We start from the raw sequence: 144,179 nt of genomic DNA on the forward strand, positions 1-144,179 counted from the left end.
TGTTTTCGTTTCTTTCATGCATGTGTTTCTAAAGCATTTATAAGATTATTTCTTTGTTGCTTTGTATGTCCCTCCCCCACAGCGTAACCCCGGTTTCACTATATTTGATGTCAGTATAACATGTGGAGGAGATGGGGACAAACAAGTCGTTTAAGGATTCAGGTGGACCTGTTGCAACAATGAGAAGTACAAAATGTCATGTCAAAACCAACTTTACAATGTCGGTGTGGGGGGGGGGAGGGGGGTATAATTGGGTGGGGGGAGGGGGGAGGCTGGGAAGGGAGGTGAAGGGTAAACAAAGGAGGAGGCTGCAATGCTTGGTAAGAAATGTATGCATTATCCTGCCCATGTAATTGTAGCCCCTCTGTACAGTATGTTCTCAAATAAAATTTAAAAAAAATGAAACAGCTGAATATTTGGTTGTGGCTGGTCAGTTAATATAGGGATATAGATAAGTTAAGAAAATATAAAGAAAAGATGAAGAATTACAACAAGTTCTACCAAATATTAAATATATTATATTAGAAAACAATGTAAAAATGATGGACTAGCAATAGTAACATATCAAACAATTAAATATACTGGGAAACATCCTACTATTTCATGTTATATTCAAGAATCATGTTAAAAAGCTGGGAATAATATCTCACCCTTGTAATACTAGCTAATAGGGAAGTATAGATTGAGAATTACAGTTTGAGACCAGCTGAGGCTTATGAAACTTCATGAGACTCCATTTCACTCAGTGACTAGTCACACTGGCATACAACTGCCATTTCCAGGAATATGAAGAACCCAAAGAGATTTCCAGCCCAGAAAGTTAAGACTATCACAAGCCTAAAATATAAGGCTACCACAAAATTAACCAATGCAGTTGGGTGCTGGTGGCTCACACATTCTAGCTACTCAGGAGGCTGAGATCTGAGTATCCAGTTCAAAGCCAGCCTGGGCAGGAAACTCCGTGAGACTTTTATCTCCAATAAACCACCAGAAAACCAGAAGTGGTGATATGGCTCAAGTAGTAGAGCTCTTGTCTGGTGATAAAGAGCTCAGGGACAGCGCCTAGGCCCAGAGTTCAAGCCCCACTACCACCCCCCCCCAAAAAAAAAACAACAACAATAATAATCAAAACAAAGCAAAAAGATGTTGAAGGCCTGGCTCAAGGGGTAAAATTGTGTCCATCAAATGGGAAGCCCTAAGTTCAATCAAAAGTACTGTCAAAAAAATTAAATATCAGTAAATATTTGAAGTTGGTCAAGATTAAGCTTGAGTAAATATTTATATCTAGATGATAGTCATTACTTAGAATTCTTTCCTAATGAAGTTTTGTTGAGTTGGGTTTGGGTAGCTCACATCTGTAATCTACTAAGAGATTTTCTGACATATTAATGTTTTCCTTTCTCCCAATGATATCCTGTTACAAGACCAAGGAGACTCTTTGCTTCTGGATTCTCCCTAGGAGAGGAAAGAAAAATGGACTATATGTTAGATGTTCTGAGTAAAAGAATGGCTTTGGAGCTGCCTGTCTTGGAGGATTTATAGGAGTCGAAATATTCAATGTGGTTAAGGGCATGTTAATATTTCAAAAATGAAAGATGAAAACATAAATAGGATGATCTCAAAGAAATCGAAAACAATATTATAATCAATTTGTTTAAAATCAAGGACATGGACATTTGAAACAAGAAAGAAATGCTACACAAATAGAGTAGCAGCCGACTTATCAGAAAAGGCCTACAGGCCAAAAGTGAGTGAGAACACATATTTAAAACAATGTGAATAATATTTAACACACACACACACACACACACACACACACACACACACACACATGAACAGTAAGTTTCCAAAAAAATATTTCCTTCCAAAAATAATTAGATATGTAATGACTTTAACAAACATGCAAAGTCTAAAGGAATATATCATGGCATTAAAGTGCCATATGAAAAATACTAAGGAAGTACATTAACTTGAAATGATAAAAGAAAAAGAAAACATTAAACATTAAAACAAGAAACACAAAAGAAGAAAGTGTGAAACTCCATGGTAAAGTTGAACTGAGACATAGATACAAAGTACTATGATGGTGCTATTTAAGTCATATTTAATTCCATTGTAGATGTTTAAACATCACCAACTTTTAGAGATTTTTAAAGAAAATTGAAAATAAATATTGTTTTACATATACGGGATTTGGACTTAGGATAAAAGATAGAAAATATTTACTGACAAGAGTCTGTAGAAAATAGAGTTGTGTTCATTATTATTGAAAAAATGGAAAATTGTAGAGATATGTAGAAATGGCATAGATAGAGGCTCATTGTAAATATAAAAATAGAAATTTCATATGATCTAACAAATGCCGTTTATCTCAAAATCTTTAGAATATACTGGTAATCTATTTTAAAGTACTATTACAGCAGAACAGAGGCCTATACCCTCAAAATGTCTATTTATGGGCAAATCATTAGACATTATTCATATATAAACATAAGGAAATCATGTGCTTCAAGACTAAAGGAATTTGTTAACAGTTTCTTATGTGAAGTATGTTGGGCAGAGGAAAAGTACTGCATGAATCCACTCATAGGAGGTGTTAAAAATGGTCAGAATCATTGAGACACAAAGAAGAACAGATATTTTTAGTAGCTGGAACAAATTAAAAATCACTATATAAATTCAACTACCAAGAAGGAAAGATTGTAGTGGTCTACTGTACAACCTTGAGTTCAAAGTTAACCATATTGAATCCTGTTATTAAATTGTATATATAGATATATGTATATATCTATACATATCTATATCTATATCTATATCTATATATACATATATATATGTATATATATACACATATATATCTATATATATCTATATATACATATGTATATATGTATAAATTATATATATAGATATATGTATATGCAATATATACATATATCTATATGTATATATTGCATATACATATATCTATATATACAATTATATAATACTATATATATGTATATGTTTGTAAATAGAAAACTTGGAGTGAGGAAATATATTTTTCAACATTCAAGATTAAGAAAAAATTTTCAAAGAAAAATAAATTTTGTCTTCATTTAGATGTAAACATGGACTTCACTATAAATATGGTTAGAAAGATGACACTTGGCTCAAAGTGTGCATTTGTGATGCTCTCAGTTCAAACCCTAGCATCACATAAATGTAAATAAATGTATGATATGTAAATAAATGTATGATGTCTCCATGGAAATAATTAATTCTTCTTGATGTATACTATGAGTAATTAACTAACAGGAAGTGGAAAATAACTTGTAAATAATAGTAATAACATTTCAAAAAATACAAAATTAAATAGCCTGAAACACAAAAGCTGTGTGGAGGGAAAAAAAAAAAGATGGAATAACCTTATAGGATAGAACTTAATCTGTTGAGGATCACAAGTAAAACTTTCTCAGCATTATAAAGAGGAAGAACTAAAAGTATGTTTCAAAAGACTACCAGGTGATCATTAGATTTATTTATATGCAATTTTGTTTTATAATAAAATAAATGTAGTTCTTAATCCACAGAGAGAGTTTATATTCCCCAGAAAACCATTTTTGTTATTATTTAGTGATCAATGCTCACAGAAAAATCATTTTGGACTAAGTAAATATTACTTAGCTGATACAGTAGAGAGCACAAAATGGAAAACAATAGAAAATATTTTATACAATTCAATTTTAGTAAGGCATCTTTCTAATAGTCATGTAATACATAAAAGACTGCAGAGGAGTACATCAGTATCTTCAGATTCAGGATTTAGATGCTTTTATACAATGCATGATTTCTTTCATTCATTATCAAATATCCACAAATAAGCATTTAATACTTTTAAAAAAGAATGAGTAAAATGTACTATGAAAAAGTAGTTGTTTATGGTTAAAATAAATTCTGTAGCTAAACTCCATAGCTTTTCCATTGTATTTGGTTGATAAAACTTTTCTTTTAAATGTGTATCACTAATAAAATGGAGCAGTTATATAACATGTTTTATTTTTCTAGTTATAAGAATGAGATTCTTGTCATTCCTTTAATAAATTTTAATGTTTTGTTATTAGCAACAGAAGGTATGTCATTTAAAATCTGAGGCAAATTAAGCAGATTGATTCAATAACTTCAGAATCTTCACCAAAGACCTCCAATATAGATTTGAACCTTTGAACCATTATTAAAGTCTGCAACATATAAACATGAGGTGCTATAATACCAAATTTTGGATTAATTTGTTTACAGTCATAATAGAGGAACAATGTCTTTACCTCCAATTTTACCATTTTCATCCATTTATTACATTTTTTATGAAAATATACTTGGCAGCTTTTGAAAGTGTAAAATATCAAAAGGGAATTGAGATCCATTAAATACTTAAAATCCCACTGAATAAAACAGTCATTTAATCTATTTTAACCATATTAGCTGTGATTAAGTACACAACTCTAGAAAACATATCTTGTATTACAAAATATTCATGCCTTAAACATGTTTCAAAATTAAACCTATTTGTAAATTCCAGCTTTATGAGCTACTATTTTTACTCTATTGTGAAAATTATTTAACCAATGATACTCATAAAAATTCTTAAAAAAATGTATATATGTTTGTTTTTGACATAATGTCTTGTACATCTTATGGGGGTGGTGGGGAAGGGGAAAGCGGGGCTGGGTGGGAGGAAGATAGGAAGGGATGGGAAGGAGAAACAAAGAAGGAGGCAACAATGTTTGATAAGCAATGTGCTCATTACCTTGTCCATGTAATTGTAACCCCTCTGTTTGGTATTTTCAAAATAAAATATTAAAAAATTAAAAATAAAAATAAAAGAATATGTTTAATACTTGTGGGTACTAACAGTTATGATAGTAATAAAAATGATTCATATTCAGAGAACTTGTGAAATCTAAAAATGCAAAAGATTTGTGGACTTGTCTACAAATGATGCATAAAATAGAAAAGCTTGTACTGTTTTGTCATTTATGAATGATTATGAATCAAAATAATATTTTGCTAGTTTAAAAATGTACAAAATTTCAAATTCAAAGGCATGACACTTTTGATAATATTTAATTGCTTATGTTATTTGTCTACCAATTATCACTCCCAGCTCTACTAGGATACCTTTAACAAAAAAAAGTTATGATTACTTGCATTACCTTTTAAAAGTATTGTGATATTTACTACTTAATAGACTTAATACTGGTTTTACCAAATGATTTTATAAATGAGTTTGTGTTTTTTTCTGCCAACATATTTTTTCTTAAATATCTGTAACTCAATATAATGATCTTATTCACTAAGACATGTTGTAGTGTCAAAGGCTATTAGAAAACAAAATACATGATTTCTGTAGTGAAGACATATCTTAGTCTACTGAGCATAAAACTCAAATATTTTAACCGTTAGACTGTAAATGTGAAACTGCTTGATAAAAAAATAATTTTTACTGAATTGAGTCATTAAAGCTTGAAATGAACGATGTGGTTTTAATTTGAAATGTCCACCATAGAATCCTAAATTGAATACTTAGTCTTAAGCTGGTAGATTTATTTTGAACTATTTTGAAAATTTTAGGAGGTGAGAAGAAATAGGCAATGGGACACTGAACTTTGTAAATTATACAGGGTGCTCCCTTTTAAGGCTTTCTGATTGCCATTGTGATTTCTGTGTCAGGGAGGGGTTCTCAAACTCTGAAACTCTTCGCCAAGACGCGTCCTTCCTTTCAGAAAATGCTTTTTCCTGTATTTAGGTATTATTCACTAATATAAACAGCGAAATAATTGTTTTCACATCCATAAACATGCAGATTACTAAACAGAAACATACATCGATAATTGGATAATTACTTAATGTAAGCCTAAAATGTTCATTCTTCAATAGTGAACTACAGCATTCTATGGTTACGGTTGTAGGTCAAAATATTGAGCTGGTTATTTTTTCAATTGCTTCTTTCCTTTATTACATCATAAGTGTATTAAGAAAACCAATTTTCATTAATTTTATTTGATCAACTTCTAGGACTAGAACCCAAGGCCTGAGCTATGTCCCTGAGCCTTTTTTTGTTCAAGGCTAGCACTCTTACCACTTGAGCCACAACGCCACTTCCAGCTTTTTCTGTTTATGTGGTACTGAGCAATCAAACCCAGGGCTTCATGCATGCTATGCAAACACTCTACCTAAGCCACATTCCCAGCCGTACTATTTTTTTTTTTTTTTTTTTTTTTTTTTGTCGGTCGTGGGGCTTGAATTCTGGGCCTGGACGCTGTCCCTCAGCTCTTCAGCTCAAGGCGAGCGCTCTACCACTTGAGCTACAGCACCACTTCCGGTTTTCTGGTGGTTTATTGGAGATAGGAGTCTCACGGTCTTTCCTGCTCGGGCTGGCTTTGAACCGCGATCCTCAGATCTCAGCCTCCTGAGTAGCTAGGATTACAGGCGTGAGCCACCAGCGCCCGGCTTATTATTTTTATTTCTTTTCTCTTGTCTGTAAGCAATTCATAGACAGCTGTGAGCCGGTGGCTCACATCTATAATCCTAGCTACTAAGGAAGCTGAGATCCGAGGAGCACTATTCAAAGCCAGCCTAGACAGGAAAGTCTGTGAGAATTTTGTCTCCAATAAACCACCAGAAAACCTGAAGTGGCGCTGTGGCTCAAGTGGTAGAGTGCTAGCCTTAAACTGAAGAGCTAAGGGACATCGCCCAAGCCCAGCGTTCAAGCCCCACGACCAATAGCAATAAAAAATCATAGGCAAAGCATAAACATGAAATGTCAGGCTTTTTCAGCTTTCAAATAGTGGACTAAATTATCATCAGTATATGTGAGTAAGAGGGAATGGAAAAATTGGTAAGAGCAGGGAAGAAAGTTCTTTCAATTTTAGGAGGAGTTGAACTCTGGGCCTGGGCACTATCCCTCAGCTATTCTGCTCAAGACGAGAGCACTACCACATGAGCCACAGCACCACTTCCAGTTTTCTAGTGGTTTATTGCAGATAAGTCTCGCGAAGTTTCCTGCCTGGGCTGGCTCAGCCTCCTGAGTAGCTAGGAATATAGGCGTGAGTCACCAATGCCCGACAGCAAGTACTTGCTAAAGAAGACCAGAGAGCGGAAAGATGGAACAGTCTCTCTCCAAATATTCCCCAGTGCTGGAGGAGGATCACTGTCCTAAAATATGTAGGTCAGAGCTGGCTATATTTGTAAGATGCATGAGCAGAACTTGTACAGTACCTAAACGGTTATTGGTAAAGAATGTGGGCTTCTCATGATGAAATGTTTGAATTTCAAATTTAGTGAGCAAATAAATTACAAAAATTATGTTATAAATTGTAATCTTGAAATACCTTTGTAACATCAATGCTCACATTGATGTTCTCCTATATCATAATTTGTTTAATATGAATATGCTTCATGTGTGTTGCAGTTATTTGTTCATCTAATTTACATAAGAATAATTTTTTTTAATTTTAATTTTATTGTCAAGGTGATGTACATAGGGGTTACAATTACATAAGTAAGACAGTATTACATTTCTTGTGGAACTTGTTACCCCCTCACACATTTTTCTCCCACTTTATTCTTATAACTTTTTTAGATCTTAATTTGCTTGTACGTGTTCATGATTATTACATTAACCATTATATGCCATAATTTTCTTGCAGTAAGTATGCAAATATTTGCTTTATAAGATGAAGATGAGTGTGAATATAATAAAGTACTTAAGCTATGAAAAATACTTAAGAAAACTAGCAAATTACATTTTATAAGTGAAAATCTCATTATGATAACCATGCAGGTTTAAAATACTATTTATTATACAATTTATATTCTTAACCTCACTCGTATATTTATCGTATATAGATTACAATAGGCTTTACTATCAGTGTTTATATGTGTGTATTTATGTGCACACACACGTATATATCTCTTACACAAAAATCCTATTTTTATTTATCATACAGTATTGATCAATATGGCTCTACTATTTCCCTCTACTCAACCAAAATTCAGACAGGCCTACACTTGTGTTGGCCCCTGATCTCTTTCTTGCCTCCACCTTTACAACATGCTGGAGATCCAGTGAAAAAGGCATTTGACCTTCTGTCTTGCATAGAATTTACTTCAGAAATTTTTATAACTGCAAAGTTTCTCTCTGTCACTCTCAGAGCTTAATCAGTTTGAAAAAAATCCTGGTAATTTGAAAACTGAAAATCAATGTCTTTCTCAAGGACTTTCAAGTTGTCACTTTGAAAGATAAACGCGGAAGATTCCACTCTTGCCTCCTAATTTCTGTGGTACTGCACTCCTCAGCTCAGTAATCTTTCTACAAACCCTCAGATAACTTCTTGCACAAAAACATGAATGTTTACTCATATTACAGGTTGGCCAATTAGATTATATGAATCCTCATATTTCAATTCTTCACAAATTTATTTTTGTATGTTTCTACTGGAAAAAAATAGTCACAATGACACTAATGATCTTTGGAATAAAATATTATATGATATCAGCCATTCACTCACAAAGTTATAATTGAAAAAAAATAATTAGTGATGACCCATGTGGTGGTATTAATGAAAGATTTATCAAGAAGATATAATAAAATTATAATTATTTAGAAAGCCTGACATCTATGTCAATTTTCCTGTCAACCATGAAATAAATGGTACCTCTGAGCACATGTCTAAAACCTCATCATCAAACTTAAGATTAGTTATCCCTGTATGAACTTCATATATTCATCTTGCTGTTTATCACATGACAGGAATTGAGGTTTTTTTTTCCTTCCCCAGTGGTGAAAATGACCTCATGATGGGACTAGAATTGGCCCTCCTGTATGTCAGCAAGACATGATAAAGTCAAGCCTGGTATAAATGATCAATCAGACTATAGTTGATCAAGGATGCTTAATAATGCATACATCTCATCCTCTAATTCTTCCTCTACATAGTGCTGAAGCCATTGCCAGTACCACAAAGATTTAGGAGGATAGTCCACTTCTCCTGATATGGCCGTGAAGAATAAATTATTTTTTTTTAATTTTGTCATCTCTTATTTGAGTCAATGGGTGTCGGAATCTTCTCTGGTATGGCCTCACAATCTATGTAGAGCTCCAATACTCTTGCCTCCATATGGTGGAAAAATATGCAAGTAGGAAATTATGCATTCAGGATTCAGATAATAAATATGGAAATTATCACTAGTCAAGTTTCTGAGATGCTTATTTATCACTTAGTTATTCTCTCTTGCTCAGTCCCAATTTGCTATATTTCTTCATTTCTCTTTGTCAAATTCACTTTTACTGGACTCACATAGCCTTTAATATTTTCTTACCTCTACAAAATCTAACATCAATGTACTTTGAAATGTGGATTGTTTCTCAGACTTAATTCCAAATGTGTAGAGTTTATGCATTCCATACCCATAGCTATCTATCTAATCAGTAGCTGATGAAGAAAGGAAAATTATGAGTCACCAACCTAACAGTGACCCATCTTAAAATTAATAAATATCCCAACAATATCATTAATTATGTATTTAGGAATAAAATATCACAGAGGTAAGACAAGCAATTGGATGACAAATTTAAGCTTCCAAGAAATCTTTTCTGCAAAGAAAGTCTTGAAATTAGAGATGTTTTCTGCTGGGGAGAAACAACCAGGCTTCAGTTACTTGACCTCAATGTCTGTGACCATCCTCTAGGTGGATTTTCCTTTTCTACTGAGCTTCTGAGCTGTTCTGTCTCATGTTAGGTGCAGAAACAATGACCAACTAAATTTAGGTTCCTTAGCAAAAGAAATATTGTTTCAAGCCAGGAAAGGTTTAGGCGATTCATTTTCTGGAAGTAGAAAAACAAGAGAGAAACAGAGAGAGAGAGAGAGAGAGAGAGAGAGAGAGAGACAGAGAGAGAGAGACAGAGACAGAGACAGAGACAGAGACAGAGACAGAGACAGAGACAGAGAGACAGAGAGACAGAGACAGAGACAGAGACAGAGAGACAGAGACAGAGACAGAGAGAGATAGAGACAGAGACAGAGACAGAGAGATACAGAGAGAGTGTTCCTGTCTTGAGGCTTGAACTCAGGATCCTGAGGCTGTCCCTAAGCTTTTGTGATCTAGAATAGGACCCTAGCACTTAAGCCACAGCTCCACTTCCAGTATTTTTGATAATTAATTGGAGATAAGACTTTGCTGCTGAAGCTGGCTTTGAAATGAGATTGGCAGATTTCAACCTCCTGAATAGCTAGGATTACAGACATTCAGTTTTCATTTTCTGAGCCCAATTATTAGCAGTTTATACAAAAGCCAATCTGTACAATTTGCATTATTATTTTATATCATTCTATTAAGCATCTAATTAGTTCATTTCTATCTTGCTACAATTGTTCATTAGAATTAAATTGTGAAGTGAAGGAAAATTAGATACTTTTTCACATCATTTCAAAATATAAAATAAAGCCCCATTGATTGCCTCTGTTATGCTTTAGGACATATTAACAAGAAGTATTTAACTACTGTACATTTCATAGTGATCATCAGAATGATGATTGCTATATTATGGTTTTTAAAATTATGTTTTAGCAGAATTCTAAAAAAGAAAATAATAATTTGGTGAGTAATGACTGACAGGTTGGTTAATTTCACAGGTATCTAATACAATTACAGCTTACAACATATTAAAGGTCAGAAATGTTTCAGCACATGGAGAAAAATTGAAAAATAATCCATCCTTGTGGGGGGGGGGAGGGGGGTATAATTGGGTGGGGGGAGGGGGGTAAAATTGGGTGGGGGGAGGGGGGAGGCGGGGAAGGGAAGTGAAGGGTAAACAAAGGAGGAGGCTGCAATGCTTGGTAAGAAATGTATCCATTATCCTGCCCATGTAATTGTAGCCCCTTTGTACAGTATGTTCTCAAATAAAATAAAATACAATTAAAAAAAAAAAAAAAAAAAAAAAAAGAAAAATTGGAAAATAATATTGTTCTCTAGGTGGAAGTATTTGGCCTATTTTAGAAGAGTAATAAAGATGAACAATAAGAATAAAACTATCCTTTCAGGTAACAGCACACCACTTTCATACCAAGACCACCCACAACTAATATATAGTTCTTTTAACTTTCCACATTGTGACACAATATTTAGGTATGCTTATACAATTCTAATTCTACTGTACACCAGGGAAAAGGAGATTGAGTCTCCCTTATAACAACTTTCTACATACACAAAGCTGGGTACAAGTTTTGATGAGTAGTTACAAGATGGAGATTTTTTTTTTTTTTTGGTCGGCCATGGGGCTTGAACTCTGGGCCTGGCGCTGTCCCTCAGCTCTTCAGCTCAAGGTGAGCGCTCTACCACTTGAGCTACAGTGCCACTTCCAAGATGGTGATTTTTATACTTTTAAATATCTCTATTTGTGTATGCCTCATAAACTGAGAAAGATTTATTTAACTAATAATAACATGTATAATTTATTTTACTGCTTTTCATATTCTTGAGGTTGGCAGTAGTATTATAACAAATAAGGAAAAACTTCATAGTCAGAAATTAGTCCATATAAGTTCACAATTTTCCCTGTCTTGTGAAAAATTCAACTGAATATGATCACAATACCAAATAGAAAAATAGAAATATGTTATAGGAAAGAATTGTAGCTTTATATTGACAACTAGGAATAAATATTGTATAGTATGCAAATATTTTAAATAAGAACTATAGAGGGAAACCCTACACATTACTTTAATAATAAATTAAGAGAAAAATTTGAAATAAATAAGAAAGACAAACACAATTTAATATTTTATTCTACAAAACAGCTAATGAAAGGGATATTTTTTCCTTAATTACATTCAGCTTCTATAGTTGTAGAATAATACTGAAAATGATCAATCCTTATCTGTATAGATGAGATAAATTAGGAAATACTTGGAATAATTTTTTAAAAGATGTGACATACATACTTTAAAACATTTTTGTATAATATTTTACTTGCTCTGTGTGACACTGGTCACTCATACCTGTAATCCAAGCTACTCAGGAGACTGAGATCTGAGGGATCAGGTTTGAAGCCAGCCCTGACAGGAGAGTCTAAGAGTCTTTATTTTCAATTAACCACCAGAAAACTGGAAGTGGTGTGGTGGCTCAAACTGGTAGAGCACTAGCCTTGAACCAAAGAACCAAGGGACAGTGTCCAGGGGCTGTGTTCAAGCCTCACAACTGACCTCCCTTACCACCACACATGAAATTAACTTGCATCATGGTTCATGTAATGAATGAGAAAAATAAAAAATTGAAGCAACAAAAATCTGCAGATCTCTCACTAATTGACTATAAGGAAGATATTATTCCATTCCTTGGTATGATGTTGTAAGGAATTTAATTCACTTAGTGTTAGTCTGTGATATTGAAATATATGATTTTATTTGTATTGTTTTAAATTTAAAATAATTTTATTTCCTAAAAAATCACACAAAATTAAAGGTCCTCAACTATTTATTTTAAAGACTTTCTGGATCATTACATGCTACCTGGTATTGAACTAACTTATTTACAAAAATGTCAACAGAGTGAATCACATTTATTTTTCATTTAACTACAAGAAAAGCATATGGCCTGAGTACATGTAAAGTTCTAACATTTATTGTAATGTAAGGGAAGGCTAAATAAAGATTCCTCCTAGCTTATTTCCAGTTCATATATTAGTAATCAAATATATAATAGAATAAACGTAATAAACTTTTGCTGGTAACTGATATTTAAATTTGAATGTATTGGTGAAATGATATCTCACTGTATCACACACAGACTAACTTTGATCTCACTCTCCTCCTGCCTTAGCCTCCCAAGTGCTAAAATGAGAAGTAGCATATTTTGTTCTGGCAGGCTACTGATATGTGCTGTGGTAAGATGGCTCTAGTCTATCATCAATTCACAGCTTCCAGTCAACTATACAAATGTAAACATATTATATTTCATAGATTTCATGATAGCTTTATCTCCTAATTAAAAAGTGGATGTATGATCATTGATTTGGCCCAAATGTAGGCTCATGTAAACCCTGTCAGCCTATCTGTAGTCTGTCTGGCTGAGCTATGACGTTTAGTAGTATGGGTAGAATGAATTTTTGATTAGTGTCTTTTAACTTTACACTTGAATCTTTAAGTTGGCAATTTAAAAAGAATTGGTGTTTTGTTAGTGCTTAGTTGGTTTGTCTAAATTTTTATTTTGGAAATTTAAAGCTTCACATATTCATATACTTATTAAATAACTTTGCTTATTCCACCTCAGTCCTGATAACCAAAAGGTTTTTTTTCAGAGCTTTACATAAACTTGTTTTATAGAAACTTGTTACTATAGCATTTCCCATAGATACTTATTAAACTATTGCTTGTCCAACACATCCAAATAGCTAAGTGATATACATGGACTATAATCTAGTTAAATTTTTGTGAAACACTCAAGAATACTTGATTTGACATTTTTAGGAAAAAAAACATAAGTACTTACATCTTGACATTTTGCTTATTCATATTTAGAAGAGTTCTTTTGATAAAGTTTAGGAATACAAATTCCTGAACAGAATTATCGAAATGCAGAAGTCAGAGGGCTAAGGGGGGAATCACTGATATTTTCAGAAAATAATTTAGAGAATTACACTGTAAATTTATTTCAATTAATTTAAATTATAGAAATTTTGTAGGAAATTCCTTGGAGAATATATATATATATATTTTTTTTCACAAACACAAACATACATATAGACATCAGATATATATGTGTGTATATACATATATATGTATATACCCATATACACACATTAGATAGATAGAAATTTTCTTTTGGATGTATATATATATATATATTTCTTTTGGATGTGTATGTGTGTATATATATATACATATCCAAAGGAAAAAATAAAATAAGTAAACACCTTTAAATTATTTGGTGTTTTGAAAATTAATATATTTATTGTAAAGTCTTTGAACATTTAATAGTGTATTTATTTTTGCTATTCTATGATTGATCTCAATGCCTGATAAATACTAGGTAAGGTCTTTACAGCTTTAGCTATGCCTCCCCCATCTTTATTCTTTTACTTTATTTTTCAGGTAAGGTTCCAACTCACATCCAAGCTGGCATTGAACTATGCATTGAACAGAGCTTCTGCCTTCATAAGTTTGAATTACTATATTATATGACTATGTAATATTGTAGAAAAATTTTTCAAATTGGAACGTTAGATCACATGCCTATGGTTCTTGAATGCTATTTAATGTAATTTTGGATTGTAAATTTAAAAACTAGGCTGTTGGGCTGCTACTTTGTGGCAAAGTACATGTGCCTAGAAATTGGTTAGCCCTTTGCAAACCCAAGAAAAATAAAATAAAAATAAAATAATTGCAATATAACAATAACAATACCATGAATTCTATTTTTTAAAAGAATTGCAGTTGTTTGTAAGAACAGCAAATTGTGCTGACAGCTGTAATCACAGATAATCAGGAGATTTTGGCAGTAGGATGGAGGCCCAAGACAGCAAACAATCAAATCAATCAGGATGATGGTAATGGTTAATCACCCTTGAGTTCAACAATCAATAGCAGAGCAAAAATGAATTTATGCCAGAAACAAAATAATGAAAAGAAGAATAATACAGGAAAATCATACATTTTTTACTACATTGAACAAATTGTAAAGAAGATAGAATCTAATTAACTCATTTTATTTTTTTACATTAAAACTTGAAAATATATATATCCTATTTCATCTTCAGATACTTAACTGTGAATTATACACACTTACCACTGTGAAAAACGTGGAGATCTCCCAGAAGCTTTAGATCAGGCTTGTGATATTGTTTGCAGACAGTATTTATCTTTCCCCCAACATATTACAACCTGTGTAATCTGTTGATGGACCAAAGGTTTCCTGGGGAGCTTCAATTTACTGAACAAATTAGTTTTGGAAAGTGTTAAATGTTGGAGTCTCTTTAAAGTTCCCAAATAAAATAGTAAGTTATCATAAATGTCTTGATTTATGAAATTTGACTTATATGTAGCTTTAATTATTTACAATTTTTATATCTTACATGACAAACAATTAGACAAATGTTTCTTTGTCCCAGAGATCTGTTTTGCTCTAAGGTATTGTCAAGTCTACAGCAATGTGAAAGTTTTAAATTAGTATTAAAATTAAAAATAAAAGGAAATAGTAAAATTATTTTTTACTTTTACAAAACATTCTCTGTCAAATATTATACATTTTACTGTTAATTTTGATATAGTTCTGTTATTAAATCTATGGGCTTGTGCATAAAATTGTTCATGAGATCTGTAACTGATACACCAAATATATGTTAGGTAAAATGCCACACAATTTCAAGTTTTATTATATCAACTATTTGCAAAGGGGATGTATGTCCAATTTATGTAGAGAATAAGCATCTTCAATATTTTACCTTTTTAAAGTCAAGTACTTGGTACATTTAAAATATTATTTGTCATAAGGAAAGAACACACAAAGGAAACAATAACAACAAATAAAATTACATGGTACATTTAAAACAATAACAATAAAGACAGAACTCTTGTGTCCATATCTTGGGGTTCATTCCATTTAGCATTATCTTATATGGTCATATGTACATGACTTTTGAGCAGTTCAGCTCATGTGATAGGATTATCCTATATATGCTATAATTATTGCAAATAAGGGAAACCATGGGACCTAAATTTCTTTGGGACTTGGTAACTTCATTTAATATGATTTTTTCCAATTCTTTCCGTTTCCTAACAAATAGGGTGTTTGAGGGGGTGGGGGTAGGGAGGAGTATGGGAGGTGGGAGAGGAAAAAGATAGTGGGACCACAACAAGGGATGGGTAACAATGATTGACAAGTAATGTACTCATTGACTTACTTATGTAACTGTAATGCTTCTGTACAGCATCTTACAATAAAATAAAAAATTACCTTTAACAGCTTTTATTATTAAATATATATATATATGTTTATCCTGTAGTATATATGTTATGATATCTTTTAGAAAAAAATGCTTCTAAGATTTTGTTTTTGCTTCTGTTCTCTTTCTGTATCCTTGAACAACATGATAAACCAAAATGTCATGGTAACTGCAGTAAATAGATTGTGACAGAGACTAGCAGGAAGAAAGAGTACACTTGTACTTGGCAGGGCTCTGAACATTTCCCATGCAAGTAACAAAACCTGAAAGCCTTTTATTTGCTGGGAGTACAGAAGGAGAAACCAATTTGACTCTGGTACAAAATGTTCAGTGTGTTTTTGAATTGCTGCTTATATCTCAATTATATTCCATGGGGGGAAATGAATTTAGCTATTATTTTAACTGACATAAAAGGGTGGGATTGAAGAGTTCCATCTTTCACTAGCTCCTGTGGACAGTGAAATGGGAAAATGAATGGCTAGAATTTACAACCTCTTACTTGTAACAGGCTGTGACTGCTACAAGGACAGAGTAGCAATCAGCCTGTCAAAAATGTGAGGCTGCGAATACCAACATCTAATCCCTGCCTCTGAATGGAAAGGCATTGTAGAATATCAGGAAGTTTTACTCACATTTAAAAGACTGAGCTAAATAAATTCCAAGTGAGTCTGCTGAAAATACCACGTGCTTCTTATGATTAATGGTTTGTCTTCTATACGAATGCCATATAAACAAATATAACACTAGAAACCAGTGTACCAACATAGAAGGTCAGAACAGATAAGACAGTGAAAACCTTCAGGATAAGTTATTGTAATGTTGATGACAAGATACACTAGATTTTTTTTGTGCATTAGCTCATACTGTATTTTCATGATTTTAGAGACAATAATAAGAGATATTATATGTGAAGTGCTATACAAAGCTGTGATGAAAATTTAATTGGAACTTGAACATGCTTAATTAGACTGCAGTTCTTATTCATAAATGTTTTCACAAAGTGAAATATAGTTTTTATGCTATAATTCTCTGGGTCATATTTTTAGAATAATAAATATATTAAATAAATAATTTAATGGAAGTTTCTCTGTCATTAGTTAATGAATTCCTGTTTAAATAATGTGGAACCTACATCAAAATGATGAAACATGGGGTTTTGTTAATTAATTCTTATTTGTAATTGATGCGTTTATTTTGATTAATGTTAGAATAATTACTTACAATTATCTTACACATTCTGCCAACATTAAATTTTAAAAGAGAAAATTGGAAAATTGGCTTCCTCTATACAGAATTTTAAGTAAGAGCTATAAAAATACACCTGTACACTTACCATCTGGCACAGCAGCAGTAACTAAAAGCAGAGTCTAAAATAGGATGTAACTTGGTTTCCTCTGATACACAGCTTGTTGCTATGTAGGTTGTGACCCCCATACATTTAACAAAGTTAGAATCCTTTCAGGACATTTGGGTTTAGATTTTGTTCTCCTCATAAATGTTAGCAGTGCTTATTGAGATATTATTTTCAAATGTTTCATGGTATTCTTTATTTTCCAACACATGGAATATTTACATGGTAATTTGAACATGCAATACCCATGGTAAAAGATCCTTTCTATAAATGGACTTGGAAAACTTTTCACCAGTGTCAGATAAAGTCGATCATATAATAGCATATTAGGATGAGAGTAAAAAAATCCTCAAGGGCTTTGTTAAATGTAGTTTAGAGTTATCACCTTACCTTAAAAAATTATTGATGCTAAGAATAAGAGACAAGTATTTTTAAATTCTCCTTTTTATTATTATTATTATTATTATTATTATTGTTTTGCTTTTTAGTTATATTAAATCAAGTGTCAGGCTGGGAAAGTGATTCTCAGTGGTAGAGTGGTTGCTTTGCATGCATGAGGCCCTAGGTTTGATTCCTCAGTACCGCATAAGCAGAAAAAAACAGAAGTGGAGCTGTGGTTCAAGTGGTAGAGCACTAGCCTTGAGCTGAAGAGCTGAGGGACTGTGCCCAGGCCCAGAGTTCCAGCTCCATAACCGACTGACCAAAAAAAAAAATCAAGTTTCTCTCATATCTTGTTTCATTCGTAGTGTCACAATAGTCTGACTCAAACTGCATTTGGAGATGAAGTGGCCATTTACTTAGAACTACACCTTTAACATGTGAAAAATAAAACGTACAAAGCATATTGTAAGCATAAGTAAAATAATCTTTCAAAGTTACTTAGATGGTCACCAGTGCATCAACTCACAATAGAGAGGATTGGAAAACATATAATCATTTCTAAAACTATCTAACAATATGATTGAATATATCCAAATTTCTGAAGTTCCCTCTGGATCTACTTGAGATCTTAATTTCATATTAGTCCTAAAATAGGATAATATCATTTTTGAAACTGCCAAGTTGTTCATGAAAGGTATAATTTCTATCTAAACGAATTAAGTTGCATTTCACTAATTTCACTAATCTAAAGAGTTGCATATTCATGTGATTTGTTTCACAGGAAAAACACTGGAGCTAAGAAAAGCATTCAAATTTATCTTCAACCTTCTTAATTTTTAACATTATATTTTAATAGTTTTACAAAAGAGCTTATGAATGTAATGCATCTGTCTTGATCAGTGTTACCACTTTAATATTCTTATCTGCCTTTGACCCACCCATTTTTGGGGGGGGGGGTTGTGTCGTTCACTTGGAGCTCTTCAGCTCTTCACTTTATCACTTTGAGACACAGCACCACTTGTGGCTTTCTGGTGGTTTATTGAAGATAAAGAGTCTTACAGACTTTCTGACCTGGCTGGCTTTGAACCATTATCCTCAGATCTCAACCTCCTGAGTAGCTAGTATTACAGGGGTGGGCCACCAGTGCCCAGTTCCTTTTCTTAATTTTGTAGAATACCAATAAATCACTTCTCTTCATTTGTCTTCCCCTTTTCTCTTAGCCTTCTGTCTTTTCTCTTGAAACAATCTAGAATATATATATGTCATATGACCTGATAAATTTTAAAAGTGGCCTTTTTTAAACAATCATACTATACCCTTTGGGTAATATTTGTTTTCTTTCCCAATACTGAGACTTTCAATACCAAAATAAAAAGAACCAACATTTTTTTTCTTGTATTCATTTCTAAATAGCAATATTTTGTTCAGTCTATTATAATTTCTTCATTACAGATTTATCATGTCTAATTAAGAAAAATAATCTCAGCCTATTTTTAATTAGAGTAATATGACAATTCTTTCTTCTATTTGTTTAATATCTTTTTGCAAACGTAAGATTTATTAAAAAATAACAATTTCGGTTTTCTTGTAATGAAGTATTATATTCTGTTGTCCGTTGTCTTCCTCTAGACAGCATGCTAGATTGATTTTGTTGAACACTTTGCAGTTTATCAGTCTTGACCAATAAACATTATTAAGTTTCCCTTGAAAGTATTTTTGAACTCAAATCTTCAAAAATACTTTTTTTAAATTCATAGATGCAACATCAATTTTACATAATTGTATCTCTGTACTCCATATGCTCATTGTCTAGATTTTTGTTTTTCCTGATTTTAAAATCATACACAATTCATGCTATTTGCATTGTTTTACATGATAAACACAGACTATTTCATTTTTATATCAATTTATAGTCTAAATATAAACCACTAAAGAAATACCTGACACTATTGCTCATTTCTGTGGTAAAACTATAAATTTAGGGTAAGTATGAGTGAATATATTTCTAGTTATATAAGCTTATATTATTTAAGAATTAGGAGAACTTTCCTATCCAGGTTTACCTAGAGTACAAACAATAATTATGACTTATGTGTATCCTCTAATTCCTATTTTAAACATGATCTGCAGATCATAGTATGTCTATCCTTTGTTATTTCTTATCTACTCTTTCTTATATTACACATCATTAATTCTAATAAGACTTATGTAAGGTCAGTAAATACTCATATAGCTAGAGTAGACATTATCCTTCTTTAAGACAAGGAGTCACATAGAAACTAATTTTTCTGCTCTTTCAATTTTGTGCCAAGTGATTAGTGACTTCTACAAGTGCTTTTGTTATGTAAATCCTGTCTAAATGTTTCACTTTTCTGAGACCTCTTCATATTTCCTCCTATGGTATTGGATTTTCTACATGCAAGGATTTCTTATACTATATTTTTCATTTTCTTCATTCATTTTCCTGATTGTAATTTTGGTACTTAATTTTCCTCCTGGATTTTTACATTAATAAATTCTTGCTGAAGTCTCATAATATTTCTGACCTTGACTATCCTATGACCAAATAACTATGAAAGATTTAAAAGAACAACCTTCTTACTTCTGTCTCCAAACTAGTTATTTATAGTCTGCTTTGGGGCCATCTCTTCAAATACCCCATTGACTGAGTTGTGCTATTTGAGTTGTTGTAGCAAACATTCTTACTGAACTAACCTCCACTGGCTCATGCCTGTAATCATGACTTAGAGGCTTAGATGTAAGGATCATCTTTTGAAGTCAGCCTGGTCTATGGGAGTCTTTTTTCCAATTAATCACAAAAGAAGACATAAGTGGTGTTGTGGCTCAAGTGATAGATGATGCTAACCCTGAGCAAAATGAGCTCAGCTACAAGGCCCAAGCCCAGAGAGTGAGCCCCACGAAAAGAGAGCAAACAAACAAATGAAACAAACAAAAAATAGCCTCTTCCCTTAGATAGATTCTGTTAACATTAATGAGCAATTTTATATTCCTGGAAAATATCAGTTACAACATTAACAAAGAACTTTTTTTCTACTGTTGAACATTATAGTGAAGGTGCAACATTACATTCTCCTCATAGAAAAAAATACATATTCTCAAAGACTCAAAATTATATCTTCAGATGATGTTTATCTTACTGTTAAGTTAATAAATTATACATGTAAATGAATGAAAATACATTTTGGGTTAACAATATTATTTCATTCTCATTATTACTCTGGAGAAAATCATCATATAAATACAAAACTAAATGGAATTAATTTTATTACTATGTTGATACAATATATAGATTACCATATATTTGTACCTGCAGATTCATTTGACCATTAATGTTTGGTAATTGATCAGAAATTTATAAAATATTACATTTAAGGAAATTACTCTCTATGTAAAAATGACTAAAATGATTGAGAAATATCATTAAATATTGAAGCTTGTGCCAAAAGGCTAGAGAGGTTACCTTTCTAAAACATTGTGAATTTCAAAGACTTATAACTAAGCTAACAATGGCCAAAACACCTGTAATTTTCTATATTAAATGCTACTTGCCAATGTTACATGTGCTAAGCTCCTTCTGTTTATATTTTCTTTCTGTTTTTCGTCAGGCATTTTTATTATTATTCAGACGACATACAGAGGGGTTTCAGTTATATTAGTCAAGTAAATAATTCATTTCTTTTTGAACAATGTATGTCACCTCTTCTTTCACTTTCTCCCAGATTTTCTCCTATCCTCACCCACAAGTTGTATAGTTTATTTCCAACAGTGTCTAATGAGTACTAGTGCTGCCGTTGCTCACCTTTTGTACCACCATTTCTGTACCTCTCTCATCCTCCCAAAGAGATAAATGAACAAACAAGACAAAAGAAGAAAAACTGAGAAACTGAGGGGGGGGGAACCAAACTCCTGTTTCAATTTCCCAGAGTTCATTTAGATAACTCTTATTTTATAGGATCATATGCCCATAGCTATTGAGTCTATGTGATCCTCTCCAAAGAGTATTCTATTTTAGTCTCACTCTGTGTGAATGCCTAGAGACTTGTATAATTTATCATGTCTCACACTATTATTGTTATCATTGTTTTTACCATCCGGTGTGTTTGCTTGAATATTTACAGGCACATTCTAGCTACCACAAATGAGTTAAACCATGCAATCTATATTTCTCTGGGTCTTATCTCACTTCATTTAATATAATCTTTCCATGTCTTTCCATTTCCCTAAAATGGGACATCATTCTTTCTGATGGGTGAGTAGAATTTGTCTATATATACCCATCACATTTTCTTGATCCATTCATCCACTGAGGAGATCTCGGCTGATTTCATATCTTGGTTATGGTAAACAATGCTACCATGAACACGGTTGTGGTAGTAACTTTAGTGTGGTGTTGTATTCTATTGAATCAATACCCAGGAGTGGAATTTCTATGTCCTTGGAAAGCTCTATGTTTTGTCTATTGTATTACCTCAAAACTACTTTCCAGAGTGGTTGAACAAATTTACATTCTCACTGAAAGTATAAGAGAGTTTGTTTTTGGCCGCATTCATGGCAACATTTGTTATTCTTAGTTTTTGGCTAGTTTTCTTAATAATGGCCATTCTAACTGGGTAAGGTGGAAACTCAATGCTGTTTTCATTTGCATGACTTTTATGGACAGACTTGTTGTATATCTCTTTATGTGTCTGTTGGTAATTCTTACTTCTGCTGAGGTCTATTCAGACCATTTATTAAGTGGGTTGTTGTTTCTTTGAGGGTTTATATTTTTGGAGGTTTAATTTTTTTGACCTCTAAGTACATTTTAGATCTGAAACCCTTTTCTGATGTTTAGCTGATAGTGTTCTACTTGTTTACTTTCTGATGAAAAGTGTGCTCTCTCAGGGGAGATTAACTTTGCTTTCTATGAAAATAAACAGTAATAACACAGTAGTGTAAAGAGGGAATGGAGGACAATGGAAGTGCACAAATATGAGGCTTTAATGTTGAGGGTGATTATTCTGATTTAAGAAAAATATACTCCCTGTACACATTTACTTTTCTAGCTTGTTAAAACACATTTCAAAAAGAATACAATGAAGAAAGTTTCTCCAAATTTTCAAACTTATTGGGGACAAAGATTTCTCAGTAGTGAAACACAAGTTATGCTAAAATGTTTCTATGGCAAAAAAAAATATCTTCTTTAAAGTACTACAACGAAAAACTCCCTTCTTGCTATGTACTTCTAAGTTAAATGAGATTTCAGGATAATAGGTAAAGAAACTAGAAATAATTTCCTTACCTGGCCCATCTTGCAAAATGAGACTTGAGACCTGTATTAATAAATATAAATTAATCCCAGAGTACTATTTCCATGTAGGGAGTTTGAGTTTGCTAACAATGTCTAAACAGCAAATTTAGAGTTCATTTAAAAGCCATAATCAGTATGTTATGCTGGCTTATTCACAACTTTAAAGGTGTGAATGTGTTTTCTTGGTTGAAAGGTCCTCTGACACAGCACCTGCTGCAAATATTCACTTTATCACTCTTGCCAGTGGCTGTACATGCAAGAAACTAATTTCCCTAATTTATTTCTAAATCCACATTAGAGACATTATCTCACTAAGCTTCCCCAAATCCCTATTATATTTATATTACTGATGAAGTAAGTAACACACAGAGTACTAAAGGACTTCCCAAGGTTATAGCTATAAAAATGGTGCAGACACATCCCCCATGGCTACAGATGCCTGGTTTAGTAATGCTATCCCTTTGCTTTAGTTATGTTGCCCAAAGGAAAAGGTGTTCTTTATAACAGACACCTAAACTTTTCCCAGGAGGGAAAACAGTTTAATAGCATCATTTAAAAAAAATACTAGTGCTTTCAGTTCCACACTTTCCCATATCCTACAGGAGAATGCATTATCTAAGATTTGTGATCTCTCTGCTACCATCAATCACTCTTATGAATTTCACTTTTTGATCTTGTTTTAAATAAAACAATTATCTACTCTAAATGAAAAACCCACAAAAACTTGGTTAAGTTGCCTTTTAAAAATGTAGTATATCATCTACTCTTCTAATAAAATGTAATTTAAACATTAGCCTATTTTTGCCAGTCATTTATTTTTCCTACTATTGGCTTGGTTCCCTACTTTATTTTGGAATTCATGTAAAGGAAGCCATTGACTGACTTTTGACCCATCAGCATCAACTGTTAGTATTTCGCTATTTCCTTTCCCTCTCCTTGCTTGTTTTCTTCCCTCATTAATCTTCATTGTCTTCCTTTCATCATTTTATTTCATTTTTCCATGAATACCTTTCTTTAAAACTGTGAAACACATGTGACAGACAACAAAAATAATGTATTCCAAATACTAAATAATCTTTCTCACAAAGCTTCTCCTCTCAGATAATCATTGTTAAGTATTTAGAATTTGTATCTTTAAAATTGCTATCACTGCAGGGTGCTGGTGGCTCAGGCCTGTAATCCTAGCTACTCAGAAGGCTAAGATCTGAGGATCATGGTTCAAAGCCAGCTGGAGCAAGAAAGTCTGTGAGACTCATAAACCACTCAGAAAACCAGAAGTGGTGCAGTGGCTCAAGTGGTAATGTGCCTGCTGATGAAGAGCTGAGGGACAGCACCCAGGCTCAGAGTTCAAGCCACATGAATGACCAAAAAAAAAAAAAAAAAAAAATCAGCAGTTCTACAGCACAGGCAAATAGAGAACACAAAAGAGATGACACCAATGGGGAATGTTCTGTTGCTATAACAACAAGGATAAACAAAAAAAATGAGCTAGTACTCCCAGGAAATAAAAGAACAAAATTGGGTGGGCCTCACCTGCTCAGGCTCTAATGAAGCCTCTGTGTTTCATAGCATGAAGGAGAAGCATACAGGAAGACATTATATTCAGAAAGATGCTAATATATGGAACTTGTTCTCTTAAGGAGAGCTTATTGATTTGAGAATGTGTTAGGCAACTTTCTGTAAAATCTTGCCATAAGCTTTTAGGGAGGAAAAATTGTTCAGAGATTCTTGACTTCCTAAAATTGATTGACAAATAGCAGGGAAATACATTGACATAACTATTTGGATGGGTAAACTGTACAGTTATGTTGACCTAGGAGGCCAAGAAGATGAATAGAAAGGGCCAAAGTACCAATGTGCTCTTAAAGAGCATGTATGTATCACCAAATCTCCTCCCAGAAATCTCCATCTAACTCTTAAAAGCAACCAATAGTTAATCAAACCTTTAACAAGGGTGAGGAAATACTCTTGAAAGCCATGTGTTGGGGCACATTTTGGATCTGAACTATAACAGAAAACTAAGTTAACATTGTTCAAGATTTATTGTACTCAATCTGACTTGAATTGAATCTCACTTTGTACAACTATTTATAAAAAGATGTCATACGAATAGAAATATTTACTAAAATATGTATTGAATCAATTATATATTTCAAGAAAAAGAAGCCATCAAAAGTTACTAAACTCACCTAGTCATCTCATGAAAAAATCTTTTGGGTAGAACTTAGAAAATTGTACATAGATATATGTAAATACACACACACATTAAATTGCTTAAACAACTAAATTTTGTTTAAATGTTTTTCAGTTCCAGCACTTAAACTTAACAGAAAAGAACATACAGAATACATACAAACATTGTAAATATCTGGTATTTTTAATTTAATTTATCTTAGTATCACAAGTTGTTTTCAAAAATGGTCACTTACATCTGACTATGTAATATCCAAATTGTGACAACAATTAGAAACAATAAATGACTAATACATATATAATGTCATTTGCTAGTATTGATATGGTCACTCTTAAAACTGGCATGCTTTTGAAAAATAATAAAAGGCTGTACTTTTGTAGAAGTACTAGAAATGAGCTCCTAACAGTTGTGACAACAAATCACATGTTACCTATCAAATATGCAGTGAAGGAATCTAAAGCTGGAGTAACGAACATTAAAAAAGTAACTAACGTTGATATAATCAAATTCTCTCTATAAAAGTCTATTTTTACCATGTGCAGTTATCTAGGTCACTAATACCATAATCTTAAAATTGGTAAAAGGAAATAAATGTTTATCTTATATTTCCTGAAATAACTGAATTTAGGAACAACTAAACTTTACTTGATTGGAGACATTTTCTGAAGAAGTTCAATTGGCAATTGTGGAAAGAATTAGAAAAACTGTTAAGTCTGGAAAGTCTAATAAAAAGCTAATTCGAGGAATTCTTCCTAAAGTGAAACAATTTCATAAAATACACCCAATAATTAGCTTTAACATCGCTAAGAGTAAGACAATTTTCAGTCATAAAATAAAATATGAAATGCTGTACACAATTTATCTACTATGTTTGTAAGCAAAATATTTGAGTCACCATGAAATCAGACCTTTAGAATTAACATTAAATTCTTCCCCAAAGCAAAGCTCTGTAAATAATCTCAAGTGAAGTAACATTCCAAACAAACTATTCAAATACTGATTAAAACAAATCTATAGATAATGTATATTTTGCAATCATAGGGAAATTTAATATAAAATGGATATCAAATGACATCAAAGTTATTCTTAATTTTTCTATGGGTGATGATACTTTTTGATATGTAATAGAATTCTCATTTTTATGAATAAGCTGACAAATAACAACTATAGGATGAAGGGATTCATCCTAAATATTTCAACAGCAATATTTCTAAACATTAAAGTAAAACTAAAACTCCAAATTCCTTATAATTGATCTTTCTGGGTATTAAATCCTTTGCAGTACATTTTACCATTCACTCTCATTTAGCATCATAGCATTTCAGAGCTAACAATAAATAAACGTAGAGAGATTGACAGCTAGATAAACAGGCAAATGAATGGAAACTGGTTGTTGGAATGAACATGGTTCATGTTTCAAAATAAACTCAAGAGAAAACAAATACAGAATGCCAGAAATCCTTAAGTGTACATTAAACTAAATTTAAGAAAAAGCCAATGAAGGTAAAATATGGAGCTAAACACAAAGAAAAATCATTAATATAGTATATTGAGCTTTCCCTTGAACATCATATGACAGTCCTATCAGTGATAGTTTCTAAAGTTTCACAAATATAAATCTGATTTAAAATTATCAATCTAGCTAGTATGCTTACATAATAGAAAGTTGTTGCTGAAAGTTATCTTCATATATCCCCAGTAATTCATAGATAAATATAAACAAAAATGAAAACAATAATTCTATTGGATATTTTATAATATATTTTCAATCAGGAACCACAGGAAGTGAAGCTGAGACAGAAGAATAATTAGCATGTAGAGGCCAGATTCATAACAATGCCACCAAAGAAATGAAAATTATACAACTGATTAGTCAATACAGGAAGACTGCATCTTCAATGTTATCAGAACTTCTTATATGGTTAAATCAGTTTTCAATTTATTTCAAACATTACACAATAAATGTATAATATTTTATACTTGTCTTTTGACCTACTTAAAGGGAGATTTGAGGATCACAAGGCTGAGAAAGGCTACATGATGATGGTATCAATTCTCCAGCAAAGGAGAATTGATACCATCATCATGTAGCCTTTCTCAGAGAAATGGAATATAGATCACCGTGTTCTGTAAGTCCCTGAGGAATGGAGATGATTTCTCGTAGTAAGGGAGATATGTAAAACTTACAAGGTATGCATTCATAACATCAGTAACCAGAGTTCTGACATTCCAATGCAATTGTATCAGAAACATAGTTAGTGATATTTTTAAACACCTATTTATTTGTAAATCATCTATATATGCAGTAGATTTTATTGATTCCCAGTGTGATCTTTATTGTCAAAATCTGCATTACACAGAAACACATTAGAAATTAAGAGGTTGGTTCAATAAGATTGAACCAATACGTCAATTTGAAATCTGCAAATTTATATCAATTCTTTTTTAAAAATCTTATTGTAAAGGTGATGTATAGAGGGGCTACAGTTACATGGGTCAGGAGAAGAGTACATTTCCCTTTGAAGAGTGTCACCTCCACTCTCATTCTCTGTTTTGCCCTACAACTTCCCTGCTCCCAATGTTATATAGTTAAGTATAGAGCAAATATATGCTAGAAGACCTACAAAATTAGGACACATTGCCCAAAACAAAACAATCTACCAGTCTTCTTTGAACTTAATTAAACCAAATATCTTTGCCCTTTTCAAATATAAAATATATAATCCACTTATAAGTATGTTGCATTATAAATTGTAGTATTTTAGTGTTTTTTAAAATTTAAAACTCTGTGCATTTTTACCCAATAGCTCATAGTTCAAGAATTAACTCTACTAGAATATAAATGTCTAAATGAAATTTTATATTGGCTATGGTTTTAGAATTAGAACAAAGAATTAAAAGAGAGATTAACTGTGACACATTATAACAGGTGGCTATGGAGAAGTAGGCTTACTAAGAGATACGAATGTAAGAATGTTGAAAGAACCTAATTCTAAATGCATCAGAAAATAGGAAGCAGCCCAACGCCAAATATTTCTTATCACCACCTGTTGTATTTAGATGTCCTCAAGTTTGTCACCCATTGACTTAAAAGGCAGGAAAAAACTCAACAAAAATGCATTGATAATAGACAAGAACAATTCTGTGCCTTGTCTAGAGAAGTCCTCTGGCTATACTCTTTCCTACTGAAATAAAATTTTTCCAAAGCTAACTTAGTTCCTAGAGTTTATACTGCCAAAGACACCACGAGTCTGGCTTGGAAATCATGGAACTCGGTAATTGCTAAAGCAAACCTTGGGCTCCAAACCTACAGCAGATGGATACTGGTAGTGAAAGCTGTGCAGTTAAGCACTTCTGAGGTGCCTATAGAAGAGACTCCGCGGGGAGAATTTCCAGTAGACAAAGCCAGAGGCTACAGAATGCAATAGAAAACAAAGTAACCCAGACAGTGCAGTTTTTCCACATGTAGTTTACTCTTTAACAAGTTAAGGATATTTGAGGATTCTTTCCAAGTAGTATTTTATTTTCTTTATTTATTTTTACCTTAATTTTGTGTGTGTGTATGTGAAAATACAGTATAGAGGGGTTATAATTACATGAGCAAGGTAATGAGTACATTTCTTATCAAGCATTGTTGCCTCCTCCTTTGTTTCCCCTTATTATCCCTTCCTCCTCTCTTCCCCCTCCCCCGAGTCAAAGTTGTAAAGTTCGTTTTTCAACATCACTTCTTGTACATTTCATTGTTGCAATGGGCCCACCTGTATCCCTATTTGAACAATTTGCTTTTTCCCTTACCTTCCCCAAATTATACCAACATCAAATACAGTGAAAACAGGGGTTATACCGTGGGGGAGGGACATACAAAGTAACATAGAAATCATCTTATAAATATGCTAAAAACAATAGCAAGAGTCCTTACCTTGGAGTTCATTTCGCCTAACATCAACTTATCTGACTGTTTCAGCTTGTCTCAGACTAGTTACTGCAAATAAGGGAAACCATGGGACCTATGTTGCTTTGGGGCTGGCTTAAAACTAAAGCTAGATACTTACATATCACCCTACACCAATCAACTCCAAATGGATCAAAGACCTCGGAGTCAAAGCAGACACCATGAAAACATTACAGGACAGAAAAGGAGATAATTTGTGGAGGGGAAGGGCAAAAACAAATCGTTTAACTAGGGATACAGATGGACCCATTGCAACAATGAGATATACAAGTCCTTATGTCGAAAAACGAACTTTAAAACTTTGGTGGGGGGTGTAGGATCCGGTAAAGGGTGGTGGAGGAATATGGGAAGGGATGGGAAGGGGAAACAAATGCTTGATAAGGCAACAATGCTTGATAAGAAATGTACTCATTACCTTGCCCATGTAATTGTAACTCCTCTGAACAGTATTCTCACAACAACAAAAGAAAAAAAAAAAAAAAAAGAAAGAAAGAAAAGAAAAAGAGATACCCTAGGTCTCCTTGGCGCAGCCGAAATTTTCTTAATAGAGACCCAGAAACACAAAAAATCAAAGAAAGTTTGGACAAATGGGAATGCATGAAATTGCAGAGCTTCTGCATGGCAAAGGACATAGCAAGATCAATAGAAAGTCCATGGATTGGGAGAAGATTTTCACTAGCCATACAATGGACAAGGGTCTCATATATAAAGTATACCTGGAACTCACAAAATTAAATTCCCCAAGAACAAATCCTCAAAGAACAACTGCCCAATAAGTAAGTGGGCTAAAGACTAACAGAGAAATGTCTTTGAAGAGGAAAGAAGGATGGCCAATAGACACATGAAGAAATGCTCAATCTCTATCTAGCCATAAAAGAAATGCAAATCAAAACAACATTGAGATACCACCTCACCCCAGTTAGAATGGCTATAATCAAGAACTCTCTCTCTATATATACACTTATATATACATGCATATACATGCATGTATACACATGTTTACATACATATATACATGTATATACATACATATATATACACACACACACACATATATATATATATATATATATATGTTGAAATTTTATGCCTCCATCAGAAAGAATACCATTGAAAGAGGAACAGGGTCCAAGGAAAGGTAACTGCTGCAGCTAGCCCATTCCCCAGCCTCCCTTAGTCCGGGAGACAATCAGATGCAACTTGGAGTCAAGTCAAGCAGGAAAACACACAGCAAGCCCTTTTTAAAGCAAAAAAGAGCAGGTGGCATGGGAGGGGAGGAAGAGGAACCAATCACTGTCAATGTCACACTCTATCATTTATCTAAGCTTCCATGGGCTGGTTGCTCACTGAACATAAAGCAAATCAGGCTCTGCCCACTCAACTCCCTCTCAGCGCCATCTTTGCTGCCCATGTGCTTTACAGAGTTCGATTCCTCAGCACCACATAAGCAGTAAAAGCTTAGGCTGAAGAGCCCAGGGACAGCACTCAGGCCCAGAGTTCAGGTACCACAATGGTTAAAAAGAAACAAACAAACAAACAAATAGAAACAAACTCTCCTTAGGAAAATTCACATTCTTAGTAATCTGTTTATCATTTCAAAGGAAGGTTTACCCAGTACTTAGAAATCTTAGGCTTGGATTCAGAAGTGAGTATTATGAAATGAAGTCTTTCATTTCAAGGAGGATTACATAGGACTGATGACCATTAAATTTTTTGGAATTATCTTTTTTTTTTTTTCTATTTAATCTATGGTACTGAATTTTAGGTATCTATGTGGTGCCCAACCTAGACCAGACTTGATTCCTGCCAGGAAATCTGGAAGTTTCAATGTGATTTATTTCTGACAATGAGGACATGAACACAAAGTAGTTGGAAAATAATCTGTGAAATTTTTTGACTGATTTTTATACAATTTCAATTTTATGTTTCATTAAATATATAATAATTCTTCATTTTTATAATCTAAGTTCAAAACATTTTTAATGGCCTCCTCAGTTCCCTATATTTTGTTGGGGACAGGAAACGGTATTTGAACAGAGTGACCAGCAGGTATAAAAGGAAGAATAAATAGAGATAAATCATTAAATATGTTATTTTACTTTTCAACATATAAAATGATTTTGAACGTAAAACTAGAATGATTTAGAAAGCATGCCAATAGGGTATGAAATCTAGATACCTGCTTCTTAAAATAATGATCTGCTATTTAAAATCAACATGTGTGCCTTATATTCAGTTCCTTTTTATAGATATAGTCCATATAATGAAATATATGTATGTAGAAAACATTTATATTTTATTCTTTGTTTCTATGAATTGGAAGACTCTTTGTGTCATTGTGTCATTGCATGACACAATTGTACTTCAGAAGATAAAGTACATATCAGTAAGGATTGTTATTTATTATAAAATAATTTATTGAAAAAATAATTTTATTGAAAAAATATTTTTATGTTTTCACAAATCTTAACATTGTAAATATTGGAAGTAAAAAGTTATTTCAAATGCATTTTTTAATTTAGACTGAACACAATGAAATAAGTATATAATTTTGATGAATAATTAGGTTGAAGTATAAGCATATCACTGTCACCTGGCAAATTTTCATATACTAATATGAGAATTTTAAACCTTGTATAAAATTGTCTTACATTTATGGTAAAAACAAAGCATTAACTGTTATGTATATGCATAAACAGCTTAAAGTAATTTGTGTTAAAAGCCACAGTTAATAAATTTCCATATCTTAAAAGACTCAGTGCTGGTATATTTGGGGAACCATTTTTAAAATTCAAACTTAATACAGTTTATTTGCTCTTTCCTTTTTTTTTGGTCTCTCTCTCTCTCTCTCTCTCTCTGTCTCTCTCTCTCTCTCTCTCTCTCTCTCTCTCTGTCTCTCTCTCTCTCCCCCAAACACAGCATATTTCTTGCTTTTATTCTTCACAACTCAGACTGTATTTCTACACATAGCCTAATTGATGCATAAAACCACAAATTCTCTGAAAAGTAAACAGAGGAGCTATGCTTTCTGAAAGCTGGATAGTGAGCATGGTAACCACGTAGTTTCTACATTTACTTTTATGTTTCAGCAATAAGGAAGTATTTTGAGTACACTATTTATTTTAATAAATTTGGACATAAATGGAATAAAGCATATTTCATAGGATGTCAATTAATAAGCCTCATTGGTATTGTGATGATATGCAATTAGATATATGTATTTCCAACTATTTGCCAATTAAAAATGATTAAGAATGTGCTCAGGCTTCTACATAGCAACATAAACAATTAGCTGAATAAAGTAATGAGCTACAGGATGGTAGAAACTGTTTTCATACTACTAGAAAATATATTAATATCCATAATATATACAAAACTCAACAGCAAGCAAAACACAAAACAAATAACACTATTAAAATATAAACAAATTTGAATAGCCATTTCTCAAAACAGTCAAATAAATGATCCAAAGTAGACAAAAATGTGTTTACTATTATAATTCTTCAAAGAAGCAGATCAAAAGCACGATGAGGTAAATTATCACTCAAGACAAAAGGAGGATCAAGCATATATTATAAGCCACATTTTTTTTGGAAAGATGCTATATTTGAAGTTTGAGACACAGGAAACTCAAAAATGAACATAAATAATAATTGCTAAACAGAAAGAAAGGTAAGTGTTATTTTTTTCAATTAGTGTATTCCCTGGATAATAATTTGATCAAAGGTACAAATTCTTTTTGATATATTTTTAAACACATTAGCAGAGATTTTAAAAACAATACTTGACATAAATAAATCATCAAAGACATTATGTAGAATGTTCTGACTCTTTTTGTTCATGTTTATAATTTTTTTATGTAAAAGTGAATATTTTACTTAAAAGTTTGACATTTCTTGACAAAAGTGTTGGGCTCAGTTTGCTTATTTACTTGGTATGAAGAACAAGGGGTGAAACAGAACAGTACATAAAAATTTACTAAGATCTTATCATTAATAATAAATAAAGATAATTTTCCCTTCCAATTTTGCTTTTAGCAAGCACAAACATTTTTCTTGAATTTTTTTATACTACCTAAGATTTTACATTTTATATTTTATTATATAATAGGTTTGATTGATAAAAATATATTTGAAATATTTCCCATGGAATAAAATAATATTGATCACAATTTCTTTATGTAAGTCTTCAATATTTAAAGATCACTTGATTGCAAAAAAGAAAAAAAGAAAAAGTAAGCAAGCTCACTCTGAATGAAATAAATAAGACACATCCCTCAGTATTTATAGGTCTCTATGAAAAGTGAATTTAACAATTGCTTAATTGGCCGGGCACCATGCCTGTAATCCTAGCTACTCAGGAGACTGAGATCTGAGAATCACGGTTTAAAGCCAGCGTGGGCAAGAAAAGTTTTGAGACTCTTAACTCCAATAAACTACCAGAATACAGGAAGTGGCTCTGTGGCTCAAGTGGTAGAGCTCTAGCCTTGAGGTGAAGAGCTGGGGGACAGTGTTCAGGCCCAGATTTCAAGCCCCACAACTTCAAAAAAAAAAAAAAGGTAGGCAAACAATTGCTTAATTGAATTGAATAACTTATTTAACTAAAATTGACACAACTTCAATAATTTTGTTCATCATAAAACACCAGTGTGGTCTTTAGTTCCAAAACAAAATAATTTTTATCCTGTTTCTATTAGATTTTTTAAATTGTATAGCAAAATCAACAAGGCAGATCTTACATGGTAGATAATAATCTACCCTTCCAACTATTAAATGATTAAAATGTCATAGACTTCCTGTCGCTTTATCCTATGCTGTCATATTTCCTCTAAATTCTGTTATTTGTCTATGTAGAAACATTGTCCCCTGTCTAAATCTCATTTTCTAGGAATAAGAAAATTTATGTAGGATATGCACAGCATAAAATTGTATACATCAGTTGGAATCAATGAATTATGCATGTAAGACTTTGAATGTTCTTAAAAAGTATACTGTTAAGCAATATCTATCTATCTATCTATCTATCTATCTATCTATCTATCTATCTATCTATCTATCTAATGGATTGAGTTAGGGCCATGTAGCAAAAAATGTTCTTTAAAAATAATCTTTATTCACAAGAACATTATCCTAGTTATACCAGTTATAAGATCACCTAAGGCTTCATATTTATAGCATCTGGTTACATTCTCACATCTATTCTGAAGAGTTCTATTTTACACTCAAAACTTAAATTCATTATTTTTTATTCGTATTAGATATAATAAAATACATTAACACACATTAACAGAATACTAAACCAGGAAGAGTGGCTCATACCTGCCATTTGGGCTATATAGAAGATTGAATTTAGGAGGAACAGGTTCCCATGGCATCCACAAGACTCCATCTCAGTTAAACAAGCTGAACATGGTAGGACATGTTTGGCATCCCAGTGAGGACAGGAAGAGTAATAATCACAGGGACCCAAATAATGAGCAGGGCCTGATAATCAGCATGGCCCCATTGCCTGGCCAGCTAGAAAGAGTGGGCATGTTGCCTAAGGGGGCAGGTCATGCTGTTGGAGGGGGTGGGGCATCAAGCCCCACATTGTGAGCTGTTAAGATGTGATTGGACAGTGGGCAGCTTGGGGAAGGGGTATGAATGGCGGTTGAAAACTGTTAGGCCAGCGACCCGCTGGAGTTGGGGGAGAAGCACAGCGTTTTTGGAGCATCTGAAGGGGAGAAAAAGGGGAAAGACCTGGAAGGAAGGAAGTGGTGAGACAACAGGAGGGGAAATACCTGGGAGAGGAAAAGTGGCTAGAGACAGCAGGAGGGGAATGACCTGGGAGGAAAGGAAGTTGAAGGAGAGCAGTAGGGGATGGATGGCAACTGGCCACCAGGGCAGAGCAGGGCAGGCCTGTGGAGAGTAGAGAGGCCTGAAAAGAAGTGGAGGAAGGTAAAGGGGAAAGACCGGGAAGGAAGGACAGGCCTGTGGAGAGTGAGAAAGGAAAGAAAGGAAAAAGCCTTGGCCTTTGGAGCTTTAGAGCTTCGGAGATCTAGGTTTGGTGGTTTGCAGACCAATTAACAGAGGGCGTGGCTGCCCATTGGAGGCTTCGGAATTTGGTGGTCGAGGTTGCTCTTGGTTCTGGGTATCTAGCCTAGGACAAGGTAGTCACAGGACCCCTTTCTAGTGTAAACAGAATTCTCTTGTTATCTTAAGCTGGCCTCTATGGATTGCCTAGAACTTTGGAGGTCATAATTGAAGCCTACATAGATGGACTACGGTACATCCACATGAATATATACATAGGCAGGCAGTGAGACCCTCTCTCAAAATTAACCGTAGCAAATGAGGACCAACACTATGACTCGATGGTGGAGATCTTGCCTGAAAAAAACAAACAAACCAAACCAAACCAAAAAAACCTCAGGTCCATTGTTAACTACTACCAAGAGAATCCATTACATAGAAAAGTTTTTGGATGACAGGGTTCTGGCTACGCACTCTTCCAAGGATCCTTTTATTTCTACACTTGGTTAACACTGCCATTTTCAAATTTTATTGTGCCTCTAAATTACTTGCAGGATACATTTGAACAATGCTTCTGGATCAATGTCACCCCTATCAACATTCTCACCCATCTCTCCTGACCCCACCCCTTCTCTAGCTTTACTTAAAGTTGTAGAATTGAATGATTGACTGCATTTCCTCCTCCTTTTCATTCATACACACCTCTCTCTTTGACCCCACTCCACCCCTTTCAAGTACCATTTCCTGGTGTTTATTTTGTTGAGAGTTTATTGCTTTTCTAAGGAATTGCACTATTTGTGTTCTCTAATTCACAAATTCAGAACTTGATCAGAGGATTTATTTCTGGAATATTTCCAACTGCTGCTGAGGTTTGGCTGCTGTCTTTAACTGTATTTAGTTAAGGGAATATGATGTTAGAGAAAGTATAACAACTTCATATGTCCACTCTCAGAGAAGATAGATGTACGTCACTTCTGGGCACAAACTATATCTAAATATAGTTATTTGTTTGTTTGTTTTTTCCTTACATTTGCCAAAATCTGAATATTTCTTCACCAAGAATAACAATTACTATTACAAAGTAATTATTCTTTCAGAATGTTCTCCTCATCTTTTACCAAAGAATCCAATAGCCATTTGTTCCAGTGTTCTGTTCTAGAGGGAATGCAAATCTAAATATTGTGAAGATTTGGCATTAGGTTAGCTTGACTCTAACAGAGATCCAGACTTTTCTTGTACCTTCTTTATTAGGATAAGAAATATTCAAATGTTTTTTTTCTTTCTTGCGACCGTTTCTAGCATATTTATAAGATGATTTCTTTGTTGCTTTGTATGTCCCTCCCCCACGGCATAACCCCTGTTTTCATTGTATTTGATATTGGTATAATTTGTGGAAGGGAAGGGAAAAAACAAATCCTTTAAATAGGGATACAGATGGACCCAGTGCAACAATGAGATGTAAAGTCATTATGTCGAAAAAACAAACTTTACAACTTTGGGGGGGTCAAGGGAGAGGGATAAGGGTGAGGGAGAGGAGCGGAGGGTGGGTGGGAGATGGGAAGGGATAGGAAGGGGAAACAAAGGGGGAGGCAACAATGCTTGATAAGAAATGTACTCATTACCTTGCCCATGTAATTGTAACCCCTCTGTATGGTATTTTCACAATAAAAATAAATAAAATATAAAAATGCAAAACAAAAGATTTTGGAGAGTAGTGGTACTAGAGAGAGTCCTCACTAAGGTCTAGCTCACAAACTACAGTTTTCAGACTCCCTTTTTCGTCATTATCTTAATGCTAGATGTATAAAGAGCACTGTGACACCTATCACTAGGAATATACTCTGGGTTGATTCCTGATCTTGTGGAGTAAAAATAATATTATTGGTCAAGGTCAAAGGATATTTAAACTATTGTCTTTCCTATGCAAGATCATGACTCCTATACACTGAGATACCTACATTTGTAGACAATGAACTCATGTCCTTCAGCCTGCTAGACACAGAATAGCTACACACAAGGCATTACACAGTCTGAACTGCCATTAGGGGATGAAGATTAGCATTCACGAGTACGTAGACATGTTACTGTATCTCCAGCATCAATTCTTCAACTATCACTTATAAGAAGACAAAGAACAAAACCCTTTCCAACTAACATCTGTGTTGATATAGATGTCCCATATATTCAGCTGCTTGAGAAAAAAACTGTGTATCTTTATGTATGCACATTACTCAAATTGGATGATATCAACATTTCTGTTGCAAGTCAAAGTGTATATTAGCGAGTGTATATGTATATTAGCAAAAAAACAAATATTTTCCAGTGGCTGCAGATGCTCAAAATATTGGAGAACTATACTTTGAGGTATATGTATATCTTGTTGCTTTCTGGACAATGATCAATCATCTGCAGAGGAGGAAGAAAGTAAAAAGGCAACTCAAGAACAGGCTTCTCTAGGAAAACACACATGGATCAATGGTATATGGAAACTATCACCAAATGAGAAGATACATGTATTTCACATTAATATTCAATGTAAACCACTACAGAGGAGTCAATACTGAATAACCATGCATTCTAACGATGGCAGTCAAACTTCCCTCTATGCTATTAATGATCTTATGATAGAAACACAATAACTATGGTTATGTTAGGAATGTGAATTACAGCAGGCTTGAAATTAGCTTGGGCTGTGTTTTCTGAAGTTTATACAGAAAAATGTCACTTAGGGAAGCCATGTAACACAAATTAATAACATTACTGCTTTGAAATTATGGATTCAAACAGTATCTGGGGCATTTGATCTGGCTTGTCAGAATTGTTTATTGATAACAATGAGATTAATGATTTACACCTGGTCTTCTATGGGACTCTGGAGAATTCTGCTGTTAAAATGGGTTAGGAATATGTCATATAGCCAGGAAAATATAAGCTTCTAGCCAAGATTGCAGATTGAGACCTGAGTTCCAAAGTGTTCCATGCATACATTAATGGTTCCTGATCCTAGAAAATACACAGTTATCCATAACATTTAGAAGTGGATATTAAGTAGTGCTTATATCTGATAATACAGATCCTTTGTCATGAGCTAGAATTTCACATTTCACTGTAATCTATCTGCTTATTTTCATCCGGTCACCTATATATTACATAATGTACCTATACTAAAATACAGATTTGTATTTTCATTTTTGTTCAGTGACTCTTCTCTTGCACTCGAATCATTTGTATACTACAGTGACTTAAATGGAGTCAGCAAACATGGAATTTAACTCAGTGAGATCATTCTACTTCTTTTTAGAATGCCCAGTTAGCCATAAATAAAGCCATGTTCTAAAGTTCTGACCTGCTGCTACTCTCAAATATACAAGGAAGATAGTTGTGGTAGTTAACATGGTGATACATACACTACAGAGTGTAGTGTAGGAAAATACTTTTAGAAATATTCAGGGTACGACTTTGCCTTTCCTGCCTCTGCAGCCTTACCCACCCTTCCTACTTAGAGTCAGAAGGCTTTTCACAGTCATGGGGCCTATATTTACAATTGCAGCATTATACATTGTTATGATTTTAATAGATTAAATAAACTTCTAATATTACTTAATAGTTTCTGTAAACAAAAGGTCAAAATATGGTATATTTTGGAATATATGTAGATAGATACATAGAAAGATCAGATATGTACTGAAATATACATGAAGTATAGAAAGAAGTGAAAATCAGGATCATGTTTCAAATCGCCCTACCCACAGGTGAAAATTAATATTGTTTAAACCCAGAGGATATTTCACAATAAAAATGATGTGAAAGTGGGCCAGTAATCATAGGTCTACTTGTTACTATTCAGAAAAAGCTGTTGTAAGAGTTGGAATAACCTTCCTAAAGTAGGATATCCTCTCAAAATTAGAGCTTAATCTTTTACAGTGCATGCTACCCTTAAATCAGAGCAGTCTGAATAGCTATTACAGATCTATCTGGAGCCCCAAAAACTATTATTTTGAATGAGACACAGGAACAATTTCATGCTTCTCATTCTAAAGAATTGGATAGTCTTCCAAATAGGGGATCATGTTTTATGGTTACAGAAATAGAATGTCTCACTGAATGGCAGTTACCACCTGAATACTTCATATCTATTATATTATTGGACTGCTAGGCTGCTTCTACTTCAACAGGATAAGATAATATACATGGAACTCTGGTGATCTACTAGGCACTTTGTAGTAATTTCCCTGCCCCACTATTGTTAATAGCATACCTGAAGTAACCTAAATTGAAGGACATATAATTTCCATGGACTGATAATCCATAAGAACTTAATTGTGGGTTCAATCTTCAGATCATCCAAAAAATATGCTTCAAGATGATTAATTAAGATGTGGGATATTTAGGCAACATACTGGAAAGAAAGAAGTATTGTTCATCATCTTAACAGCTATTACATCAGCAAGAGCTGAAGTTTACTCCTGTGATTTTCCTATTTTAGGTCTCATAGTATGACAGGTTCAAGGGATTGATGGAGGAATAATTCCTGGAAACTTTGTACTATAGATTAATAAACCAAATATCACAATTGGTGGACTGTAAGGCTATAATAATAATACTCTCTGGCTGGGAAGGTGGCTCAGTGGTAGAGTGCTTGCATGCATGAGGCCTTGGGTTCCATTCCTCAGCACCACATAAGCAGAAAAATACAGAAGTGGTGCTGTGGCTCAAGTGGTATAACGCTAGTCTTGAGCTGAAGAGCTGAGGGACACAGTGCCTAGGCCCAGAGTTAAGGCCTCACAACCAACAAAATAAAATAAAATAATACTTTCAGATCTTCTTCAGGAGCCTATTGATCAGTTGCCAAGATTCCAACTCTCTGGATCCACTTTTGAATTGAGATACAAAATTCAGAACTTTGATTAAATTTCCTCAAATGGTACCAGGCAGAACCAGTTTTTATAGGATTCAAAACAATATTGACATTCAGTCTTGTCTCCAGCATTCATTAGCCTGTATAAAACTTTATTAGGAAATGGCTTTGTAAGCTGAGCACTTTCCTTTTTTTCACTTTTTTATTGTGAAAATACCCTCCAGAGGGGTAAATGAGCAAGGTAATGAGTACATTTCTTATCAAACATTGTTGCCTCCTTCTTTGTTTCCCCCTACCATCCCTTCCCATCTCACTTATTCATTTTGCCTACTTTCACTCTCCTTAGTCAGAATCTGTCAGAATCTGACATGTATTGCACTCTCAGGGCTCACTTTGTCTGCTTTTGATCCATCAACTTACACCAAAACTTACTTTCCACATTTACTTACATATGAGGAATGATAATGTACCAGTAATAGACTGTGAAGAAGAAGTAGAAGAATGAACACTCCGTGGAGTGCAAGTATCATGTTGGCATTTCAGAATAGCACAGCACATGTGCTGTCTTACTGACAAAGCGAGTTGAATGGGTTTTACTTGAACTTATTAACATTACTTTGCCTGCTCTTCCAGCTGCCTGGAAAGAGCATAATGCATGGGCAAAGTGCTTAAGGCCTGCTATCCCCACTAACACAGGAAGGCACAAGTAGCATTCTAGGCAAATGAGGTAATAAAATGAGATCTTATCTTGAATTAACCAGTGCATAAATGCCTGTGATGTGGATCAAATATTAGCATACCTTCTTAGCAAAAAAAGCCTGCCAGTCCAATTCTCAGTACCACCAAAAAGATAAAAAATAAAACAAAAAACCCCACAGTAATAATGAAATATATGATGAAAATAATAAAATAAAGGCAAATAATTGAGCATCTTCAGAAGCTAGAAAAATATTTTCTATTAATTCCTTACAAAAATAATACTCATAATTGCTTTCCTTTTACTACATATGCCTACTTATATTTTTCTCTTACATATCCCTAGGCTTGAATGTAGGGTCTTTTGCTTTTACTCTGCTTCTTTCTGGCATAGCTTTTTGCCTATGAGATTGAGTCTCATAGACATTTCTTCCTAGGTTGTCTTCAAACTTCAATCCATTAGGTCTCAGGCTGCTACATGGGTAGGATTATAGTCTTGAGTCACTAGTGTCTAGCTTCCTATGAATCTGTATGTTCTTTAACTAGATTTTCTATTGATTGACTTAATTTGATCTAGATATATGAGGGTTTTTTTGCTCCACACTGGTTTCTTATCTTTATTTTGTCACTTTAAGTGTTTGTCTTGTTTCATAGAAGAAAAATGTAAAATTGAATCCTTCACCCACCAGAAATATTTAACTATTAATTATCTCTTCAAAGTACAACCTGAGGTCAATGTTCTCCTGATATCCCAACTTACTATCCTATGAATGTTTGTATATCACTAGGGATATAACTTCTGATTCTATATTTTTTTCCTTTGTGCCACCATTTTATTTTGATGAACTGCATTAAATAGAAATGGCAATACTTGTGAACAATCAAGGTTTTCAATGTCAAGGTTTAGGGGTAGTCGAATATTAGTGCTAGCTTGAAAAATCCTTTCTATCAGAAATCTGCAGCTTCCCTTAATTACCTTCTACCAGATATTGCTGATAAATGAGAAATTTAATTTCATTCTAATTCTCATTATTTTACTATTTTACTAACCAGGAAAAACATTTTCAGTCACATTTATTTTTTGGCCATTATGAATTTAATAATATATTTATGTGTTATAACATGATGAATCAATTACTAAAAAAATTAACACGTAAATGGATCCTCCATAACATTAACCAGCTTCTCCACTTTCTGTTTCACATTAACTAATGCATTTTCAATAATTTTGTGTCAGGTGTTCTACTGTATTATTAAAATATTTAATTTAAATGAGTTGAATAGCATTTCAAAGAAAATTAGAAAACTTAAACTTTTACAATATCTGGTCATCTTACATTAATATTATTCCAAATAAAAGTCTATGTATTCATGTACTAAATTGAAACAATTAGCATATTAGGAATTAATGGCAGATTGAATTTGGCTTCATATATAGTGCATCTATCTGTCTGTCTATCTATCTATCTATCTATCTATCTATCTATCTATCTATCTATCTATCTATCTATCTATCTGTCTGTCTGTCTGTCTGTCTGTCTGTCTGTCTGTCTGTCTGCCTGTCTGTATGTCTGTCTATCTACAAATAAGGAACTTTCTTAACTACAAATTTTTGGTATGAAAGTCTTGCAAATAAAGGTAAACATATTTTCTGAATATGAAAACTACATGAAGGTCATCAAATTATCAATGGTATAAGACCAATTTTTGAATAATCAAAAAAATGCTATTGTCTTCATAAAAATAAAATTTGAGTAAAAAAGTAATTTTGTATTGAATGAGAGAAGCATTAATAAATGTATGCTTGAATTGTAGAACTTTGTTTTTTGGTTGTCTGATACAAATAATGCTAATTGCTTTTACATGATAATGTTAAGTCTATAATAGATTTTAAACATTAGGGAGTTTACACAAAGATTAACCTTGAACAATTTACATTAGAGAAACAGCCATATAGATATAGCAAAGAACAGATGGGATGCGATAATTTTCTACTTTGTAGTCAAAGACTGTGCAAAAGGTTCTGGTGCTTGAGAATGATTGCATCCATATTTACATTGCATCTGCTATGCATGTTTAGAAGTAACACACCAATTTTTTAGTTGAAACTGCACCCAGAATTTGACCTTCTGTACTTTAAGCAACCATATAGTTAGGATAAGTTGTTTAGCTAATTAAAATGTGAACTGAAATACAGAGATGGAAGTTTTACTTCTATTTCCAACATTATCTGTTAAACTGACAACTTCTAAAGAGTAACTATATATACATATATATGTATATATATAAATACATATATATACTCAAAATATGTAAAATATATATATTTACTGTCTTTTGTGCTATTGAGTAATAGTTTTCACGCCACCTGAGTTCTTGCTTCTAATGCGGTATTGTTAAGTCATGAGATCTTTTGGAACTAGCTGGGTTTAGCTGTATACCCTGTGTATGTAATCCATATCTTTATATGAAGTTAAAGAATCAGGACTTCACAGTGGGACAACCCAAATGAAGACAGCTAGGGAGAACTAATAAAAGATCCTTAGCAAGAGCCAGAACATGCTGCATCTTGATCTAAGACTCCTAGATTTCAAAAATGAGAAAAAAAACCAAAAACAAATGCATGCTGTTTAAGATACTTGGTTCACCTTAGATATGTATTTTAATGTTTTTTTTCTTTTATGCATGTGTTTCTAACTCATTTATAAGATTATCTCTTTGTTGCTTTGTATGTCCCTCCCCCACAGTATAACCCCTGCTTTCACTATATTTGATGTCAGTATAACTTGTGGAGGAGATGGGGAAAAACCAGTTGTTTAAGGATACAGGTGGACCTGTTGCAACAATGAGAAGTACAAGTTGTCATGTCCAAAACGAGCTTTACAACGTCGGTGCGGGGGGGGGGGGGGGGGGGAAGGGGGCGAAGGAGAAGGATTGGGATTGGGATTGGGGGGAGGGGGGAGGCTGGGAAGGGATGTGAAGGATAAACAAAGGAGGAGGCTGCAATGCTTGGTAAGAAATGTACGCATTATCCTGCCCATGTAATTGTAACTCCTCTGTACAGTATGTTCACAAATAAAATTAAATTAAATTAAAAAAAGATACTTGGTTCATATTATTTGATAGTAGCTTTAACTTATAACCAATTTATCCATTTTAAATGTTTAAATAATCCTGTACCAGTGGTTCATGCCTGTAATCCTAGCTACTCATGAGGCTGAGTTCTGAGGATCAAAGTTTGAAGCCAACCTGGGCAGGAAAATCAGACTTTTATCTGTAATTAGCCATAAGAAAACCAGGACAGGTGTTGTGACTCAAAGTGGTAGAGCACTAGAATTGAGCAAAAAAGCTCAGCAATAGTGCCTAGGCCCGGAGCTTAATCTCTACAACCACCACCATCACCAAAAACAAAACAAAAAAAGTGTTTAATGACAGAAGTTTATATATAGCAATGCATTTTCTCTCCCAAATTCTCTAAATTCTTGAGATGCATCCTATTTGTTGCAGATATAGGATTACTACATTTTTAGACACAGTGGTATATTGACCTTCATGCAATAATAGGCATTATTATTTTGTATAGTATCTACTTTTTGTGCTAAGCAATGTACTTACTAAACCTGAGTTTGAAGTAGGCCTGATCAGAACAGGAAATACTGAGAGTATGTAACTAGCATTGGAACAATTTCATTCTGTGTGGTGAATGGACTGAAAAAAAAATTTCTTCCCTAGTTTGTCATAATTCTGTTCTGAATGGGAAGACAACTCAAGATTAGGAGCTGTCTCATAGCAACAGAAATGATGATTGCAAGATAAGGAGGAGACTGATTCTTTGTACTTTGTTCTATAGTTATAAAATGAACAATGACTTTATATGAAACCTGGTTACCATCATTTCCTATTTGGTCAGAGTGAATTCAATTGTTTCTTTCTTTCTTTCCTTTCTTTCTTTCTTTCTTCCTTTCTTCCTTTCTTCCTTTCTTCCTTTCTTTCTTTCTTTCTTTCTTTCTTTCTTTCTTTCTTTTTGGTCAGTCATGAGGCTTGAACTCTGAGCCTGGGCACTGTCCTTGCGTTCTTCATGTCAAGACAAGCACTCTACCGCTTGAGCCACTTCCGGTTTTCTAGTGGTCTATTGGAGATGAGAGTCTCATGGATTTTCCTGCCCGGGCTAGCTTTGAACCATGATCCTCAGATCTTAGCCTCCTGAGTAGCTAGGTATTACAGGCGTTAGCCACCAGTGCCCGGCTTGTGTATTTTCTTTTCTATAGTTCCCCAAGTGGAAAAAAAATGTATTTTAAATACAAACTTTTCTGGGAGAGGGTAGCTTGGATTGAGAAGTGAAAAGCTGTGGAAAATTTTAAAAATTAAGTTTAAATTAAATTAAAAAAATAAAAAAAAATTGTCGTTGTGGGAATGAAATAAAAGTAGCATATAACTACACAAATGTTAATAGCTATTATTTTTCCTAATTCTTTTTTGGTGTACTAATTAAATCTGTACATTCAAAAGAAGAGAACACTACACAAAAGAGAAATTTGCAAAAAACTTTATCTCATGATGCTCTGAAACTTTAATTTTTTTTTCATAAGGAAAAATCAATTCCTCATTGAATGGGAGAAAAATCTAAAGGTTAGCATTTGTTTCTTTCACAGGTGCTTATAGAAAAATTAGTGGAAACCGAATATAACAGAGGGTGAGCTTTCAAATTCTAGCATTTTCCCTGTTTGATAATTAAAATTGTTGAGCTTTTGCCTTAGACTTTGTAATGTTTGGGTTGAAAACATGCTTGGATGAGCACCAGCTTTATATCCTTTGGTGTAGTCCTACCATTCAGTACCACCCAGAAGCTTCTACATAGGGCTAAATTCTGCGGCTCAGCAACTAAGTGGTACAAGCCACAGGGAGTGCATAATACTAATTTTCCACAGTCTGCACTGCCTACCCATTTGCTTAAAATTGTGATTCGAAGATGTCGGCTTTACTCTATAAAGCTCAAAATAGTTGGACTCTGGCTCCCTCAGAAGTCCTCTCTCTGCTGTATAATGACTTTTGAAGCCAGGCATTATGTTCCTGGTGAGACTTCCCAAATTTAAAGCATCTGGAGCTTTGTTTAAAATGGGAAGCTCATTCTACATGTTCATGTTGTTCCTAGGAATCTCTGGGCCAAAACAGACAAGTACAGAGGTTATAATTTTGACCTCCTGGGCAACTCTTCTAATGACCTCTGTTTAAAAGTGTTCAAATAAAGCTATTCTCTAACACTCCTGAGAATGCTTCTCTAAGTGGTTAATGTTTTACTTCCATTTTTCAAAATTATATTACATGTTGTGAATAGGTAGAATTTAAATATATTATTTAAATTTTTCATCTTTAAAATATTTTTAAAATTTATGTAATGGAAGGATTTAGTACATGTAAAGAGTATTTTCAGCTTTTTTTGATAAGTAGTTGCAGTTTTATTTAGAAAAAAATGTTGTGACTAGAATGCAAAGAATCATCAAAACATATCACCAAGAAATGAATAAAATGTGCACTCATTTGATATATGCCAAGAAACACTTTGCACATATTTTTAAAAATTTGATAAACAATACGTTTTAATTCAGTGTAATTGTAAGAAAAAATGATATAATGGACACCAGTTGTTTTGATGTTGCAATATGTATTAAATTTAAACATTTTCTGTCAAATTTAAATTAAGATTGTCTTGAGATGCAAGTAGAACAACTGAAATATTCTCCAAGTAATAAACAATAATCATCCAACAAAAAATTACTCTTAAATTACACTGATTTTGCTTTTCTTTTGTATTTATTATCAAGTTTACATGCAATTAAGTTATGTTATTAAAATCCCTATTACTTTAAAACTAAAATGATACAATATTCTGGGATATATTTTAGTATTAACTGAAAAGTACTGTAGTTTAAGCTAAAATTATGTTTAGGAAGCTGAGGTTTAGATGCATAATTCAAAGATCTATAATCTTTCACACTGTATGGATTAAATGAGAAAGTATTCTAAGACCATTTTAGAATTCCTTATGCTTGGAAAACCAGATCACATATGTAATTCTAAGTGAACCTGGGCAATGCTGTGTTGTGGGTTCACTTTTTCAGTTATTCACTCAATCAAACATTTAAAGTAGTTTAATTTTGTATTTTGTGAACTCTGCCTTAAAATCATGGACAAGAAATACACGGATCAGACTCATATGGAAATTGAATAGGAACTTAGTGATATTTCAATCAAGAATCCTCATGGAACTCCAGACGACATATACTGGTGCTAAGGTGCTAAGATTGTGAGTTTCCTTCACCCAGAATACATTAGAATTCCAGAGTTAAGAATTTTCTGTGTTGGGAAGAAGCTAACCTCTGTTTTCACTGTATTTGATTCTGGTGCCCTGCATCTTATATATACATTTTTCGAATTTGGGGAGGGGAAGGGAAATAAGAAAATGCTAAAATAAGGATACAGGTGGACCCATTTTAACAATGGGGGGTGATGAGGAGGGAGGAGTTGGGGAGGTAGAGAGGGAAAAGTTGGTAGGGGAAAAACAAAGGAGGGGGTAACAATGCTTGATAGGAAATATACTCATTACCTTACTCATATAAATGAAAGCAATTTGTACAGTATCTTTACATTAAAATATTAAAAAAGAAAAGCTAAAAAAGGAAATATAGCAATAGTTAGTTAAACAAAACATAAATACATTTTATGTTATTGAAACTAAGAAATGAAGTTGACCTGGTGAAAAATACCAGATTGTAAGAAAAAAAAGAATTGTAGGATACAATGTTTCATAAAGTTTAATTTTGGATTCTTTTTTGCCTAGATAGAAGGCATGATTTAAACCAGTGCAATTGTACAGTCTAGGGTAATAAAGGTGAGAATTATAATAAGTGATATAATAAGTGAAACACAAATCAAAAGTTTGTGATTAATAAATAGGAAACTTCAATGGAGTTTTTGAAGTAAGATACTTACAAAGGCTTTGGTGGACCAGAGACTTGGATGTTAAAAATTAAGGATTAGAATGAATATATAGTATGTTAAATGGCATTAACATCTTCTTGATTCAAAGGAAAATATATTATTATAGTTTAAATACCAACTTAATTTCATAAGTAAATCCTTAAGCAATTTAAACATTAATATTTCCTTAAATAATCATGAGAATTACTCATATTTTGAAATCTATATACTAAAGTAAATATAATCTCACAAATATTTAGTGATAAAATACTTAACTGCTTCAAGCATGCTGTCATATAATAAGTACATTGGATTGCTGTATCTAATATATAAATATTCTAATTTTGAATACATTTTAAAATATAAAACTGGCAGAGTGTCACATGGATTAATCATTACTTATATTGAAAACGTTGTGCCTTATTTATTTTCTGCATTTTATTAAGACTATTTTCAAAAAAATCATTATGATTGAAAATAGTGGAAATAAAAAGGAAAGGAGGCATAAGGAGAGACGGAAAAAGGAAGAGTTGATGAATTTGAAAGAAGAGATTGAGAGGAAGAATGAGGAGAAAAAGTACAGGAAGAAGGTCCTTGAAGAACCATCTCATATTGGTACTATATCAGGATGTTGGTTTTCAACAATTTTTGATCTAAACATAGTGTTTAGCTCCATTAGGAATGATAACTTAAATGAGAATTCTACTTCCTTTAATAATAAAGTCCAGTTTTTGTTTTTTACAAGAATTGAAACCTCCATACTCATTATTTTTAATATAGTAATATTTCCTAGAAACAATGGTTCATTTGATGAGGCAAGAATTACTTAAATTTTTTTTCTTATTATATTTCTATAATATGAGAACATAGCTAGAGAATTTTATGTATCTGAAATTTTTTGTAACAGCCCATTTATTTCAAGTGACTGTATTTGTATGGTTATGCTTTGCTCTTTACAATTTACAAAAAAAATTGGAACCAAATTATTGTATTGTATTGCTATTAATTTTAATTAATACTAACATAATTAATCAAATAATGTTTTGTTTTCTTGTATTTAAGTCTTTATTAAAGCATTAAGTAGCTATTATATATTAAAATACATATATGTCTATATGTATTTGGAAGAAATAAAAATACATTTGTCAATTGACAGATATTGAAATCAGAATGATGTTAAATACACATTATCTTTCCCATGACTGTGCTGTTTGAACTGTGTTTTTCCATTTCAGGGGGTTATGCTATTATTTCTATTAATTATTTCTAGCATTAGTTTCATGGTTTTTAATAGATGAAAATTACAATTGAGCATTATGTTACTAGTTTTTGAATATTAATCTTGTCATAATTGAAGAATATGGTTACCTTCTAACACTCTTTAGATTTAACTTTATTACCCACAGCAAGATAACTTATCACATAATGGGAAGAGAGTATTTTTAAATATCCAAAGAAATAAAATTATCATTTGCCATTGTTTTTCTTTTTGTGTTCTTTAAGCACACAATTATATTTAAAGCAATATCAGTTCATTTTTATTCTAGATATTTTTACAGATTGGTTTTTCTGTTGAGTATAATATCTTAAACTTCCCTAATTTCTCAAACAATAAATCGACTGCCTCCACAGAAGGGAAGAATTTCCATAAGTACTAACTTATTAAAATGAGTCTGATCTCTGCTCATCTGATAAGATTATCCTGCACATACACTAATTATTGCTAATAAGGGAAAACATGGGACCTATATTTCTTTTTTTTAAATTTTATTTTATTTTATTTGAGAACATACTGTACAGAGGGTCTACAATTACATGGGCAGGATAATGCATACATTTCTTACCAAGCATTGCAGCCTCCTCCTTTGTTTACCCTTCACCTCCCTTCCCAGCCTCCCCCCTCCCCCCACCAAATTATACCCCCCTCCCCCCCACACACACCGACATTGTAAAGCTGGTTTTGACATGACATTTTGTACTTCTCATTGTTGCAACAGGTCCACCTGAATCCTGAAACGACTTGTTTGTCCCCATCTCCTCCACATGTTATACTGACATCAAATATAGTGAAAGCGGGGTTACACTGTGGGGGAGGGACATACAAAGCAACAAAGAAATAATCTTATAAATGCATTAGAAACACATGCATGAAAGAAACGAAAACATTAAAATACATATTTAAGGGTTCATTTTCCTAACATCACATTATCTGACCTTTTCCGCTTGACTCATACCTATACTAGATATTGCAAATAAGGGAAACCATGGGACCTATGCTTCTTTGGGCCTGGCTTACTTCACTTAATATAATTTTTTCCAAACCTTTCCATTTCCTAACAAATGGGGAAATGTCATTCTTTCTGATGGAGGCATAGAATTCCATTGTGTATATATACCACATTTTCTTGATCCATTCATCCACTGAGGGCCATCTGGGTTGGTTCCATATCTTAGCTATGGTAAATAAAGCTGCAATAAACATAGTTGTGCTGGTAGCTTTAGTGTGGTCTTGTTTGTAAACATTTGGGTAAATGCCCAAAAGTGGGATTGCTGGATCATAGGGAGATCTATGTGAAGTCTTTTGAGGAACCTCCATACTGCTTTCCAAAGTGGTTGAACAAGTTTACATTCCCACCAACAATGAAGTAAGGTTCCTTTCTGTCCACATCCCCTCCAGCATCTGTTGTTGTTAGAGTTCTTGATTTTTGCTGTTCTAACTGGAGTGAGGTGATATCTCAATGTTGTTTTGATTTGCATTTCTTTTATGGCTAGGGTTGTTGAACATTTCTTCATGTGTCTATTGGCCATCCTTCTTTCTTATTCAGAGAAGCTTCTCTTTAAGTCTTTCGCCCACTTATTTATTGGGCAGTTGTTTCTTTGAGGATTTGTTGTTGGGTGGTTTAATTTTTTGAGTTCCAAGTATATTTTGGATATGAGACCCTTGTCCCTTGTATGGCTAGTAAAGATCTCCTCCCAATCGGTGGGCTTTCTATTGATCTTGCTAGCTATGTCATTTGCCCTGCAGAAGCTCTGCAACCGTATGCAATCCCACTTGTCCAACCTTTCTTTGATTTGTTGTGTTTCCGGGTCTCTATTCAGAAAATTTCGGCCTGAGCCAAGGAGACCTAGGGTTTCTCCTATTCCATCCTGTAATGTTTTCAGAGTGTCTGCTTTGAGTTCAAGGTCTTTGATCCATTTGGAGTTGAGTCTGGTGCAGGGTGATATATAAGGATCTAGCTTTAGTTTTCTACATGTAGTTAACCAATTTTGCCAGCACCATTTACTGAAGAGGCTGTCTTTCTTCCATTCTATTGTTTTAGCTTCCTTATCGAAGATTAGATGGCTATAGGTCTGTAGGTTCATTTCTGGGTTTTCAATTCTATTCCATTGGTCCTGACGTCTGTTCTTATGCCAATACCAAGCTGTTTTGATTACTATGGCTTTATAGTAGAGTTTGAAATTAGGTATTGATATTCCTCCAGCACTTTTCTTTCCATTGAGGACCATTTTTGCTATTCGGGGTCTTTTATTGTTCCATATGAATTTTTGGATTGCCTCTTCTATTTCCTTGAAGAATGAGGGTGGAATTTTGATAGGTATCGCGTTGAATTTGTAGATAGCCTTGGGAAGTATTGCCATTTTCACGATGTTAATCTTGCCAATCCAGGATCAGGGGAGGTTTTGCCATTTTTTAAGTTCTGTGTTGATTTCCTTTTTCAAGATTTTAAAGTTTTCATCATAGAGGCCCTTCACTTCTTTGGTTAAGTTAATTCCTAGGTATTTTATTTTTTGTGGGGCTATTACAAATGGAGTTGCTTTCCTAATTTCAGCCACACTTTTCTCATTGTTGGCATACAGAAAAGCCATTGATTTTTTGGGGTTAATTTTATAACCTGCTACTTTGCCAAAGTTTTGAATCAGCTTGAGTAATTTGGGAGTGGAGTCTATGTGGTTCTTTAAATACAAGATCATGTCATCTGCAAAGAGGGAGAGTTTTATTTCTTCTTTCCCTATTTGGATCCCCTTTATGTCTGCATCTTGTCTTATTGCTGTAGCTAGGCATTCTAATACTAGATTGAAAAGAAGTGGAGAGAGTGGGCATCCTTGTCTTTTTCCTGAGTTAAGAGGAAATGGCTTTAGTTTTTCACCATTGAGTATAATGCTGGCTATAGGTTTGTCATATACAGCCTTTATTGTATTGAGGAATGTTCCATGGATTCCTAATTTTTCCAAAAGCTTCATCATAAAGGGGTGTTGGATCTTGTCAAATGTTTTTTCTGCATCGATTGAGATAACCATGTGGTTCTTATTCTTGCTCCTGTTGATGTGATGAATAATATTAATTGATTTGCGTATACTGAACCAGCTTTGCATCCCTGAAATGAATCCTGTTTGATCATGGTGTATGATTTTTTGGATGAATTGTTGAAGTCGATTGGCCAAAATTTTGTTGAGAAGTTTTGCATCAATGTTCATCAAAGAAATGGGTCTATAGTTCTCTTTCTTTGATGAGTCCCTGCCTGGTTTTGGGATGAGGGTTATGATGGCTTCATAGAATGTGTTCGGTAGTGAGCTTTCTCTTTCAATTTCATTGAAGAGTTGGAGGAGTATTGGTGTGAGCTCTGTTTTGAAGGCCTTGTAAAATTCCGTTGTAAAACCATCTGGTCCTGGACTTTTCTTAGCTGGGAGGTCTCTTATTGCTGTTTCTATTTCAATGCTTAATATGGGCCTGTTAAGCTGGTTTAACTCATCTTGGTTTAGTTTTGGCATGTCAATATTTGCTAGGAAAAGGCCCATTTCTGTCAAGTTCTCAAACTTATTAGCATAAAGTTTTGAGAAGTATTCCCTTATAATGTTCTGAATCTTGGTTGTTTCCGTGGTGATGTTTCCATTCTCATCTCTGAGTTTATTAATTTGGGTGTGTTCTCTCCTTTTTCTGATAAGGTTTGCTAAGGGTCTGTCAATTTTGTTAAGTTTTTCGAAGAACCAACTCTTTGTTTTGTTGATTCTTTCTATAGTTTTTTTGGATTCTAATTCATTTAATTCTGATTTAATTTTGATTATTTCTTTCCGTCTACTGGATTGGGGTTTATCTTGCTGCTCTTTTTCAAGGAGGTTTAGATGTGTCATTAAATTGTTAGTTTCAGATCTCTCCAATTTGTTGATGTAGGATCTCAGAGCTATAAACTTGCCTCTGAGTACTGCCTTTGCTGTGTCCCAGAGGAGCTGGTAATTTGTGTGTTCATTTTTGTTGAATAGCATGAACATTTGAATTTCCTTTCTAATCTCTTCCATGACCCACTCTTGATTCAGCAGTGTGTTGTTCAGCCTCCATGTGATACCGGACTTTCTTTGGTGGCTTTTGGTGTTGAGTTCTAATTTTATTCCCTTGTGGTCAGATAGAATGCAAGGTATAATGTCAATGTTTCTGAATTTAGACAAGTTTGCTTTGTGGCCTAAAATGTGGTCTATTTTAGAAAACGTTCCATGTGATGCTGAGAAGAACGTGTATTCTGATGCTGCTGGGTGAAATGTTCGGTAAATGTCTGTTAAGTCTAGTTGATCTATGCAGCTGTTTAGATCTGCAGTTTCTCTGTTGAGTTTTTGCCAAGTTGATCTATCTAGTGGGGAGAGTGGTGTGTTAAAATCCCCAACAATTAATGTCTTGGATCTATATGGGATTTGAGGGAAATAGTGTTTCTTTGATAAATTTGGGTGCTCCATTGTTTGGCGAATAGATATTTAGAATTGTAATATCCTCCTGAAGGAGAGATCCTTTAATTAGTATGTAGCGACCTTCTTTATCTCTTCTCACGAATTTTAATTTGAAGTCTATTTTATCTGATATTAGGATTGCAACTCCCGCCTGTTTATGAGGGCCGCTTGCTTGGTAGATATTGTTCCAGCCTTTAACATTGAAAATGTGTTTGTTTTTACAGGCAAGATGTGACTCCTGCAGGCAGGAGATAGAAGGGTCTTGTTTTTTAATCCAACTAGACAGTCTATGTCGCTTAATTGGAGAGTTCAGTCCGTTAACGTTAAGAGATAGGACTGAGAGGTATTTGGGAGTTCCTGCCATGTTATCCACCTTCTTGGGGGCTGCAAAAACTGGGTTCTTCCTAAGTTTCTTGGATTCTCAGTTTAGGTGCAGTTTCTTGGCCTTTGTTGCGGTCTTGTTGGTTTTCTATGTGTAGGACATCTTTAAGAATCTTTTGTAGGGCTGGTTTGGTAGAGATGCATTGTTTCAATTTTTCTTTGCTATGGAAGGTTTTTATTTGGCCTTCAGTTATGAAGGAGAGTTTAGCTGGGTACAGTATTCTTGGTTGATAGTTGTTTGTTTTTAGGGCATGGCATACGTCATTCCAGGCTCTTCTTGCTTTGATTGTCTCTGCTGAGAAATCTGAGGTAATTCTAATTGGTTTCCCTTTATAGGTGATTAACTTTTTCTCCTTGACAGCTTTAAGGATCTTTTCCTGAGTCTGGGTTGATCCTGTGTGGATTATAATGTGACAGTGGGATGTCCTATTCTGGTCTGGTCTATTTGGGGTTCTAAAAGTTTCTTGTATCTGAATAGGCCTATCTTTTTGTATGTTTGGGAAGTTCTCTGCTAGGATCCTGTTAAACAAATTTCCTAGACCATTAACTTCTGTTTCTAGGTGCTCCTCTACACCCATTATCCTTAGATTGGGCCTTCTGATGGTGTCTTCCAGGTGTTGGATAGACCTATCATATTTCTTGGACTTGTCTTGGATGGTTGTATGTTCTTTCTCTATAATATCTAGGCTGTCTTCAATCCCTGAGATTCGATCTTCTGCATGGTCTAACCTGCTGTAAAGACTTTCTACTTTGTTTTTTATCTCTTTTCTTTCTAATTGGTCAGCTTTGATGGCTTCAAGTTCTTTGTTGAAACTCTGTTTTAGGTCTTGTATGAATTTCTTTACTTCCTTAATTTGGTGTTCAGTGTTTGTTCTGAAATCACTTAGTTGATTGGTTATGGTTTCTTTGGACTCCCATTCCTTTTGTTGGGTTCCATTCAGCATTCCCTTTGTGGTCTCCCTGACTTCCTTCAGCTCTTTGTTAATGGATTCCATGAATGCCTTTAGTGATCTTTGTGTATTCTCTACCTGGTCTCTCAATTCCTGAATTACTCTTTGATTAGCTTCCTCTCGTCTGTGGGATTCCTGCAGTTCTCTTTCTTCCCGTTCGTGGGATTCCTGCAGTTCTCTTTGAGTGTTCTCTGCCTGCTCACACCATCCTCCCTTTCTCTTTGAGTATTCTCAAGTTGTTCACGCAAATCCTGTATCAGTTTTTGAGTAGCTTCCTCACGCTTATGACATTCCTGTATAAACTTCTGGGATGCCTTCTCTCTCTCCCTATCATGCTCATACAGAGTCCTTTGTACATTGTCAAACTTCTCATTTATCATGTTTGCTAGTAGTGTTTGTAGAGCTATTTGGGAACTCTCCTCTGGATTATTCTTTATCTGTTCTAAGCCCTGATTATCAAGATTGGGAATTGAGATACCCGAATTTGCCATTTTCCTTGTGTTTTTCCAGCTTACTCTGCCCATTTGAGATGAAGATTGCACCAGCTTTGTGCTAGAACACTATCTTAAGGCAACCATCAACCAAAGTTTGCTTTTGTACAGTCAATAGTCTACAGATACAATCTAGTTCAACAGATACATCTATTCAACATCAAACAACTATATGTTAAAGGACTTCGAACCGCAGAAAAGAATTTGGAGAACCAGAAATTATTAGGATTAGGGAGAGATGTGGGTAAAAAATAGGAATAGATTGGTGTGGGGAGGCACAGGGAGAGTTAACTATGTACTAATCACAATGCAGTAATTGGGTTGGGTAGGATGCAAGTAGAGAGAGAGAGAAAAAGAAGAGACGGAAAGGGTAATGAAAAGAGACCAGAAAAAAAAATAGAAACGTAAAAATTAATGTTATTATAGAGATTCAAAAACTGTCTATTTAGAGAGGAATGTGAATATGTTGAGAGAAGGGGAGGGACATAGAGGAGATGTGAAAAACTTTAAGGATGGGAAAGGGAGAAGAAAAGATCAGAAGTTCAGTAGAGCTAGACAAAAAACAAAAAGATAATTAAGAAAGAAAGAAAAAGAGAAAGAAGACAAGAAAAGAAAGGAAAACGCTCATTCATATATTCCTAAAATAAAAATTATAAGATGAGAAAAAAAATGTTACTGGAAAACAATTATTTTTTCAGAAGAGGCAAAAATTAAAGATTAATAAAAGTTTTAGAAGGGAAAAAAATTTATATATATATATATATATATATATGGTAACAAAAAGAAAAAAACAAACAAAAAAAGAAAAGAAGAAGAAAAAAAGAAAAAAGAAAAAAAAGTCTTTTGATTTTTTGGGGGGGGGGAGGGGTGGGAAGAATCCTGTATCTCCCTTTTGTCTGTAACCAGTCTCTTGTTGGAGTCTCTGGTCAGCTTGAGGTCCTGTGGCTTGATTTGTTTCTTAAGTCGGTTTGTTGGAAGAGGCAGAAAAATGCTCTGCTTTACCCAAGATTTTGAGATCCCCCTCACAGGTTAGTTTTCTGGGATGGTGATCTGCTTTGAGATCACAAAAGAGGGGGATGGGGTGATGGGGCTAGGTTCTGAGTAGAGTTGAGGCCTTTCAACAAACAGTAGCTTTTCCCTGGGGCTATTTTGTGATAAAGCTCACAGCGCCCAGCCTGGAGCCATTCTCAGGGTTTCTGTTTTTCAATTGATTGTGGTGGCTGCTAGAGGGAGGGGCAGCCTCTGGCTCTGGTTACCCAGTGAGGCAAGGCACTCCAATGGCTGGCGCCTGAGCTGGGTGACTTTTCCCTGGATGGAGCTGAGTCTGGCAGGTCACTTCGCCGTTAAGTTCTTGTGACCTGCTAAATGACTCCTTTTATTCCAAGGCCTGAGCTGGAGCTAGCAGCTCCTCCGAGCTTTGTCGGTATCCAAGATGGAGATCACCGGTGCTGGGGGGGAGGGGTGGCCTTCCCTCCTCTGCACCCTGAGAAGGAGTGAGGACTTCGGGCTTGTACTCACACCGAGTCTTGGATCCTGGGTCGTCTCTGGTCTGCAAACAGCAGGATGAAGATGTCTGCTCCTTGTCGGTTCTTGTTGGTGTTGAGTAGAATCCGCTCGTCTGCTGTGTCTGGCTCCTTCGTCCTGGACTCTCTGTGTCTCAGGTATGACCCCGCGGCGGTGGTCGCTGCTGCGACCCTGCCGCCGCAGCGGCAGCTGCTGTGTTTCCTTGGCTTCCCCTCTCTTGACTGACTAACTGTCCTGTGATGGCACACTTGGTGTGATTCTCTGGTTTAGGACTGTTCACTGGAACTCTAAAACTGCTTTCTATGCGAGAGCTTGTTCAGATTCCAGCTTCTCCTCCGCCATCTTCCCGGAACCGCCGGGACCTATATTTCTTTAGGTCTGGCTTACTTTATTTAATATGATTTTTTCCAAGTCCTTCCTTTTCCTAAAAAAATGGGGGAAGTTTTGTTCTTTCTAATGGAAGCGTAGGATATATATATATAAGCATTTTCTTGATCCATTCATCTACTGAGGGGCGCCTGGGATATGGGCTGCTTCCATATCTTATGTATGTGAATAATGCTGTAATAAACAAAGTTGTGCTGGTAGCTCTACTATAGCCTTGGTTGTGATCATTTGAGTAAATGCCCCGAAGCGTGATTGTTGTGTCATTAGGGGAGCTTTATGTGAGGAACCTCCATATCGTTTTCCAGAAGAGGTGAACAAGTTTACACTCCAACCAAAAATGCAGAAGGGTTCCCATTTGGCCACTTCCCCTCCAGTATCTGTTGTTGTTAGATTTCTTGATTATAGCCATTCTAATTGGGGTGAGGTGGAATCTCAATGTAGTGTTGATTTGCATTTCTTTTATGGCCAGAGAAGTTGAGCATTTCTTCATGTTTCTATTGGCCATTCTTACTTCCTCTTCAGAGAATTCTCTTTTAAGTCTTTAACCCATTTATTAATGGAGTGGTTGTTTCTTTGAGGATTTATTGTTCAGAGATTTAATTTTTATAATCTTTTCAGATGAGCAGAAAAGCTCAAAAACTATGTACATATGACCATATAATGCTAAGCAAAATGAATCTCAAAATATAGACACAAGAGGTCTTTCTTCCTTGTTTTTTTTTATGTACTATGTGATTTTTTTGTTTCTTTTGTATGTTTTTTCCACCTATGGCATATCCCCTATTGTCACTATATTTGATTTTTGTACCTTACATCTTGCATATACATTTATCTAATTTGGGGAGGGGAAGAGAAATAACAAAATGCTGAAACAAGAACACAGGACGAACCATTGCAACAATGATACTCACAAGATACTATGCTGGAAATGAACTTCATAACTTCAAATTTGGGAGGGAAGGAGTGAGGAAGGTGGGGGAGGGGAGGGTTAGTATGAGAAAAACAATGGAGGGAGTAACAATGTTCCACAAAAAATGTATCATTGCCTTACTCATGTAACTGTAACCCCTCTGTACAGTATCTTTATAATAATGTAATTTTTTTTCAAATCTAGAATCATTTTTATTTCTTATATAATTGCTTTTATCACTGTAGACTAGAGAATGATATCCATGTATTTTATACCAGATTATTTATGTTAACATCAGTAATAGCATATTATAGATCCATGAAGTAGATTTGACTCTCTCTTTTGTGAGTGTTAATTTTGTGCTGACTCCATCATTTAAACCCTGTGAACATTATTTTTTTAATTTTAATTTTTATTTTTTGTGAACACACTGTACAGAGGGGTTACAATTACATGGGCAGGTTAATGCATACATTTCTTATCAAGCATTGCAGCCTCCTCCTTTGTTTACCCTTCACATCCATTCCCAGCTTACCCCCCCACCACCCCACCCAATCCTCCCCGCCTTCCCCCCCACCCCCCACCCCCTCATCCCCCCCAACATTGTAAAGCTTGTTTTCGACATGACAAATTGTACTTCTCGTTGTTGCAACAGGTCCACCTGTATCCTTAAACGACTTGTTTTTCCCCATCTCCTCTACAAGTTATACTGACATCAAATATAGTATAATTAATTTTTTTTAAAAAGACTGATTTTAATTTTTCACTCTGCCCTCTATTTTAATGGTTTATCATATTCTTTATCTAGAAAATTATATTAAATGTTTACCATTCTATTACCAAAGATTACATTAAAATTCTACTGAGTGCATTTATTATAGGAAATTGCTGGAAGCTAAAGTATTCTTCAATGCTAAGTAAGTTGTAGGTGTGAAAACAGTGAAACATTGAACTCATGACCTCTTTGGGCTTATCTTATATTTTTTTATTTTCTTTACCCAGATGCTCTTCAAACTTTTTAAATATAATTCTAAAATATAAAATATATGAGCTGTTACATTTTATTTCCTGAAGAGGTAAAACTTTCCCTATCATGGATTCAGTTCAGGCTTCTGAAAGGCACTTTGAACTAAATGATATTCCAAGTATTGTACATGATTAAGGGGATAAGCAGAAACATTAGCTAAACTGACTAATGGGCTACAGAGCTCTAATACTCCCAAATGCCACTGTGATGAAAGAAAGGCACTTACTTATTAATTTTCCTGCATAGATCTTATTTTGGTAGAAAGAGATTGGATTCATTGTTTAGCTACTTCCCCATTATTGGTCTGCTGTCAGATTGCTTTCCTTATCATATGAAGAAACCATCATGTGCCTGCCCTAGACTTAATATCAAACACCTAACTTATCTGTTTCTTTTCAATAGAAACAGTCTCATGAAGGGTTCAGATTAGTTAACAGTGCACAACAGACTATTATTTTCATATAGAATTCATTAAACTGTAAGCTGATATTTGGTCAGAACCTTGGAGCAACAGTGTGTGCAATCATACAAACATGAGAGGGAGACTTGCTCATAAATGTAATTTTGGCCCACATGTGATGCTTTGCTTAAAATTATAAGGTCCATATGTTAGTAATTATACATATCACATATTTCTTTGTATTTTGGCACATATGTGCCTTCTTATATGGCCAACTCTGCCTCTAATTCTTTATTCTCTTGTCTCACCTTACATCCATATCAACTTCATGTTTAATGTTTACCTCCACCTCCTCCTCCTTCTTCTTCTTCTCTTCCTTTCTCTTCCTCCTTCTCTTTCTTCTTCGTTTCTTATCCTTCCTCTTCTCCTCCGTCCCACTTTTTCTTTTTGTTGATAGTACCAGGGCTTGAACTCATTGTCTTTTGTTCATTTGATTTACATAAAAATAACTAGAATTCTATGACTTGAGCAACAACTCCATCAGAGAACAGCATTTTCTTATTTGTAAATGGTGTATCATGGAATTTTCTTATTTGGAAATGACAGTTCATGGAAGTGTCTGCCCATGTTAGAACCACTCTTCTCAAGATCTCAACCTACTGAATAGATCTCACATTTGTGAGACTCTGGTGCTCAGCTTACCACATGTCTTTTACAGTTTCTTTGATTACTCTATAAATTTTTTTAAAAAAGAGTTTTCTGAACATCTTTTTTGTTTTAATGTTTGAAAATACACTTCCTCAAAGATATGACAATTATATATATATGTATATACATATATATATAGACATATATATTCATTTGTACATATATATTTGCCAAATGTATATATGTTTATAGACATATGTATATATGTCTATATAAATATGTATATATGTCTATATGCATACACATATGTATACATATGTACATGTATGCACATATATGTGTATATACACATATGGATATATGTATATGCATATATATAAACATGTATATGCATATACATATATATACACATTATAAAGGAAGTAAATGGAATTGCAGCACACAAATTATTAGATCATTGAGTTTTAGAGGCAGAGAGTAGGATAATATTTTATTTTTTAGACAAGGCTGCAGGTGAAGGCTTTTGACATGACTGAGAATTTAACTGATTCTGCATTGTCCATGAAGTATTTGAGATGGAAAATAAATGGATGTGAGGTAAGTATAAAAAGTTCCTAGAGATTTTATAAATAGAAAGATGTTGACCTGGATCATAAAATAGGCAAAACTTTTAGTAACTCATTTCAGGTGAAAGTTAGGAAGGTCACTAACTTATTATTGCTAATGTTTAAGAAGAAGAAAAGCATGCATGCAAGTTGTGTGATGTTCAGAGAGTTAAATTAGAAGCCAAGATGGGCTAGGTTTTATTTTAATCTCCACCTATTCTCAGCTCTGTGACCTTTGTCTTCAGAGCAAACCTCACTGGACTTTAGTTTCTGTGTGAGGGAAATAGAGATGGTATTATCTACACTTATATTATTGCTATTGTGATTAGAATATGTATGTAGAAAAAGACTTTTATAGCTAAAATTACTTAGTAATCATGGCTTATTATATTCTTATATTCATAATAATAGAATAAAAATTACAATTATTATCTACAAATGTTTATAATTAAGCATATATTTATTAAGTTGAAATATAAAGAGACTCGCAGTGACAAAGGTAATGTAATCTGTCTAAATTATCATTTCTTATGTTTTGGGATTTTCACCAAAATGGTGATATTTCTTATTATTCCTGATGTGTATGATAATATTATAGTTTACCAGAGTACAAAGACATCTTCAATAGTTAAGAAGTGTCAAAATCTACAAAAATAGTTAGAACTCCAACTCCATCACCCTTGGAAGAATGAAAAAGATGTATTTATTGTCACAAATTGTTAGTCAAGATTTTGATAACTTCTTAAAGAATTGATGCTTACAAATGCCAGAATTTATGCCTTGGTGACTGTGGGAGTGCAGGTCCATGCCCAGTGGCAGCAGGGAGGGAAACAGGTCCTAGCGGGGGAGGGGAAGGGAAATAACAAAATGACAAAGTAAGGATACAGATTGACCCATTGTAACAATGAAGATGTGCAAGACACTATGTTAAAAACGAGCATTATAACTTGGGGAAGGGGGCAGCGGGAGGGAGGAGTTAGGGAGTTGGGGCGGGAAGGGATGGTAGGGGGAAAAACAATGGAGGGGTAACAATGCTCCATAGGAAATGTACTCATTACCTTACTCATATAGCTGTAACCCCTCTATATAAAATCTATACATATATACATATGTATAATGCCAATTTTTTTCTGTCATTTTCCTTCTTTCTACTTTTATTGTTTTAGATATTCTACAAGCAACATTTTATGGTACTACCCTTTGAGACCTACTTATCCAGTATTACTGCTAATCAGACCCTATATTGACCCAACAAAATATTGAGGATATTTGTCTGCATTTTTAGTTCTAATGATTTTTTTCTAAGAATTCCACTGTGTTCCATGAGTTATTACTATGTAGTATTATCATGTGTAATATATTACATTGTATTTTACTATAGTTTTCATAATAGCAGCACATTTCTCATTTTATTCCCCAAAATATTGTACATGAGCTACCTAAACACCATTGTTTAAGAGGAAAATTACTGATTACATTTTAGCTTTATTTTTATAATTTATTAAGCTTTATTATCTTATGTAGAAACAAAAATAAGGACAGTGACTTCCTCAAAGATCATAAGGTAAATTATTTTAATGGTAAAGTTTGTTAAAAAGAATAAGTCATATCCCAACAAAATAAGTATCAGGAAATGGACATTAGCAAGAAGGGATAGTGGGAATAAGTGGAGAGAGGTAGGAAGAATGTGGGGCTGTGGAGGGGGGAAGAGGGAGAATGCAGGCAATTATTTATTGTGTAGACCACAGAATTGAAAAATAAAGGAAGGGGTAGATCAATGTGTCAGGAAGATTTTGAGGTAATAACACAAATAAAGATGCCTTGTACATATAAACTGCTTTGTCAATATGCAACACACAATCTAAAATTAAGTAAGGGAAGGTGTAGGTTGGGAGGGGTGGGTAAGAATGCTGAAAGAGGTGACATTGACCAAGATGCACTGAATTCATAAACTGATTTGATGAATGGTAACTCTTTTGTACAACTACTTAAAGATAATGAAAATATTTTACAAAACTAGTAAAGCTTGCGGACCAGTACATGTATTTAAACATTAATATTAAAGACATTAGTATTTCTTCCTAAATTGATTTTATAAAATTAAGTAGATTATCTTGTTATTCCTCAAAATTATTTTCACATTTTCTTGAAAATTTTAAGTGAATCTTATTTTCAACCTTGACAACTTAAGAATGAGTTAATGATTATAATCATACCATTAAGATTCAGATGAGAAGCTATTACTCTCCAGTCTCTGAAACTTCAAGAGGTACTGTTTGCTTTTAATAGAAAAAAAGAAAGATATATTTAAATGAGAGATACTTAGAACATTACTGAAAGAAACATATTCAGTGAAGTAATCACAGCTTTTCTGCTATTATTTCTGTTTATATTAACTAATTTATATTATATTTTCTGCTTTCAATCATCTAGTGTATTGATAGTTCAAGATATATTCTTAGAGAATCTTCAATATACAATTTGTTCAATGATGGCATTTAAACACAAAAAATCAGATACATTTTCATTGTTTTAAAGTTCTAACTTTTCATATTCCAAAGTCAACACATAAAAAAATCAGATATCTAAACTATGATTTATCTTTTTAAATTAAGTGTCAAATACTACCAGAGTAAAAGATAGTTTAAATATTTGAACATATAATCCTTAATTTATTGTATCTGCAAGAATGATACAAAAGAATGCATTATCCTTCTTGAAACTATCATCATATATCATGACACTGAAGACAAATTTGGCTTATTTACTAGTTTTTTAAACAGTCATTGAATATAGTTACTGGCATATTTTATTTCCAAAGCTACTTGGACATGGTGTGTAGTTTTTACATCAATCCACAATAACCAGAAATTATTTTCCATATCAAACAATAACACATGTAATTGACAAATAATATTTGCTGGTAGAAACAACATTGTACTATTTTCTAATAATGAGGCAGCTAATATATTGTCACTGATCAAAGTTGACAAATTAGAAAATGGGAAAGAAAAACAATGTAACAGAATATATGTGTTATAGCTCATGCAGTATCATTGTCAAGGACCAAGGAAAACTGAAGTTCACTAATAATAAACCCCAGAATGCTGGAACCGTTTAAACGTGATTCATTCTGTAGAAAGGTCAGTCAGGCAACAAAAGCCAATTATTTCTCTACAGTTGGGCATATATTGATTTTCATACCTGAGGTTGATTTGTGGGTGGTCCATGAATATCTAGGTCTTACCTGTATGAGAGCAGACACAGAGAACAGTCAACTTGAAATGTCTATATTTTTTTTCAAAATGGAGAAATGGAAATGGCCTATATTGCATAACTAATACATGGGAATTTTAGAGAACTGATTTTTTTTATATAAAATCTTGAACTAAATTACTTTCCACTTGGTCATTTGACATAGAACATAAGTAACACTAAATGTATCAAACAAACAAAATATTGACAGAGATCATTAGAAGCATGCCCATTAACTGCATTAACTGACACAGAAAGCAAAGTTTATTGCTAAATTATATCACTATCTGACCCTATAAAATTTGGATGGGCATTTGTAACCATCATTATCAGAGACCAACATTTTCAACATTATTGATCCATAATTGATAATATTAACATCTTGTCCATAATTTCATAGACAAATACAATGTATATGTCCTTTTACAGAAATAATTTGATGAATGGAAGAAAAATCCTACAATCCACTAATTTTGTTGGTCTTGGACAATCAGCCTGCTCTATGTGTGAAAATTTTCAATCAGGTGCCTGCTTTCATCAGAGTAATCAAAGTCAGTCTTAAAGGAACTTTTATTGCTTTTAAATATGCTCTGAAAAATTTTCTGTACTTTGTGAAATTATTTTGGCAGCACTCCATTTTCTTCAAATATACGTTTACTCCCTTCTAAAACATCCCATGTTTTATTTTCTTCCAGAAAATTTAATAAATCAATCATGTCAAATATAACATGCTGCATTCCAAAAGATTAAATATCAATTATAATGTCGATTAATGATGAAAATATTGTCATGATGGGTCTGTTATTACCTAGGTCCATGATGATAAAAATAAATCATGTGGTTGACATTTAATGATTATAAATTTCCTATGAGATACTTTAGAGATATAAGTCTCATCCTGGGCAATCAGTTACAATTTTATTATAAAGTTATACAACGCTCCTCTATTCTATTCGAAGTTCCATTATTTGCTGAGAATTTGAAGAGAGTGATTTCTGTGCTTGGCTTTCAGAGATCCTTTAGTAAAAATGTTAAATGCACCATGTTATTCCAAGGGACAAGGAAGAAGTGATTTGGGAAATTAAATGGTAGGAGAAAAAGGCACTTATTAACATAAAGTATGGTCAGACATTTGTAGTTTGATGGATAGAAAGTAGTTTTACGGAAGATTGTTAATCCATATAGTCTTCCAATGTTTCCCAGATTTTCAGGCTTTCTTGCCTTCTGTAAAATGAATCCCAATCTCATTTGTAATCTGTGTTACTCACATGACTGTGTGTTTATATTGAGAACTACCAATAAATAGCTTCCAGTTTTAAATTTACTTCAAGATTGTATCAAATACTTTTTGTACAATAAAATTTCTAGCAATAACAAAATATGAAATTATTTAGATTTAAATAATCATGTTGTAGATAATTATTATTTTATATTTCTACAATGTAATTACACATAGTTAATTTTATATATTTTGTCTCTTTTTAGCCAACTATATCCAAATAGGTAACAAAACTGGATCTTGATATAAATCATGTCCTTTCATTCATACCATAGAAAGGTCATAGAAATCTATGACCTTTCAAAACCCTATTAAAAGAGTTTTATGATCATGTAATGCACTAGTGAGATAATGGTTTAGTCTACTGGCAATAAAGCTTTCAGTTGAGTTGTACAGTATAACATGTAGTGTTTAATGATATTATTTCAATTCTATCAATAAATAGATATTTCTCTAAACAGAGATACTAAATACCACTTTAATTTCATCACTAGGTTGTAGAATTGATAGTATCATTTTAAAACTATATTGACTGATATTTTGAAGTCAAATAATTTGAAATCAAATATCTATAAGAAATTTTCAATTATCTATTCTTTTTTTATGAGGATTCTTTCATATATAGTAGTAACTCAGTGCTGACAATAGAGATATATTCTGAGACATGTGTCCTTGACATCACATTATGAAGAGTTCAGACACAAATCAACACACCTCAGATTTACCTAGTTGATATAAACTTGGGGGACGATGCCAGGAATCAAGAGTACTGCATTTTGTATTAGAGTTATTTCTTCCATCTCTCATAAATCAGTTATTACTTTGCAAAAATCTGTTGAATTATTTGCTCCAAGTATATGGTATTATGTTCTATAGATGATGTCACAACATGGCTATATTGAAGGCTTAAAACATTTACATATAAGTCTCACTGTGATCTTGGGAGGAGAAACTAAAATTTTAAGGTGATTTGTAGTGATCAAGTGATAATATTTATTTTATTTTTTTAATTTAAATTTTTATTTTTTGTGAACATACTGTACAGAGGGGTTACAATTACATGGGCAAGATAATGAGTACATTTCTTATCAAGCATTGTTGCCTCCTCCTTTGTTTACCCTTCACATCCCTTCCCAGCCTCGCCCTCCCCCCGCCCCCCACCCAATCCCGCCCACCGCCCCACCACTCCCCCCCTGCACCAAAGTTGTAAAGTTCGTTTTTGACATGACGACTTGTACTTCTCATAGTTGCATCGGGTCCACCTCTAAATTGATAATATTTATTGAGATTATTATTTTATTTTCCCTCTGAGACTAGGACTTTAATTTGAGATTATCCTTATAAAATATGCAAATACTCAATTTTATCAATATTTCATATGATATGATACAAATATTTTAAGTCAGTATATTTTTCATTATGCCATGGAACATAGAGTTTCTTCTATATGCCTTGACTTCATAAGGTTATATAATATTTGGTAGAATTCAAACATAAAAATGAAATAATATTTCTTTAGGTCTAGGCTTTAATTTTTAAAAAAGTAAGATAGTCTGGGCATACAGTGGATCCTCATCAATGTCACCCCTTTCAACATTTTCACCTATCTTTCCCAACCTAACCCTTCCCAACCAAGCCCTTGCCTTACTTATCAAAATTAGTTGTTATGCATCAATTTTTTGCCATTTAACAAAGCATTTTTTTGCATGTACAATGAAGTAAGCCAGACTCCGAGAAGCATAGGTTGCAGTTTCCCTCATTTGTGGCATATAAAATGTTCCTACACAAGAAAACACACTGTGTGGTAAGAAAAGACTTAACAAATAAATTAACTGAAATGTAATAGACTATGCAGATTGCTCATAGTATAATTCTTTTAAAAAGACTAAGTCAAAGCCCCCAAAAATGTACCAGGAAATTGGTACTTACTATTATTGCAGGAGGGGGCCTGAGGCCAAGGGGTGAAGGAGAGCAGAATGAAAGGGGAAAGGGAAAGAATGAAAGCAAGACTTTTTATTGTATATAGCACAGAACTGAGAAATAAAAGGGTAAGCGTGAGTTGAAGTGGTGGTGGGGGCAGATGTTGAAGTCATGACATCATTTGTTGTCTCTATTATGAGAAACCCTTTTGATTTTGTGTTTTTTTATGATTTTGTTTTATATCTTCTTTTTATATCTTTTAGTAGTGTCTGTTCTATTATTATTTTTTCTCTCATTCCTTCCATCCTTCCTTCCTTCCTTCCTTTCTTTCTTCCTTCCTTCCTTCTTTCTTTTTTCCTTTCTTCCTTTCTTCCTTCCTTCCCTCCCTCCCTCCCGCCCACCCTCCTTCCTTTCTTCCTTCCTTCCTTCCTTCTTTCCTTCTTTCTCCTGAGAATGAAGCCAGGATCTCATACATACCAGTCAAGGAGTAAGTTAGACTCCTTGTAAACTAGTAAGTTTTACTCTCAGCTCCCAAATTCTAATTCACAAAAATCGTGGATTTGGTGTGACATTCCATCTTTCAACAATTTTTGAGTGCTGAAGGTTTGGATCACAGTACTATTGAGAGGTGATAGACCAGGAGAGTGCTGATTTCATCAAGGCTTAATACATTTCCGAGGTCACATCCACTAAGAAGCTCTCAGAACATGGGGACTGGTTGGAGAAATAAAGTAACCAGGCACATGAGTTTGAATGATAATTTTCACATATGAGCACAGAAGCAATGGAGCCAACTGATGAAGACCTGATACTTCTGCTAGTAAGTGCAATTGTTCCTCAAGATATTTTCTCTGGTCAGGGGAGAGCTTGGAGAGGGTTAGGGAAACAACCTAATACAGCAGTAAATGTTCATATTGTTGAATAAAATGTGACATATATATATATATATATATATATATATGAGCAAAATCCTGTGGCTAATATTTCTATTTCCTTCAATATTTTTCATTTCTTTATGTTGGAACTCTCAAGCTCTTTGTGTGACTAACATTTCTCCTCACACCAACTCTAGATATATTTTGACTTTGTTGTCTTGTGATCGTTAACCACAGGTGTAGAACTATTCTCTATGTTTGCTAGTATGTTATGAAGGCCTCTTAATTTCCAATTTGTAAATGACTGAACACTTTATTTCCTATGTAAAATCAGGCAATCATTTGACATTGCAATGTTTTTCTTTATAAGGTATTATGATAATATTTCTCTACTGTTTTCATAAATTTGGAAAATGACAGTCTAGATGACAATGATTTTTTAATAGTAAACTAATATAGAAATGACTGATTACCTAAAGGAAGGAACAAATTGGGTTTACTTAATGGACTTGACTCAAAATCATTCTAAATGCCTGTCATCTTGATATACTAAGACCTGTTAGCCCTGTATACTGACGCTATCTGATGTAAAATGGAGAAATGGTTTTTGACTTTTCTAGATTTCTTCCTTCTCGTCCACCTCCTGGTATCATATATAAAATTAATACTCATACAATGGTTACAGCCTTAATCATTCCATTGTAAATATGTCAACTCACTATTCTATTCTTTTTTTTTTTTTTTTTGGTCCTAGTTCTTGAACTCTCGGCCTGGGCGCTGTTCCTCAGCTCTTCAGTTCAAGGCTAGCACCCTACCACATGAGCCACATGCCACTTCTGGTTTACTGGTGGTTTATTGGAGATAAGAGTCTCATGGACTTTCCTGCCCAGGCTTGCTATGAACCACGATGCTCAGATCTTAGCCTCCTGAGTAGCTAAGATTACAGGTGTGAGCCACTGGCTCCCACTATTCCATTCTTGCACCAATATTTCTAGATGTTTAGTTTCTCAAAATTTTAATGAATTTTGTGTAGAGTCTAAGTGCTTTTAATTTATGAATTTGGTTCTTGTTTCTATTATGTCCCCTTATAATTCTGTCTGTAAATTAAAAAGAGGACCTGCTAATTCCTTATATCTTCAACACTTATCTTTTTACAATTTTGGTGATACAGTGCTTCTATTTTTAAGAAAATACAGATTAATGTTTATATATGTCAATATTTTATGAAACTTTTGAAGTTATCACATTTTCAACTGAAACTAGGCAAGATTTTGTCCACTGAACAGTTGAGTCCCATAATACCAGCTTGAATCAAGGACTGTTCTTCCATTGCTTTTCATTTTTATTCTTCATGAAGCACACTCTGATTTTCATGCGTAACACACAGGTCTGTGAATGTTACTTGTGTATTTTGTTGCTTCTATTTCATTTAAATGCATTTTTGTTGCTTCACAAATATTATTCCTTCACTTATTAACAGCATGAATGTCTTGAAAATGTTGTTCTGTCTCTAAAATTGTTTTATTTACCTTTGAAAAGTAAATTACTCTAAAGTAGTATCTAATATATTCCACATCTGGCACACCATCAGAGATGTTACAGCTTTCTGTGCACGAAAGGAAATGATTGTACTTATCATCTTTGAAAGCTGCTTCACTTTGAATGTCTGACACACCCTAGAGACAATCTTTCTGAGTAAGCATAATGGATCTAGGAATGCTTTCTCTATATTTGAAACTTGCTCTGCTTGCATTACACAGCAGCAAGTATAAAATGTGGTCAAAATAAAAATGGAAGTTGGTGGATTCTACTATTTTAATGCATAAATGAGTTTTTCTAAGTTGTTTCTTATTGTGAAATTTACAATTAGAATTTAGTAGCCCACCTGTAAACACTGCTCATAGAATTCTGTTTTTCCCTCACCAAGCTAAATTTTTAACGAACATATACATAAATCTTTTCCTTATTGAAATTTCTTTTTGTGTTTGTGTGTATATATAGCACTATTAAGTGATTGTAAATAAATTATAATGTCTTTTAATTTAATTTCTAGTGAGGATATAATTTAGATTTTCTGAGAGATTTATGCAATATCATTAATGACCACTCATGTTATTGGATAGGTATGATAATTCGCAAGACCATATAATTTACTGATGTAGCTCTTATTGTAGATTCATGAATATAGCAGGCTTACTTTTAAGACTTTCTTCCAACGACTAGATCTAATTAGTTTGCATGATGATACCTTGTTTCTTCAGGGTGTCTGAATTAGGTGTTAGCTCATTGGGTAATACATATACCAAACCATTTCTATTCTGCTGAGTAGCACTATAAAGGTGTTACAGTCACTACTGTATCAAATAATGCTTACCCACTTAGCAACTACTATACAATAGAGTTATAGGGAAGAAATAATAATTAAGAAAAAGCAAAAGAATATTTTAGCAGGATTTTAGATATAATACACATATATTGTAGTTATGTGCTGTGTCTTTCACATAAAACTTCTTACCTTTTACTAGGTCACATTAACAGGGAAAATAAACTCAATACTAAAGAAAGCATCTGAGCTTCATCTATTCATTAACACCAGGGATTCTTAGTATTTCTAGCAGAAAAAAAGACATTTTTCTTTTTTTATGAATGCAAAAAGAACTGGGTTGAATTGAATGTGAATCACAAGACCTTGTAGTCCTCTCTTCTCCCCAAGCAAACTAAATACTCTTGTCCACTCTTCTTTTCCAATAATAATAAAAAGTCATATTCCCAACAACTTCTCTCTCAAACTCCAATCATCTCTATGGGAGCAATTAAATGAAGGAAACAAAATAAGAGAAACCAAACAAAATGGAAACTTGATATTCTAAACCTCTCTGAATTTAAATTAGGAAAGTTAAGCATGTTTAAAATCTGGTACAAATTAAATATTGAGCACTGAATAATAGCTTGCACAATGGCTAGAGAAAAATAATCCCAAGCAAAATATTTCCCAGGTGATTTAATTTGCTCTTTTACACTGCTTTTAAATACGGAGATGCACACACACACTAGATGGATTGTCAGATTTGTCTTTTCTGTCTTTTGTCCTTTTACATATTTGTGTTCAGATAAAGGCCAGCCTGGGTTTCTGAGGCAGGAATTCTGAGCTCTAGTACAAAATTCAGCATGTGCCTTACATCTTTCATGACCACAGTGAAACTCCTTAGAATTTGGAGGCAGAGCCAATGGGACAACTTTAAAAATGCTTAAGATGTTGTTAGAAATAAGATGTCTTCTTCCATCCATTCAGCCTCACTGTATATTTTCCCTAATTATGGGGTTGAAGCTGTTTCACACATACCATGAGGCCAGGATTCCTACCTGACTAATATTGAGAAATGATGCAAAGAAACAAACTAATACTCTTTTTTATCTTTTATTTATTTTGTGATATTACAAAGACGTCATTAGGTAGCATCAGGACACTATTTGCCTATTCTTTCAATTTCTTAATTTGATAGGAAGTAATATTCCCAGGATAAAAATGATCATGAAGTCAACTGCAAGTGCTTGTCCATTGCAAATAAGAATATATTCTAGATGTAAATGATATCATCTCTGCTTCTAAATACCATATCCAAACCCACCACTGTGTTTTTCTAAAATATCTCATTGGTTCAGATAAAATAACTCTTAACTAGACTTTTTAAAGTCTCTATCCTCTGTTCATCACACTTGAGGCAGATTGTCCCTTAGAAACAAAATGTAAGTTGAATATTAATAGCTTGATGTAGAATACTTCACAATAGAGTTTACTCCATTCAAACTAATATTCAAAATCTGTCAGTACAGCAAAGTTATAAACTTGATTGTATTTACGTGTCAATAGCCATCATATATATTATAATTCTTTGATGCTGTGTGTGTGTAGTGTGATGTCAGTTTTTATCATACATATATTAAAAGATTATGCTAAGCATTTTTCCAAAATACATTTTTTTCGCTTCTATTGTAATATAAATCACTATGTGATAGATATTCTACTTGCGTCTCAACATTTGGTATTTTCTTCGAATTTTTAATCCTTCTGGAATGTGTGTGGGCACTTATAACACTTTAACAATTAATATGTAGGAAACAGTAATCTCACATAGAAACCTAATTGAATCAATGACCAATAAATACCATCCAATAAGTAAAGCTTAACAAACCTAGATGTATTACATACATCCAGAGGCCAACATCAAACTTACCTTTACTATTTTTGTTTTAACTAAACCCTGAAAATATTGGCAAAATATGAGATTCCTAGTGCCCAGTTTCCAAAAAATTAAGCGACACCTTTATGCAATGAAAACATATTTTAACACACTGCACATGTTCCCATATTCCCATGTTATATCACCTGTTTTATTCTGGCTCCATCTATTACACACACACTCAGACTGATATCTATGTCTTGCTCAGTGAGGATGACAACATTTGCCACCTCTGTGATTGCACCCTTCATCCCCTTGTGTGGGCTTCTTGCTGCTTTTCTCTGATCTTTGTCCCATGGATTTCATCAACTCAAATTCCCTGTTGTCACACCAGTTTTACTTTTCACTTTCCCTATTCTTCCTTTTCTTTCTTTATACTTCAAAAAGAAAAAAAATCAAATTCCACTAGGAGTACACCCTCAGACCAATGTAGATATTTGTGCTGTAGCATAAGAGAAATAGCACTGTAGCCAAGAACAGAGTAATAACATTCAAGCAGAATGAGTGAATGGCTTCATTTGTGGAACATTGTCCACTGGTATTGAGAGTGACATCCCCAGTGGATTCATAACAAAGAATTCGAATTCCAGGAAGGCAACACAGATATATGAATGAATGGCATTCTCAGAATGTTTGATTGTGTACAAAGACATAAGGAGAAATTCTTATCTAAAAGAAGTGACTCTCCAGAGCCATGTACAGATCCATTTTGCATGTCCACAGGGAAATCAAGGCTTTGAACTTCCAGTGATATTCTGGCAGCCTTCTCCTTTATCTACCTTCCTTCCTTCCTTCCTTGTTTCCTTCCTTCCTTCCTTCCTTCCTTCTCCTCCTCCTCCTTGTCCTCTTCCTCCTCCTCCTTTTTCTTCTGCTTCTTATTCCTCCTTCTTTCTCTTCCTTCTTTTTTTCTCTCTTCCTCCCTTTTCCCTCCTCTTCCCATTCCTCTTCCCTTCTCCTCTTCTTTCTTCCCATCTTTCCTTCTCCTTCTACTCCTTCTTATTTCTACTCCCCCTCCTCCTAATCCCCCTCCTCCTCCCCGTCCTCCTCCCCCCTCCTCTTCCCCCTCCTCCTCCTCCTCCTTTCTTTACCTCCTCCTCCTCCTCCTCCTCCTCCTCCTCCTCCTGGAACACTATTAGTTTACTTTAACAAAGGCCTCAAACAAAATTAATGGGGTTAAAATTGCACAATAAAATACCCCGCCAATAATAATCATAAAACTTAATACTTGTGGGGCTGGGAAGGCTCAGTGGTAGAGTGCCTGCCTTGCATGCATTACGTCCTGGCTGGATTCCTCAGCACCACATAAACAGAAAAATCCAGAAGTGTTGTGGCTAAGTGGTAGAGTGCTAGCCTTGAGCTGAAAAGGACAGTGACCAGGCCCAGAGTTCAAATCCCATGACTGACCAAAATAAATAAATAAATACACAACCATAAAAGCCCCATTACATGCTAGATTTTCTATTATACCAACATACATGTATGTAATGCATATGTATGTGTGTGTTTATGAAAAGAGAACAGTTTGAGAAAATATTGCATATATTTTTCTTATTCTTAATGAAAGAAATGTAGACATATTGATTACCAGGGTAAAATTTAGGGGGAAAATATTTTTCCTAGATGGTCGCATATGTTATTAGAATACTCTTTTTCTAAATTGAAGGAGATACTAATTTGATCTAAATGGATTTTACATAAACTTAAAAAGACGGAGAAAAGGATGACTCAGATTGAGCTATATATTTGCATCTAATAGAGTTTTTTTTTTTCCATAAAAGCCCTAACAGTGAGGACTAAGTCAATATTTTACAGGGAAAAACTACAATAATAGAAGAGGTTTAAATTCATTTTCTTTTTCATGAAGCTTCTCAATTAAATGAAAAAATGTGAATGCTATGACAGTGAACCTGAAATTTTAACAAATGGAAGGGAATATACTATTTGAGGAAAAATTGTGTCTTGATAGGTCCATCAAATGTATACAGCAAATGAAAGAAAATAAAGAGTGATTTCCAAAGATGATGGCCTAAAAGCAAGAAGTTGAGAAATTGAGAAAATTGCAGAAGCCCTTCATGACCTGTCTCTGAATACATTTCCAATCTCATTGCCAGCCATTGTACCTCGTGTTCTAAGTGCTGGACATAACTAAATATTTGCCTTTTCTAAAGGACCTCATTTCATATCAGTGTGCATTTTCTCTTTCTGTTTCCTTTTGCTTGCTATTGGACTAAGAAATACTTCCATTTGATATCGACTCCTGTGTTAAGATGGAAGATTTTCTATCAGTACAATTGTCCTACACAGTTTGTGCCCTTAGTCCCTCAAACCATTTGCCATCATTTATGTATGTATGTATGTATATATATATATATATATATATATATATATATATATATATATATAGTATTCAGTCCATTTCACAAGAACCGTATTGGACTACTATGCTAAGATTTCTACTTATGAGATATGTGGAAGAATCAAAAGTATTTCAGCATATGTTAAGTTAGATAATTTTGCAACAATACATCTGTCAACAATAAAAACCTTGGCAGTTCTCAATATCTTTTCCTGAAATCTATTTCTTAACAAATGTTTTCAGAAATATTGTATATTTATTCACATCAAATTAACTTTTGGAATAAAAACATAAAGCACATTTGAAATAATTCTCCTTTCTTTGTTTCCTTAAATAAGCTATTTGATTATTTCTCCAATAGTATGACTCAATTACTTAATAATCACATGAGAAAACTATTTTAAATAATTATACACACAACTATAAAAGTAATATGTTAAAATAAATGTTATTGTAGAGGAAGTAATATACTTCAATTTTATATTTCATCTCTAGGTTGGTATATATATTAAATATATATATATAAAAATTGATACGCAAATAGCCTATATATAGACATATATAGGCTATTTGCGTATCAATTTATTTTTAAAAATTTCTATGGTAAATAACAAAATAGATAAACAAAAGTCTTCACAGATACCAAATGTGTAAATTGGTGTGCCTTGATACAGTATTTTCTCAGCAAAAATAAGCTATAAAATAAAGTCATGCTATTAAGTGCTAAGAAACTTAGAAATGCTGAAAAGTAATGCCTTTTCTTAAAAAAAACTTACATTTACACACAATTTAGTCTCAAAATAATTCATCTAACCAATCTTGTTTGAAAATAACCACATAGAATTTTATTTTATTTATTTGCATGTACAATTACGCATTTTTCTTAAATAAAACTACAAGTTTACAAAAAGAAACAATACCAGGATAACAAAAGTATGAGATGAAAGAGAATTAACAAGCAAGACCTATTTCTACTGCACAAAAAGAAAAACTAGGAAACTAATCGGCTCTTTCACTGTTGAATAGAGAGCATGTCACATTTTCTAAAACTCTTTGCTACATTTGGTACAGTAATCTCCATCAAGGGGCAAATTGGCTTTCCTTTTACAGACCATTACCAGCCACAATTCAACCAATGGGACTTGAAGAAAAATACTTTTAGAATGTTCTCTGAATTTTGGCTTTGATTTATGTCTTGATTGTAAAAGACTTGAATAACAACCCACAAGATTTATGTTGCTTTCTTATCTGTAATTCATATTTATGTACACTGATAATTTAAAAATCCTAAATGAAAAAAATTGGAAAAATATTAACTTGTAGACAATGATTTCTTTCCAAAATAATCTAAAATACTTTTTAATATGCATTTAATAATTGAAAAAATGGTTTTATTATGATATTTCCATACATGTATATAACCCCCACTGATCAATTCACCCCAACTATCACTCAGCTTCCACTTCTGAAAAAAAAAAATCAACAGGTTTCACTTTTCTACTTTCATGGATGGATATAAAGTACTTTGGCTGCATTTGTTCTCTCTTACCACTCCGTTCACACTCCCACTTATCTCATCCCTAAAACAACATGCTTTACATGCTTAGAAGAGTTGCTACCTCGTCCCACATATGCTCTACTTCTCTATTAGCTCCTGAATTTCAGAGTATCCTTTCAACATCCTTACATAAAGAGACAATTTATTATCCATCACTCATCATGAGGTATAATAAAAACTGAACAAAAATTAAATCTGAGGTAAAACAATTATGAAGTTTAGTAAAATACAAGTAATACTAATATGATTTGTAAGATAAAAACATAATTTATTTAAATATTTTAAAAATTAAGTTGATAAAATATCATAAAAGATGAAATAAAATAAAAGATAAAATAAACTAAAGGTACAATAAAAGTAGGGTCATCTTGTAATATACACTGCATTTAATTACCCATTTAAATTTGATGGACTACTTAGATTAAAGGGGTTGAAATTGGATTTGACCATTAATGAAAAGGAAAACATCAGTGTGTTTTTAGTAAATGAGATAGGTGTTAAGAAAACACACAAAATAATGTCATCTTAGATGACATTACAACTTGAAAACTTAGACTGTTGATAGAGGAAAAGGATGAATGAAAAATAATGCTGTTTGAGTGACAATAAATTGTCATCTCATGACACTGACAAAAACGTTGAAAATGGATTCTCCATGGATAACCCATTATGTCATTTTAGAAGTTAATAACTTTTCAGTCCTCCAGAAGCAAAGCCACTAGTGTTATGTGTGCATTTCCCATAAAGTATTCATTTCAAAGTCTTTCTGGAGTGATAAATTCCCATGGAAGAAGTAGTTTGGGAAAGACATACAAGCTAAATTTTCTTTTCACCAACCAGACATTTTACTGTAGATGTGTAGCCTGCAGTATCGGTTACTCCGGTGACCTTTAATTTTATAGATGTAGGTATTTTATGTACAGCTTTTAAACTTTTATAAATTCACTTACCTTGTGTTGATATGCAAATTAGAGTAGTAGAGAGATTTTTCAAAATAATAAAAATGGAAGATGATGGTATACAGAAGCCTTTTGGTTTGCTGTAGCATCCAATAAGACTTGAATTTTACTTGGCATGTCTAGAACAGTATTTCTGGACCAGATCTCCAAAACAAAATTCAAAATTTCCAATGTCTAGGCAATTATAAAGACTGCTTGTGTATACTATTTGTTAATTTATGTCAAACCAAAAAACACTGCCAAATTGGGTTCTTCTGAAAGTGGAGTAAATTGGTACAGTCATATCAAAATATGTGGTCTTAAGGGAAATTCATATAAATATTTGCTGCAACTGCCTGGTTGTGGAGTAACAGTGTAATTAGAGGTATAATGAAAACTGCACAAGAATGGACACAGTTAATTTTATATACAAAGCTTTATGTCATACATATATATTTATTTATATACAGGTTCTTACCAGACAGTGAGATAGTTTATATAGTATCTTACATAATTATTCAATATGTTTGAGTCTATTAATGTGTTGTATACAAATATGTCAAATTATATTTATCTAAATATTTACATTATTTTACTGCCTATAATAAATCTCTAAATAATTATAAATTATGGACTTGGATTAGACACTTTCTACTAGTCTAGTTAAATAATTTGTATAACTTTTGTCAAGAAATTTTATTTTCTGAAAAATACCATAAAGATGTGTAGTTTATATTATTATAAGAGGAAAATAAGCAGTTTTTGAGATATGATGTATCTCAAGGTATCCTTTTCTATTGTATTTTTAAAAGTTTCACATACCTTTCTTTCCTACATTCAACATACACATATATACAAACACTTAATTATACCATATAATTAGCTTACATATTTTCTCTTAAGCAAAATTTAATCCAAATTGAGAAACAAATTATAGAATGCAAAGATTGTGAAAGAAATGTAATTGGTAACTTTATGTTGGCTTAATCTATTGTATGAGAAGATATTCAATTCAAAAAAGTAAATATGCACCACTGAAATATGTATACTTTGGAGAATATTACTTTACATATGCATGAGAACATTAAAATAATTAGGCTACAGATATATCTGATTATTGTGTTGCAATTGTTAAGCTTGGAACTTACCAGGTACTTTACAGTCCCTTGAATACCTAAAAGCATAAGCTGTACATACATTGTTTGTTACAAAATTTAATGGACATGTGTTATAACTTGTTTACTGTTACTGTTTTTCTCGTTTCTCTGCCATTTGGCCTAAGTGTTAAATAAGCAAACAAACTACAAAATAACAACTTTACTCAAATTGTTTAAAATGCATTTTGGAACGAAAAAGAGCCAGGTGGTAGATATTTCTTGGAATTATTTTCTCATTCACATACACAGTAAATGCATTTAAAAGTAGTTTGAGTTTTATAATGCAGTAATTCTTCTCCAATCATGTTCTTTAAACAAGGGAACCATTTGTAGGATAAGGGAGAAAAATAAGCAACTGTGTTTATATAAATGTACATATTTACCCATGATAATATAATATATGTGACATATTTTATATAATATACATATATTTATAAAACATGGAATCATTACATAGTATATTGTATATGAAATACTATATATCTACATTCAGTATATATGATATGTAATCATTGTCAAATATATATTATGTATAAAATGATTCTGTAATAATGATGTTTACAGGAATAATGACTAAATATCAGCTTTACTAAAGACTTTTCAGGGTTTTTTTTAATATATTAGTTGTGATCTTATATTTAATTTTCTTTCTTCAGGTATATTTTATGGTATTCAGAAAATTTGTACATGAGTACTAGAGATAGGGGAAAACATCAATCTAAATTCTCTACATCCTCAATAAAACCAGAAGAATTTACTGTTAAACAAAAATAAAATGGAGATGCCCACATAAATGCCCAACATCTCTGCCTATAAAGAAATTAAATCAAACAATATTGAGATTTCACCTCATCCCAGTTAGAATGGCTGTTATGAAGAAAATTAACAATAACAGATGCTGGTAGGTAAGGGAACACTCCTACACTGTTGCTGGGAGTGTAAACTTGTTCAACCACTCTGGAAAGCAGTATGGAGTTTCCTCAAAAGACTAAACAGAGAGCTTCCCTATGACCTAGCTACTGTACTCTTGGGCCTATTCAATAGAACACACACACAATGAGAGAGGGAAGGGGTGACATGGTCCAAAAAGAATTGTACTCACTACCTGACTTATGTAACTATAATCCCTGTGTGCTTTACCTTTAAAATAGCAATAAAATATATTAAAAATAAAATATTTATTTTATAAAACCAAATAGCAGCTGGGCTCTGGTGGCTCATGCTTATAACCATAGCTACTCAGGAGGCTGTGATATGAAGATTTGGGTTAGAGCAAGCCCGGCAGGAAAAGTCCATGAGACTCATCTTCAATTAACCAAAAGAAAACCAGAAGTGGTGCTGTGGCACAAGTGGTTGAGCACTGGCCTTGAGCTGAATAGCTGAGGACCAGAGCCCAGGCCCAGAGTTTCAACACCACACCCAACAAAAACAAAAACAAAAACAAAAACCAATACCAATTGCCATGAAGTGGGGGTTGGCTTAAACTGGTAACTGAAATACAGTGCTTTGCTTGACACAGTTAGATGGCAGCAAATTCAGAACCTATAAGTTTTATGAAACTATGTACTATGAATATTTTTTCCCTGTGGTACAATTGATTGAATCTAGTACACTGTGCAAACTAATCAAGTATTCTAATCTAGTTCAACAGTCTTCCTCACCCCAGTTATATCTTATTTCATATATTTTTAGGAATTTTTTAAAGTAGGTTTTTCTCTCTGAAGTGATTTTCTTTCCATAACTGACTTATATGGCTTAGATAATGTGGCCAGTAGCTCTCTTATTGGATGGATACTTGTAGCCAGAAATTACACACACATTAATGTGTTGATGCAGAGAAGTCTATGTTTTAACATGGCACCAAATTCAGTCTGCCTCCCATTTTAATTTCGTTGGAATTCTTTACATGATTTTCATAATAGACAATTTGCCTACCTGGATGTGACATGTTAGCCTCTCACTACCTGATTACTATGTGAGCAATACCTATAAAATACACATTTATTTTCTCTCACCATTTATCATTCTCATGGTTCCCACTGCAAAAAACTAGCAGCATTGTTTGTAGAGGTGGAACCAGTAATCCTGAATTCTACTTAGAGATTATAAACTTCAGTAGCTATATCATATATATATTATATATCTGAAAAGTCTGGTAACTTGCTGGGAACCTCTACTCCTGGCTACTCAGGAGGCTGAGATCTGAGAATCATGGTTGAAGCCAGTCAGAGCAGCAAAGTCCATGAGACTCTTATCTCCAATTAATCACAGTGGTACTGTAGCTCAAGTTGTAGAGTACTTGGTTGTTAACTATTGATAGCATAAAACTTGGCTCATTTTCTAACATTTTGTGTTCATGACACATGATCATGAAAACTTAAAAATGCTGGGAAGAAATTTGAAGAGCTAATGTATTCTGGGTAGGTGGTCTACTACTGAGCTACACTCCTCATCCCTAATTTAAAAAGAAAAGGAAAGAAAAAAGTACTGTGATTTCTAAAATGCTGTGCTTTTTTTTTCCTTTTTTTTTTTTTTTTGTTGATCGTGGGCTTGGGCACTGTCCCTCAGCTCTTCAGTTCAAGGTGAGAGCTCTACCACTTGATCCAAGCACCATTTCTGGTTTTCTGGTGGTTAATTGGAGATAAGAGTCTCATGGACTTTTCCTGCTCAGGCTGGCTTTGAACTGAGATCCTGAGATCTCAGCCTACTGAGTAGCTAGGATTACAGTTATGAACCACTGGCACCCGGCAAGTACTGTGAATTATATACTCTTTTTCTCTAAATATTGACATGAAAACTATTGGGTATAGAAAACTAAATAACTTTCTATAGATAATTGTAACATTTACTAGCACAGTCACCAGTAAAGCTTACAGTAATAAGCCAAGTAAGATAATAGAGCTGGCTGGGCTTGCTCTGGTTGACAAGCACATTTATGCAGGAGTTCAGATCTAGCTAAGGTGAAGAAAATCTGTTATATTGGTAGGACTGACTACCAATTGAGGTACAAGGACTACATAAAGGTATTGTGATTAATCTCTTATTTATATCTTGAATAATGATATGAGATTTAGTCTAGCAATACATGTATCCAATCAATGGATGAGGAGAAAAACCTGTGTGCATTCAGGGTCATAGGATTTTATCTTCAGTCTGAATAGACACAAGCACATTCTGATACCTTCCAGAAATTGTCATGTGATATGTTGAAAAGAAAAATTTACAATCATTTATAGAGCAGTACACAAAGGACTTAGTAAAGAACTGCATGTTAAAGTTGAATAGAAAGAATAGTAAATAATAATAATAATACTAAATATTTAAATACTATTAATAGAATGTCTAAAAATAATTAATTCTAAAGATAGCTTGAAGTGATAAGTGAATAGGAAAATAGTATATATGGACTCAGTTTTGGAACATAAGGATTTCAAGGTACCTTTAAGCTATTTCAGTTGCTGAAAATGAGTTTTGACCTTAAACTTCTTCTAGTTACTGTAGTGGTCTGAGTTATAGTACTTGTTTCTTAAGTGTGATTCAACAGTAAGATTTTGAATAGTAAGTTTAGTTAAGGAATGATTATTTTTATTACTAGAATCTGTCTGATTCTTGGGTTTCAACTCCAGGCAATAAATGCAGAAAATATGATATGTTAAAGTTAAGTAAGAAAGCAACCTAAGTAAGCAAAGTTTGTCATGTTCAGAAAGATAGAGTTGTATGAGACTCATAGGGATTTCTGAACTTAATGTGACAAGCAACAGAAGAGGAGACTTTAAACAAAAATGAGAATAAACTTCTTAGGGAATAGAATGTAATGATGATGGCCCAGAGGAAAGAACAGAATGGTGCAATATATCAAGTTAACTGCCCATGTGTGAGAGGATAAGCCCAGTAACCATAGTAAAACTTGAAGTGATGAATTTAAGACAAGTCGAAGAGCTAATGTAAAAAAAAAAAAAGAAAAAGAAAAGATAAAGCTTATTATATGTGGAGAAAATGGAGACCTAGAAGATGAAAATGAATCATGGATTTTTGCTTTCCATGATAACATCATCATCACCAATAAAATAAAGAAAATAGATGGCTAACAATTTTGAGGGAGAATTTGATGAGTTTTTGTTAGGTTAAATAGTTACATGGAGCTGTCTTGTAGTTAAAACATAGTGTTTTCAGTACTACTTCTTGAAATTTGAGAGTGAATTATGAATTAGATACTGAATAAAAGAACCAATATATTAGTTAGCTTTTATATATATTTTTTATTGCTGTTGTAAGAGTGATCAAAACCTCCTGATTTAAAACAAAAGAAATTGATTCTCTCACACTTCTAGGGTCTAGATGTAGATACAGAGCCATAGGCCTACAGGGTTATCTCACTTTTGATGCTTCCAAGAGAGGATCGTTCCTTGCTTCTTCTATATTTCCATAGCCTCTTGATTTGTGGAGACATTATTCCAATCTCGTCCTAGTCTACACATTTCACACAGTCATCCTCTTGAGTTATCTATATGCTTCTTTAAAAATATCATTCATCCTGGGTGAAGTGTCTATTCTTTTCATTTCATTTTAACTAATTAAAAATGAATCTACTCCCAAAACAATTTCATGGATGGGGTACGAAGAATTGGGATTCAATGTATTGTGCCCCAAGATGATGGAATTTACTTAGAGATATGCTTTTTTTTTCTTTATTGAGTTGCAGGTTATTTAACTTTCACTTGTTCTCTAGAAGAGCAGAATACTGAATGTCATTTGTATTAACTTTTGTTCTAGTTTAAGGGTTTGACAAAAGTTAAATAAAATAATTCAGGAATAGGTAAAGAAGCTCATGATGAAACTTTAGATTTGGTCCATTATTTTAAAGTTGAATATTTGATATTTATTTCTATATTTTTGTCTTTTATTGATAATTGAGTAACAACATTATCTTTCAAACAATAAAATTACAGAACTTTTTTTTTTTTTTGGTTGGTCATGGGGCTTCAACTCTGGGCCTGGGCGCTGTCCCTCAGCTCTTTAAGTTCAAGGCTAGCACCCTATCACTTGAACCACAGCACCACTTCCAGATTATTTTTCTGCTTATGTGATGCTGAGGAATCGAACCCAGGGTCCTCATGCATGTGAGGCAAGCACTCTACCACTGAGCCACATTCCCAGCCCAAGTTACAGAACATTTATGTATTCCTTTCTGTTGATCTATGATAAATTAATTTAACTCACTTTTTTTTATTATTGTTGTGGGTTGTGGAGCTTGATCTCTGGACCTCAGTCTTGGTGCTGTCCCTCAGCTCTTCAGCTTAAGGCGAGCACTCTACCTCTTGAGCCACAGCACCACTTCTAGTTTTCTGAGTGGTTTATTGCAGATAAGAGTCTCACAGACTTTCTTGCTGGGGCTGGGTTTGAACCCTGATCCTCAGATCTCAGCCTCCTGAGTAGCCAGGATTAGAGATGTGAGCCACTATTTTTTTTTAAATACCAGCTTATTAAGTACAACTAATCTCATCAATGCACAGCTCCAGTTTCAGCTCTTTGGTGGTTAATTGGAGATTGGACTCTTATTGAGTTCCCTGTCTGTGTTGGCTTGAACCACAGTGGTCAGATCTCAGCCTCATGACTAGCTATTGTCGCCCATCTCTGAAGCTATTTGAGAGATTATTGAAAGTATTCTGTCATTTCAGCAATTGTGCACGTTTCAGTGATTATGCTACCTGTGATTAAACTAAAACTAAATCTGTTTCATTCTTTGGTTTTCTAAGAGCTACCTATCAAATGACCACAAGTAAAGAAAATATAACACATAATTGAGGTGTCACAAAATAGTGTCAGCAACCCATTATTTTCTTATAAGGAACATTTATCATTTCCTCTCACAAAAAACATTTCAACTTTAATGAAATATTGTTAGTAAGAATTGTTACTTTCTATAAAGAAACCAGATACTTAGGGTGGCATTGTTTAGTGAGAAATTCACAGACTTAGTGGTAAAAAGAAGTCTCACAACTTAGTTCTGTTTTAACTAAATTACCTGACTTAATTTCCTCAATTGTTAAATAACAAAGACAACCCTAATTTCACACGATTTTGTGACAGTTTTGTGGAATTAGGCATGTCTCTTGACTAGCTTTTGATATAGTTATATACCTACACGTCTTCATAACATACATATTGTAACATAGGTAACCAGATTTTCCAAAATCTTACCCTGAATTCTAGCAGGGTATCTGTATCTAAGTCTACATTTATATCTCTGTCTATATTGGAACTATTCTGTCTGTCTGTCTGTCTGTCTATCTGTTTATCAATCATTTATCTACCTTCTTGTCTTTCTGAGCATAATATAATAGAAAATTTCTGAGTTAATACTCATTTTTCTTTCTTCTAAAGCATTCCTTTTACCACAACCTAAATATGCATATGCTTCTCATGTATCAACTATTATTGGGCTCCTATTTGAGGCAAGAGAGATCTAGCATTGCTAATCCCATACTAGACTCTCAATAAACATACTCATTGAATCAGAAAATACATTCATTATACTGTACTTTATGGTTAAGCCTAATAAAATTTTGCATTAAGCAGGAATTTATGCCTGGATATTAACTGTTTGCACATTAAAATTTTGGATCAAACAAAGCCTCTGATGTAAAATAAAAGGCTTATAGAATTCAGACTAACTTCTTAGATTTCCCTAAGAGATTGACCAAGAAAGCTTTATGAAGTTCCCCTTAGCTTCACTAAACTTTAGTCATGATATATTCCAGACTCTAGGGCCCTAGACTACTTTTCTTAAAGCATTTACTCTAGGAAAATTTGTAATTGAAATTCTTTCCCTGATCCTATGATGTATAAATCTTTACCAAAACTCTTTGAAGTTTTATAAGCCAGGGATGCTTCTCAAGGCATCAGAATCTATCTCATTGATACATAATCAGCAAGGGAGATAACTTTCTCTGCATAGTGTTTTCATATGAAGGGAGTAGTGTAACTTCCAATGGATTTTGGTATGGATTGAATATGTCTTCAGAATTTGTAGTAATTCCAATGAAGCAATGATAATAAATTATATATCTACAAATTAATTACAATATGAGGGCTCTGCCATTAATGGATGGGTTAATATCATTATCATTGCAGTGTATCCAGTATTACAAGAGAAGGTCCTTGTTTACTCTCTTGTTCATAGGATGTCTAACATCCAGTTAGATTAATGCAAAATCCTTTTATCATGTTTTAACCACACTCTAGATCTGTGAATCACCGAGAGTGATCTTCTCATCATAAGACAAAATAAACTTTATTTCTTTATATTTAACCCAGACTATGGTATCCTACTAGAGATGCACAGGCTTGATGTATGTCAATTAGTACGTGAGAATGGTTACTCACAGGAATTAAAAAAAAACATAATTACAATCTCATTCATGTTTGAAGGACCTTTCTCTAGCACTTAAGAAAAACTGCACCAAATAGTTTAGATCATTGATCATTAAAATCCCATTTGTATGTGATCATCACAAAATGAAATACCCTGTAAAACTAATTGATGCTAAAATATATAGAAATTAAAAAGATAACTTAGTTTAGCTAAAAATGAAGTCTTCTTTTTAGATTTGATTTTATCCAGTGCGACTTTTCCTTTGAGAGCTGGAAAATTTATTTATTTTGGGGTGAGGGAACAGTCAAATATAACTTTAACACATGTCAAAATAATGTATTTGGACTTACTAATTTTTGCTCCTAAAATACTTTTTCTCCATAAAACCTCCTATCCTTAAGGATAAGTATTAACAGTAGATTTCCAAGTATGTAAATGTATAGATATAGATATATATGTATCTCACATATGGCCCAAAGACAGCACTAATTCAAAGTATGCTTTGTACTCTTTCTTAAAATCAACTAATTTACTTTATTCTTGCAGTTTGTGTTGTACATTTACTTAAATAACATATATAAAACATTTTAAAGGACGATTTTTAGAAACATTCAAACATGTTAGTGGATTTGGAACTTGCTTTCTTCAGTACAGAATACTATCTATAACAGCAATTTTTAAAATAGCAAAGGCACATTACATGTACATACCTTGTAAAAAAAATACATGAGTTATGAATTATTATGATTAAAATTGTTAGTATTCTACCGTATAGAGCAACTTCAGCTTTGTTAGTTGGAATAAAAATGTGCTAAATGTAGTTTTACCATTCCATTTGTAAGACTATTTTTCTTTTTGTTAATGAATATAAGAAATTGTTAATATCACGTAAGCTAGGTCACTGTTTGATCATTACTATATCCCTAAACATGTCTTCCTTTCCATCTTTGTTTGACACAACTCACTATTCAAATAAGTGCAAAAGCATTTTGTGAACAATGGAAAAGATCAATGGTTACTCTATACCTTTTATAATCTAATCTATTTTCAGAAGTGTAGAAAGAAAAACAATTTATGCAAGACTTTAACTTCATTATTATTTTGCTGAATGTTCAGAAGCCTTACAAACATATCACTGTGTAATTATTAACTTAATACCATTGCATAACTATTAACTCAATGAATCAAAGATGAGTAATATTGCAAAAGTTGTAAGTTTTGTGTAAGGATTTCTTCTACTTAGTAATTCTCTATCTCACTGGCAATATGAGCAAAGGTGCATCAAAGTAACATCATGTCATCATAGAGGTAATAATTTGAAAGTTGGGGTCTATTCCATTTCCCATTCACCTCACAATTTCTTTTACCTTTCACCTTGAAGTTTTGTACCTTTAAGTAAATTTATATAAGCTTTTACCCTTTAGAATGTTCTTCCATTTTAATTATATGCATTTTCTGTTGAAATCTTGAGTTTCCAAATCATTTCAAGAATCAGCTTTCAAAAATCACTGCACCTGCTTTCACTGTATTTGATGTTGGTATAATTTGTGGAGGGGAAGGGCAAAAACAAATCGTTTAAATAGGGATACAAGTGGACCCATAGCAACAATGAGATGTACAAATCATTATGTAGAAAACCGAACTTTACAACTTGGGTGGGGGTAGAGGGGGGAAGAGGACTGGGGCGGGGGGGGGGGGGGAGATTGGAAAGGATGAGTAGAGGAAACAAAGGTGGAGGCAACAATGCTTGATAAGAAATGTACTCATTATCTTGCCCATGTAATTGTAACCCCTCTGTATGGTACTTTCACAACAAAAAAAAAATCACTGCGATGAAAGAATCACATTTGATAGGGAAAAAAAAGACCATAGACCTCTTTTTACCAGTATAAGCATTATTTTATAATGTGTAGCTAGTCAGTATCTTTACAGTATTATTCTCCTCAATTGATCCTATATGTGTAACTATTTAAGCTTGTCAAATATAGTAATAGAAATTATGTCAATTATATGCAAGTGATTTCTCTTGGCACTACACTAATCCAAATAAAGAGAGAAAGCCTTTCTTAGAAATACTTCAGGGTTTCATTTAAACACCCTGCATTGCTAGGCACTGAAATTTGGCTTAACTCTATATATGTCTTTACCTGATCACTCTGTACCCACCTCCAGACAGAAAAAGAAAAAGAAGAAAATGATTTATCTTATCAACCAGAAAATTGAATCACCTGATTATGTCTAACGCTATGTTTTATCTTACTATAGAACTGCCAGGATATCTTTTATGAAGGCTAGATTGTTTAGGGCAAGCAGTTTTAGGGCAAAACTGCTTAAAAGGAACTTATCAACAGTCTCTTGTATCTCAGAATGACTTATCTTTGAGTTTTAACCTTGGCTTTCTGATTTTCTCATTTCTCATATCAACCTTGAGTGAATTTAACAATTGTATTTGCTGACTCTTCTTAACCATCTTGGTCCTGATTACTCCCTGCATCTGACTTCCATTATATCTAGCTATACCAGCCCCTAACAAGCACCCTACTTCCTATTACACCTTAGTACAATGCTAGTGCTTGTTTTTAGTATGCTCCTTAAGTTCTTTATGTCTGGATAACCTACACACCGTTTCATTTTTTCCCTGTCACCTTGACCTCTTATAACAGATATCAGCAGTTAGCAGAAAGACTGAGTGGAAATGGAAAAGTTTCATATGCTTCTCTGAACTCATCTGTCCTAATCTGGTGGAAACTAAATTTACTGACCTTCAAGTGCAAGATACATAGCTTGGGTCACTATTCATATTACATCTACCTTCACATTATGTTTGTATTGTTCTACCATTATTTTAGTCATTGTGAATGTTATTTAAGCAGACTCACTGAAATGGGTTTCCATTTTCATTAAGAGTATTTGAACAAAATATTGTAATAGAAAAGAAGACTAATTGTATATTTCAATGTAATGCTTGTTAATTTTTAAGGATACTTAGTCCAGAATATGAGTGTTTCTACAAGTACTCTTTCTAAGCAGGTTTTAGACAAAAATTATGACTCCGGTATCCACCTACCCTGGTAATTTATTTCTTTCACATTTTTTAATCTCTTGTTTCTTTTACTACTTATGGGAGGTTTGTAAGCTTTTTAGAATAGAAAAATCATTTAAATGCATCTGGTTGAGTAATTGTTTTATTTTGAGGTATGTGGTGTGTTTGGCTAAAATGTATTCTTAGTGTTAAATGGAATAAAATGCTTAATGGTATAAAGCAGCATACTTATGTGCAAATCACAAAGTGATAAACATCCATTTCTATATTTCTACTTCTCAAAAGATACCTGAACTGTACTTAAACACTTTTTAAACCAAAAAAGTTTCTTTATAATCTATTGGATTAAAATTATAAACTATTAAGTATTAATGTTTTATATTAGTGTTTTAAAGTCTCTCCAAATATACTTGGATGGAAGTAATCTGTAATTTTTTTTAACCAGGCAGCTTAGTTTGCGTACATGGAAAATTGAAATACAATAATCAGAATCCAATCTCAGTCAATGAGTAAAACCTAAGAGATCAAGCCAGTTGCATAGAATCAAACAGAAACTCAAAATGTTATAATCACTGTGCTAGTGCTAATTTTATCTTTAGAATTAAATCACATACAAGAGGGCCTTAATGGTTGGAAAGAGAAGGATACACCAAATATTTTCCTTCCACAAGCCAAAGTCTCTTCCAATTAAGTGTAAATAGATTTTGCTTTTGCTTAGTAACTGTGTGTAAGCAGAATGTGACTTCTTAGGGACACTTTCCCATTATGCTTTGTTTAAGTACAGGAGAGAATCCAGTAGAATGGTTGACAAAAGTCTTTTTATTATCTCAGTGAAAAGGAAAACCATTAGTCAAAGAAGATTGGAAATTTTACTGAAAAATATTTCCTTATCATCCTTTTGATTACAAATGTCAACTTTACTACCCATATAGGTTTTTTTAATGTATTTTATTTCATATATTTCCTCATTTGGTTCTCTTTATATTTTACCCAGTATTTCCATGAGGAAATTGAGGCACAGATAATGATCATCTATTTGGGTCTATGGCATAGAAGACATATCTAGAGAAATAATAGCAACACCATGTCTGGCACCAAACACAAGCAGTGTATGTGTCTATTTATATTCCTTGCATAATAAGATGCTATATTAGCTACAGAATATAAGACTTTTTTCAGTTTTTTGTTTATCTTGTTGTACAATCATGCTGCTTTAAGATTCCTTCTTAATCTCTAAAAACAAAATTAATAAATAAAGTTATGGCACATAATGGACACAATTAACAAGTGCAAAATAAAATATGCCATTCACATTATTAATTCCCAAACATTCTTATTTTACTTAGAATTTTTATATTCCATGATTCTAAAAATAATTTGCCAAATAAAGCAAACCTAAAGGCTAGAATTCAGAATTCTGTCTTTTTACCTTTCTCTTGCTTGCTTGGTATAACAGATAGGCTAATTTATCCCATTCTTGTCTTTATACAATAATGAATAGTATATGTTATAAAATATGTGATAAATAATATGATAATACATAATATTATATAATGTATAATAAATATTGTAGAAAATATATATCACATTTAGATAATGGAAATCAACTGAGTCCATTGTTTATTGTGAGTAAGGTTTAAAAAAACATAAAATTTCAGGTAACAATATAAAGATCTAATTCCTCTGATTTACACTAAGCAGCAAAATTACAAGGAAATGTTATAGTTATATTTTAATCTTTTAGGCACACTAACAAATTATATGACTTTATGAATTCACATTTGACCAATAGTTGCATTATAACTCATTTTGATTTACATCCTGCCAGATTTTTTTTTATCATTTTGATAATAGCCACTCTATTGGGATTCAGGTTTATCTCACTGTATTCTTATTTTTTAAAATTTCCCTGATATACGGTATTATTCTGTATACATATTGAACAATTTATGTCTTTCCTTATGAAATCTTTATTTGTATGTGTTACTTTTTATTATATTATTCAGTTTTGTGCAATTGAATTATTTAAGTTCTTTTTCTCTGATAGCTTTTAACCACTCCTGGGACAGTTAGTAAAAGTTTTCTCTAATTCTATTGATTGTTTCTTGACTATTAATTACTTATGTGTTATACAGAACCTATTTTAAGTGTGATTAAATTCCACTTATGATTTTTATTTGTTTTTCTCTTGTGCTCTTTTAGTTTTACCCTTAAAATTATCTAATCAGAAAAATATCTTGAAAACTTTTCTCTCTTCTTACTGTAATGGTTGTGTAGTTTTGAGTCTTCTACTTGCATTATTTAATAAATTTTGAGATGAATTTGAATGTGATGGCAGAAACAGAAGTTTATTCTTCTGTAGATGAACTGTTCAATGCTACATACTGAAGAGAAGGTTCTTAGTAACAGAGATTTTGTTCCTGGTAATCGTGCCCTAATCAACTGGTTGCAAATGTTTGGGTTTATTTACTTTTTCTTATGTAGTTCCATTTATGTGTGCATTTCCCTCCTAGATTCACGCTATATATTTTCCTATGGAATAAAATGGATTAAAATAACATTAAAAATTGTTTGTATTTCCCTACCATATATGATAACTGATGATGACTGTGATTAAAGCAAACAGGTTGTTTTACATATTCTTGGCTTAGATATTATTATTATTATTATTATTATTATTATTATTATTATTATTATTATTATTTTATTTTGGTCTGTCATGGGGCTTGAAATCTGGGCCTGGTTACTGTCCCTGAGCTCTTCAGCTCAAGGTGACCACTCTACTACTTGAGCCATAGTACCACTTCCAGTTTCCTGCTGTTTAATTTGAGATAATGAGTCTTAAAGAACTTCCTGCCTGGGCTTGCTTTGTACTACGATCCTAAGATCTCAGCCTCCTGAGCAGCTAGGATTACTGGTCTTAGCCATTGTCACCTAGCTTAGATAGTATTATTAAAGTGAATATACTAACTAATCTATAGTTTTAATATACCACTTGGCCAAATAGCAATGATATTCTTCACAAATGTAGAAAAATAAATCCATTAAAATGGCCACAAAGCAATCTTGAGCAAAGCTGAAACTGTTGCATTGTAGCTGATCTCAAATGCTATTAAGTATATTAATTTCAAAATAATTGATTTTGTGTCCAAAAATAATAGATTATAAATTTTTAGAAAGCAAGAGACTTAATGTAATTTCTTATACAGAGTAAACAGACAATAACTAGAATAGAATCAATGAAGCTAAATAGAAAAAAATGAACAGTAACACTAATATTTTTGAGAATTTATGTTTACCCTTATTTAGATTATTTTATAAGCTTTACTGAATGTATAATTATGGGAATGTAATGATGTATACTTATATGTGGGTTCTGAACTGAGTACAGAGTTGAAACACAAGTAGATATTTAGTAAGTCGTGATAAACATCTAAACACATGGAAGAGATAGATAAAGACATCTAGATTTTATTTATCATCTTGGGATTGCTCATACATTTTCAAACATTTTTCAGAAAAGGAAAATATAATGTAAAAGTTAACAGTTAAAGTAAATCTTATTTGCATATTTTTATTATCTTTATGTAGTTTTACAAAGGAATGTCCATTAACCAAAGCAGTTTATATATAAACTACATCTTTATTATTATCACCCTTTCAATAAAATACATTATGTATTCAATACCTAAATATATCTACTGCTTAAGTACTAAAACAAGGGTGTGTCACCCGCGCACGCATGCAAATCCTGGGCCTTTAACTCTGAACCTGGTTGCTGTATCTAAGCTTTTGTGCTCAAGGCTGTCACTCTTGACCCACAGCTCATCCTCTGACATTTTGGTGGTTAATTGGAGATAATAGACTCATGAGCTTTCCTGCTTGGGCTGGCTTTGAATTCCAATCCTCAGATCTCAACCTCCTCTGTAGCTAGGATTACAGGTGTGATCCATCACTGCTGAGCTCAGGATTTGTATTTTTAAACCATAATTTTTATGTTAGAGGAGATTATTATCATAAAATAGCAAATCACATTTCTTCAGTTTTATTTCAACTGAAGTGATGAGATTGATAAAAATTTTTCTAATAGATTTTTTCAATCCTTCACATTTCAAGGTGCACTCAATAAAATTAGATTTCCATGAGTGTTGGGCTTCACTTACTATCTTCTGTAAATTCATTCAACAAAATCTTATCTGCTGTTTCATTACTTGAATACTTCTTCTGTTTCTATCAAATAATTTCTTAATAAGAAAGCAGCTCAAACAGATTTTTAAAGGAAAACTCAATATGCTTATTGGCACAATTTTGAATGATGGTTAATTGCTGAATTGGGGACAAATGATTCTGCTTGATATGCTCAAGCGCTTATTCAATTGCTGATGATATGATAGAGAACACAGATGTGCCTAAATATTAATAATAACATTGCTGCATATTCAGTGTATGCCCATAATTTGGTAGAGCTTAATTGCAATATGGAATTTATAACCATTTGTTTATCTGTGAAAAACAAATAATACCTATTCAGAGAAGCATTTCATTAGTAGTCCTGGCAGTGATTTGGGGAAATATCAGTGCCAGATGTGGACACAAAGAGACAGGCAGGAATCAAACCAAAGTAATTCTTGGTCACTGTGAAGTCCTTATTTGTGCCTAAGGATATTTACTTGCTTTGCTTTTAATTATATATATATATATATATATATATATATGCATATATATATACATACATACATATATACAGATGTATATATTCAGCCTCTATTTACTTTCCCTCAAGTTCTTCATCCTGAACATAAAACTATATTTTTAGATAAATACTTCATGTGATAAAATGACATATTCACAGAATTAGATTTTACATGTGTTTAATCATTTATTTTAATAATATAGCACACAGAATAACTGAACCATGCTCTTGTAATAAATCTTATGATCTTTTATGTTCACAACTACAACTACTTCCAGTGTTCAATAACATGCTTAATTTTTATCAAAGAAGCCTGATAGTAATTACAATTTGGTACTTGGTTTCATCTATAAAGGTATGCCTATTTATACGTTTAATCTTATCTTACCTAAAACAAAATTTTTATATTTTTTATTCCTTTTCAAGGGTGGCATCTTTAAAGAAAGATTAAATAAAAATGTAATGATGTTTATCTATTTACATGAACCCACTTTCATTATAAGTATTTTTCTTCTTGTTTCTTATGAGCTTTAGAACTACTTGTTTTGCTATTTTTGAAACGGACTTCCTCAGTCAACAGGAAACCTCATACAATATTGATGAATGTCACACATCAATGTTAAGCTTCTACTGCAGAATCACTAGAAAATATACCACAGTGTAGGATTGTGAAACGCTCTGAAAAATTACAAAGAAGAACATTATAAGACAATATCTCAGATAAGCACAAATACAGATACATTAAAAAATATATAAAACCTCCATAAAACAATAGCAAACCAAATTTAGTAGTATATTAGTGTATCATAGATAATGATGAAGTCAAACAATTCAACAGAGTATACAACAATTAGTCAACCTTTACAAATCACATTTTGGATGATACCCATACCATGATCTGATTTCCAGTTGTTGTCCACAGACAGAGTTTGTGTTCTTTCTTTACCTTGTTTTGAAAGTGATTGTACCAGAACTTGAGTTCAGGGATTCATATTCTTGCAAAGCTTCTTTTTTTCCCTTTCTTTCTTTTCTTTCTTTCTCATTCTATCTTTCTCTCTCCTTCTCTTTCTTTTTTTAATTGCTGGTCCTGGGGTTTGAACTCAGACTTGTGCTTTGTCCCTGAGCCTCTTTGTTCTCAAGGTTCTACCACTTGAACTATAGCACCACTTCTGATTTTTATCTGAGTAGCTTATTGGAGATAAGAGTCTCACAGACATTCTTGCCAGGGTTAGATTGGACCCTGGTCCTTACATCTCTGCCTCCAGAGTAGCTAGGATTGCAGGAGTGAACCACTGGCATCTGGCTTCAGTAAATTTTGTGTTCATAGCTCAAGCTTTACTACTTGAGTTTGCCACAAATCTGGCATTTTGCTGATTAGCTGGAAACTGAGTCACTCATTTTGTTTTCTGCCCATGCTGGCTTCCAAACACAATCCCAGATTTTTTCCCCAAGAAGAGAGTAGCTAAGATTACAGGTGTGAACTACTGACTGCCAGTTGTGTTTCTCTTTCTTACCCGAGAAGTTTCTACCCTTAACCAATCTTGACCGATAACATGTCAGATTCTACTTTGTCTATTATCTGATTAATCACCTTTTAGCATATAATGTTATACTTGTAGATAATATTAAACTTTATAGATAAGACAAAATGGGAATAAAATTACTCAGTTGACTAAATGGCTAAAATACATTTTTTTCTCATTTGTTTTCCTGGCTTCGTCCATTATAATGGTAGACTGGTTATAAGTGGCCTTTAATATCCTTGTTATTGCTCTGAGAAGACTGTGACTCTTAAAGGTTCTTTATTACCAGCTACAAACTTGAGCATAAAATAACCTAAGGTGGTCGGGCGACGGTGGCTCACACCTGTAATTCTAGCTACTCAGGAGGCTGAGATCTAAGGATCGAGGGACAAAGCCAGCCCCAACAGGGAGGTCCGTGAAACTCTTATCTCCAATAAACCATCACAAAACCGGAAGTGGCATTGTAGCTCATGTGGTAGAGCACTAGCCTTGAGCTTATGACAGCACCCAGGTCCAGAGGTCAAGCCCCACCACCGACAAAAACAAAACAAAACAAAACAAAACAAAAACAAAAAAACCCTAAGATTGCTTTATAAAAATAAGCACACGCACATATCAAAAGTACTTCTTATTGTTAGTGCTTTTTGCAGATTCAAACTCTACCAGAATAAAACTAATTTTTATATATCCAATTATTTAAACCTAGTCAAAACAAAGTGCTAACCACTTAGTGGCTACTTGCTTTATATTCCTTAAAAACAATCCTATAGTCATAGGACCTTGAAGTTGTTTTTTTTTTTTTTTTTTTTGGGTCCAGTCGTGGGCCTGAACTCTGGGCCTGGGCGCTGTCCCTCAGCTTCAGCTCAAGGCTAGCACTCTACCATTTGAGCCACAGTGCCACTTCCGGCTTTTTTCTTCTTGCTTATGTGGTGCTGAGGAATTGAACCCAGGGCCTCATGCATGCAAGGCAAGCGCTCTACCACTGAGCCACCTTCCCAGCCCAGGACCTTGAAGTTGTGAAACCTCCAGTCACAGAGTTTTCATTGTTTTCTGCTGTGGTACTGAATGAGTTCACCTAAACTTATATGTCTCCTCTGATTTTGGTATCACTTAGGATTTTCTTTCCAACTTTCTCAACAATCTCTCACACATTTAGTCAATTAAAGATATCCTGTTGTCCACTCATCACTAACAATATTTCACCAAGTACTACTTTTCTTCTTAATTAAGCACAACTATTTCAAAATCCTTAACTATTAATATTATTATGGAATCATCAAGTAATGTCTAATTGGCCACATGTACAGTTAGGCTCAGAGCTAGCTTTCTCCCAGTAGAAATCAAAAAATAAATGAAAGAGATATTGCCCCCAAAGTGCTTTAAGATAAAGGCTTGAAGTGCGAGAAGGATGTGACACACTGTTTCTATCTTTGAAGATGGATGGTAGCATTAATCAAGCAAAGCAAATAGCCTTTAAAGATGAACTATGACCTCTGGCTAACAAACCACCAAAAAAAAAAAATACAGAACAAAGTTTTCCTGTTATGAAGAACTGAATTTTACTGATCTAGATAAGCATCCAGAGCACAGAGATAGGACCTCAGTCTAGATATTTATTTTGTTTTCATGAATCTTAGTAGAATATTTGTCTGAGAAATCTATATTTCTGACCTACAGAGCTGAGATCATAAATGGACATTTTTTAACCTGATGTCAGGTGTGGGGAAGAAATATAAATCTAATAACTTAAAAAAACTTTTCAATTCATTTCTAACATTTCTATGTATGTCAGCAAACATTAAAATATTTTCTTGTGTTCTACTCCTATAACTATCAAAAGAGTTAATGATATAATTTCTGTCTCCCATGATCATTAAAACTGGTTACCAGAATCTTACTCCTAAGTATATCAAATCTAGAATAGAACAAAAACATATAAATTAAATTTGTTTTCTTAGTATATCTTAAAAATGCTACTACCTTTCATAAAACTGTTTCAGAAAAATATCTGTTCACCAATGTGAAATATTTTGTTTCCCATTCCAAGTTTAAAAGGTGAAAAAAATACCTTGCTTATGTGTATATGATAGCCTCTATGAATCAGTTTTTTCTACTGTGAGCTTCTATTCCCCTTTTTAATGTAATAAAGTATCTTATAAATCTCCTTTCATTTACTGACATGACAATATAAAGACATGGAATGGATGAAATGTACTCACTTATCTCTCCAAAATCATATGAACATAAGGGACACAAGAGGAAAACAATGTGATCTACTATTCCCTCAATACCAAAAAGTAGGTAAAATAGCAATTGGGAAAGTCTATAAATCTTATCATTATTTGGAAACTCAAACTTTTACTAGGTTTTAAGGATTATGCCAATGTATTCTATAAAACTTTTGGATGACATTCACATGTTTCAAACCAAGCCTTTATCTGATGAACAAAAATTTTCACTTGGCACTTAGTACCCACCCCCATCTGCTCCTGCCATTTCCAGCTGCTTCCTTATGGCCCATGAATTGAGAAGAGACATGAGTATAAATTAGCTATAATGGGAATACTATCTACCCTTTGGACCTGCTGTTTCTATGACATCATGGGTTTAAATTCTAAATTGTCAACTTGTGGAAATTTGATTAATCATTTCCTAGAATAGACAGTCCAAGGTTGTGGACCTTTTTAATCTCTGCACTAAGTATATTGAATATGTTTATGGAATTTTGAGATGTTTTAGAAGTCATTGAGATTTCTTCCTATTAAAACTTAATAGAGGGCTTCCAATGTTAATTAATGTTATTGAAAATATTCAATGAGAAAAGACAGTATTTATCAATCTAGAATATTTGCACAAGTATTCATGTATTATGCACATGTGTCCAGTATAAAAGCACACACTTTTGAAGTGTTAGGAGATGCAACTCACACATCTATGCATCTAATCAGTTCGGTAATACAACAGTGTCAGGAGAAATGAGGATGTTGTGATGGCAGCAGGAAGAATACTTAACATGAGAGTATTAAATTAAGAGTGATGTGATTTATTTTTAATTTTGGTATAAATTGAATTTCCAGATTTATTTAATCTTCTATCCAAGGCATAAAGGAGAGCAAAAAGAAAAATCATAAAGAACTCTACACAAATGTTCTTTCATTATCCTAAGATTTCACTTAGTTATTTAACAAATATTTGCTTCACACAATTGTCAATTATTTCTTCACTAGCTTTCATTTGGAGAAATATTCACAGAAGTTGAGACAGGAGACAATATGACACTAAGTTCTAGAAAATATTATCAATCCAAAAATATATATCTAAAACAAATGCTTAGGTCATTTATTAACATATGTGGACTGCTTGATATTGCAAGCTGATAAGTAATGGAGTTGAAAATGTAGGAGTTTTTTCTTCAAAATCTCATTGTCTCAATTATGTATCTATTCTTATAAATGTCTCATATTGTTAACATTCCCTAATACAGCCTGTTTTCTGAGAGAAGTAACATATCAATTTAGTAATATCTGGATGTGAGTTAGAACCAGATTGGCAAATACATCCGGAGATGTGGAAAAATAAGATCACCAAATATTAAGAGTAGATACATCACTCTGAATGAATTAAAAGTGATGGAAAAATCACTTCTTGACTTTCCTTGTACATGCCTGCTTCTGAAAATGGACCTAGTGTTATATTGAGACACCTTGATCACTGTCTACATTAACACTCTGAAAGTATCCCTTAAAAACAGATAAAAAACATACATCCATACTCATGTTATAAACACCTCATTTCTGAGAATATAAATTGAAATGTCATGGATTATCTTGAAAAGGATTGGATGTTACATGCACACTGCACCATTGTGTCTTCATTTGTCAATTTTTCTGTGTCTCAATCTCAAAGAATTGTAAAAGTTCTGGAAAGGATAGACAGCTTAGTCTCTGTAGTGCTTAGGAGTAAAACAAATTTTTATAAATAAGAAATTTAATTATTTTAAAATATTGGGAAAGATTTTAGAAAACATTCCAAAACCCGATCAAATCATTTTATTTATTATGACATACATTTTTTTGAAAACATTAATCTCAAAATTACAATGTCTACCTTTCCTTCATATTTTAGCTTACATGACATAAAGAGCTGGTAACATTAGAGTTGATCCAAAAATCTTTCAAGGGCAATTACTGAGACATGAGTATGTGAGTCACCGAGTGGCTCAATTATCTACCAAATTATACAGCATTTTCATCAGCAAAATTCTCTTTATAGATCTAGCACTTTTAATACAGGATCCTTATATTCTTGATACTTTTCTTTCTAACAAGAGTCTTTAACCATAATTCAGAAATCATATAAAAATGAGGATTTCATAATCTTTTGAGATAACCTGATGAACAATAGTCTTTAACTATAATTCAGAAATCATATAAAAATGAGGATTTCATAATCTTTTGAGATAACCTGATGAGTATCAAAAATTCAGCTATCAAAGGTGCTCCTGCAATGTATGATAACATGAATTTATTTTCCCTTTGACCAATGGTTATTATAATGATTATAATTATTTCAGGTGTGTTTCATCTCCCTTCCTGTCATGTTAAGTCCACCAGATACAAAACACAATATACCATGCTTATTCGACTTTTATTCAATAAATGTATAATATATATAATAAATAATATAAAATGATGTACTTCAATAGCAAAAATGAGTGTTTTATGTCTTCCAATATACACAAAATCACAGTGTTGCTGTTGGAGAACATAGTGTGATAAAATTATCATTGGATGACTCTTATCTTTTCCAAGGTTGAAGAATACTGGTTTTCCTGAACATTCATAAAATACCTCAAATGAACCTCAGTACACTTAAGGGAATTTTTAATGGACTATCATTCTTAACTTGTATCATTAATGAAGAAGTAATATTGTCATAAAAATGATTACAAAAGATTCACAAATCAAAAACTTTATTTTATTTATTGTGTGCCAGTCCTGGGTCTTGAACTCAGGACCTAGATAAATTTCCCTCTTTTTTTTGTTTTCATTCAAGGCTAGGGCTCTAAGACTGGAGCCATGTTACTTTTCAACTTTTTCTTTTCTTTTTTTTTTTGTATAGATGATGTACAAGAAGTTAGAGTTACGTAAAACAATGAGTATATTTTAAATATATATTTATTATAAACATACTGTACAGAGGGGTTACAGTTACATGAGTAAGATAATGAGTACATTTCCAATGGAGCGTTGTTTCCACATCCTTTGTTTTCCCCCTACCATCCCTTCCATAAGTCTCAGGGTCTTTTCTGCCCATACTGACTTTAAACTGGGATTTTCAAATCTCCCTCTCCTAAGTAGCTACAATTACAGGAACAAAGCACCACTGCCCAGCTTACTTACTAGTATATAACATTGCCCTAGGAAGTTCTCAGGATAAAACACAGAAAATAATTTTGAATAGTTATGGTTGGAGCCTAAAATTCTCCATTTTTGGCAATTTCCTCAATGCTGGTATTACTTCTTTCAGGAGTTCAATTTCTATAGCAAAAAATGATTTTACGCCGGGCGCCGGTGGCTCACCCCTGTAATCCTTGTTACTTAGGAGGCTGAGATCTGAGGATCATGGTTCAAAGCCAGCCCAGGCAGGAAAAGTCCATGGACTCTAATTTCCAATAAACCATTAGAAAACTGAAAATGGCGCTGTGGCTCAAGAGCGCTGGCCTTGAGCTGAAAAGCTCAAGAGGGATAGTGCCCAGGCCCAGAATTCAAGCCCCCCAACCTACCCTCCCCCCCAAAAGAAACAAAAACAATACAAAACCCCCCACTATTTTATTATAATAATTTTATTGTATGTAAGTAGTTTTTTTATTGTGAAAATACTGTACAGAGGGTTTACAATTACATGGGCAAGATAATGAGTACATTTCTTATCAAGCATTGTAGCCTCCTCCTTTGTTTTCACTTCCCATCCTCCCCCTGCCCCCCGAATCCTCCCTTCCCTCCCCCTCCCTTCCCCCCCCCACTAAAGTTGTAAAGTTCGTTTTCGACATAAGGACTTGTACATCTCATTGTTGCAATTGGTCCACCATGTATGTAAGTAGTTATAAAAAGAGATTAAATTCCACAGTGTATCTTTATGAATGTCAGTCCTCCCATCAATCCCCCATCTCCCTCAGCACTACTTATTGCCTCCATTTTCCTAGTTTCGTTTTCAAATATATCCATTGAATATATGGCTGCTTTCTCGACCCTTCTCTTCTTTCATCTGCCCACTTCTTAGGACCTTAATTCCCAGGACAGCTCATGTAGCAGCTTCCTGGTTTTCATTTTTTAGACTGTAAGTTAGTTACTCAAAGAAGTTACAGCCCTGGAATTCTGCCCTGCACACATTATATTTTAGTTAATATATGTGCATGTATATTTATGTACATGTACATATTATAATGTACATGTTTGTATATAATACATGTAGATTTAGAAGTAACTACCACATATGGGAGAAAACATGAGTTCTTTATATCTTCCAGCCTGACATACTCCATTTAACATTTAACATCCATTTCTTTGCAATTGATATAATATTGTTCTTCCTGATGGGTGAGTAAAATTCAATTATACATGTACATATATATGTGTATAAATATGAATATATATATTAGAAGAGTAAATTTTCATTTTACACATGAACATATATAGATGAACATATACACAGAAAAACCCATATATATATATATATATATATATACATACATACATATATACTTATACATATATATACAGTGAGGGATTTTATCTGTAATATTTTTCCCCCCGAATTACTTTTACAATTGTGCATTCATTTATTTAAATACTTTACAGCTCTTTATAATAAAATTAACTAACCAAGTGTACATAATTGGAATACGCTGGAAATATATCCATGATATTTAGAAAAAGATAAAATATTGCAAAATTCTACACTGTAGTGAACACATCTGTATTATTTACACATGACATAAATAATATATTATTCTTTTGATAAAGTATTTCAAATTATCTTAAGGTTTGCCAAGATGAGAAAATTAATTATTAATTAATTATCAATTATTAAATAATATAATAATGTCAATGTGCTAGAAGATAAGAATTTTGTGATAAATATTCACAAAAGATCAATTTATTAACAATATAATGACTCATCTTTATCTCAGAGTCCTTATTTCCCCAGAGCAACAAAAAAATTGCAGGCTCACATAAAATAGCATACCGATTTTAATACAAAAAATTCTCATCTATTTAAAATGTAACTCACATTTACTGAATAACAGGGAACTAGTATTTGAAAAGTGGCAGAGGGAAGGTCAAGGGGAGTAAGGTAGACAACTGAAGAGAGGAAAGAGGAGAAAATGCAGATATAATATTCACTGCATATTCAATGAAACAAAGAAAGTTGAGGAGAGAGGTAGGTTTGGGAGGGATGGGAAAGAAGGATGAAAGAGATGACATAGATGAAAGTGCATTATATTATAACCTAATTTGTGAATAGTCACCGCTTTAGGCAAGTTTTAAAAGATAACAAAGTTATGATGAAATAATGCAACAAAATAATGCAATGAGTCTAGTGATATTATCATGGAAAGATGTCAATGAAATCTGAATAAAATTTCTCTACAGCCAGACAATAGCAAATTATACCTGTAATCTTAGCTCTAAAATAATCTTAGATTGAAAGATCAAGGTTTGAAGCCAGCCCAGGCAGGAAAGTCTGTGAGACTCCAATTAGTCACAGAAAAACCTATAATTGGTACTGCGGCTTAAGTTGTATAACAGTCTTGAGCAAAAGGAGATGAGGGAAACACTTAGGCTCAGAGTTCAAGTTCCAGGCCAGAAAAAAACAAATACACATTTCATATAAGGTGCAGTATTACTAAGCACACTACAGTAGTGAATGTTCATTCTTTATATGCTCATATTTTAGATACTAGGTATATACATATATATGAGTGGGTGTATATACACATATATGTATATATAGTTTTATTATGTAAGATTCTTTATATAAGGGCTAAGAGCAATTATCATTTCTTGGTTATTCTTACACTAATAGACAGGTTTTGCAGTTCAATATATTGTATTTTGATAACATAGCAAAGAATAACAATGTTTTCTATCTAAAAACCTTATATTCTTGCAAGTTTTATAAAATATTTGGAAAGTACAGAAGGTTTATATTTTTTACCTAAGCTATACATACAGAATCCAGAGGTTTAAGAGGCCAAATTGATAGTCGAATATTGTTCTTTTCATTATTTGTAATAATCACATGTGATTCAAAATGCAAGAATCCTGGCCTAGGACTACAAATTCTTTGCCCAAATAGTAATATTCGTTTTAATCTTTGAAATCACAAGGGAAGCCAGTGATTATAACAGGAGACTCAGAAGCTATTGGAAAGAAAACTCACATAGGGAAAGTTAGCTGCTGATACAGGAGAGCCATGGAAGCACATGTAGTTCAACAAAGACACAAAAAGGTTATTTAGTGACTAAAATCCAGCTTTGTTCATAAACATGCAAAATATCAAGTTCATGATCAATAACACTCCTCGGGAGCAGAGAGAGTTTCTCTTGCGAAACAGTGTGTTGACTCTCATCAAGTTTTTATTGGCTTTCCAGAGATTGCTGTTATAAAGGTAGTATTGTAAATAAATTCCTTAATTTCTCTAGCACATTGACTCTGGAAAGAATATTTCTAAATGATATTTGGATAATTATATGTGCTGAAAAGGTGAAAGCTAATATTATCCCTGTCTTTATAAATCCAAAGAAAATAGTTATAAAATGTTGCACATTTTATTTCCTTATTGCTACTTCATACTCGTCTTCTGACTTATAACAAGTTATAAACTTATGATTATATTCATTTTATGAAAGTATAATAACAAATTCCAAAACTAAAAATTGGGAAGAATCTGCGTGAAAGATTTGGATGTGTATTACCTGAAAAAATAGCATATCTACTTTCTTTATTGTTAGTATTTAAATATAAGTGAATGGTAAAACTGATTCTAAAACAATTGACAGGTAAGTCATGGGGACTAATTTATCTAAACATAAAGTTGATAATAATATCTTGGTGAGAAATCACATCCCTATTACATACAATGCAAAGAAGATATTTTAATTGTGTCTCATTCTTACCATCACTATTGGTGAATCTCATCATCAATAATAAAGCATATACTGGCAATCCAACTCTAGTCTGGAACACAGACTGAATAGTGTTTGAGCTGGGAGATTAAGATGTGGAGACCATTATTACGGGACTGGTGGGTCTCTCGCAGACCTTGTCATATAGTGTAATCAGTCCATTTAGAAAGTGGACTGATTGATGCTCAGAAAGGCCCTCCTAAAACATCACTACGTGGAAGAGAATAGGAAGAGGTTATTGTAAGTAAGATGTATTAAAATTTGTCTCACAGTGCCAATTTTTGTTTCCATTCTCCAAATTTACCAGCCACTGTATACCAGTACATAACTTCAGAGTTTAGAGTGAATTCCTTTGTTGGCATTGCCAGGAAAATAATTGGTAGCTGAGGGCAAGATACTGAGGCTCTCAGGTATATGCAATGATAAAACACTCAGACCATCCCATTGCATATGAGACAGAACAGTTGATAAAAAAAGGCTAAGGTTTATTCCTGAAGACTTGAGAATATAAAAATAGTAGTACAAAACAAAGGTCCCATTGTTTCCCTTATTTGCAATACTAGTATATGTCTGAGACAAGCAGCAAAGGTCAGATAAGATAATGTTAGGCGTTCTTCAGTAAATGGTGCTGGGAAAATTGGTTAACTACTTGTAGAAAACTAAAGCTAGATCCTTATATATCATCCTGCATCAGAATCAACTACAAATGGATCAAAGACCTCGGAGTCAAAGCAGACACCCTGAAAACATTACAGGATGGAATAGGAGAAACCCTAGGTCTCCTTGGCACAGGCAGAAATTTTCTAAATAGAGACCCAGAAACACAACAAATCAAAGAAAGATTGGACAAATGGATTGCATGAAATTGCAGAGCTTCAGCATGGCAAAGGACATAGCTAGCAAGATCAATAGAATGCCCACGTTTGGGGAGAAGATCTTTACTAGCCACACAATGGACAAGGGTCTCATATCTGAAATATACCTGGAACTTAAAAAAATAAATCCCCAAAAACAAATCTTCAAAGAAAGAACTGCCCAATGAATAAGTGGGCTAAAGACTTAAAGAGAAACTTCTCTGAAGAGGAAAGAAGAATGGCCAATAGACACATAAAGAAATGCTCAACCTCCCTAGCCATAAAAGAAATGCAAATCAAAACAACATTGGGATACCACCTCACCCCAGTTAGAATGGTATAATCAAGAAATCGAATAACAACAGATGCTGGAGGGAATGTGGACAGAAGGGAACCTTACTGCATTGTTGGTGGGAGTGTAAACTTGTTCAACCACTTTGGAAAGCAGTATGGAGATTCCTCAAAAGACTCCACATAGAGTTCCCCTATGACCCAGAAATCCCACTTTTGGGCATTTACCCAAATGATGATCACAAACAAGACAACACTAAAGCTACAAGCATGACTATGTTTATTGCAGCATTATTTACTATAGCTAAGATAAGGAACTAATCTAGATGCCTTTCAGTAGATGAATGGATCAAGAAAATGTGGTATATATACACAATGGAATTCTATGCCTCCATCAGAAAGAATGACATTGCCCATTTGTTAGGAATTGGAAAGACTTGAAAAAATTATATTAAGTGAAGTTAGCAAAGTCCAAAGAAACATAGGTCCCATGGTTTCCCTTATTTGCAATATGTATGAGTCAAGCAGAAAAGGTCAGATAAAGGGATGTTAGGAAAATGAACGCTAAGATATGTATTCAAATGTTTTTTTTTTCTTTCATGCGATTGTTGCTAACACATTTATAAAATTATTTCTTTGTTGCTTTGTATGTCCCTCCCCCACAGTATAACCCCTGCTTTCACTGTATTTGATGTCGGTATAATTTGTGGAGGGGAAGGGGAAAAACAAGTCGTTTAAATAAGGATACAGGTGGACCCGTTGCAACAATGAGAAGCACAGGTTGTCATGTCGAAAACGAACTTTACAATTTGGTACTGGGGTGGGAGGATTGGGTTAGGGGGCCGGAGGGGGGGGCGGCGGAGGCTGGGAAGGGATGGGAAGGGGAAACAAAGGAGGAGGCTTCAATGCTTGATAAGAAATGTACTCATTATCTTGCCCATCTAACTGTAACCCTTCTGTACAGTATTTTCACAATAAAAAATTAAAAAAGATGAACTTTACATTTGGTGAGGGGGAGGAGTGTAGTCTTGGAGATGGGAGGGCAGCGATAGTAGGGGAAAAACAAAGGAGAGGGCAACAATGTTTGATAAGAAACGTACTCATTACCTTGCTCATGTAAATGCAACCCCTCTACGGTATTTTCAAAATAAAAAACTTATTACAAAAAAAACTTACATTCAATCAGGTACTAAACAGTCTGGAAGTGGAACTGATTATGTTTTTGAGTATATTTTATCTTTCATATTTCTTCTTTCTATTACTTTATATTTATTTTTATGTCAGATAAACATATTTGCATATTTTGTATGTGTATACAAAATCCAAGATGGTATTAATTTTCCTCTAGGAGTTGAAAGTGAGATTTATTGGCCACCATTAATTTCTACTAATCATTTGAGATAAAACCACATAAGAAGCCTTGTGACCATATCAAAGAATAAAAAACTCTAGTATCTTAGAAAAAGAAATAAAAGTAATGGTTATGACCATAAGAACAAGTCCCAATGTTAAAGAAAGAAGTTAATTAAGAGAGAATTTTCTAAGACTTCACTCCTGGTTTCTAAATGGCCTCATAGTAATAATATAATTGTGTAACCGTTTGTAATAATATGTCTCTCCTTCCTTGCTCCTTGTTCTCTCTCCCGCTCTCCCCACCTTCTCTCTCTCCCTGCTTTCACCTTTCTATTTTTCTAAAGAGATTCCTTGCAATCAAAAGGAAAACATGACCGCAGATAACAAAACAAGTTGTCCTGGAGCCTGACCATAATCCATTTCAATCAAAATGAGGTACATGGGAGTGCATAAAATATTTTATGATCGTTTTTATTTACAGTGTTTTAGTTGGAGAATAATTTAGTTCTAGGTAATTTACCTAATAAAAAGCATCAGCAGGCTGTGTTTTTTTGGGGAAAAAGTCAGGAGTTACAGGAATTAATAGAGTACCTTTTGTTAGCTGCAAGTGGAGTGGTGACTTTAAAACAACACTCTCAGGGCCAGTAAGCTAATCATACCTGCTCTGTAGACAGGTGGATAGGATGTAAATCTTGGACTCTTTTTTTTTATGTTTGTGATATTTAACAAATTACTTAGCCAGTTTCTTATCAGTTTCTTATCTATAAATGAGGATAAACTGAGCCACATTTATCCTTGTTATATTGGTAAATTATAGAATGAAGAGTATACTAATCATTTAACAAATTAAATATATTTATTTAATAAATAAACTCACCAATAGGTGGGGTACATAAAGAATGTGTTTGGTACTCAGTGGTAGATCTCTAACAAGTAAAAAAATATGTAAATTCAAATCCCAATACCTCAGAGGAGGAGAGAGGGAAGGAGGAGAGAGAAAAAGAGGATAGGTTTAGAAGTATCCCTTTAAGAAAGGAAAAAAATTAAAGTTAATGATGTATAAAACATGGAAATCTATCATAGGCAAAGGGTATTATAGCTACTAAAATGTGTCTGAGCATTATAAATTATTTGGGAAAACAACCAGAGGACACAAAAATATGATTGTGTATTTTATTTTGTTTCAAACTGTACTCAGCATGTTTCTGTCTCTAGTATACTTTGAAATGAGTCACAGGGTTCAGACAGTAAAAGCTTCAGTGAAAAACAGGTATTAAGGGATAAAGGCCTATGGGGAAAGCACATATTATTAAGGTACTGCTCCTTCCCAGCCAGTGTCCAATCTAGTACAAATTTTGTCAACACCACCTTCAGAATAGATTCGGGCCCTGACTTCTTCCCATCTCTATTTTCTACCTTCATCTTATACTTTCATTTTATGTTGGTGATGTTGAACAAAGTACTTAGCCACACTTTAGTTTCTTATCTATAAATGAGGATAAACTGAGCCATACTTATCCTTGTTTTATTGGTAAGTTATAGAATGAAAAGAAGTATACAAAATATTTAGCAAATTAATTTATTAAATACACATACTTAATAAATAAACCTACCAGTGGGTGGTTTAGAAGAGTGTGTTTAGTACTCATTGGTGCAATGTCTAACAAGTAAAAAATGGAAGTTCAAATCCCAATATCACAAAGGCATATATTACCTCTATTTTCTATCTTCTCAACTGGTTTATTGCATAAGCCTAGAAACTGTTCTCATTAAAAACTACTTTTGATATTGTGATATTGAACAAATTACTTAGCCAGTTTCTTATCAGTTTCTTATCTATAAATGAGGATTAACTGAGCCACATTTATCCTTGTTATATTGGTAAATTATAGAATGAAGAGTATACTAATCATTTAACAAATTAATTTATTAAATAAATATATTTAATAAATAAACCCACCAATAGGTGGGGTACAGAGTAAAAGTGATTCTTATAAAAGTTAATAATTTCCTATTCTCCCTTTGTCCTAGTCTTTCCAATCATCTCCTGTGTAACCTAAAAACAAAGCCAGTTTATTAGTAAGGAGCAAAAGACTATCATACTCTATCTACCTCTCTCTCACCTCATTTTCTGTACCATTGTGTTCAATCCAGAGATTCTTCAATTATTGATGTTTGGTTTCTATTTGGGGGGGTTCTCATGGAAGAGAACTTTTTGTCTACTAAAAATCATCTTCCTTACACTGTCCTTATACTTTTCCTGACATTTTCTATTTTCATATCCTACAGCCATTTACTTGTTAATGGTTCAATATCCCTGATTAAGAAACGAAATCAAAGTCAGTGGTGGCTTTCTGCTGTTTTTGGCACATCTGGATTCCTGCATGCAGGACAGGGAAGACACTATACAGAAAGCAAATGTTGAATAGGTGCAGGTATTATGTATTGTTATAGGAACATTTTTGTGCTCTGCTTGTTCAGGTTTTCACTTATTCTGATCCTCTTTTTATATATGTTATAACCAAAGGGACGATTTTCTAATGAATGGATGCTTCTCCCACATTGTTTGCAACTCAAATGCACACAACACAGAATTATATCTGAGACATCTGTCATTGTTTAAGATAATATTATAATGAAATCACTATTGGAAACTTTATGGTTAAACTGTTATCCATACTAAGATCCTATATAGAAGCCAGAATTTTCTTCAAGGTAAAGAACCTACTTCAAAATATGAAAATATTTAGAGACATTTATTTAATGTTTTTAAACTCTGAAAAACATGGGATTTAAACAAATTTGAATTCCAATATATGCATTCAATTGTATAAGCCTTTTGTTCACAACTTTCTTGTGCTGAAAATTATGTATTTCTTGCCACTTACAATACAACATAATTAGTAGCAATCAGCTCATCTGAAACTATAAAAAGAAGGGTGAGTTCAAAATAATTAAAATAGTATTCAAATGAATGTGCATGTGTATGTGATAAATACATAATGTGCCATCCTGTTTTTGAGTGACTTTGTATTTCTCCATCAGATAAACATATTTGCACACAAACGTGCATACCTGTTTATTTATTTTAAAAGAAATGCTTGATCTAGTGGAAAACGACAATATAGAAGATTTATTGTAATGAATTGATTAAGCTAAACAAACCATGTTCTTTTCTTGTTTTGGTACCAGTCCTAGCTCTTGAGCTTAGGGTCTTGCCATTGTGCTTGAGCTTTTGTGCTCAAGGCTAGTGCTCTCACGCTTGAGTCACAGTTTCCACTTCTAGATTGCTTAGTACCTAACTGAATGTAAGTGTGTCATGGATTTTCCTGCTTGGGCTGGCTTTGAACTGCTATTCTCAGATTACAGCCTTCTGTGAGGTTAGGGTTACAGGCATGAGCCAATGGCTCCTGGTTTATGATCCATATTCTGAATTTCAAATCTTTCTCATTAGTTCTGAATTGTTCTGACTAGAAAAGCTGCAACAGATAACAGTGAAAACAAAAATGCTTACAACGTTTAATCCTACCCTTTTCATTCTGTGAAGTTCTGTTTAAAAGCACTTCCATCTTTGGGGAGGGATATCTAATGCTCTTCTCCGCAACAGAAATGTGCTATTTATATGTCCAGTTGCACATTTATTATCAAGGAAGTTTTGAAGGATATAAAAATCTTTGCAAAATTGTCACCATCATTCCCTTAATGTCTACATGAAACTTGGTTTGATTTATTGTAAAGGAAGTTTGCTTCTTTTATGAACTGTGGCATCTAATTTTGAGATTTGAGGCAGTATTTTCTGATTTATGTTGGCATTAATAACATTGACTCTGTGAAAATCACCATCCCCTCCTGGTTGGGCACTGCCCTTGGGAGGGTAGGTCATGGCTATCTAACAGCGGCATCCACAGCTGTTCCTGCTGACGCGGGTTGGAGTGTTATTTCCTTGACAGAGGTCACTGCGAAGCTGTAGAAGATAATTTTATGAGGCATCTGCTGTATTTGTGGTTACGCTCATTCTTCAAGACTGACCTACAAACTTTATTTTCTGCAAGAGAATAACATAACATCAAGATGCAAGGGTTTATAAATGGAAAGCTGTAACAAATGAACTTTCTTATGAATGGAAAGTTGTCCTCTATTGAAAAATCAATACAGTTAAAACCAATAAAATGTTGATTTCAGGGGAGTCTTAAGTAGGTGTCAAGAATGGATACATTTAAAATGAAAAGCTTTAAGATGTAATATAAAAAATCCAGCTAAGACACACTGTACAGAAGTTAATCCTCAGGGTTATGCATAGAATTTCAATAGCTTTCCTTTACATTTTCAGTTTTAGGCTAAGTAAAATAACCATTGCAATTAAGCCATTTTAATTGTCTAACTTTAAATATTATAATCAATATTTGCATCCCTGGGTGCAGGTGGAAGATAATGGAAACCTTTTCATTCACTAAGAAATATTAAAGTGGCCTTTCAAGTTAAAGATTATTTCCAGCTGGTGAGATATAACTAACACACCTCAAGGAACCTGGTACTATACTGAGGAAATAGTGAAGCCTTCATTCTTACTCAATGAGGTGGTAGAAAAAATAAAATTATACATGAGTATGTAATATTTGTGTATGAAAGTTTAACTACATATTTAACATTTAAGTGATTTATATCTTCAAATGATATATATATATATATATATATAGCTACAGAATAATCAAAACTATTTTGTAAAATTTAATAAATGCAATCAGTATAAAACGAGAAAAATACAAAGAAAGTCTGAAGGTCAATCTTTAACCTTCACTTTTTCTGAAAATTAGTCCAAATCTGAATCATTTCAAACTGACAGATAAAAACTATTTTTTTTCATAGAAATTGGCCTTTAGTACTCATTCCTTTCATGGCAGTTATATATTTATTTCCATAAATGCCAAAAGCATATTTGTTTAATTAATTGGCTTATTTATCTTTCCCACATTGAAGAATCCCTCACACTTGCTCTTAGATTCAGAAAAAAAAAAAAAGTTCTATTAAAGTTATTCCCACTGGGTGCTGGTGGCTCACCCCTGTAATCCTAGCACTCAGGAGGCTGATCTGAGAATCATGGTTAAAAGCCAGCCAGGGCAGGAAAGACCAGTGAGTCTCTTATATCTGATAAACCACGAGAAAACCGAAAGTGGTGTTGTGGTAGAGCTTTAGCCTTGACCTGAAGAGCTGAGGGACAACACCCAGGCCCAGAGTTCAAGACCCATGACTGACAAAAAACGTTATTCCCACTCTCAAGGGTATTTTGTTAAAAGAAACAATAGGGCTTTGTAAATCTAAAAAAAAATCTAAATGAACCCATAATCCTGTGTTAGAAATAAAGGCTTTTTTGTTTGTTTGGTCAGTTGTGGGGCCTGAACTTTGGGCCTGGGGCCTGAACTTTGGGCCTGCGCCCTGTCCCTCAGCTCTTCAGCTCAAGACTAGTGCTCTACCACTTGAGCCACTCTGCCACTTCCAGCTTTTTCTGCTTATGTGGTGCTGGGGAATTGAACCCAGGGCCTCATGTACACAAGGCAAGCACTCTATCACTCTACCACTGAGCCCTCTTCCCAGGCCCATAAAGGCATTTTTTTAATTGTTGGAAAATTTAATCTCTTTTTCTTGATCATCTAGTTAAAAGTGAGGAGGACCTAGAAATTTATCCTTGACTCAACTAAGGACTTAAATGTCTTATGAGTAAATTTCATTTCTTATTTTTAATTTGCCAATTGTATCAAATTATACTAGATATTATTATCCAATGACTTTGCTAATGTTTCTGAGGTTTGCTCACAGGGCCAAGATTTTGACCAATATTCAAAGAAATTAGACCGGTGGTAAACTGTTGCTGTTAGGTTAAATTGTACTGCAAATGAAAACTAATGTAGAGTTAGTATATAAGAACTAACAGCTTTAAAAAATATTAATAAGTTTCTAATCTTTGGAATATTTGTTAATTGATCTATTTTAATGTAGTGCCTCTCATTTTAATTCGCAAACATTTAACTCTATCTTGAGAAATAAAAAACCCCCATCAGAATATATAGTCATTTAACACTTTGAATATCATGACATTTGTTCTATGTAATGAATATCTATATGAAATTTAATTTCTGAATTTTTTCATTCTATGTAATATTTATGGAAGTAATATTGTTCATTCATCTGAGAAATGATATGTAACATTGTCTTATAAATTCTTCAAATAATTTATTAAGCAAATATTCTAATTAACCACAACAAAACCTGTTTTATGACACATAATTTATAGTCTAAAATATTGGAAACTTATAATTAAAGCTTGATGAAGATCTAGTGTTCTCTTACCAATTTCATTTTTTATACTGTGTTCTACATTAAAGATTACACTACCTCATCTTGACAATACCCTCTATTCCTCCATTATGTTTCATAGTAATCAATTAAAATATTCATTATTTAATTATCTTCTGGAAGAAGTTCATGTACATTCTTTTTTCAAGGAAATATTTTTGTTTGTTTGTTTTACAGAGCTTTAGGTTTCACAGTAATATTGAAGAAAATGTTCTGAGATTTTATATTCCTTTTCCTGTACATGCATTAATTCCTTCATTTTCTGTACCAACCACATCAGTAATAAGAGGATTTCTACTCACTGAACTATACTGACACATTAAAATCATGAGAAGTTGGTAGTTCAATTATAATTCAATTTGTTTTCTGTACTTTCTGTATAGACACATGAATGATTAAATGTATTCATTATTTAAAAATCATACTGAATATTTTGATTGCCCTTTCAATCTTCCAGACTCTATTCCTCCTCTTAACACCTAAATATCCAAATCTCAGAATTAGAAATTGCAAATTTGAAATGAAATTACAAACATCCTAACTAATTCCTAAAGAAGCATTTGGGAGACATCTAAAATGACATGTCTATAATAGAGAATTTGCAGACTCAGTGTGAGATTGCCTGAGGTTCAAGGTCAAAGTAGCTCAGGTGGTACAGTGCCTACCTAAAAAGCATAAGGCCCTGAGTTCAATTATACAGTTCCCATGCAAAAAGAGCATTGAAAGCTCTTAAACAGATAACTACAAACCATGTGCATTTTATTACGTATGGCTTTGTTTCTTTTGTTTCTTTTTTTTCTGTCATTAGGGCTTGAAGACACTGCTATGTGCAGTTTTTCAACTGTTTTTCTGATGAGTAGTGTCTTATCTCTTGAGGTATACCTTCACTTGTATAGCTTTGATGATTAATTGAAAGTAAGAGTTACAATGATTTGTTTGCTCAAGTTGGTTTTGAAGCACTATCTTCATATCTCAGGCTCCTGAGTAGCTAGGATTACAGAAAACAGTTACTAGCTTCTAGTTGGAGTGAAAAATTATTTATGTGTGCCACTGCTGGAGCTTGAACTCAAAGTTTTGATCTGTCACTAAGAGCTTTATCTAATATTATTTCCTCTACCACTTCATTAACAGCTTCATTGTAAATGGTTATCTTAAAAGAAATAAAAAGAACTTAATAAATCAACAATATTGGAAAATCAGAATTTATTTAAATACAATTTTAATTATTAATATTCTAAAAATTGATGTAAGAATTCGATATCACAACATGCATTTTAAAATCAGATACTTATGTAAATTACTTCTAACATGGTATAACATGGCATAACATGGATGTATAACACATGTATCTAAAATGTATACTTATTTATCCGTCTTTTTAATTTATTTTTTACATTTTTTTCTGGTGCTGGTCTTGGGACTTTAACTCGGGTTTTAAGTACTGTTTCTATTTATTTATTTATTTATTTATTCACAAGGCTAGCAGTCTGCCACTTGAGTCACTGTTCCTCTTTTGTATTTTGGTCCTTAATATTAGATTCCTACACAAACTGTCTTTGAATTGTGATCCTCAGGTATCAGCTTCCTGTGTAGTTCGAATTAGAGGCATGAGCCACAGAGCTGAAATTTAAGCTATGTATTTTTAATCAAAATATTTTATACAAAGTATTTTTGGATACATTTTATTTCAGCAATTCATTTCTTTGTTATTGAGTTTTCATGGCTAACTGTCTTTAACTAAGTTCAACCATCTTCATTTATGACATGTGAGTCTTGTGACAGGAAAATATAGAAGATGGAAACTATATAATACAAATCTTATTTATATTCTTTCCCAAGCAAACCTTTAATTACATTGCCTATAACTTTGGACTCCCTCTTTCTGACAATCATTTATTTATTAGGGTATAAAACATTTACCAATAACATAAATGATCATTTATCTCCTTAAAACTCTTAAAAATATTCTTTTTGAAAATTATATTCTCTTGAATATCTATATTCTCTTGAATATCCTTATAAGATTCCTTTTCCTTTGGCAAAAAAGCCTCTTATTAATTCTCTCTTCTTCCATGACTTTGTTACTTCTATCCAAGATAAGCAATGTTATTGTTCAAATTATATCATAAATACTGACTATACTCTAGCATTTATAAAAGAGAAAGAAAAGATCACTCATTATATGGGATGTGACTCAATGGCCAGTTCTGTATCATGTGTGAGGTCTGGGGTTTGATTTGAATGTCACAACTAAAGTTAAAATAAGTTTTAAACAACAAAATCTCACTCTTACCCCATTACATTGGCTCTTTTGGTAATTTCTCAGTTTTCAATAGAAACATATCTAGTTTCAATTATTTACTAAAGTATGTGCTTAAAATCCTTTTCAGATTCTATTGGTTCCCTTATTTCTCAAAGCCTGTGTCTCTTCTTGGGCCACCTGAGGTAAACCAGGCCCAAAGAAACATAGGTCCCATGGTTTCCCTTATTTGCAATAACTAGTGTATGTCTGAGACAAGCAAAAAAGGTCAGATAAGTTGATGTTAGGTGAAATGAATCCCAAGATAAGTATTCAAATATTTTTTTCTTTCCTGTGATTGTTTCTAACATTCTTATAAGATGATTTTTTTATTGCTTTGTATGTCCCTCCCCCTCTGTATAACCCCTGCTTTCACTGTATTTGATGTTGGTATAATTTATGGCAGGGAAGGGAAAAACAAATCATTTAAATAGTGATACAGGTGGACCCATTACAACAATGATATGTACAACTTTACAACTTTGGTGGGGGGGAGATGGGAAGAAATGGTAAGGGGAAACAAAGGAGGAGGCAACAATGCTAGATAAGAAATGTACTCATTATCTTGCCCATCTAACTGTAACTCCTCTGTACAGTATTTTCACAATAAAAAAAGAAGAAAGTAGAATAAACAATAAATAAACATATTGACCGTGACTTAGACTTCAGTCCACAAAGTCACAAAATTCCTCAAGTTCTTTTATTTTTTGATTTACTGTATAAACCAAAGCTGTGTTTGTATTTACTGGATTTTGTCAAGTTCAGACGGTGATTCATAACACCAATATGATTATTATATCTTGCAGATTCCCAGCATGCATAAAGCAGAATGTGTGTATGTGGGTGTATATGAAAGTGTATGCTACAGGCAGCAGGAGTCTCAACAGCCCCTTGAATTTTCCTATGCATTTACCAACTAGTTCACCTGAACTAAGTTCTACATTATCTTTGAGTGCTTGTTTAAGGGCCTTCAATTAAATTCTGGTTATTCATGAAAACTTTTAAACTTTCACAATTCTTTCTATGCTGTCATTCATTAAACAGTCTTCACAAAATTCTTTCTACTTTGTTTTTTGTGCATAGTTTGTAAGTTCCTATTAAACTAAATTAGGAAAGAAAATATTTTTCAGAGGTTAAGTTTTAACTAATACAAACTTTCACAGAGTTTAAGATATTTGTTAGGAATTTCCCATGGGATGTTTTTGTGTAAGGATATTTTTAAAAAGTGGAAAGGAAAGAGACAAATGTTATGAATGACATATTCACATTATCAATTAGAATCAACCCTTTGGGTAGCTAAATAGCTGATGTGGGCATCATATTTATCCTTTTTGGGGTAAAGTCAGTTGACTTGATAACCTATAAAACTTATCACGAGGCCATTCTACAAGAGAGCTAAAAGTGTAGGATTCTTTGCGTATGACATTTCAAGCAGAAGATACAGTACTTTATTCCTGAGTGGGCAGCACAAATTATCTATTGATTGATTGATTGATTTTGTCAATGTTTGGGCTTTAACTCAGGGCCTGGGCACTGTCCTTAAGCTTTTTAGTTCAAGGCTAGCTCTCTAACACTGAGCCACAGCACCACTTCCAGTTTCCTGGTGGTTAATAGAGACAAGAGTCTTATGGACTTTCTTGCCCAGGCTTGGCATGAAATATAACATAATATAATATATAGATATAGATATAAAACAACTTCTTCCCTATTGTGTTTGCAATACTAATTAGTGTACTGAATAATATAATATTTGTATACATTTAATATAGAAAATACTATCTGTGTGAAGCTATTTCAGAGAAGACTTAATTACCTAACAACCAATAACATTCTTGAAATCTAAATCCATATTCATGTCTTCTAAAATCCCTCAAATAGTATTTAGAAATATACATAATTATATATTTTAAGAGTGCATTTGGACAAATAAATAGATATTAGAGCATAAGTGTGGCAGTGCTATACATGCATAACTAAAATGGACAGCCACATAATTTAAGGTAATAGCTTAGTCCCTGTGTAAATAATTCAGAAATAGTGATATAATAATGCCTAACAAAACTCCTCAACAATTAGTTTGAGGGGTAGAACTGGGTTTTTATTTCATACTCTCATTTCTCTATCCATTGTTGTCATTATTAAGCTTTATTCTCTTGGATCAACAATTGGTAACTATCAAAACCCTGTGAGTAATATCATAAAGCACTATTAAAATATCAGCATAATTCAATCCCCTTTAACCTCAGTGAAATGAACTAGGTTATCTCCATCTTCAGAATTGTGTGCAGAAATATAAATCAGTTTACTTATGATCTGTATTTTCCTAATTTAAAGATTTGTTCAATTATGTATAGATTTATTAACCTACAGCAAGACTGTTAAAATTTGCTTTCTATATAATTTCTGTCATTTCAAGTATTTTATCACAGCAGAATTGACATGTTCTCTCCAATTTATCCTTATATAAGTTCACCACCGAATACAATTATATAGTTACAGTTACCTTTCTTTTTCCTAATAAAAGACCAAAAGATATATTCTGGAAAATAGAAACCTTCTGTCACAAATGGTTCTAGAAGAACTGGTAATTTCCACACAAAAACTGAAACAAGACCTGTCTCTTCATCAAATTTAAAAGATATCAATTTCAAATTGATGAAATATTTTAATATAGAATCTGAAACTGAAACTAAAAAAGGAAAACCCAGGGAAAACTCTGGCAGTAATAAGTACTTTAAGAAAAATACTGCAATGGCCCACCAAATAAAAAAGAATAAAAATTAACAAATGAGATGCCACCATATTAAAGTTTCTCTATATCTGAAGAAACAATGAATAGAACAGGAATACAACCAATTGAATGGAAGAAAATCACTAAATATTCATTGGACAAAAACACATAAAAAACTAGTGTATAGATCTAAACATACAGTTCTCAGAATGAGATAAAATACATAAAATATGAAGAAGTGTCAACACTCTTAGTCAATAAATGAAATGTAATTCCAATGTATAAATTCCCACTCTATTGAATCAATGTCAATCATCAAGAAAATGAACAACATAAAATGCTGTCAAGGATGCAGTTTAAAGGGAATGAAACTCTTCTCTTTTTTTTTGGGGGGGGGCCCGGTCGTGGGGCCTGAACTCTGGGCCTGGGCGCTGTCCTTCAACTCTTCAGCTCAAGGCTAGGGCTCTACCACTTGAGCCATAGCGCCACTTCCGGCTTTTTGCTTTTTGCTTTTGTGGTGCTGAGGAATCGAACCCAGGGCCTCATGCATGCAAGGCAAGCACTCTACCACTGAGTCACCTTCCCAGCCCCTGGGAATGAAACTCTTATATACTGCTAGGGAAAGAAAATTGTTAATATCATTATGAAAATTAAAATAGAAATTCTTGTACAAACAAAAAAAAGACCTACTCAGAATATATCTGAAGATATATCTGAAGAAGTTTAAACCAACATTCTGGAAAGATACCTACACGCTCACTAATAATATATGCAGCCTATCACCAATCAATAAAGAAATATGGTAGGTATGTATGCATGCATATATGAAAATATGTATATATACACATATATTTGTGTATATATGCTAATTTGAGGAATCTAGACCTAAACATAACATAACATATAAACATACATATGTATGTACACATTTATAGGTATATATGTGTACATATGTACATGCACATATAAATATGTATGCATACACACATACATAAAATGCCTATATACACATATAGTAATTATTACAAGACTGGGAGGAAAAGTGGTCACTGAGAGAAGAGAATTATAGAATGTAAGTAATATCAAAATGTGTTGTATATTAAAAGCCAGGCTCAAGTGGCTCATGCCTGTAATTAGCTACTCCAGGCAGAGATCTGAGGATCATGGTTCAAAGCCATCCCAGGCAGGAAAGTCTGTGAGAGTTTTATCTCCAATTAAGTACCAGAAAAATGGAAGTTGTGCTGTGGCTAAAAGTATTAGAGGTCTGTTCCTGAGAATACAAGCTCAATAGACAGAGCCCAGTCCCAAGGATACCTCCAAGAAAATATGTGTCTATGGAAACTTAATAAGAAGTTTCATAGAAACAATATAAGAACAGGGGTATTTGAGAATGAGCAACACAGGGTGCTGTTCCAATTAAAATATAATATACATGTATGTGAAATACCATTGGGAAATTCCTTACTGGGATTAATATACAACAAAGATAAATAAAGACAGATATATAAAAGTGAATCAATTAATGGTGAGTACCAGTTGAATGAGGACATGCAAAAGGAGAGGTTCAATGAGGGTATAAATAAATTTTAAATACACACATTTATATGTATATATATAACAGACTAATCTATTGAAACAATTTTTAAAAGTGGAAGACCAATGAAGGTGATTGGTAGATAGTGGAGCTGGTGATATTAATCAGTGTTTATTCTATGTTTATGTGAGAGGGTCACAAACTAACTGTCTTTGGATAAGCAATACATGTTATTAAAGAATCTTTAAAAAGTGACTTTATAGCTACAGCCATCATGGAGTTATATCTAATTTATGCTACTCTTTAGTCACAATGATTTTATGTTATGTTTATGTATATAAAATTAATAAGAATCATTGCACTGTATGTCAAAATGTGTTATAATAACAATTAATATTTTATTTAGTGTTTTACAATGATCAATAGACATACAATATGTATGAGGCATAAAATGTGTTTATTACTTCCTATGTGTCTATTGAAAAAAATTGCCCTTTATTACATTTATATACAAATATTTTATTTTAAAACTATTTGTAATACCTATGCATTACTTTCAGTTATAAGAACATAATTGACACATTTATATCATAAAAAGATGACTCTTATTTTTAGATAAAAATATATTTTGTTATGTGTTGCTTTACTATGTTAACTCATTCCTAAATTAGAAAATGTTAAAAATAGAAATTAGGCAGTTTTACTTCCGTTTCATTTCAGAGAAAAAAATGTTACAAAAGAGTGAATAAATCAAAGGTAGGCATTGATTTTTATGAATTGCTAATGTTTCAAACTTAAGTTGTATAGCATGTTTTTATTGATTGCTAGAACTTTGAATAATATATGAAATTTAGAAGATAGCTAACAAGAATAGTGATCAGCAACTCCCATAGTGAAGTGTCTGTTAAGTTCAATATTCTCTGTTTTGACCAGATACTGTTCTATCCTGCTGGTTGCGACACAGCTGGATGAGAAAAGTATGTATTCACCAAAGGGACCTATAAATATGTAATAAACTATACATTATAAATTCTGCTATATTGGATTTTGAATCAATTTTTTAATACTAGGATAAGTCTGTCTTATAGGATGTTACCATAAGAAACAGACACAGATTAAATTAACAAAAATACACTTCCTAAAACTTCCAGGATTATAAGAAATAAAATTAAGGCAATATTCCTGAAATCATATGACTAAGATGGTTCATATGTTTTTTGAGATATACTTCTATAAATTATATCTCTTCATTTATCTCATATTTATTTCAGAATATATTAATGTCTTTGACTTTATCCCCATCTGTGACCAGTCCACACTGAGTTTATGAGATTTTTGTTATTGAGGAAGCTACAGTTAAAAGATCAGAAAGAGAGAAGTTCAGAAAAAAGCACCTTTTGTTTCACCAATGCCTATAAATCACAAGATACCACAAGTAATCTTTTTGTTCTTACATTTTTCAGTTAACTCATTCTCAAGTTATTTAATATTACAAACTATTTACTTATTATATCGCATTCTTATATTTGAAATATTCATATGCTGTAAGGAAAAGGGAAAGAAGAAAGGTCAGCGGTATGAAAATGGAGACACAGACAGGAAAATGAAGGCATATGGATGAAAGTAAAAATCTAAAGACAAGTATGTCAAGGATTCAAGCTGGTTTGCAGTATGTAAATGATTGATGCTAAAGGTGAGCACCATGCTGTAGTTTGAAATTACTGAGGGAAAAGCAAAGATGGGATAATTAACAAATATTCTCTTTTTTATTTCAGGTAGTATTTAAGGTCATAAACACATTCTTCACATAGATTTACTCTATGTAATTAGTCTTTGAGAAATATATTTTTTCAAATATTATTTTGGAAAAGGTGAATGAATTGTCTAAATTTGTGCATCTATCCGTCTATTTTATAATATAATTCCAACTAATCACATGAACTTCAATTTTTAGCTTTTTACAGTGTTTTATATAGAGAAAACTAGATAAAAGAAGGTAATTTAAAAGTTAACATAGATAAATATAGATTGTACGAATATAACTACACAAAGAGTAACTACAAATTTATTCTAGTATGCATGCCATTAATTTAAATTTATAAATTGTCAGGAGTAAATAACAATATTGAGAATCACAGAAATATTTTAGTTGCTTCATTGAAAGCTACTAATGAAATTTTATTTGCTATTTGGCTTTCATCTATGGACACATTTTATTTGTAAACATAATGCTTTAAGAACAGGTATTTTTGTAAATGTTTAATTTGTCTGGGGATCAGTAGATCATTCCTTTTATCCTAGCTACTTGAGAGGCCCAGGTTGTGATCCCAGGCCAGCTCAGGCAAAAAAGTTCCTCATACCACTTCTTGACATAGTGCTGTGCTCCTACCTTCTTGGCTCTGTGGAAAGTAAAAATAGGTCATTGTGGTTTACTTACCTTGAGGGCAGTAAGCTCCACCCTCTCTGAAAAAAATGAAAAATTAAAAAAATCAACTACTGCAGAAAATGTGTGCTGCCTGACTCAGTGGAGTATCTGCCTACCAACCAAGGATCTATGTACAATCCTTAGCAAAACCAAAATAAATGAAAATTCTCATTTTGGGTATGCCTAAATTTACTAGCATACATATACACTCAGTTCTTGTCTTATTGTTCCCTGTTCACATCCTCTTTAGGTAAATTGCACATTTAGCAGTAAACAGAGGAGAAAATATGATACTGATGCGAAAGCTTTTCCTAATGACATGATTTGCGTGCAGTCTCATTATTTTGTGAATAATAATGAAAGCTAATTCAAACTTAATGCACAGGCAATTTCTTTAAATATCCACACCAAAATAGCTTTGGAGCATCAATGGTCTCAAGGATGAGGTCAGAATATTGAGGACAATTTAGGAAAATCCTAGCTCACTGAGCATGTATAAGGGAAAAATATCAAAAAATAAAAAAGTAATTTATAATGTATAGAAATTATTTAATTTTCCATGTAAGTCAAGTATGAAGAAGTTTGATTCATACTGAATTCTACTTAAAATGTGGTAATGATTTTGTATACATATATGCTAGTTTTAATTTCTAAAAAGTTATTCAATATCATGTTACATTTGGAATATAAATTTTATTGTAAAAAGTTACACTTTGTACTTGGTTTCATTTTATATTACTGATGCATTAACTGGCAAGGTGATATAGAATCTGATATTGTTATAGCAACCTGCACTTACAGATTAGGTTAACAATATATTAGTAAGATATGAATATATATATATATATATATATAGAGAGAGAGAGAGAGAGAGAGAGAGAGAGAGAGAGAGAGAGAGAGACTACTTAGTCTCATATAATAGATTGATGATTTGCCCTATATTGGCTACGAAAAGAGGTTTAAATTTTAACATTTCCATATATGTACTAAATGTACCGTGGTCAAACTAGCCCACTCCATCATTCTTGCACATCTTCCCTTCCTTTCTTAGAATCTTTTCAACATGCTCGTTGCTCTATTTTCAAACAGGTAATATGACATGCTTCTACTACATTTATGCTCATTCACTCTATCTATATTCTCTTCACCCCACAAAAGCCACTCTCAAGTATTATCTCTGAAGAAAATAAACAAGGGTAGGTCCTCTGGTATAGGTAACTTATCTGTTCATTGGTAGTATTGGAATTAAAGCAGAGATGAGTCTGAAATATCCTCTCTTGAATGTGGTAGCTTGAGGCTATAGAAGGCAGTTAGAAGTCTGAACTGTACATTTCTGTAATTGTTACAATTTGACATATATAATTCAATGCAGTAGGTACATTATCTAACATACCACATAACATTATGGTCAAGGTGATGTACAGAGAGATTACAGTTACGTAAGTAAGGTAATGATTACATTTCTTGTCAAACTTGTTACCACCTCTTGCATTTTGCTCCCTCATTCCCTTCCTCCCCAATCCTCCCAAGTTCATTTGCAACACATTGTCTTGTGAGTATCACTGTGTATTGGTTCACCTTTTGTCTTTTGTCTCACCGTTTTGTTGTTCCCCTCCCCTTTCCAAATCCTGATAAATAAATATATATATATGAAATATATATATATATATATATATAAAATTCCCAATGTACAAAATCAAATACAGTGAATATTAAACAGTGCAAATCAAATACAAGGCATAAGCCATACAGAAAATAAAACACAAAATAAAAAAGAAATCTCTTGTTCCTTAGTAGATGAATGGATCCAGAAAAATGTGATACACACACACACACACACACACACACACACACACACAGACACACACACACACACAATGGAATTCTATGCTTCCATCAGAAAGAATGACACTGCCCCATTTGTTATGGAAAGACTTGGAAGAAATATTAAGTGAAGTAAGCCAGGCCGAAAGAAACGTTGTTTCCCTTATTTGCAATAACTAGTAGATGTCTAGGACAAGCAGAAAAGATCAAATCTATGTACATATTATCATGTAAGATGATGCTAAGCGAAATGAACCCCAAGATAGGGACACAAGAGGTTTTATCTTTGTTGCTTTTGTTTTTAATATACTTATAATGTACTGTGTTATGTTTTGTTTCTTTTGTATGTTCTTCCCCCATGGTATAACCCCTGTTGTCACTGCATTTGATTTCCGTGCCTTGCATCTTGTATATACAATTTTTTAATTTGTGGGAGGGAAGGGAAATAACAAAATGCTGAAATAAGGATACAGGTTCACCCATTGTAACAGTGAGATGTTCAAGAAACTATGTTGAAAATGAACTTTACAGCTTTGGCAGGGGCAGAGTTGGGGTGGTTGGGAAGGTGGAGAGGGAAGGGTTGGTAGGGGAAAAACAAAGGATGGGGTAACTATGCTGGACAGGAAGTGTACTCATTACTTTACTCATTTAAATGTAATTCCTTTGTACAATATCTTTACAATAAAAATATGTTAAAAAAAGAAATCACATGCTACATTAAAACAACAACAAAGAAAAACCTCTTGTTTTCATGTCTTGGAGTTCGTTTTGCTTAGAATAATTTTATATGATCATATGTACATAATTGAGCTGTTCTGCTCATCTACTAGCACTATCCTAGGCATATACTAATTATTTTAATTGAGGGAAACATGGGATTTTGTTTCTTTGCATCTAGCTTACATCACTTAATATGAATTTTTCCCCCAAAACTTTCCATTTTCTTATGAATGGGGCTATATCAATTTTCTGTTGGAAGGATATAAATTCCATTGTGCCCATTTACCACATTTTCTGGATGCATTAGTCTGCTGAGGGGCATCTAGGTTGGATCTATATCTTAGCTAGAGTAATAAACATGGTTGTGCTGATAGCTTTAGTATGGCCTTGCTTGTGATCATTTGGGTAAATGCCCAGAAGTGGTATTGTGAGGTCATAGGGGAACACTGTTTAGTCTTTTAAGGAACCTCCACACTGCTATCCAGAGTGGGTGAACAAGTTTACACTCCCACAAATAGTGTAGTAGTATTCCCCTTTGGCCACATACCTTCCAACATCTGTTGTTACAAGATTTCTAGATAATGGCCATTCTAACTGGGGTGTCTATTACAAAAAGAGTTTCTTTCTTGATTTCAGCCTCACTTTTCTCTTTAATCCCACATAGAGAAACCAGTTTTGAGTGTTGTTTTATACTCTGCTACTTTGCAAAAGTTTTGCATCAGTTCAAGTAACTTGGGAGTGGAGTCTTTAAATTCAGGATCATGCCATATGCAAATATGAAAAGTTTTAATTTATCTTTCCCTATTTGGATCACCTTTATGTTTGTATCTTGCCTTATTGTTCTAGCTAGTCATTTTAATGCTATATTGAAGAGGAGTGGAGAGAGTGGACATCTTTGTCTCATCCCTGAATTTAGCAAACTGGCTTTAGCTTTCCACAATTAAGTATACTGCTAGCTGTAGGTTTGTTATATGCAGTCTTTATTATATTGAGGAATGTTTCATGGATTTTGTTTCTCCAGAGCTTTCATCATAAAAGTGTATTGGATATTGTCAAATGATTTTTCTGCATGTATTGAGATGAACATGTGGTTTTTGTCCTTACACATGGTGATGTGATCAATTACAGTAATTGACTTGCATCTACTGAACCAGGTTTGCATCCCTGGAATGAATCGTGTTTGATTATAGTGTATAATTTTTTGATCAGTTGTTGCAGTCATTTGGCTAGAATTTTGTTGAGAAGTTTTGGATGTTCATCCTATAGTTCATCTATATTTCTCTTTATTTGATGTGTCCCTGTCTGGTTTTGGTATGAAGATTAAGATGGCTTCATAGAATGAGTTTGGTAGTAAACTTTCATTTTCAATTTCATTGCAGAATTTGAGGAGCATTGGTGTGAGTTCTGTTTGAAGGCCTTATAGAATTCATTTGTGAACCCATCTGGTCCTGGGCTTTTCTTGTCTGGGTGGTCTTTTATTGCCATTTCTATTTACTTGATATGTGTCTACTTACTTGGTTTAAATCTTCTAGAATTAATTTGGGCATATGAATACTTGCTAGAAATTCTTCCATTTCTTCCATATTCCCAAAATTTGTTAGCATAGAGGCTTGAGAAATTATTTGTTTTTTATTATCTATCTAATTTATTTATTTTTTTTATTGTGAAAATACCATACAGAGGGGTTACAATTACATGGGCAAGGTGCTTGTTGCTCTCTCTCAAGGAACTTAAGCTGCATCATTAAATTAATTGGTTTGAGATTTCTTCAATTTGTTTTTTTTTGTCAGTCATCGGGCCTGAACTCTGGGCCTGGGTACTGTCCCTCAGCTCTTCAGCTCAAGGCTAGTGCTCTACCACTTGAGCCACAGCTCCACTTCCGGCTTTTTCTGCTTATGTGGTGCTGAGGAATCGAACTCAGGGCCTCAGGCTTGCAAGGCAAGCAGTCTACCACTGAACCACCTTCCCAGCCCCTTCTTCAATTTTTTGATGTAGATATTCAGAGCTATAAATTTTCCTCTGAGTACTGCCTTTGCTATATCCTAGAGTAGCTGGTATTTTGTGTACTTGTTTTTTTAGATACCACAAAAATTTGAATTTCCATTCTGATCTCTTCAATGACCCACTGGTGATTCAACAATATGTTGTTCAGTCTCCATGAGTTACAGGATTTTCTTTGGTCACTTTTGGTGTTGAGCTCTTGGTCTGTAAAAATGCAAAGAGTAATTTCAATATTTCTGAATTTGTGCACATCTTGGTGCCCTAAAATATGTTCTACTTTGGAAAATGATCCACGTACTGATGAGAAGAATGTATATTCTAGTGTTGCTGGGTGGAATATTCTGCAAATGTCAGTTAAGTCTAGTTGCCCACACAATTGTTTAGTTCTGAGATTTCTCTGTTGAGTTTTTGCCTTGTTGATCTATCCAGAGGTGACTGTGGTGTGTTAAAGTCACCAGTGATCAAATTGTTTGGTCTATGTGTGTTTTTAGTGCCACCTCTTAAAACTGAAACAATTTGTGTACTCAATTTTTTTCTGTGTAAGCTTCACTGCTTATGATTTTTTTAGTGAGCAATCATTCTTCTGATAAAAATTAGTCTAGGCTGTGAACATTACTAGATGTCATAAGAGATATTCAAAGGTAGATATACAAATAATGAGCAAAGACATTTTATAATGTGAAATGTCCTGTCTAATATGGAAGTATAAATACACAGACAATTGTAAACATGTTTTATCAAACTATTTACAAGGCAAAATTGAAAAAGAGAATAGACCAAGATAAAAGCAAAACTTACAAAGTCATCATTTTTCATTCTTAGGATCATAATCTTTGCTTAGTTCTTTACTGTAGATTGTATACTGTTTTTGAATACAGTTTACAATTATATATATATATATATATATATATATATATATATATATATATATAAAGTTTGCCTAAATCTTTGGTTTGATTATTGTATAAAAGGGAAAATGTTTTTTTTTATATTTTTCCATAATGTCAAGATAATACATATCAGTGTGTGAAACATTTCAATCCATTGTTTCTAAAAGAGTAAATTCCAATTTCGGTGTTGACTTTTTTGCATATCATATTGATAATATATCATCATATTTCAACTAAAATTACCAATAATAATGTATTTATCTGTAAAATTCTAATAAGAATATTATCTATTTAAAATGTTCATCTTTTCTAAAATGATTTTAGTATATGCTTGATACAAATTATAAAATATCATGGTCAGAATATAATTGGAAATGGCTAATAAATAGAATAATATTGCGATAAATACAATATCCAAAGTATTTCCTTACTATACAAGATAGGAATTCCTATAATTGACTGAAAGCATTCTGCTTTAAAATTGTTTTTACTATGATAAATAATTTTAATAATGTTAGGTATATTAGTTAATTATTTATCAATGAAATATTAAGTATCATAGTTAAAATATGCACACAAAATTTATGTTTTCTTCAAACTTGTATAAATTTTGAAAGTTTTATTTTTTTCATCTCATTTACTTAAAACACAATATAGAATAAAATTTGTTAATTTTTTCCCTCCCATCCTGGGACATGAATTCAGGGCATGGCCTATGCACTAATCCTGAGTTTTTTCTCAGGTGCCCTAGGTTGGTGCTCTACCATTTGAGTCACAGCTCTATTTATGTTTTTCTTTTGTGTTCTTTTTTGGTAGTTTAGTAGAAATAAAAGTCTTACAACACTTTTTCTTTCCTGAGCTAGATTTGAACTGTGATCCTCAGATCTAAGCCTCCTGAGTAGCAAAGATTACAGATCTGAGCCACCAAGGGTTTGCAAAATTTCTGTTATATTTGTACTTATTGTAAACTTTATTATTTATATATATATAGCATATACAATATCCTAATTTTTCTTCCATTATATAAAAGACTTATAATTAGTGTATCATTTAAATATGAAACTTAATCTTACTCTTCTACTTCAGGATTCAATACTTTAGGACAAAAAGAGAGTTCTTTCTATTTACTTACTGTTAACATCTCTGTATATGAAGGTGTTTATTTGGTAAAGTATTGAGTTAATGTAGTTTAACTACTGCAGATTAGACTGATAATTTGTTGTGTTCAATGAACAATTAGAGAGGGAAGAAGTAATAAAAGAAGAGAGGAAAAGAGGATTATGGACAGTATATGAAAGACTGTGATATGGAATGGAATTGGAGCATTGGTAACATTTTCAGCCAATTTTAAAAAGTGTGCTTCATTTGGAAATAAATGAGTCTTAATGAAAATAAAATAACATAATTAGACACCATATTTCATTCTTTTTTTGGCTTGTATACAGTTTCTTTTTGATTAAAGGTCTTATAACATTTCTCTTGCAAAGTTGGTTTCAACGTTTGATGCACATATAATTTTCTTACGTTCAAACACGTTTCAAAACATATTTATCTTGCCCAATAACAGTAGTTCAAATATGTACTCCTAGCTTCTTGTAAGTTTGAGAACCAAATGAGTATGTAATAGGCCAGCCCAGTCAGAAAAAGGTTGTCATACTCACTTTCCTCTCTTAGCTAGGACCTGTGGTACATTCCTTCCATTCAAGCTACATGATGCCAGACCACCTTAATCAGGCTCACGCCTCTAATCCTAGCTACTCAGGAGGCTGAGATCTGAGGATCGCCATTCAAAGCCAGCTCAGGCAGGAAAGTCCGTGACTTATCTCCAATAAACCACCAGAAAATCGGAAGTAGTGCTGTAGCTCAAGGGGTAGAGCGCTAACCTTTAGCTGAAGAGCTGAGGGACAGCACTCAGGCCCAGAGTTCAAGCCCATGACAAATAAAAAAAAAAAAAAAAGATTCTTCCCCTTATAGAGGAAAGTATATGGATAAGATGATACATCTATGATCTCAATTTTAATGGGAAGCCTATACTGGATGGGCTGCTGCTAAGGTATGTTCCAGGGTACACACTGAGCCCTTACTGTAAAACTAACCACCAGAAACAGATCCTCAATGGAGTTATGAAATATTTTCCTTGATACGGTGGACCTTCAGATCAATTTCTTTAATATGGATTTAATTCTTCCTCATGACTCTTTATCTATCTATCTATCGATCCATCGATTGATCGACCCTTAATTCATTTGGTAACTGTAAGACATCTGGTTGTTTCATAGGTGTCAGAAACATTTATAGGGAACTGCATCTAGTCTACATTTGCTCTTTTCCACAATATCTCATTGGGCCTAGATAAAGGAGAAGCATTTTAACTTTATTCATTTATTTGTTTATCAAATATTGTGGATATGTCAATATGTTAAAGATAATACAAAAAAGCCTTGCTGGAAAATGGCATATAGTCAAGTCCTATCTAAGATACATACAGCCAATAGTCTCTGTTATTAAATAATCCATTTGTTCTTGCTTTAATTACTCACATTTGATTTTGAGCTCTCCCATTTAATTTTCTCTTTATAGTATCTCATATACTTTATAATCTTTATCATTCCAGACTTTTTATGTTTCCCACATGTAGTTGTCTCCCATATTAATGTTATCAGCTGTATTTCTACTATAGTTCTGCCATTTTCTTTTATATTCTATCCAATTACCTTTTGTTCTATTTTTTCTTACAAGTATCCACTTCTGTTATTGGTTTTGAAGTAATATGGCTTTTTCTCTGTTCATCGTACACTCAAAGATTCTTCCAACATGATAAAAATTAGCATTATGTTTATTTTGAATTTGAGGCAATGGGCTTTCCTGAGAGATAAGTTTCTCAGTATTTCCTGAATTTTCAACTTAATTTCTGCATGAACAATAAAAAGAGAAAGTATTATGTGATCTGCATTCCCTTATAGGTTCTTCATGTAGTCACAAAAAACTGCTCATATTTCTTTGAAAATATCTATCATACAGTAGAAACAGCCGAAGTCCTCTATGAAGAAGTCTATTTCAGTGAAACTCAATGTCAGCAGTAACAGAAACTCAAGGTTGACTAACTGATGGGATGAAAATCACTGTCTTCACCACTCCAAAAACTTCAGACAAATTTTAAAACATAATTCAAATAGTTTAGCAATTTTTTGAAATATCCTTACAAGATCTTTTTTTCTTTTTGTGATAATGTTTTCTTTTATGTCTCAGATACTTAATACAACTACTTTTTAACTCAAGTTTTAAAATGAAAGTGATGAAATTAAGAATACATACAAAGACAAAGAATTAACTGTAATTTTCATTTTTTTACATTCACTTTAAAGAAATAGTTTTGTGTATAAGATGTTTTGATAGACAACAGAACTAGAATATATTTTAGATCGTTTTGAGAAAAGCAACCATGTATAAGTCAATTTGATGCCAAGAAAGCACTAACAAAACTACTATTCTAGGCACAGTTATATCAAAGCACGTAAAATTTCTTTCTATTCTAAGGGCATTTCTTATTTGATTAAACTTTGATACTCTCACTTCTACTAGGCTTTGATACTTCCTTTATAGAATTTACTTGATAGACCTTCACAATTTCAAATTAATTTGTGCCTCTTTAAAATATAAATCTTCAGGGCTCTTTAATTTTACAACCACAAAATATCTTTAGTGAAGACTCAGAATCATTGAAATGTGATCATTAAAGGAGAAAAAGACTCTATCCCCCAGTCTGTGAAAATATGTACAGAATCTTAAACTTGAGAAACAATAAATAGCAAACACAGATGGCCTAATCTCTTTGATCCAACTTTCTTCCTAATGTGTTTTCCACTAGCTTACCTAAATTTAACAACCTCATAGGTTTTGATTCAGAGGAGGTGGATTTAATCTCTATCCTCTATTACAACAGTAGAGAATCATGTCTTTTTTGTATTCTTATCTCCATCTAGGGCAGGATTTCTTTACTATAACACTCTCTAACACTGAGTCCTATTTAACCAGTATGTTTTTGCTTGCAAAAGCAAATTTCATACCTATGTAGCCTATTCCCAGATGAAAGACTGTATGTGAATGCATGTAGTTGGATGTGTATATGGGTGCACATGAACACGTATTCAACAGGTATTTGATTTTTACACTTACATGAGAAACACATATATTGTTTGAAACACAGTATTTAAAGGCAAGAAGAAATAATATTGAGAATACAGGCTACAGGTTAAGGAAATGGCTGTCAAAAAGTATTAGTAAGGCCAGGAGCTTGTCATTTGATGGATAGACTCCTAAGACATGTCTCCAAAGGGCTAGAAGAGATCAAAAGATCAGTTTATGAAGAGAGAATAAAGTGGCAGATTGCAGGAATGATTAACCAGATGTCCACACTTCAAGGTGTCTTGAAAGTGAACACAACAGGTAACCTCAGTCCTTTGCTGAAATTTAATCTTCACAAATACTTTGAAATAAGAAAAAAAGTTTGACAAAAGGCAAAGATCTGCATTGCTTAATATTAACTGATTGCCTATTAAAATAGGATTTGGTTTGAGCGTTAGAAATAGAGTTCTATGTACAATATTTTCTTACCTCATTAGAGATACATATTTAAATTTATTAGCACTGATTGAAAAGTTCAATACTGTTATAAATCTTACATATATTCTAATTCTTTCCAGTTAAGTAAGCATGTCACAAAGTTAAATATACAAAAAATTAAACTTATTATCTGTGTGTGAATTTGAAATTAACTTAGAGGTCTTATTTATTCTGACCATTCAAGTTTTAATTTATGACCATTTCCTTAACTGGTCATATAAGAAAAAAATATGCTGTTCCTCAGAAATATTGTGGGTTTGGACTCTACTATACTGAAAATGTATCTTCTTTTTTGTGCCCATAACATTTATTGCATTTTGTAATTTTACTCCTGAATAATTGCTGTAAAATCTTATTATTCTAAATAGATGTTTTCAAGATTTTGGCATATTACTCTTCTTAATTTAATTAATACTTTTTAATCTTTATGTTGAAATTCCTGAGCAGTCCAATTTAGAACCTTGTGCTTGCTAGGTTAGGACTCTATGTACCTCCACTCCTTTGTGTTTTATTTGTTTTTCCTGTAGGGATTTCTTGTCTTGGGCCAGCCTTGGACTAAAATTGTTTTACTTATGGGTTCTCCATAGTTAGCATTACCCCCAGGAAGGAGTTTCAAGAATTTTTAACTGGAACTACCTTCAAACCAGTATCTTCCTTATCCTCACCACCCAAGTATCTGGAATAAGTTGTGACCAGCCATACTTGATCAAAAAGAAAGTACTTTTGGACAACTAGAGGCTAGCTTAATTCCATCTGGATATCTACAGAACTATTTTTTTGAAAGAGAAATTAAATGCAAGAACAACATTTTGCAATTGATACTCTGTAAGTGGGATTTGTATTTTAAAGTAGTTTTGGTTTTCCAAAGAAGTTAGAGCGGAGATTCCCTTAAACAAGTTTTCTTTGATTTTAACATCTTGTGGTACTTTCTCTTTGTTTAGTTTTGCTTTGCATTAAACACATCATTATTAAATTACCTGTACTCAGTTCTCAGATTTCATTTACTTTTCTCTGTGGCCCAACTTTGCTCCAATTCTCTCCAGGATATAACATTACATTTGACCTTTATTTGTACCTAGTTTTCTCTGATCTGTTACAGTTTTTCAAACTTTGTTGTCTGCACTGACATTTTTGATGGATGTGTTAGTCAGGTATTTGTAAAATGCCACTCCATTTTGGTTGCAAAAGAATTTTCCTCATGATATACCAATGGAAATTTTTTGGCACAACCTAACATGTCAAGCACAAGTACTAAATCAAGATATGCTGCTGCTGATTTGACCTTTATTACATAACTCAGGCCAAACTGGCAAGTTTATCTACTGTGAAACTTCCTGTTTCTATTTTTATGTTATTGTGTTTGTGCTGGTTAATTTTACTAACCCATGTATAGCTGCATATTCATAAATAGTCATTATACTTGTCTGTCATGCAAGTGAATATTCTTGAATATCCAATACCTATTTGTTCTTTGTTAATATACACAGCTTTAATTGCTTTTATTTTTGGTATAAGGAACCAATAATATATTTTAATGCTCTTAAACCCTTTGACTCATGACCCTAATTTTATTGTACTTTTTTGATTTTGAGCTAGGATCTTACTAAATTTTCTGGATGTATCTCATATTCTCTATCCTCCTTCCTCTCCCTCCATAATAGCTGAGATTATAGACATGAATTACAGGTGTATAATTAACAAGCCTTTCATTAAAATCTTGTAATCCAAAATAGAGTATTTGATATGTATATCTGTTTCCTTTCACACTATGTCTTATCATCTTCAGGAAACATAGTATTTTCAAAGTTACATTGTTTTCCATATTCCCTTAAATAATGCTCTGACATGCATTCCTATAGAATTAATGTCTCCTGCCATACTCTGCATTTCACCCGAGATCCATACTCTACCAATGACCTCCTAGATGCTTTTAACACATTTTCTATTATATTAATAACAATTTTCTCCCTTCATCTGCAGATGAAAATCCACCTTCATAAAAGGGACCTTCCTTTTTATCATGCCATGAAGGTTGTCCTACTCCATGTGCATGTGGGATTGAAAAGGATTAATACTGCAAATGCTACCTCATTATTCTATTCTACCTCAATTGTGCACAGTAGCAGTAATGATATTGCTCATCTTAATAATTTATCCTTTTATTCAGTTTCAAATTTTCTCTTACCCTGATGTTGGTTCTACTTTCTCTAGTTTAGATTCTTATCATGGTATGCTTCTCTTTGTTTTAAAATATTTAGCCTCAAAATTATTTTAAATTATTTAAGGAACATACATCCTTATACTTAATATAATCTTGTCAGTCTTTCCTAATTCACACATACTGGTAAGTGTATACTTGCTCCTTTGAAGGAGTTGTTCATTTAGCACTTCCTTACGGAGCCTGGTTTCTCTTCTTTATAACAGGTGTAATTTTAAACTGATCTAAGAGGTAAATTAAAGGGTGCATTTATCTCTATCAAATATTCAAGTTACACTTTCCACTAACATGATGTAGCACCATGTAGTTAAAAATTTATGTATTTTCTGCCAGAATATATGTTCATTTTGTAAATTAACTCAGTAGCCAATTTGAATGCATATAGGCAGGGACATAGTGATGCATTTTTCATTTGCTTGTGTAATAATGAACTTACCACAATATAGTAAATCATAACATTTGAATGATAAATTTGTGAAATGTAATAATTTCAAGGTACAATTTCTGATGTTCAATATTTGCCTATATTCCTTGTGATTAGGAAAGGGGTCCTACATAATTCAGATATTGTCCTGAAGAAATGGTTGATTTTAATATTCAGTGCATTATGAAACCGATTTATTTTTATCACCAACCAAACCCTTTGAAAATTATTAGAGGATGAAACAATCAGTAAATATGAAAAATAATACCTATCATGTGATCAAAAGAAAATCACACATAAATTGCAAACTATATAATCTTGGAATATATGAGGAGTTCAGTTATAACTATGGAAGTTTAAGGGATTGGGTTTATGATTGGTTCCATCTATTCTAGACTTTTAACTGACAACACATACTTTACTAGGACACAATTAGATAATGAATGTATTTGTTGACTTAAAACAAGAAGCTTTACAATAAATTATTTGAACCTATTTTTAGCCTGGACTTTTGAACAGTTTTGAAAAGAAAAATGATGATCATATATTCCGAGTTTCTCAAAATTATAAAAATGAATTTTTTTTACAAAGCAAACTCTGAAACAACAAGCCACCTATATGTTGCTTGTAGAGTTTATAAATTGCATCGGATTGGATAAATGTAATATTATGTTTAAATATAAACAATGCTTAAATATCTTTATAGTGACATATGTGCTTTCATTTTTTACAATTGTGCTTGCTTGTGACATGATTTTTCACATAATTACTTATTATTGATGAACAACGTAATTATGCTCTTTGAGCAAATGCATGTATAATTTGTGCTACTTATGCACTCACAGCTGCTGCTACTGCAGTCCCATACAGATTTTTATTGCTCTTTTAATATTTATTTGTGTAGCCTGTAGATAGGGACATCTATTTTCTCTGTTTCTGTCTCTTTTGTTAAAAAAAAGTTTCCTCTAGAACACATCATCACCATTCCACATAATGAAAAGTTGTCTAGCTACAAGCTGTATTGGATAAAATATTAAGCTTGATGTTTAAAGAACATTGGAGGATTGCATAGCTATTTTCTCTTTCAAAGATATCATAGAAAGGGACAATTAGGAATTTACATTTAGGAAACTGTTCTAGTCACTGTTTAGTCACTTTCTGATGTACAAATTCCATGATCTCTCACTTTCAAATGAAAGAAAATAAAGCAGAGAATGAAGATGAGGAGAGAAGAAGAAAAATCACGGATAGAAACACACATACCTCTAATAAATACTATCACTCAAAGAATAAGAGACTTTTACAGGTTAGTCTGAAGCAATCATTGGGAATGGTGGCTATTTCATAAATGCACACTGTACATTAATCTCTTCTTTTGCTTTAGATGAAGGGATATTGAACAAGAGAGTGACTATTTCACTGAAATAGTTTTAAATGATGCAATCAAAACAATAAAATATAGAAAGCATTTTAATGCAATATTTGTGTTGTTCTTATTACCTAATGAGTGATATTCACCTTTGTTCTATTCTTATGGAAAATACTAAATTACTAAATTAATTAGTAAAATAATTAATTGCTATTCACACAGAAATTTTGTTCTTTAATGATTTTACTTACCTATTGAAAATACATATTATTAGTGACACCCATCTTTTCCCTTTTATATTGAACTTATATCTTAGTAAGCATTTTTATTTATTTCCATATGTATCTAGGCCATGAAAATGGTACTTACATTTTTACTGGCAAAATTCTTATTTACATGTTTTATTTATCATCCCTAAGGAGTGAACCATATTTTGGTAAACAATCTACATAATATGCTATGTTATTTGATCCATTGTTTTGTAATGAAGAATAATTTAGATGATGGTGACACAAATCTTGAAATATATTAGTTGCAAGAATGTTTCTTTGAATGAAGTTGTATTAAAAATACACAAAATTTCTTTGTGAATTTGGTTGGAACTCCTTGACAAGTTATTGCACTAAAATACAGTATACAGATTTCCTATTAAAAAGGGAATATTGTACATTATACAAATTCCAATATTTTATATTTATTGCCATAATAATTTGCATACTTCTGTTTGTTTATGAGTGGGTATAGCTCTAAGTATTGTTCATATTTGTCCTTTGCATTAATGAGCTAGTCTTTTATTGCATTTGTAAATTACAGAGGAAATAGAAAGTATGAAAACTTTTTTCTTATTATTGTTATTTCCAATCAGCTACTGTGATGAAAACATTCAGGAAAATGTAGTCTAACACTAAAAGTGGTAGGCATCAGTTATAAATTCAGTCATTAGAACAAACAGAACTGTTCTTGCAGTAATGGCTAATCAACTTATTTCAACAAATATTCCCTTTAGAATTTTCTTTAATATTGTTTTGCAAACTAATCTTTGGTTATGTAAGGTTCAAGTTAATTAAGAAAGTCCAACTTTGGAAAAAGAACATGCAAAAGGTGATAAAATGTTTCCTACAGTGCTATGAGACTGAAGATTCTTTTCTTGATATTACTTGCCTATAAAATTTGAAGACATTTGAATAGCCAACTCTGCTTACAATGCATTTATATGATTTGCCCATGGCATAGAAGATGAATGGGTGTTTACAGAATTAGACTCTTGCTTCTAACATTTTAAATTTTAAATTTTTGCAAAGCTACGGACAAAACCAGAACCTCATGTGTGCTGGTCAAACATTATACCAATTACAAATTACATCCTCTTATCTGTCTTGTTTTAATCCCCTACAGACCAATATTTGCACTATGCAATCTGCTTTATAAGCTGGTTTTAATCTGTATTGCTCAGAATAGCACTATATATTACATATGGTATTGAAAATAAAACAACTCAAGATCAAAGAAGGAGAAAAAGTATTCTTGTATAGGCTAGCCTTATGACATGACAAGCTCATAAGAAAACATCAGATGTTACTCATTTACATTTCAAAAATATTATTTTAAAATTAGTTATCATAATCCCTTGCTGCTAAAAGTACAATAGCAAAGTTGGTAGCTATAATGAAAGTGAAAAATGTTTCAAGAAACCAGAAAAGATAAAAAGACCCAAAAGTTGGTGAGATTATAAATGTGGTTAGTTATAAAACATACTCTTATGAATGGCAAATGAGGACTGCCTCCTTGAAACATGGACTCTAGAATAATAATGACTAGAAAAACAACAAGGTTAGTTAGTAAACAAGCCAGGTATTAAAGTGCACTGAGTGAGCATGGGAAATCTTGGAAAGCTTCACCTTATGAACACTTATTTTTAAGACTTTACCTCAAGGAACTTCTAATCATTTCACTAGTATTATTTCAAACAAAAAACAGATATATCTTTTTTTTGGGGGGTACGGTCGTGGGGCTTGAACTCTGGGCCAGGTCACTGTCCCTTAGCTCTTCAGCTCAAGGCTAGCACTCTACCACTTGAGCCACAGTGCCACTTCTGGCTTTTTTCTTTTTTTGCTTATGTGGTGCTGAGGAATCGAACCCAGGGCCTCATTCATGCAAGGCAAGCGCTCTACCACTGAGCCACCTACTTATCCCTGTGACCAGAGGAGAAATTAAAATACTTAACAATACTTTAAGAGTGTTTCCTATGAGAAGCTTCTTCAAAACAGGTAAAAAAAAATATTCCAGGGAGAAAAAGTATTTAGAGATCATCCTCTGCATTTTCCTCCTATTTAAACCTGCAATCATAAGCTAAAAATATATTTGAGTTTCACTGGCCAGGGAAATATACTCAGTAAAAGATTTATTCAGAAGATATCAAAACATTTTTGCTCCCAATGTATCTCTATCACGTTTAAAGACAAAACAAACAGAAAAAAACTAGTTTTATTATAAGAGCCATAAGAGTTACACAACACAGACTTTATTTAAGAGTTCTCAAGGACACATTAGACAACAGTAGAAACAAACAAAAAAGCCAAAAACACACAAAGGAATTTGAATTATTTGGCAAAAAAAAAAGCTACATTAAAAACCAAACTGTCAAAATTCTAGTCAAATGAGCATTGTAATTCTCACTACATCATTTTTACACTGTTTCCTATTATGGAAAGAAAATGTTTAGCTTTTAGTAAAAGACTGCAACACATACACATAGATACATATCTCTTAGAGAAATAGTAAGCATTGTAACCAAATTCCAATATGAAAAATCTTCAAAAAGTTTAGGGAAAAATATTAAAAGTAGTGATTAAACTAGTAAATAAATTAAGGGACATTCATAATTTGTACCCTCTAAGAAATACTTACATACCACAGAAACACTGTAAGAGAATTGAAGAATGTCATGTTGGGCTCATTAACAGAATGGAAATGGAAAAAATAGAGTTAATGATGACAGATATGTCAATAAAATACACTGAGTTGAACTAAACCTAAAAAGAAAAAGAGAAGGAAACAAAAAGAAATAATGCAATATTTCAATCTATCTAAGCTGAAGTAAATGAAATGGCCCAAGAAGAAATAGCTGAATAAAAGAATATATATATATATATATATATATATATATATATATATATAAAAATACAAGACAACCTACACTTAGGAATTCCACCCTTGAACTACAGCTTATGGAAACAACTAAAAATAAGCCACTTTACATATAAAAAGTAATGGAAGTGCTAATTTCAGTAGACTTTTAAAGTAATCATCAAATTAGATGAAAGAATATTTATGTTATTGACATTTAAACAAACAAATATACCATCCTGTTGAAAGATACATCCACAAACAAAAAATTGAAACAAATTGTTATCACCAAGCTTAGTCTGAAAGGAATTACAGAGAAAAGTTTCACAGGAAAAATAAAACCCAAACAGGTTAGAAAGTTGTATATATATATATATATATATATATATATATATATATATATATACAGTGAGGAAAAATTAAACATTTCTATTTCTTTCCTAGTTGATTTACACAGTACTGTTAAGTTTAAAAATATTTGTATTTAATTAGCATATCCAGTGGTTATATCTATGTGTAAGAAAATGTAAAAGTTTGGAAGGTATGATTTGGGAACACTTTGCTATAAAAGATTCTGTGCTACATATGATTTAGTCAGCTGTAATGAAAGGTTAGACATAGAATAATTATACAAGTCCAGTGAGGATCCACATGAAGAAATGTTCAATATCTCTGGCCAGAAAAGAAATGCAAATTACACAACATTGAGATTTCACCTCACCCTAGATAGAATGGACATTATCAAGAAAAAAAAATCACAACAGATGCTGGAGGAGATGTGGCCCAAATGGAACACCACTACACTGTGGGTGGGAATGTCAACTGGTTCACCTACTCTGGAAAGTAGTATGGAGATTACTCGAAAGACTAAACATAAAACTTCCCTATGATCCAGAAATCCCATTTCTGGTATTTACCCAAATGATCACAAACAAAGCTACACCAAAGCTACAAGCACAACTATGTTCATCGCAGCATTATTTACTATAGATAAGATATGGAACCAACCCAGAGGCCCTTCAGTAGATGAATGGATCAAGAAAATGTCTTATAGATAATGGAATTTCTATGCTTCCATCAGAAAGAATGGCATTGCCCCATTCATAAGGTAATGAAAAGACTTGGAATAATTTATATTAAGTGGCGTAATCCAGACCCAAAGAAACATAGGTTCCATAGTTTCCCTCATTTGTAATAATCAGTATTTGTCTAGGATTGTCCATGTAGTGGATCACAATAGCTCAATAGCTATGTACATATAACTATATACAATATTGCAAATCAAAATGAACTCCAAGATATGGAAACAAAAGGGTGTTTAGTTTAAGTTTTTCTTTTTATTTCATTGTTTTAAGGTGCCCTGTGAGGAACCACAGATTCCCTGAATAGAATTGCAACAGATTAGGTGGCTATAGGTCTGTAGGTTCATTGCTGGGTCTTCAGTTCTATTCCATTGGGCCTTAGGTCTGTTCTTGTGCCAGTACCAAGCTATTTTGATTATAATGGCTTTGTAGTAGAGTTTGAAGTTTGGTATTGATATTCCTCCAGCACTGTTCTTTCTGCTAAGCATTGTTTTGCTATTTGGGATCTTTTATTGTTCCATATTAATTTTTGGACTGCTTCTACAATTTCCTTGAAGAATGAGGTTGGGATACTGTTAGGTATCACATTGAATTTGTCTTTGAAAGTATTGCTTTTGGAAGTATTGCCCTTTTAACAATGTTAATCCTCACAATCCAGGAGCATGGGAGGCTTTTCCACTTCTTTAGTTCTGCTTTAATTTTTTGGGGGGGATTTAAAAGTTTTCATCATAGAGGTCCTTCACTTCTTTAGTTAACTCTTAGGTATTTTATTTTTTGTGGCGCTATTACAGAAGGAGTTGCTTTCCTGATTTTAGTCATGCTTTTATCATTATTAGCATACAGGAAAGCCATTAATCTTTGAGGGTTAATTTTGTATCCTGCTACTTTGCCAAAGTTTTGAATCAGCTCCAGTAACTTGGGAGTGGAGTCCATGTGGTTCTTTAAAAAGATAATGTCATCTGCAAACAGGGCGAGTTTTACTTCATCTTTCCCTATCTGGATCGCTTTTATGTTTATATCTTATCTTATTGCTCTTGGTAGGCATTCTAATACTAGATTGAAGAGACGAGGACAGAGTGGACATCCTTGTCACATTCCTGAATTTAGATGAAATGGCTTAGATTTTCATCATTAAATATAATGTTGGCTGTAGGTTTGTCATACACAGCTTTTGTTATATTGAGAAATGTTCCATGAATTCCTAGTTTTTTCTAGAGCTTTCATCATAAAGGGATGTTGGATCTTGTCAAATGCTTTTTCTGCATCTATTGAGATAACCATGTGTTTCTTATCCTTGCTCTTGTTGATGTGATGAATTATATTAATTGATTGTCATATGTTGAACCAGCTTTGCATCCCTGAAATGACTCTTGTTTGATCATGGTGTATGATATTTTTTATGAATTGTTGAAATCAATTGGCCAAAATTTTGTTGAGAAATTTTGCATCAATGCTCATCAAAGAAATGGGTCTATAATTCTATAGTTCTCTTTCTTTGATAAGTCCCTTCTTGGTTTGGGATTGAGGGTTATGATGGCTTCATAGAAGGAGTTTGGTAATGAACTTTCACTTTCAATTTCATTAAAGAGTTTAAGAAGTATTGGTTTGAGTTCTCTTTTGAAGACCTTGCAGATTCAGCTGTAAATCCATCCAGTCCTTGGTTTTTCTTGGGTGGGAGGTCATTTATTGCTGTTTCTATTTTGATGGTTGACATGAGTCTGTTAAGTTGATTTAACAGATCTTGATTTAGTTTGAACATGTCAATATTTGCTAGAAATTCACCCATTTCTTTCAGATTCTCAAACTTATTAGCATAAAGGTTTGAGAAGTATTTCCTTATAAAGTTCTGGATTTTGGTTGTTTTAGCCTCATCAGTAAATGGTGCTGGCAAAATTGATTAAACACCTGTAGAAAACTAAAGCTAGATCCTCATATATCACCCTGCACTAGAATCAACTCCAAATAGATCAAAGACTTTGAAGTCAAAACAGACACCTTGAAAATATTACAGAAAAGAATAGAAGAAACTCTAGGATTCCTTTCCATAGGCCAAAATTTTCTTAGTAAAGATCCAGAAACACAGCATGGACTGTGTTGGACAAACAAGATTACATGGAACTGAAGAGCTTCTGCATGGCAAAGGACATAGCTAGAAAGATCAATATAAAGCCCATGGAAGGGGAGGAGATCTTCACTAGCCTTACAACAGACAAGGGACTCTTATCTAAAATAAACTTAGAACTCAAAAAATTAAATGTCCCTATGAAAAACCCTCAAAGAAACAACTGTCCCATATACAAATGGGCTAAATACTTAAAGAGAAACTTTCTCTGAAGTGGGTATAAGAATGGCCAATAGACATATGAAGAAATGCTCAACTTCTCTAGCCATAAAAGAAATGCAAATGAAAACAACATTGAGATTCCACCTCACCTCATTTAGAGATGGCTATAATCAGGAAAACTAATAACAACAGATGCTGGAAGGGATGTGGCCAAAAGGGAATCCTACTTTAGTGTTGGTGGGAATGTGAACTTGGTCAACCACTTTGGAAAGCAGTATGAAGGTTCCTTAAAAGACTATACAACGAGCTCCCCTATGAGCCAGAAATCCCACTTTGAGGCATTTACCCAATCACAAACAAGGCTATACTAAGGCGACCAGCACAACTATGTTTATCGTAGCATTCTACACCATAGCTAAGACATGGAACCAACCCAGATGCCCCTCAGTAGGTGTATAGATCAAGAAAATGTTATACACACACACACACACACACACACACACACACACACACACACACATGAATTATATGCCTCCATTAGAAAGAACGTCAGTACCCTATTTGTTAGGAAATGGAAAGACTTGGAAAAAATTGTATTAAGCGAAGTAAGCCAGACTGAAAGAAACATAGCTTTCTTATCTGTAATAACTAATATATGTCTAGGACAAGTAAAAGATGTCAAATGTTATGTAAATATGACCATATAACCTGATGCTAAATGAAATGAAACCCAAGATAGGGGCACAAGATGTTTTATCTTTGTTGCTGTTTATTTTAAGTTATTTATAAAGTATTATGTGATTTTTTTTGTTCCCCCATTGTACAACCCCTGATATCACTGTGTTTGATGCTGGAGTCCTGCATATTGGGTATACATTTTTCTAAGTAGGGGAGGTGAAGGGAAATAGAAACTTTTGAAATAAGGATGCAGATGACCCATTGTGAGATGTACAAAACAGTATGTTGAAAATGAACTTTACAATTTTGGGGGGGGAGTGGAGTGAGGAGTTGAGGAGTTGGGGAGGGATGGGATGGTAGGGAAAAACAAAGGAGGATGTAAGAGTGCTTGATAGGAAATGGATTCATTACTTTGCTCATGTAACTGTAACTCCTCTGTACTTTATCTTTACAATAAGAATACATATTAAGAAAAAAAGTATAGCAACAGAAATGTAAGCCTCAGAGAATTTTGTACAGGCAAATTCTAGAAAACAAAGTATTTGGTAAATAATGGAAATATCAAGTATAGATACCATATGCAATATAGTTTCAGGTTCCTATATGCTTGGTAGTTTTATCATATTATTTATGCGAAATTTGAATTAAAGAGATCCTTTACACTAATTTTCTATTTTCCCTTTTCTCTGCTTTTACTTTAGATTTTAATTTTTTTATTACATTTCCCTTAGTTTGCATTACTTTTTAAGAGGGAGATTCATTGTCACATTATTATACATATATTACTTGTACTTTAATGAAGTACCACCCAAATCCCTCTGTGTTTCCCACTTCGTCCTTGTACATTCAACTAGTTTCACTTTTCTTGTAAGTGCATGTAAAGCACTATGACTAAATTCATTATCAATCACTCCATCTCTCACCACTTCCTCCCCCTGTTACCCATCCCTCTC

The 144,179-nt window shown here is 33.1% G+C and overlaps 1 long non-coding RNA gene across 1 annotated transcript; it reads left to right on the plus strand.

Moving 5' to 3' along the window:
* Positions 1–34,832: 34,832 nt before the first annotated feature.
* On the plus strand, positions 34,833–111,174 carry LOC138813525 (uncharacterized). The gene is made up of 3 exons (XR_011367835.1): positions 34,833–34,920; positions 106,992–107,082; positions 111,069–111,174. It is a non-coding gene; the product is annotated as an uncharacterized lncRNA (long non-coding RNA).
* The last annotated feature ends 33,005 nt before the right edge of the window (positions 111,175–144,179 follow it).

Source organism: Dipodomys merriami, unplaced genomic scaffold (genome assembly GCF_024711535.1).
Source record: "Dipodomys merriami isolate MVZ:Mamm:240054 unplaced genomic scaffold, mDipMer1.0.p SCAF_6, whole genome shotgun sequence".
NCBI lineage: Eukaryota > Metazoa > Chordata > Mammalia > Rodentia > Heteromyidae > Dipodomys > Dipodomys merriami.